The following is a 132,700-nucleotide window of genomic DNA, read 5'->3' as shown; positions in this document are numbered from 1 at the left end:
ACACTGCACAAGGCAGCTCACACACACAGTCTGCTGTGGAAGAGGAAATTTATTTCCTTTACCTGAACAGAAGGAATAAATCCCCGCTATGGCCAGCAGATTTCATAGTCCTTAATACATGTGATGGGCTGGCCTGAGAAGTAAGGAACAGTCAGCTGGGGGTGTTTGATTCTGGATCTTTTCCTAGCAATGCCAGACATCAGCTGCCACACCTCAAACCTCTGGGTCTTTGTCCTGTCCCCGGTGGAGCAATGGGACTGTGTAAGCAGTGAGGACCAGGCAGTGGAGGGCTCTGCTGAGCCTCAACACTTGTTTCTACAAATGGACCCATCACACGCTGCTGCACCATAAATCTCTCTTGTCAGTCACACCAAACCTCCCAGGAGGAGAGGCAGCCAGGCTGTGAATTACTGCCCAGCTTTCCCTCTCCCCATGGGTGCCTGCACACCTGCAGGAATGAGGGATGGACACACTTAACCTTCCCAGAACCAGGCAGCAAAATGTGATCTTTCCAATGTGGATGAGTCACTTCCAACTGGGTTATTAAGTTATTACACTGTATTATTATATTAACGTCATTGCCATTTTCAGGAGAAGATAAACCTAATTTTAATCTGCTCTTAATTGAAAGCTTATCAAGAGACTGGCTCCATCCCTACACAGTCAGACAGCTTTTTTTTTTCTTCTGCTTCCCTTCCCCCTCTCCATACACTGCACTCTATGCTGATGAAAAGAAACATCTCTATTCATTAGAGAAAATTCAGCTTGGAGTCGATCAGGCCTGTTAACCTACAGCCTGGGCTGTTATCACAGAGCAGACCTTTCCTCACAACAAAAAAACTGTTGGGGGCTGCAGTTTGGCTGCCTGTTGCAGGGGATTTGCTGCTCATTTTTATGCTGAGGTACTTGACAGTTTCCATTTGTGGATGTGAGAATATTAAAGATATTTGAGCAGCTCTGGAAGAAGGTTAAGTATATAATGCAAGTTGACTGTGCAGATTTTAATTACAGATTCCCCCAAAAATCCATAGAAACTCTGATTAAACTCCTAATTACTTTTAAAGAAGTGAATAAGCGGTCAATAAGATGAACAGCAGCCTCTCTTCTTCTTTCTTTTTCTTTCTTCTTCTTCTGAGCAAGCTCTACAGTGATAGCAACTGCAGATGTATTATCACAGGCGAGTTAACAGAAGACCAAGGGGGAAACATTTCTCTAAAGACTCCTCTGAAAGAACTTTTCGCAACATCTTCAATACCAAGGCTGGTCCTGAAATCAATCAGGTCATGGTGATTTGCACTGGCAAAGGATGTGCCTGTTGCCTCCAGCTGTGACTTCATGTTGCAGGATTACATTGGCTTTTCCAGCAAAGCTCTGCCTCCCCACACAAGCAGTGCTGGCCTTCAGGGAGCGGTGGTGGTGTTTCACACCTTGTTCAGGTTAGGGAGGTGATGCTCACAGAGATGTGGACCTTGTCCCAGGGGTCAGGGCTTTACAAACAGCCTTCCCAAACATGTCACACAACCATGCTGAGGAGTTTCACTAATCCCCTCTCTGTCAGGCCGTGGGGCAGCACATCTTCCCTGAGAGCAGCAGTTCACGTGGGGTCATGACTCAGTCACATCTACCATCTCCACAGCTGAAGATGTGGTGCCTCTGTGCTAAGCAGAGCACAGCTCCTGGCATACAGAAATACCCTCATTCCAAGGGGACTTCTTACTGGGTGGGAAGAAACTCCTCAGCCCCAGATCAGTGAGCCATATTTCAGCCCCTCCACCCAGGCCCAGCCCTGCAAAGTGGATGCACCTCATATCCACACTCATTCTGAAAAACAAAAACTGTTTGCCAGGAAAACATTTTAGTGCCTTCTCAGAACTTGCTCAAATCTGCTAGACTTGCAAAGAAACTTCTTTCTTCTGAGCTTAGCTGAGACCCACAGTAAACTACAACCCATGTTTCTCAGCCCCATGAGTATCATCCCTCTCTTTTATGGTGGTTTCTGGCTTTCATTTAGCCAGAGTTTTGCTACAGCTGTGCCAGAGCAGGACAAGCCCTGCTCGCTCTCTCTGGGCACCACAGGGCTAAAAACAGTAAAAAAGAAATATCTCCCCTAAAGTAATTCAAATTCTGAAGGTGGGACTCACTCTGAGATGGTGTACAGCAGCAAGACATGCTGTGCAAGCAGTGACTGTCCCCAGGGCACAGCCATGCTTCATCTTCCTGTCTTCCCTCCCAGCCATTATTGTTTATTTTGCTGTCTCCAATGCCCATAACTTTAACCCTGCAAATAACTTTCATTTCCCCATCATAAGAAGGAGAATGAGAGTGCTTCTAAGGGAACAGCATTTGTGCCTGTGTGTGAAGACACTCATTCTCTATCTGTATCACCACATTCTGCCTCTCACATGATTTTTTTTACATTTTCCCTACAGAGAAGACTCCCAGCTACCAAAATCCCCTCTTATACCACTGCCAGATATTTTCTAGCTATTGGACATGTTTGTGAAGCAGCCTCCCAGCTGCTGAGGGGCAGTAACCACCAATCTCCCCATCCCTGCCCATAGTGCAAATGCATTTTATATTCCATGATGTGGCTGGAATTGTCCTCACTATATCTGACTGCCCAGGTCCCACATTTTTATCTTTCACAAGCCTTTCAGACTTTCAGACTATGGAGAGACCATAACCAGAGGATGCAGATTCCCTCTGGTAGATCTGTTGGTTGAAGATGACTAAAGCCATGTTGTGCTCTGTGTACAGCACCCGGGAGAACAGGGCTCAAGGTCGGCTTGGAGCTTTTGCCATAGAATTTATTTTGACAGGAGAAACATAACCAAAATAGTAAGGCTGTAGGGCATGGACATTCAAAGACTGATCTGGGTTTTTTTTGGAAGAGAGCTTCAGTGGGGCCTTCAAGGAGAGAAAAATATCCTGATAGGACATTTGCATTAGAAGTAGAAAGAGATTTTGGGGTGCATTGGAAAGTTCAGTCAATTCCTAAGCCTTGATCCAGGTGGATGGGAGGAAAGAGAAAGAAGGAAATGGAAGGAAGGAAGGAGCTTGCTCTGAAACCAAAGCTGTGCAATAAGGCATATGTGGCTTCCAGTGACAGTGTGAGAATTTACAGTATAATAAAGATATATATAGCCATTTGGAACAAGCTATTTCTAACATAAAATGACTCTGTATATTGATTGCCCCAGGAATTTGTACAGAACACTATTTCCAGACATATAACTGAGCATATTATTTACTCACTATAAAAGCCAGATAAATGGCCAGGCTCCAGGAGGGTGTGAGGCAACAGCAGTTGTTCATTGACAGATGAATGGAAGGAGGTTTGAGCATGACAGAGAACATCAGGATACTGGGAATTATACCAACAGCTTTCACAAGTCACTGCAACAGGCGTATCTGCTTGTTCCTGGAAAAGGTGAGGCCGCTTCAAGAGCCTCATGAGAAGGCAGGGGACCAAGGTACAGGAGAAACATCATTTCTCCTCTGGAGCAGCACTGAGAAATGAGGTCTGAGGCTAACACATCCAGGAGGTACAAGGGTCTGAACCAGAGCAGGCTCTCATACAACAGCACAGAAGCAATGGTTTGAGGCTCCCAGCCACGTCTGTCCAGCTGGATCCCACATCGGTCACTTCAGGTGTGGGAGAGACAACAGCCAAAGCTCAGCCTCTGCCTTGCTTCCCGTGAGCCCAGGGCCAGACTGGCCTCAGACAGGTGCCCCTCAGTGCTGAGTGTTACTGGCTCATTTCCAGCTGGGTGGAAATGCCTGAAGGGCATTCTATGGAGTTCACAGTTGACAGTTCAAGATCCCACTTCCTCATGAAGAGACACCATAGCGTACTGGTGTTCAAAGCAAAATGATGTTGCAGGTTTCCTTGTCTCACAAGCAGACCATAAACTTCAAAGCATTTCCCTGGAAATGTGATGGACACATCAGCTGGGAATTTCCTTCCAAAGCAAACATGAAGGAAAAGAGTCTGAAAATGAGGGGTGGCATAGAAAAATATCTTCTGGTCTACCAGCAGATAAGCAAAAAGTAGGACTATCCCAGAAATGGGGAATTCTGCAGTTTAGCAGCTCTCCTGCAGTTGTATTTAGCATACCAACAGTTTTGCCTGAACTCCTAAAACAGGTGAACATGCAACACAACCATGAGCATTCTCCTCCCCATCTCCTTGCCTTTCACACTGCATCACAATGTTATGTGTAGGCAACACCAAGTCCACACAGATCTCCCAAGCAGGGCCTGCATCATTTCCATTATTGTTAAGTGTCCAGACTGTCATGGCAGTTACATGCTGAGACCCAAAGGACTGCCCAGACAGGTGACAGGGTCTTGATCCATTATTTCAGCTCATCAGCAAGTTGCTGTAATCATGAAAATAAACTTTCATGTGTGTTAGGCTATGAAAGGGTGGTAAAACAAAGCCATGACATCGCAGTAGTGCAGAGGACCGTGAAGGCTGAAAATTCTTGTACTCCTGCTGCCACCTAAAGGAAATGCCTCAGAAATGTTCTGAAATATCCTAGAAAATACATGTTCTGAAATATTTTGAAATAATGCAGGCTAGAGTAAGCTTTTAGCTGAACAAGGATCTATTTGGGAAAAGGACTATTACAAGCAGGATATTTTTGTCTCATGGAATCAGCTACAGTGTGCTGTAGGTCAGGGAACTTCTGCTGTCCACAGAGGACTCCAGCTGTGACCATACCAATGGCCATGGTCTCTGGCCAGAGATGAGAGGTTCGTATGTGGGAGCAATATCTCTCATTACATGAGCTGACCTAAAAAAATCCAAAACAGCTTTAGGATCATAAAAAAAGTCTTCAAATAATTCAGCACAAAAATACCACCAGTTCTTGTTTAATGGATCCTGCTGAAACAGTTTGCCTAAAGGCAACTGATTCCTCTGTTTGAATTCTCCCCATTATCCAGGGGAGACACCAGGTCCTTTGGTGCTTTTGAAGAGACAGTGACCAGGTCAGGCCAGCTTTAGAAATCCAACACCATGTCCTCTTCAGGCCAGGTGTTCCTGAGGTTGGCTGCCTATGTAACTCACTTGGATTAATCGATTCCTTTTGGATTTGTTTGCTAGAATTTGGTATCTTCCAATGGCATTGGAGGTAGCTGGGCAAAGAGGAAATATCTAAAAGAAAACGCTCCCATGTTGTGCACAAAACAGCAATAACTTTGTTCAAGCTTCTGTGCTGACTAAATGCCCAACACCAGAAGTTGTGTACAGTCAGCACTAGTGAACCCAGGGAAATATTAAATTGCCTCATAAACTGGAAGCCAAGTGGAAGGATTACTTAAATGCCCAAAAAGTATAATTTGCTGCTGCAGATCAATGAATAGCCTTACTAAATAGAGGGAACATTACTACATGAGTTGTGAAACTGGCTTTACAGCTTTAACTGTGGACTTCACATTTTAATAACCTTCTGCTTAAGGGGTAAGAGAAGGGAGCTTCTTTTGTTTTTCCCATGTATGGGCACAAGGGTACACATCAAAAACGTGCATCTGGTATTTGGAGTGTTCAAGTGCAGAAATTTCATTGTCAGGTATCAGAGGGCAGGAGCACTCCTCATGTGGATGGAACCTCCCACTCAGGATACTGGCAAAACCTCTCCAATCCAGGATGATTGAGTAGATGCTTCCAGATATCTCCATATGAAATGATATGTTTGTCAAGATCAAGCAGCAGTGCATAAGCTTCAGTGCAAGTACACTCTGATGAATCATTCCATGACACGAATATCTGGCAAACTTATTACCCTACATATTTACTTTTTGGGATGAGTGAACAATGTGTTGTCCTTATTTCACAGTGAGTTAAGCTGAAATGCATATGCATTAAGCAATTTGCCCCAAACTATCATATTGCAATGCATCATTTGATGAAAGCTGCTGTTTCCTGGTGTTACTCAGGAAGCCATTTGACTCCCAGCCTGTGACTAATGTCTTGCCTGAGCAGTCTTGTCAGGAGATGTGATTTCTACATATGCCTTCCTTCTCCATGTGTTCCACAGAAACTGTATCTACCCACTTTGGCCTAATACTTACCCCATTTATCCTCACTAGGGAAATTTCATTTCTCTTTACAGTGGAGGATGAAGCTATCTAGGGCACTAGGCATAGTTGGATATGACGTTTTAATTAAATGTTCTGAATTTGATGAGGAATTGGGAATGGAAGACAACATGGATTATTTTGAAAACGAGAATGAAAAAAAAATAATGCCTTCAAAAGGATCATCTCCTTGTGATGCCTGTCTTGCTTTTACTCCCAGACTGCACCTCAGGTCCAAGATTCCTATGAATCCTCAAAACAAAGACAGCGCAGAGATGGTGATGCCCTGCTCCAAGGCATAGTGCAGCATTAACTTCATAAGCAGTTGTTCTCATGACTGATGTCAGAATACGCTTGATATCAGAAGATGGAAGCTAACAGGGAAATCAGAATGATGGGATTTTATCTTATCAGTTAATTCCTCAACTGCTCAAACTGGAAAGTACTTTTTGTCCTTCGGTACTCCATTGTTTTCTACAGAATAAAAGAATTCCCAGAGTCTTTAAGCATAGAGACACTCAGGTAACTCCCACTATGTATCTCTGCAAGTGTGACCACAGGTGTGGGACACCTCTCATATACCTGTAGGTAAACAAAAGTGACAACTGTAGTCCAACCCCATGAGACCCACTCTCACTGAGATAGTTCGTCTAATCACTGGAGGGAGACCAGCTCTTCTGGCAGGCAATTTGCTTGCTCATCTGCAACCTTTTCCTTGGGAAGAGATGAAGTCTTCTCAGCCTATCATTAGATGACTTCCAGGGAGAGGAATGAACCCCTGCCTCTGAAGATTCAGAAGGCTGTGTGCCAAGTCCTGCACAAATACAGGCATGGGGAACTACTCAAACCACTCCTCATTTCTGTTTTTGTCTCCTCCAGCAAGGCAGAGAAAACATACACATTAATAATCAAGAATAGAAAATCACACACATATCCCCTCTCTGAGACAGGAGCATGTATTTCATATTCTAACCATCCAAAACGCATCCCTGTAGCCTTGGGGTATCATTTACTTCTCAGAAAACTGAAATTAATTTTGCTTGTAACTTCTTAGGAAACAGTATCTCTAATACTTTATTTGACACACTGTGTTCTTACCTAAACCTATTAATTTTTGTAATGGTACCCAGGGAAAAAGGCAAACAGGTTTCCATGGCATACTTTGGTTCTGTAAACAAAAGAAACCCAGAGATCTCAGCTTCATTCTCCTCTCCAGAGCCCCACTGCCTCTTGCTGTTATGCCAGAATCATACATACACTGCACTGCCCTTATGTATTATTTGGTTGTGGTCTCCCTCACTTTAATGCAAGCTTTTGTGTTTCAAAGTTCCAGTGCCAAAGCAGAGCAACACTACGCACAGGACATGTTATGCAGATGCCAATTCCTGTAGGGCCTTAAAAGCACATCTGTAGCTTTTGCACACCAGGAAGATGAAGTCACACTGGCACAGCTTTTTTGCCATTAAGGAAAAGATGTTATTGTTTCTCATGAACTTTGCTGCTCTGAATAACCTCACAGAATTTCAGCTATCAGGCCCTTCTTCAATGGAAAGTCATCCTGCTGGGTCACTTATCATTGTAACTGCCACAGACAAAAAAGCAAAATGGGAATTTGGGTGACAGGTCAGAGACATGGAGAGCACTTTGCTTTATCTTGGCAGTGTGAAGGAGAAAGGGTTTTTATTTTCACATTGTTAACATGTTGCCTGTAGAGATGTTCCCTTTCTGTTAGTAGTCCCAAGCCCATCTGAAGAACTGCATACATAATCAATGACGTCAAATATAAAATAGACCCGTGAAGCAGAACAAACTAACGTGAGGATTATGCTTGCTTTGAGAGACCCTGACCTACAGAACACCCTAGTATCCATTTCCATCAGTCATGAATTTCCTGAGTTTTTCCCAGCTTTAGTGCAATACTGGAATACCCTTAGACTTTTTTCTAACTTAGACACTTAAGTTTTGAAAATGGTCCATGTAGAGAGACCAAAGTTAATTTCCACATGCCTTAGAGCACCCAGTCAAATCCATCTCTCTGCGTCCACTGACCTGGCACTGGGCTTTCTGCAGATATAAGCTTAAAAATGAGAGATAACAGCCCCCCTAGTATTACCAGAGGAGCATCTTTCTTATCTGCAAGCAGGAGACACCTGCAGGCCAAGCTCCACTGTGGTAAATGCCAAACAGGTCTAACAGGAGTCAAAGTTCGTAGTTGAAATAACAGTAGACTACAGAAAAGGAAAGGAAAGCAGGGCCTTTGGAGCATCCAGGGCAGACAGTTTGGAGGGCAGACAGTTTGGGGAGCAGAGAAACCCAGGCTCTGGCTCTGGATGCTCTCTCACATGCAGAGACTCATGAGCACCTCTGTAAAATTACTATTTCACCTGTTGTGAGCTCAGTGCTAATTACAGGAGTCTAGACTAGGAGCAAAACCCAAGACATTAGAGGCCAATGTTTTTAGGCCAGAAGGTAAAAAGGAGTACAAGCAATAAAGAGAATTGTATTAAAGATATGAACTACCTGCAAGGGGACTAGAAGACCTATAAAAACAAGGCAAAGTGAGTTAGGAGGATTATTAAGGAACTAGAAAGAGATATTGAGTACCAGACTTACAGAGAGGCTCCCAGGAAGCATAATGCTCTGTGGACAAGCCTGTACCAGACTGAGAGTGAACAAGACGATTACTCCAGTAAAAATGTTAGGGGTGAACTGGAGTCAGCAGGTGATGAAATGGGGGAATTTATGAAGTGATTTTTTTTTTCTTTCTGCCTCTTTGCAGGGAGGGAGGACCCAAGCCATGACAGAAACAATATATCTAGGAGGGAGAGAAATAAATAAGTGCAGATAGTCATAAAAGTGGTGCTGGAAAATATAGGGCATTCACCATTGCCAGATACGGGAAACAAACAGTTAAAAGAGAACATGCACCTAACAACTGTGCGGGAAATGGAGATAAAGCCAGAGAGCATCAGATCTAAGGAAGCTAACAGTGCTAGCAAAGGAACACAGTGAATTAGCACAGCACTGAGAGACCCAAGCAGGACCAGGGGAAGCAGCAGGCCAGCAGAACCCTGACATCCCCAGAACTATGAGTCTGCTGCAGCTACCCTGTGAAGCCCCAATTCATCCTGCCCTGCAGAGCTCCAAGGCATGGCTGATCAGATCCAGAGCACAAAGGAATTTGACAATCTGCTTGTAACATTAGTTTGATGTAGTTCCAGATAAATAGGAAAAGTCTTCTCCCTATACTTCATTGTAATATTCAAGTAGGAAAAAATTATGTTTCAGATATGAGTGGCAGCCTTAAGCAGGACAGCCAGCAGGCTCATGCCATAGCCTTTAGCTGGGACTCTGAGGACCTGTCATTACTCTGCCCATGAGCCAGAACAGACACTAGGCATTCACTGCACTTGGTTCTTTCCACTCACAGCAAGGAACAAGATTGTGAAGGTGGAAGAGGAGAAACTGAGACATAAAGTATTACAGAGGCTTGGCTTCTTCCTTCACAGAAGAAGTCCATGGCACAAATGGCAATTCCTTATAAATCAGTAACAACTCCAGTCAAGCCAGTAGTACAATTACTAGAACTGAAAGGGAATCCAATCCATTTAACTGGATCTATTGACTTTTACATTAGCCCTCAAAAATCCCCATTTCAGATAGAAAGATTTGCAAGAAAAACAGACAAAGTACACAAAATAGCTGTATTTCACCTCTTCCTTAAACTCCTGACGTGGGTGGCAAGTACAGGCATGGGGGAGTGATGATATTAAAACACCAGACTATTTGCAAACAAAACTCACTACCCCTGCTGTAACAAATGCTTCTGCGTGGGGTGAGTTCTACAGAACAACACTGTCCTCATAAAAGGGTCCAGAAAGGAAGAAGTGCAAAAATTCTAAGGCCTGATCCTGACACACACACTACTTATCTCACATAATGCTTATATTCCCACAGACACACACACAAGATTTTTTCCTTAGAAACAACGCAAAACTGTTTTCAGATTAACTGTAAAATGTGAGTAGTCCCATGCTCACTAAAAGTAGAGAGTACACTTCCAGGTTTATGTGATCAGTTAAGGAATGAATGCCCAATGCTGTCATGCCTATTTGGTAGCTGCTTCACTTCTCCTGACCCACAGTTAGCCCTTGATTAGTCCTTAACTAGTCATCTGTTGCAGTGATTAATAAGGTGAATTGCCACTCAGGAGACCTAATTTCCCTCCTGCTTCTTCTGTTGTGTCTATATGGATAGCAAATTCTTTATACTAAGGATGATATGGAGTGCATCCACCTATTCCTGGGTTTTGTACCTATTTTCATGGCAGTGCGGTTCAGGCTCAGTTCCCCAGGACAAATGAATGCTCTAAATTATATTTCCCATAAGTATTAGCTCAAGGAACTGTATATGGCAAATTTACAACTCCTTCCATTTGTCTACAGAAAGATGAGGAGCATGACTGCTTGTAAATAACAGGCTTGAGGATATAAATCATCTCTTTGCTTCCATCCCTCTGTCCCAGAGACTCTGAAGCCAAAAACACACAGTTCATTACCACTTAGTTGTTATTTGGCCAAGCTTCAAATAGCATAAATGTGCATCTTCATGCGACAAACGAGGATCAGTTCAGCTTGTGCTGTGCGTGGCAGCAGGGGTCATGGTGGCTGAAAGGGAGCCTCTGTAGGTTCTGCACGTGCCCAGCACAGCTCAAGAGATCGACACAAGAGGGGAAGAGACAGCCTAAATGAAGTTAATGCCCTGTCTTTTCTTCTGAGCTCTGCAGAGCCAGGACCTTGCCCAAGGGGTAAGACGAATCCACGGCACCACATAGAAATCACTGGCATCACAAGTCTGAGGGATCCAAAACATCAAGACCCACGTCCAACTGTACCACAGGTTGCTATTCGATCACAGACGTGACCTTTCCCTCCATTCCTCCTTTGTGGTGACAGCTATGCAACTATTGCCTCCTTCCCAAATGCACTGGGGCTTAGCACATTGATTTGTGTTGAGAAGAGGGCAGAGCAGACATCACTCCAAGTGCAAAGCAGTGTCTGGCAGGCGCAGGTAACCAGCAGAGTGATGGGTGCTACAGGAACGCTCGCAAGTAAACAATAAATCTGTCTGGGCTGTGATGCACATTGCACAGCAGCTAATGCTTCCCTCTGCAGAGATGGTGCTGAAGGGCAGTGTCTGGCTGCGGGCAACCTGCCCCTGAACACAGGACAGCTGTGTGGGGGCCCCACCACACCACCCTGACTTTGAGGAATATTAGAGTAGCTTTAAAGCTCTCAGATATTAAGAGATCATTACTCACTGTCTCCTCAGAGCTGACGGAGTCCTTGCCCTGCGTGTTCTCCATTTAACAAATGTCACTGTTTTACAACACACTCCGCTGAGGAACAGAGGAATCTTTCAGTGCAACCAGAACTGCGACAGATTTAAACAGCCAGGAGCGCTTCACGCCTGCTTGGGAGCAAAGCAGCTCTGCAGCCTCAGGTCAGGGTAAGAAGCCCTGAGAGAAACTGCCCTAAGCAGAAGGGCTTCTGCTGGCAAACCCTACCCTCCCTTGCAGCCAGTCACAGGCTGCACAGCAGGCCCAGCAGTGAGGCTGAGGTGAGTCAAACATCATACAGGAAGCCTGCAATAGATTTAGGGCTCACATATTCCCGCTCCTGCACAGCTGACCAGCACGTATGGGGTAGATACTGCAGTCAAGCCACTGAGGTTGAAGCTGAGAGGGATCTTCCCATCTGGGCAGCACTGGCTCAACCACACTGTTGTTTGAACTTCCATGCAGTGAGTGACTGAGCTGACATCAAATCATCACCATTTGTAGCAAATATTCATGTTTCCCCTATGATAACCCAGGAGAGAATGGGAAACCCTACAAATTTAGTCAATTATAATCACAAACCTACATACCAGTAACATTGCAAAGGACAATTAATAATTGTACTCCTGTTAATACAAAAGAAGTTTTATCATAGCTAAGTAATTTCTTTAAAATCTAAACTCAAGAAGGATAAAATGGCACAGAAAATCTACAGTATCATAAAAACTTCCATTCCAGTGCACAATGGATTTAATACCATTATCTAAAGATAGCATGTGTTCCTTTTCTTCTGAAATCGTCCATTTCTCATCTATGGTTAATTACTTTATATGAGAGATGCTTAAAAATTATTTCCCCCATGTGGAAAACTTGGATGAAAATGAGAACATTCTGCTTCAGAATCAAAATCCTCAGTGGAAAACTCAGGGGTTTTTTCTTTTCCTCATCTGCTCACAGCACTGTATTAAAAGTTTTGAGTTTTGGTTTTCTATAAGCATCAGCTCCTCAGGCCTTTTTTTTTTTCCCAAAGAAAGCCAATGCCCTCCATAATTTGCTGTTTTCTGTTTCAAAACTAGAATTTTGTTGCCATTAGGTCTAGCCATGCCTTGCGCTGGTCTCAGTGCTACCACAGCTGGCTAATATCCAAAAGAACTCGGAATTGCTGACAGACACTTTTGTTTTAGCACTCTGACACTGTGTCTTGCACCACGATCCTGGGTTGTGCTCACTGGAACAAGCACTGTGGAGCAGAGATGAATTTGCAGAATCAGACTCAGGGGCAAGGGTACACAGTATTTTTGAACACGTCTCTCTGTCCCTTCAGTATTGTGCCAGAGGCATTTTGGCCGTCCTCAGCACTGGTTTCTGGAGTCAGAGTGACTCTCTGCAACCACAGCAGGAACAGACTTTTTCACCTCTTACCCTAGAACCAAACAACCTTCCCCTGGGCCTTATCAGAGCCACCCACTTGTGAAATGGTTGTGCAAAAGGGGCCCAAAAGGCAAGAGGGATTTGGATGCTATTCCAGCTCTAATGTAATAACAGAGGTGCTGCTCAGGAGTGATGTACTGTGCGTCCCTCAATCCCTCCAAGATCCAAATTAATACAATTCCATTAACTTCAAAAGGTGTGCTAAGTAGTAATGCTCTGGGCCATTAATTCTGACAACGTCAGCATGCTCTTGCTGTGACATTTGCCTTAATTAGTATTATAACCCACTACCTTGACTGCAAGCTTCACAGGTAATAATTCACACCCAAGTCCCCCATAAACAGAATTCTGTGTGCTCTCTGCTAAAAACTGCATGTGGTAAAAAAAAAGCACAGGGGTACAGGATTTAAAATGTAAGAGGAAAAAAAGGGTTTAAAAGGTGTTGCCTGAGTTATTGTATCTCTCTGAGCCTCAGCTACCCCCTAGGGGTCTGTTAGGCTCCAAAACTGACCATTCATAATGTTCTTTAGAGATTCACCAAAAAGCAATAGACTCAAGAAAGTGTCTCTGCCTGACTTTAGTCAATAGCAAACTCTAGGCATCTTGTAAAATCTTTATATGGGTTAGACTGAGCTCAAAAGGATTTGGTCTCTTGAAAATGAGAAGCAAGGTCACTCTCTACCCTGAAAACAGCCCCAGAAGTACTCAGACTGCTGCCAGAAATCCATATGACATGTATGACTTTGGTTCTGCCTCAGGGGGAAGAAGGTGGTCCCTGGAGAGACAACCCTTAGGGGAGTATTTTCAGTTTAGAATGGGGCAGGTACATGTGCCATAGGAGAACATATACCTGAAAGAGGAAAACAGAAACTATGCCAACTTTCCCATAATTTCTTAGTTTCTACTGTAACTTAAAACAAAAAAATTCTTACAGAGGAAAGTGATGATAAATAGTACCCAAGAACACCATTGTAATAAGAAATAAGTAAGAACCATTGACACACAAGGGAACAAGCAGCCAAGGCCTGTCCAGCCATGTACACGGTCTTCACAGTCATCTCCTGCAAAAGCAGCAGTCAGAACTCCCATCTTACAAAAGGACAAAGGATCTACAACACAAAGGATCAGGATACCTACCTTCACATTAAGATCCCTTAGACATCTGAGCTTAGCTCATTTGCCCCCACAACCTCTAAAACTTGAGAAGTACTCAGTACTACAAACAGTCAGCAGAGTGAATACCAGTCTAGGCAGCATTTTCTGAATGAGCCAACTGGAAGAAACTTAGGAGAGAAAGAGCTGATGATGCCTTGTAACATCAAAGCTCTTGAGACAGATACAGTTTGGCCAGAAGTCTTTGAAGGTCAAGCCTCCCAGAACATGCAGTATTGCTGAGAGGCCAGATCTCAAGCAAGGCATGCTGGCAAGAGGACATGGATGCCAGTGGGTATGGGCCAAACAGTCGTGCAGAAAGGTGTAGGCTGATGGCAGGACATGGATACTGAGTAAAGACAGGAAACTTAAACAAAAGATATTTCCTTCAAAGACTGTCTCTTGGAGATTGACTCCAGAAAATGACAGAGGTTGGGATGCACAGTGTGTCTCCTAAATGCTCTCTCATCCTCCACCCAGACACCACAGATGTTCCTGGTAGCAATCCCTCTTGTAGCTAAATGAGATAACATGGATGGCTGAGAAATGCCAAAAATGTTGTTCCCAGATCACTAATTCCTTGTTTTTCCTGCTAAGACTGCCAAGGAGAGAGGCACTGGCTGCCAGTTAGAGTTTTTGAAGGCAACACTACTTCAGAAAGAATTCAGATGAGACCAAACAACTCATTTCCCCCCAGGAATTCATTTCCATCACCAGGGAGGAAATTGTAATCCAATTCTGCAGGCTTTTGATGCTGAAGTCTGAGGATCCCAGTCTGATCTCTATTATACTCATGTAAATCAAGGCCTGCTTGTGCCACAGAGCCAGTGACATTTCACTGCTGCAGTATTAATAAGACCCCAGATATTACCTTCCCTGATGTGCACACAGAAAGGAAATGGAAGATACCTTGATTAAATTCACTGACATTTTCTTTACATGTGAGACTAGGCCAATTGCTAAAAGAAAGGAAGAAAAACCCTTGATGTCAAAGAGGAGGTCTGTGCTGGTGCAGGACCCGGAGCAGGTCTTCCCCATACTAGACCAGTGAAAATTCCCTGGATGAGAGGTTAAGAGAAATGAGGAATGACATCAGTCCCCATCTCCCACCTCTTTGCCACAGCACTTGGATTTCACATTACCAGCACAGTCTCCTGCCTTCTCTCCAGCTTCATGACCTGTGAATGACATGGAGGGAACACAGCAATGCCTGGAATCCAGCCCAGCAACCCTGCACTTCCCCTCCCACAGCACACAGCCCCAGCACATGAGCTCATCGCTCCTGGGGTGTTCGGACTGGGGCAGCATCCACCCCACCAGCCTGACACCCCCACACACACCAGTCCTTCCTCCTTCCCACCAAGAGACTGAGAGCTTCAGTGATTCTGGTCATTCTCCAGCTTTCTGCTAGAAACAGATTGAGGAACAGACCAGAAAAAAAAACCAACTTACTCGAACCACACTGAGTGTTATATTTTGATGAAGCATGATGGGTTTTGCAACCACCAAGGGATCAGTCATAAACATCCATTCCCACTAATGCAGTCATGAGCAGTTACTCTCAATGGATCTGAAAAGCAATACAAGACATAGGCCAGCAGGTTAAATGAAAAATAAGCAAAAGACATGGGCATAATCCAAATTATTGCTCCAATCCCACTGTGTTCAGTGCTAGAAACAACTCAAACAGAGGTTCAAGCCACAGGATTTCCAAACAGCTCCCTGACCCCTTGCACTTTAGGAAGGCTGAGACTGTCTTCTGTGGCTTGACTCTTAGTGCCAAAATTTTTTTTCTCCGAGGCTGGTCCAAGTCTGTGGACTGTGCAGCCTGCAGGATCCAAAAATCTGCTAAAAAACACTCTACCTCTCCTTCCAAGTGCCAGGCCCATTTCCCAGTGGGGCAGGCCATTTAATGCCACTCATGCTTAAAGAGAAAAGGTTGTGCAGTTTTGTTAAACTTCTCCTTCTGCCATTTTCCGCTTGGGAGAGGAGAAAAGTGGAAGCACATGAGGAGAATTGGCTCACCTCATTTAATGTGGGACTAACAGGTACCTCAGCGTCACCAGTGGGTCAGATGTCTCATGGCTGATTAGAAAAACCTGCAGCAAATATCCATCCAAGCTCAATAACAGCTCCTGGTCAAAACCACCCATAAGCCTCAGGAACCTCAGCCTGGATTATGATGAAGATGGCAAAGGCACAACTATACAATTTTCCACATCTTTCTGGAAAAATCCTATATGCTGAGAAGGGAGTCACTAAAAAGAGGTGCCACTTGTTTCAGACTCACACAGCCATCTCTGGAAGATGTTAGCTCTCAAATGAATTACTCACTATAAAACAGAGAACCCAACACTAGGGGAAAAAAAAAGGGAGGAAATAATACAAGAGGTTTTTCTTGGTTCATGACTGGAACAGCTACTGTCACTTAAATTTTATTAGGAAAGATTAAAAGGAGCCTTGGAGCGAAGCTGCTGTGATGAAGTGGTCCCAGGGTCTCTATAACCATGATTGGCACCATACTGATGTGTCAGCCTGACAAAGTTATGACAGCTATTGCACTGGCCCTAAACCAGACCCTTCTGCTTGAGGCAAAATAATAAAAAATGGGGAAGAAACCTTCAGAATGCAGGAAAACTCAATCCACCTGGGCACAGAGGTAGATGTGTGCCTCAGCTTTATGGGTTTTTTGGAGGTGACATGAAGTAGACAGTCAATACTGTTAAATCCATACGTGGATGATTCTTCTCATAAATATCTTTGTATTCTAGCCTGTAAGTGAGGTTTGGTCTATGGCTGGTCCACACCTGCCCTCCCCTAGGGAAGCAGAGCCCCTAGGACACAGGAGGGAGCAGGATGAGGAGCTTCTCAGTGGTTCATAACAGCACCTGCCTTGCTCATCCTGGCTGTTTCTGCCCCTTGCTCATCCTGGCTGTTTCTGCCCCTGCAAACAGGCTCTGTGAGGCAGATTCAGCACTTGCTAAGTTGGGCATCTGGTTTTACACCCACCTTCACCCTCAGCCACAGGAAAGGAACAACAACAAAGGGTCCTTGGGCTGGTGCCATCACTCTGAACTGCTCTGGAGTGAGCAGTCACTCGGAAGCCACAAATGCCTGTCTCCACACTGCCAGCCCTGACAGTGCACGCACAAATATCTCAATTTCTGCAGGCTGCTGCCTTTGAAACCTCTGCCTGCCCTCGAGGTGCCTTTTGGCACATGCAGCTACTCTGACTGCATTACACTACGCACCCAAGTGCTATCTCCGGCCTCAAGAGACACTGGCTGCACAAGCACAGCTAACAAACAGAAGCATAATGAGCCCTTCTCACCACCCTGAAGCTGAAGGTGAGATCCCTTTTTAATAACAGGGTATTTGGAAGGATTTATAAGCTCTGGTTGTCTCAATACACAAATGACAGCATCAATCAGAGACAGACAGCAGAGGAGGAAAGCAATATACCTGTTAGGTGAGGGGAATGCTGATGTAAGGCACAATCAGCCAGGCTGGGACTGCCAGGAGCTGAGGTTTTTGCCTGAACCTTCCCACCTGGCAAGAGGCGTGGGGCTAGCAGTGAAAGAAAAATTGCATTCTGCATCCCAAGCAGGTTTGGCTTGTATTTTAGGACAGACTGAGTCCCTTTGGTTCCATCTCTTCCTGTCTCAGGGACTCTCTCTATGCTGCTTACACAAAGCCACGGGAGCTCACAGGCCAAAGAAGAGGCGTCTCTGAGGTCTGTTTACACCACAGTCCCTCACTGCTGCAGATGAGGTAGATGCAGAGTGCAGACCACTGCTAACTGAAGCCCCTGTGATTCCTCTGCTCATTTACAGGCCAAACACACCAAGTAAAATCGATTTCTTGTCCAGAGGTTGAAAAACCAGAGGAAGTCAAGTTGCAGTAACTGCATTCCTTAAAGACACCTTGAGAAAAGAACAGCACTTAAAGGCAACCAAAGGTGGGTGAGCAGATGGTAATCCCACGTTGCAGTAAAAACAACCTGAACAACACTACATGTGCATTCAGATAGTCTGGGGCACTAAGGGATCCACCACTGGAATCAGCTGGCAACCCACAGCACACCTGCACTGGCACATCACCGTTTCTGTCCCTACACATGGGAGGGGGTAGTTGTAGTACCAGTGAGAGAGATATTGTACCAGAACAAGGCAGACTGTGCTCTGAAACAGGGCACAAGGTTGGAGAGATTGTTTGTTTTCACAGTGTTTGATCTGCAAAGCCAAAGCAGAATGGGATCTTGCCCATCCAGTGGGGTTATTTTAATTCAGATTCACCCAGAGAGACTTTTTAATTGGAGGAGGTCAGAGGTTCAGCTTGCTCTATGCTCACCTGGTTATTTCACCAATAATACCTAATACAGTTTGAAAGGAGACTTATGTTCATGTATTTTCAAAGATTTCTAGCAGGCCTTCTGGGTAATGTTCCCAATTTAGAATTTATCTGGAAACTAGAGAAACCTACCGAGTTGAAGTTTAACTGTCTTATTCCATTAGATACTGCACAAATATGAACACACTGCACAGTAAATACTGCATTTCATTCCTGTGGCTGTTCTACTGAAACAAGCATTGGGTAGAAAATGGGTTACCAACCCAAAAGAGATTTTTGCTACTTTGAAAAATCCCATTTTAAGATAAAAACAAAGACTCTCAAATCCTTTCTGAAAGAAATGTGCACCCCAGTGGTGAGGAGCTATCAACTGGGAGAGGGTGAGACTCTTCACGTCCAGGTTGACTTTTCAGCAGGTATCCTCCAAGCAGGCCACTGGGCATTCCACCAACTCTGCTGCTGGAGCTTCTTCACACTGCATAAATATCACAGCTTCAACCAAACAGTGACTTGAACCCAGCTTCCTTAGGGCTAGTGAATATTTCTCTTCTACAAAGTGGAACAGTTTCAAAAGGATGAATCCATAAAAACTTAACCCAAAAACCCCAGCCTGGTACACAAAGTTGGGATACACTTATCCAAACTCACAATCAGCATTCTCTCTCAGCTCCTGCTGTCCTGTTAACTCCCATGCTCTGCACTATAATAGAGCATGCAATCATTTCTATCTCCTTGAGCCAAGTAGAGTTAATCAAAACCACTCCCCTTTTGAGAAGTATTTTCTGAACAAAATCATTTCATCAAAACATTTTCAGCCATTTCCAGTACAACAGCTCAAACCCATTTTATTGCATTGTGCCTACCCTGCAACTTAGAAAATCAATAGGAAATCTTTGCCTTTGTTACTAGTTACAGTGAGAACCTTTGCCATGCAGACACCCTCTTCTTTTCATGTGCTTTTAACAACACTTCTGCCTCCAGCTTCTCTTTGCACCCAGGCACTTTGTAGATATGCTCAAGAGCCAAGTCAGCATCTCATTCATGGAACAGAAGAGGCAGAATAAAAAGAAAGCTGAAAATACACCTCTCTTGCAGAAGGGAAAACTGAAGTCTCTATCATTCTGCAGGGCAAACCGAGCAAGCAGCAAAGGCCCTCGCTTTCCTCTGTTGACATCCCCGGAGAATTACAGCCCCAGGAAGCCAGCTAGGAGTGCAGAAGCACACTGCGAGCACTTGGGCTAACAGAGCAAACTGCGAATGGCACGGGACGGAGAACATTCCCAGCGCTCCGCACACTGCGGCTGGCGCTCCCGCACATCCCCGCTCCGCCCTCCCGGCACAAGAGAGGCCGCCCTGGCCCTGCCGTGTACAGCAGCCGTGTACAGCACACCTTGGCAGCGCTGACGGCTGCGGGTTAGCTTTGCACAGAGCCCGCCCTGGCCCTGCCGTGTACAGCAGCCGTGTACAGCACACCTTGGCAGCGCTGACGGCTGCGGGTTAGCTTTGCACAGAGCCCGCCCTGGCCCTGCCGTGTACAGTACACCTTGGCAGCGCTGGCGGCTGCGGGTTAGCTTTGCTTTCAGTGCCACTGCCTGGCCGGCCCGGGGACTGGCGTGCGCTCCGCGCTGCCCGCTGCAGCAGGGGTGGCACTCACGGGCTGTCCTTCCCCAGAGCTCATCCCGAGCCACTGCCGCATCAGGGACACACATCCAGCACGTACGAGAGAATGCTTCTTCACTGACAGCCACATTTGATGGACAAGCCACGCGTTTAAGATTGTTATATATGTCTTTCAGATATTTTATCGCTCCTGACCCTTGCTAATCAAGTCCTTACAGAAGAACCCCTCAATTTCCCCATCAGCACATTCAAACATAAAAACTATAGTCATCAAGCCCAGTCCCTCAGTTTCAAGGGAAAAAGAAGGGAAGGGAAGGGAAGGGAAGGGAAGGGAAGGGAAGGGAAGGGAAGGGAAGGGAAGGGAAGGGAAGGGAAGGGAAGGGAAGGGAAGGGAAGGGAAGGGAAGGGAAGGGAAGGGAAGGGAAGGGAAGGGAAGGGAAGGGAAGGGAAGGGAAGGGAAGGGAAGGGAAGGGAAGGGAAGGGAAGGGAAGGGAAGGGAAGGGAAGGGAAGGGAAGGGAAGGGAAGGGAAGGGAAGGGAAGAAAACCAATGTTTCCCAACATAAAGACCTCAGTCACCACCAAATCTTGCGGCATAGCTGCAGCAGTTTCTCCCTTGTCCTCCGGGGCTTTAGGGCTCATTACCAAACTAACAGATAGACAGGGTTTGTCTGTTAGGAGCTTTTTCCCATAAGACAATCTATCTGCAGTTCAAACAGATTAGAACACAGCAGGGACACAACAGAACTGAAAACAGCTTGAGTTTGGCACTATTCATCTCAGCAAGCTGGGCTCCCTCCCAGTGTCCTGGAGATACACAAAGCTATGTGCCAGAGGTATGTAGAGGATGATGTTGAGCACTTCCTTCTCAATGAGGAAAGCAGCCTCTTCTGGGGGCTTGCTCCATATCCTAAAGCCCACCTGCAGGATACAGTCATCAGTTTCAAATTGCTTTGGAAATTGCTATCACTCAGTGTTCTTCACTGAGGTGCAAGCCAAATTCTTCCTGCAGGTGGGAGCAGCAGCAAACTGTAACTCCAAGATAAGAAAAGTGTCAGGGAGTCCTCTCATCAGTCCAGGTTTATCACGATGAGGACACAGAACTTTGAATGATGGCTGAGGAAAGAAATTATCATAACCCATAAATTAGTTTGACCTGAGACAATTCAAGGCTTTTTTTCAGGCTTTTTCAGTCAACTCTGAGCCCTCCCCTCCTCCAGCCACATTACAGGTCCCATTTTCCTTCCTAGAAATTGTAGTGATTTAAACAAACATCACTTTCCACGAAATGTGTCACATTTTATTCTGTGGCTGTCAGAAAAACCCTTCCTTGAAAAAGTTCTCTGACTTCATTTTTGCCAAAAACAATTCGCTGAACTTAACCCAGACTCACAAATAATTTTATTCTGCAAAACTGTATTTTTCTGTGAATTCATATTCCTCAAAAGGCATTTCCCCTATGCTAATCACCTCCATCACTTTCTTCTTTGATGTGGTAAATAATAAAAGACAACTGAACAAGAACAAAACACTCCTTTACTTTACTGCTACACAAGTAGCACACCAAATTTTTCATGTCAGAAACAGGATTCTCAGACTTTCAGAGACACGAAGTTACTCCAGAGAGAAGAAATTACTTCCCTACAGTCACACCCCACCAATGGCAAGGCAAAAGTGGCCCCTTGCATTGCAACTCTGCTTGAACCACAAAACACCCTAGAGAGGAAGAGATTTATTTCTATAGTTTCCTGTTTTTCAACAGAAACTCCCACCACAGGGGATCCAGCAAGGAACAGTCATCAGCAGAAATGCTCTCTGGTGCCTAAAAGCACCAGATACAAAAACTGCATGTGCAAGATGTCATCCTCACACCTAGTGAGAGACTGCAGCAGTCCGGGAGGACAGCAAAGGAGTGGGATGGGAAGTGCTAGTCCCTTCCAAAGGCACAGTGACTCCATGATATTCATCAGGCATTCCCACAGTAGCATACCCAAAGCTTATCTAGGCCAGACTTTCTTCGTCAGAGTATATTAGCCAAGAAAGGCAAAACACTTGTGTAAATCTCCCATTTCTCACTGGTTACTTGGTTGCCTCACTCATTGAAGACCATCTCCTTCCCTGCAGAGTAGCAGTTATCAGGGCAAGGATGTACTGATGAGATCTCTTCTGATCCATCAGATAACAACCATGAAAACCTCTGGAGGCTGACCCTGAGTAAACGGAGGGAACAAGGATGCAGTGCCCCATGCCTCTTTGTACTCCTACAGCTCTGTGAAACCTCAGCATGATTGCTAAATCCCGGTCTCCAGCACCCCACCTTCAGTCAATGACTGAGCGTTACACCCTCCTCTGAGAGCCACTGAATCGGGAAGGCTCTTTAGTGCAAACAACAAGATCCCTGCTGAACACCTCCACAGGCTCTGCGGGCATGACTGCACACACCGGCACAGGCCCCACCAGTGCCGAGCTCTGACCTGCCTGGCGCAAGCCCAATCCTGCCTGGAACCAGGAACAGGGGGAGAGCAGCACTGCCTGCTCCGGCTCCTGCCCGGGGCAGCGCCCAGGTACTCACCCAGCCCTCAGAACGCGGGCCTGACGGGGCACAGCACATCCCTCCACCTTCGCCCAGGAACAGCGCCCTTTCCGTGGCTTCTCAACACCAATGAGATTGGTGCATCTTCTTTCCTGTGTCCTCACACTCAGCATTCTGCTGGGCAGAACAAGTCCAAGGACTGCCGAGGCCATGAGGCCTGCATGGCACACGCTGCCCCGTGTGCAGCCCTGCCAGGCCAGAGCCGACACCCGGCCCTCAGCGCCTCCCTCCGTAGCTGGCAAAGCACCTGGGGGCACCCTGGGCTCTCCCCGAGCTGAGCCCGTTTGGAAACACCACTCTGGAATGGACAAAAGCCCACATTACCAAGTGAGGAAGGGGAAGGGCGCACAGATACAAAACACAGAACAACACTGAGGGCTTTTCTGAGTGCCCGCCTCTCGTCCAAGCTGCTGGCAGGCCGGCGGGGCTCCCACGCTGAGGGAATCTGGTTCTTCTTGCCCACCCTGGGCTGTGCCCTCGCAGCCCTGTGATGTCTCCGCGGTGCGGGTGTTCCCCAGCCGGGCTGAGCCCCTCAGCCGTGCCCAGGAGGTGGCGCCGGCCCCTCGGCCATGGCCGCACCTGCGGGGCGCGGAGCCGCGGCACTCGGGGAGATCCGCCCTGTCCCGGCCTGTCCCTCCGGGGAACGGGAACGTCCAGAGCAGGGCTCCGCTGCCACGGGAACACGGGGATCGGGAACGGCAGGGAATGGGGTCGCCCCGGCAGAGAAACACCAGGTTTTGTCAGGGCAGCCTGCAGCGGGCAGGCCTGAGGGGATCCGGACATTTGCTGCTGAAGAAGTTCTGGAGCACCAGCAGGGAGCAGCCCAGGGCCCCGCGGGTGCCAGGACCTGCGGCCAGGAGGGTGTTTATCTTTGCTTTGGGCCCGGCTCTCAACACTTTCCCTGCCGCTCTCATCAGTCGTCACTACCTTCAAATCTTTAAATGGCTGCTGAGCCATTGCAAAACAGCTTCAATGCCAACCTGGTGCTCTCAGGCTGTGTCAGGAGTTCTCCGAGGCTGACTGTGGGATGAGGTGCTTGCAGCAGATCTTGGGAATTGCTGGAGAAATTTTCCTCTTACAAGCAACAAAAATACAGAGTAAAACCATAGAACCATTAAGGCTGGAAACGACTTCTAAGGTCACCGAGTCCAGCTGTTAAACCAGCACCACTGAATCACATCACATCAAAATGCCATATCCACATGCCTTTTGAATGCTTCCAGGGATGGTGATTTCACCACTTTCCTGGCAGCCTGTTCCAATGCCTGATCACCCTTTCAGTGAAGAAATTGTCTCCAGTATCCAACCTAAATCTCCCCTGGCATGACACAGGGCCTTTTCTTCTCGTCCTATCACTGCTTACTTGAGAGAAGAAACCAACCTCCCTCCATCTGGTTATAACCTCCCTTCAGGTTGTTTGAAGAGAGCAAGAAGGTCCCCTGGGAGCCTCTTTCTCTCCAGGCTAAAGTTAGGGGATTTGACATGTATGTTTCTTTTGAAGATGTTTCTCTTTCAAGGCTTCTGTTGGAAAGGCAGTCCCTGGGACCCATGGCAATCTCTGGTGAACTGAGGAAGGAAATACCTTTCCCTTCTGGATTTACTCTCATCTCACCCGCATGCAGATATACATGTGTAAATCAACAGCAAGGTCTAATTTCTCAGCAGTGTCAAACAACATCACAAGATGAACTGAAACGTCAAGAGTGCTTTTAAAAAGGGAGTTGAAGATCCAAAACATGGCATTCTTCAAATACAACAAAACTTTGGGCAACTCCTGAGTCTGGCATCTGGCCCTGCGTGCTAAGGCTTGTTATCCCCACTGGAGGAGCAAGGCAGGGGAAGGTCCTTGAGTAGGAACTGGGGAGAAGCAAGGTAGCAAAGGTAGCAAAATGCCATGGCTCAGTGTGACCTGGCAGGGAATGGAGCCCACTGCATATGGGCACATGCAGCTGCCATCTGAGTGTACAAGTGTTGGCAGAGTTCCCCCAGAGAAAATGTTTCAAAAACCTCCACTCTTATTTGTCTTTCTTTTTTCTGTCATTGCTGGCAGTCCTCTTCTAGGTGCCCAGTTTTCAGTGTCTTGGTTAGAGGATCTGGTGGCACACCAGAAATCATTAAGAAATCCATTAGTAAAAGGTCTTGCTCTGGACTGCTCCATGGACTAACTGTGGGAAACCCTCTGAGCTCTCTGAGTTCTAAATGATAGCAGTACCAGCTCTCATGGGGCTGCTTCCCATCCCAAGCCCCAGAGGTTCTGTCCACTCTGTCTGAGGCTGTGGAAAAATAGTCTGCCTTCCTTGGCAAACTATGGCTGCACGAAAAGAAAAGCATGCAGCATATAAAAATAACAGATTGGAGAAAATTGTGGGAAAAGGCCCCAAACCAAATAGCTTCAGATTTCCTTGCAAACCACAAGTCCAGAGAGTCAAACTATTCCCAAACACAGCACCACCTCTTGTCTTGCACACAAATGCCACAAACTGCTCTCCCAGTAACGTGTGCTGAAATACCAGTTTTAAAGAAAGTTATACATGCATGTCACCAGCATTTGACTATAGCTCTTTGGGAAAAGACAAGCTCCTGAAAAACTCTGTATCTGGAGGACCTGAAGCTTAAGCAAAGGTTTTCCCAGAGAGGATACAAATAAAAGTTGGGGGTCACTCTGGTCAAATAGCTTGAACTGTTCAGCATGCCAAGTTAAGGCTCTTGGAAACCTATAAGCACTTGAAATACAAGCACATTTACCAACTGAGGTGTCCTCTAATTGCAAATTAAAAAAAAGAAAAAGAATATCCGAGGAGTAGCTCTAGCTCAACCCATGTCCAGGCACCAAAACCTCCAGCAGATGGGATGCTCCCAGAGCCTTTACTCTTCCCACTGACAGTCCAGCTGTGGTAGTGCATAGGGATGAATGGCCCTGATGGTAATCAGTAGAAAAGTGAAGTGCAGAAAGACCAAACCACACCAGTCATACCAAATAAGCAGAGAAAAGGGATTGCAGACGTCATTGTGCATTTATTGAATCCTCCTGGAAATTACTTTTCCCTGCCCTGAGGAAAGCCACTTGGATATTTGTACATTCAAGATGTCATTTTAATCAGATGGAAGTCAATTGGAATTTTACAAATAATTTAAATAAGGGTCAGAATTTAAAATCCATGTTCCTACTCAAGGGCATTTAAAGCCATTGTAAATGAAAAATGAAATTTATCAACAGTTTCTTCCTTGCACTGAACAAGTGGCCTTCACTGCACAACAGCTGCATCAGAGTTGTCTTTATCTTGCTGAAGCTGAGACCAGAACCTACAGCACCAAATGCTCTTTCTTCAGAGTTATCTGTATACACACACACAAAGCAGAATTAACAGCAGGCCTTGCCAACACAAGAGTTTATCTTAACACAGCTAATGCATTACCAGCTAATTCCTGGAAATTCAAAGCAGCCAGGTCTCAGACCCCGCTCACACGTGTTGCTTGTGATAAGAAGCCACAGTTTTGTATTTCTGCATCTGTTTGTTAGCGTGACTGAACAGGTAAGCTGCTTTACTGCTCAAGGTGCCCTGACTGTCTCGTTTCCTCCCAGCCCTGTGTCAGCCTGCTACTGCAAGGAGTTCTTTTGGCACTGCTGGTTGCTAGCAAACACTCTAGTCTGGGGGAGGCTGCACCATGATTGGGGATACATAAATTTTACACTGTCCATACAGGGCCTCACAATTAAATACTTAATTGTATCATACCCTGAGAGCCCAGATAAAGTCATTTGAGAAAGCAGTGCTCTAATTTCCAGTTGTTTTGTTGTTCAAGAACTAGAACTGTTAAAAGCAGGAACAAGGTTTTAGTCAGACAAATGTGTCTCTGCAAATTGCCAGAGATACACAATTAGTACTAAACTGTCATTAACCCTGCATACAGCTTTACAAAGCAGAGTATAAAGTAATCTGAAATTGTGTCCTTGCCAGTTTCATCAGGACTTGCCTTTTCAATACAAAGACATCAATTGTTTGAAACAGCTCCTAATGAGTCATTTTGGGCCACACATAAATTGTTTCTGCCTCAAGGGATTTGAGTGTCAGATGCAACAGCAACAATGATATATTCTGGTTTGCATTTTATCACTGGTTTTGTGATGTCTTTGTCTAAATCCAGACAGATCCAGACCTGGGATATCATTTTGGCAGGGTGGCCCAGGATCAGAATTGTTTCTGCACCTTTCAACACCACCTTGAGCTTTAACACAGCCAGATCCATTTCCTTCAGGACAAATTGAGAGCAATACTTGCCTGTTGCTGGGGTGGGTTAGTCAGCACAGCCTCGCCTAATCCTACTCACCCACCCTTTGTTTGTGACTCAAACATTTACACTTTATGATTTTTCTTTCCTCATGGACAGTAGTGCTGGAGGCTGGGAGACCATGCAGCTGGGTGGGTTATGTCCTGACAGGACTGTGAGCTTGGAGGTGTGACTAATTCAGACCCAGAGGGAAAAGGGCTACCTGGTGTGGTTCTCAAGGCTTGTCTCCCTTCTAAGATGGTCTTTATGCTTCGAAACTGGCACCTGTTTAGGAAGGCTGGGCCTCATTTCTTTGTCAGAAGAGACATAGTAATGACATAAAAAACTCTTGCATCAACTTGAACAATATAGAATAGCCACATGAAGAGTAGAGTGAGATACTCGTGTCATAAATACTCTCTTGCATGAGAAGGGAGGAGGGAATCTCATGCTAGCGTGGTGGGAAAGAAACTTGTGAGGCCAAGTGGTCTGATTTCACTGGAGCAGGGCTTGTGGCAGTCTGGGAACACTGTAGCAGCACAACAAGCTGATTGGGGGTTCAATTGTGTGGCTCTGTCACCTGAGCAGAGTCCAGCAGTGAGGATCCCTGCTGCTGAGCCACTGCACTACCTAGAACAGTCACCTCACCTTGTTGTGGGATGACCAAACTGTTTCCCTCCTTGATGAGCACTCTGCCACTCTCCCTGTAAACTGGAAAGCTATGAGAAGTGCCAAGGCAAGCAAGCTTGAAATTACAGTTTTCATTTAGCTTGGAAAACAAATTTACCATCTGTACAGCCCATCCTTCTTGTCAAAGAAGCACAAGGTGAAGAAAACACAGCTGTGAGGCAGCCTCTTGCAGCTGAGCATCTCTATCAGGCAGGAGGTCTCTGTGTGGTGTGAGCTGCTGATAAGACCCAGGAGACTCACAGCTACCACACAGCAGGGAGCAGTTTGTAGCCTCAGCACTTCCAGCAACAAATGCAGCTGCCTGGGTGTTGCTCTCAAAGTCCCAGGAAGCATCAAATCAATCCATGATTGCCTTCACACACATCCCATGGACACTGGCTGTTTGTCAGCCTCCCACCACAGAGCTGCACCCACTGAAGAGCAGCAGCTGAAGTTACCTGGCAGGAATTGTTCTCCTGTACAGCACAGACTATCTCACACTAATTTTTGTTGAGTTTAGGGAGATTTGTGCAGCATGAGTATGTACTCTTTCCACAGTGGAGGTGATTTGGATCAAAGGCTCTGATGTAACATGGTAGATTCTTTGGCTCACTCAGCTCAGCTCTACAGAATTATAAATATGGGCAACACATTAAAATTTTAACAAGTTTCTCTCTTGGGGCCCTCAGTTATTCACCTGTGAGTAGCTGTTGTTTCATCACCAGGAGGGAGTCAAATGGAAAGTACAAAGGCAGGGATGGGTTCTAATTTTTTAGCAGTCAGTTTGTTTTACAAATGAACGGGGATAAAAAGTCCCCACTAAGCTCAGTACACTCCTTCCAGGTGGTACTTTCTAAAATGTAGTCATTGTGGAAAGAACTTCTTAAATAGCTTAACGGTCTTGCATCCTCAGTTAGACATAGCCACAGACACTGATCATCACTGTCCTTGACAAACACCATCAAAAATAGGACAAAGTCTGGCTTGTAAGGGGTGAAAGAGCTCAAATAAGGGAGTAACACAAGTGTAGCTGATAATCTTCATGGAGTTTTCGCCACCTGCATTCAGGTCACATTTTGGCAAACATTTTTGATGACCAGCATTTCTAAAAAAAAAGCAGTTATAAAATGTTAGCCAAATGTCAACTTTCAAACGTGGGGGGAAAAAAAGGAAACCAAGGTCAAAGCCCTGGTCATCATGCAGCATGGAAGCTATTCCACATTGTGGTGGGAGAGGATCATAAGGCACATAAATATTTCCAGCAGAATCACTGAAGGACAGATAATTCCAAAATAGTTTGTTGTGCCCTTATTGCAGCGAACTGGCACAAACATGTTTTTATTTGAAGGGAGAATCTCAATCAGACACTGGCCATTAAAACAGCCTTAGCTTTTAGGAACAGTTCACAGTGGTAGATGTTTTAATACTACTATAAACACTTGGATCAAAACTCTGGTAAAAGCCTAAAGCTTTTCATAAATTGCCAATGTGCAGAGAGTCAGTTGTAAGAAAGGTAATTGGATGAGTTGGTATTTTCATGCTGCAACCAGCTCCCATGTCTCTCTGGGAGCTGTATATGAGGATGTCCATGAGTATTTATTCCAAAAGTTGAAGCAATGAAAAGGCACAAGGGAAAAGATGGGGGGTCTGCAGAGTTTATTGGAAATTCAGCATATCTTAGAAAAGGTACATCCAATTACGTGAGCTCAAGTTTAATTCTGCTGGTTGCTAAAAGGAAGCCATTGTGCAACTGTTTTGCAAGAGCACTGAAACTGGTAGAACAAGATACACAGCATGTGGAAGTGAAACTAAAGATATTAAAGAAGAGTTTAGGTTGCTGTTGGGTCTTCTTTAATTACCTTTTTAAGACACTCCACTTTTCTTTAAACTTTAAATAACAGCATGAAGAAGGCCTCATCTCTTAGACGGAGCAAGTAATCCTCTGTCATGCGTAAGCACTTAGGAGAACAAGCCAAGCTGCTGGCGCATGGGAGATGAGAGATGGAGAACAGGTTCTGTAACAAGGGCCCCTGTTCAAAGCGAGTCAAGAGAGGTCTCAGCAGCTAATTCACCAGGTATGTGTTGTACATCAACAAAGCCTTCTCTGTTGAATGAAAGGCTCCTTCATCTTTGCCTCTAACCTCCATTCCTTCCTCACCACAGCAGAGGGATTTGCTTTTGAGAGAAGGAAAATCTGAGAACATACTAATTTCTTCTATGGATTCAGAAAACCGCAGAAACAACTAGAGCCCAAGCCCTGGCTGTTCCCAGCAGATGTGGCACTGGTTTTGCACAAACCCTGTATGAAGTTGGGATTTCTGCTTTGGAGCTGAGTAGTTCTCCATGCCAACACAAGCCTTGAGCTCTGAGTCTGCCCTTCAGGAGCTTTTCTCCATTATGAGAATCTACAACAGGGGAAATAGACCCCACAGTAACAGATGCTTTAGAGACTTCCATTACTTCAGCCCACTCCTGTGCACGTATCTGGTGAGCAAGGAGCTGCTGCCTTGGGATGCTGCTGCTAACCAGTTAACAACTAGGAAAAGCTCTTACTCTAGTTTCATTGAACTGGGCAGAGTAGTAGCTGAGACACAGAAGCCTTTCAATCCACCCGTAGATGTGGATGACTACTTATACCATATTTGAGGTTTAAACTGTGAAAGACATTATCATTTCTCAATTTTTCTCTCCTCATTTCAGCACATCTTCACCTTCTTATTGCATTTTTCCTACATCTGTCAAAGCAGCAGGAATATATATTTTAACAATATTCAAAACTTTTTCCTCATTCTTCATTTGACATGTTCTCAAAAAGCTGTTCTGAAACCCGTATGTGTTAAGACTGCACTAGCACCTTATATGGTTGGCTGAATGACCTCAAAAAGTGGTGAGAGAAGGAATTCACGTGTAGTGCAAACATTCAGCCTAGCAACCATCATGACCCAAGTTATCTTCTCTTTCTCTTTCCTCTGAGCATCTTCATTTCTGGCAGTTTATGCATCCTCATCTCTTCTGTTTAAGGAGGATCAACTATCTGCTTGGCTGTGCTCGGAAACCTTCCAGTAGAAATTCTAAAGAAAATAAAAAGTGTTGTCCAGAAATTATATTATTTTTGTGGATCAACATCTTGAGTACCAAAACAAATAATTATCAGAGATGATCTGTTCATATTTCGTTCCCCAGAAATCAGTCAAGATAGACCCAACAAATAATTCTTCTTTAAAATACTGTGGTTCTGTTCTTAAGGTGATGCACTTAAGTAAAGTCCTTTAATCTGAAAAATTATTATACCCTGCTTCAGAAAACTGCAAGTATATGGCAAGCCCAGTGTTTATCATGGAATATAGTGGTGCCAGAGCTACCCTGAAGAGATGACCCCAGCCTCTCCACATGCCCCAGGGCAGGATTCATGAAAAACAAGAGTAGGACAAAGTTCTTAAAACAATTGGAAGCTGCAGGGCAAGGTAGGTACAACTGGTAAGCACACATAATCCCTATTTCAGAAATAGGGGATTGAATACTGCAACCCTGAAGTGTTACCAGACAAACTGTTCTTCTACCAGGTGCCATGCAGAAAGGGCAGGTGAACTGTGGCTGCAGTGGTCCTCAGCACTGAAGACTAAAAATTCTCAAGTTTTCAGATGCTTTGGGAAGGTATTTTTGATTTATCAGTGCAAGTAATAAGCAGCTGTTCTTCAAATCCAAAACATACACAATAGCTTCGTTATAATGTCACAGAAAAATATATAATGTCTCAAAATATTATTCAAATGTGTCTGCTGCTTAGAGTTACACATACAAGTGCTTTAGATCTCTGGATGTAAAGACAAAATAACTGAAAGAAATAAAATGGAGTCAGATATATTTCAAGTCATTTTGAAAGAGGTACTCAGAGGTTGTAGGAACAGTAGTCATGGAACTTGCAGCTGTTACTGATTTTATTACTTTCTAATTAAATTGATAACACATGAATAAAACTGCTTTTAAGGGAGAAGAATAGAATTTTCAAAACAGGGTCCAAAAGACCAGAATTGCTTTAAAATCTCAATGCAATCCCTTTCTCATTTGTGCCACTTGGGAACAACCTGCAGTACGAGATACGGGGGCTCAGCACTGCTTGGGAGCACACAACCCCAGCCTTAGGGGAGGAAATGCCCCCTGCAAGTCAGAAATGAGACCCTTGCCAAGTCCTCTGCATGAGAAGAGGCTGGACAAGCTCCTTAGCTCACCTGCTGATGTTTGACAGGTACGTGGATAAGGGGGGTGGAAATCACATATGTTTGGCCTGGAAATGGCATGCAGAACTTTATTCTTTAATGCATTTACATGTTACCTTTTTACCCTTATCTCTGGTCATGTTACTTGAAGGGAAGCTTTCCTGAATTATTGCAATTGTGCATTTCACAAAATGCCAGACTGGCCATTAACGACTCTGTACTATACAAAAGCTTCAGTAACATTCTTCCCTTCCTAGAAAGCTTCCAACCCAAAGATCAAATCCTAAAGATAGCACAGGCTTAGGTACAGTCCTGAGACTGAGGAACCTGGAAATCTGCTTTACTCCTTGAGCTATATTTAAGCACCTGTATACATATGAGCACGGTTATATACAGACTGAACAGTTTTATCACTGAAGGACTGATCATAATCCATGAATTCATGTGCTCTGCGTGATTTAAGTTGTAAACACTTACTTCCACACATCTGCTCACTCTGTACACCCTGAATGCCCTGTTATCCAGGAAAAACAGAAGCATTCTGGTTGGAATTAGAATTCAGCATCATCCTAAGCGAAGGCTTTGATGCAAATGAACCACTGGGGACAGAGGGAAGGCAAAGAAGACATTTCAGCTCAGGACACCTCATTATCATAGACCCCTTTGTTTAGCACACAGAGCTGCTCCTGAGGGCTAAGGAGCAACATCTCAGCTCCTCACACTGCCCTAGCTGACTTTACCAGCAGTGCCAAGAGCCAGGTACTCTGCTTGAGTTCCCACACCAGCAGCTCGGATCTACGAGAGACCTCGATCTGCTTTCCCTCAAGAGCTTCAGGTGTCTTACAGGGGTTGTTACACAGCATCCTTCCTCAAGGTATTAAACCCTGTTCTAACACTGCTCGCCCACAGCTGTTAACCTGAGCTTTTTCCTTTGAGTACAAACACAGGAACGTTTTGCTTCTTGTGATACTAACTTTAGGAAGCCAGCAGATTAATGAGCTGTGACCTGGTGCAGAGCACAAGGTATGAAGCACTGAAAAGCAGCATTCCCCATATTTCATTTCATTTCCCATATTTCACTGGGCTGATAGAGCAGAGTTCAGAGAATAAGCCCCTCTAGTACCATCTATTGTATACATTTACTGAGTGTGCAGTTTTCTCCATGTCTGCACAGTCAGGCTGACGTATGGGATTCAATGCTCACAGTTTAGACACAGAGGTGTGACCCAATCACTGCAATCCAGAAAAGGAGTCTTCTGTGCAGACTTCTCTGCAAGACTGAGCACATTTATCATGTCAGAACTCACCCTACAGACATTTGCTACTGTTACAAAACTCTTAAGTAGTGAATAGCAGGATGAAATTTGGAGTCTGATCCTCACTTCTTCAGGTCTTGAAGTATAATTTCGAATGTGAAAAAAGTAAGACCTTTTCTTGTCTAATATAGTATTACTTCCCACTGGCATTTGGATGTAATCTGTAATAAACATTCAGCTGCACCACCATAAACTTTTGGCAAGCTCTTACTAAAGGTCACCTCAGTGTAACAAAAGCAACAAACATTTCAGTCTTGTAGGCAGTATGGAGAGTCCTTATTAGCTACTATTTCACTGCTTTATTTCTTTGCCTGACCCCTTCATTGGGATGACTGCTTTAGGCAGAAAATTGAATTCATAACCAGTAAAAACAGAATCTGATGCGTGGAAATGATAAACATTTGCTTTATTAAATTACTTTTATACTTCTACAAAGAAATTTTCTGATTTCCGTTACAGAATTAAATGAAGGAAATTCATTGCTGTCTCTGCAGTTACCTAAATTTAGATACAAAAAGGTTGTAAAAAGACCGCCTTATTTAAGTTACATAAAACAGGCAGAGAATAGACAAGTTCCCTTAGGAATCTTGAGGCTCAGAAATATAAAGTCCCATTATACAATGAAATTAAGAATTCAGCAATGTGTTGAACAATTGTAAACTGTAACTGCACTAGTGGACCACATTATTCAGCAGTTTCCTTAAAGGTATGAACTGTGAACTGAACAAAAAGTGTAGCTGACACAGCAGACCTCATTTAGTTGTTCTCCCTTTCACTCCCTCCAAGTCAAAGTTGTGAGATCAGCATTTAAATGATAGGAAGGAAACTTGCCTCCATAAATATCAGAAATTTCTCCATTCTGTAGCTATTTATATAAAGTAACTAGCTGTTACAAATCAGTTTCAAGTAAAACAGGTGGCTGAGGCAAAAATAATCAAAATCAGATCATACACAATTTTACTGTAAATACAGTAATTTGAAAGATAAACACATAACGATAGCACTGACAGGATATCAATGCTGCTGTATTATAGACATGATGTGTCAGTAGAAAATTAGGATGTCTATTATCAAAATTGAGGACATTCATTCCAGTCTCTGGTAATCTAATCTTAGTGCAAAACAGATGCTAAGACATATTTAGCAAAAAAAGGTGATACATTTAAGGCAAAAAAGTTGTTCAGTCATCACTATCGCTTCCAGATTCACTCAGCTGCAAGTCATTTCCTAGAAGAGAAAGAGTCAATATATTAGTCATTTTCAAGGAAATAATTATCTTCTTTCAAGATATTCCCTTTCCCAATTGAGGCTTACAAAAGCTAATAGCAAACAGGTAAGGGGGCTGGACTAGATGATCTTTCAAGTCTTTTCTAACCCAAATTATTCTCTGATAAAAGAATAAGTAGGTATGGAACCAAAGTCCCAGTGACAGAACCTTAGAGATACCACTTTTCTACAATTTTAAAATCTTGGCAAGGAACCATTAGCATATTTGCACAAGGGCATTTACTAATATCACTAGATCACAAAAGACAACACCTAGCTATCTCTGCCACCCACATTTTCATGCTTCACAAGTAGAGAAACTGCTGGTGAATGCAGTTTTATGAAAAACAAGTTGATGGGTTTTTTGGGAAACACATGTGAATGCTACTCAGCTGTGCTTCAAAACAGAGTGATGTCTCAATCAAGAAGAGCAGCTCTTTGACATACCACTTAAAGATGTATCAGTGACCTACTATTTCAAACTGGTTTTGGAACAAGTGAGCAAACAAAACATCAAAAGCAATTTTACACAGCACTTTAATTTGGTGGCTCTCTCTATGTATTTCAAAATGAGGAAGTAAAAAGACTACACTGTGCTTGCTGTGGATGTCCATAAGCTCAGGGGGTGGAAGGAAGGGAATCTTCCCAGGATGACAGATAACTAACAAAAAACACAGCAGCATGCTCTACACAATTTACATCGTATCTAGCAACTTCCCACACGATTTAGGAGTCTGTTCTAACTGGTATGCTTTTACCCACACCTCCCTTGCCAAACAACCATTACAGGAGAAAAAAACAATAAGCTCAGGCTGTGCAGAAAGGGCCTAAAAACAAAAGAAAAATCACTGAAACTGAGAAAACTGAGTCAACACACTATTTGCAAATACCCTTTCCTCAGCTGCAGCAGCCTTCATAGATCCCTTTTGCAGATGGGTGAAAAAGTAACCTCAAGTGGGTAAACCCCACAAGACATTCAGATTGGCTCTTTTATTCCCAGGCATATAATTTCTGGCAGAACACTGGAGTCTTTAACATGGCTGCATTTAGCCTTTCTTTGTTTTCCACTGTGTCATCAATAAAGCTTAGAAAGTGGTACATGCTTCTCTGCAATAACAAAACCACTTTATATAAGAAAAGAATACTGAAGATGGTTGTTTCCAGCAATCTTTAAAGTATTACTGCAGACAATTTCTTGTTTCCAATCCTCTATATAGAGAAAAAATTTACAACCATATTATTTTAAGATAAATTTTAAAAGCAATTTAGAAAGAACAAAATCAAGTTATGTGTCAATAATTATTCAGAACAATGTAATACTCTAAAAGATCTTTGAAGATGGTGAATGGTATCAGTAAATTAAATTCTTGTATTTATCACTCAAAGGAGAATTACAGTGAATTCTTAGAAATCCGAGCCCTGTTATACACTATCTGCTTTATGGGAGGACAGGGAGTGTGAACAAGAAGATAACCTTCCAAATAGTGTTTCTACAGCCTTCAAAAGTTATTTCAACACAGTTAATAGAAATTACACAAACCCTATAACACCAGCCAAAAATACCAATGCTTGTGAAAACCAGCAGATGGGAAAAGCAAGAACTCCAAGTTCCAGAGTCAGAATTAATATGTTAGGATTTACTTCAGGCTAAACTTTCTGCCTCATTTTTGCAGCCCTATCTCCAAAAAACACCTTCAGAGAGAGGGCAAAATAGCACAATCTAGAGCTGGTGGCTTTCAGATGGATTTGGTGCAAAGACAGAAAGCTCATTTAATGAGGACCCTGAAGAAACATCTAGACTTTTGTACTTATAAATCAGCAATGAAGTGAGTGAGAACTGTTGAATTGTTTTCATGGTGCCAGTTGCTTATTAGCAGTATTAACTGGGGAAATAGATTGCACTGCAAATTACATTTCCTATGTTTTTAAATCAGTGCATGTAATATATTCAACTGAATTCTTGCTAGTTATAGGAACAGGGAAACTCATAGGAGTGCTCACTGTTTCACAGATCTTCGTGGTCACACCAACACCAAGCTAATATAAGGGAAAATTATTGCTTGTCAAAGTAAAACAGCTATGTTTGTACCAGCACCAAGCATCAAAAGAAGTGAAGTTGTGCTGAATACAAAGTACCTAGCACAAGGCCACAGAACAGCCCATCCATGCTGGGTTTTCTTTGGAAAGTTACTTTGTTTAACATAACCCTTGTTTAAACAAAAAGTAGACATAAAACAACATATGATCAAATATTCACCAAGAGCAGATTCATTACTGCCACCATTTACAGACTTGGTTATAAGGCAAGTTGTGAGCCTTTTCAATCAGCTTCTCAAGGTAGAAAGGAGAAGGAGCAGTATTTTGGGAGTGAGGGCATTCTTGAGCCCCAGATTCCTGAAGAGGTAGATATGTATCTGACAGAAGTATTTGGTTACCATGCCTCCTCCATTTTCCAAGTTCTACAAACTCTCAGCTGTATAATTTCTACATGCAAGATAAAACTCTGCTCTCAAAGCTTCCCCCAGCCTTCTCCCTGCACACAGAATGTCAAAGAAAAACTTCACTAATTACCCGGTATGGCCCCAGTTCTATGGAGGTGCACAAAACTAGTCACAGACATAAGCACACACACCTCAAAGCAAGATTAGACAAGCAAGCAGCTTGTGCTGACATTTGTTGATTCAGTATTTTATTTTTGCAAAACCTTATTTGAGATGGAAGAAATGACTGCACAAGATCTGACTGAGAACTCTTGCCATTCAAAGAAGAACAATGTGCTCTATCCATTTAGTTTCTCCAGGTTTCACTCTCCTGCCAAATCCCCTCAGCAACAGAGCTAGAGAAGAGCCATCTCCTTGGAAGTAGCTGGTTTGATCTTTAACTAGTGGAGGTGTCTTGTAAGTGTTAACTGCACTGGAAGTTGGGGATGGAATTGTTTTAAGCAGTAATATATCTGTAACCATAAAGTAAATGGCAATAATCTCAAGAGCTGGGCAAGCTCAGAGGCCCAAGGTTACAGGCAGAGTTTCTACCTGTCAACATGGTTCTTCAGCAACATCAAGCCACCTTCCCCTGAATGTTGTCATGGTTTAAGCAGCATTTTCTCCCTATGCTGGAATTGGTGGACTTGGCCACCTGTAGTTGTATTTCTCACTTTGCCACCTGAGATTCTGTCACTGGGGAAAAGCTTCATCACATTTTCGTAACAGTTTTATTGAATGTGCAGAAGGAGAAATGGCATTTGTCAGTAAGGGTTGAAATAAGTGGCATTCTGAAGTTACGCAAATGGTAAACATGGAGACATTGTTCTCTGCAGTGACAGTAAAATGAAAGCAGCGTTCAGTTCTCTGCACATGAAGTCACAGGACTTTTCAGTCTGATCTTATCTGTTAATGCAGCACATAATTAAATATCAATGCTGGTTATTTAAGTATTTGAATACTAGCTTAAAAGAAACAATCCACCAAGAGCTGAAATAAAAGTAGATCTGCCAGAGTCTAAAATTTCAGTATAACAAGTTTACATATAAATGATAAACCATAATGATCTTAGGCTGCAAAGCAGGGTTGATGCAAAGCTCTTCAAACCAAGATCTGGCAGCTAAACAGCTAATTAAAAATGTAATCATTTTGGAAGAGTTACCAGTTATAGCTGAATACTCACTTCTACGTCTGAGCACTCCTGTTTATTTGGGTGGTGAACTTAACTTTCTCTACCCAGTGTTTTTTTTATGTGAGAGTTTTCCAAATTTTCCTTTTTTTGAATACATTGAGCATTCAATTCCAGGCTGTGCAGTAACCCCTCTTAAACATCACAGTTACTCTTCAAATTACATTTTTAGTTGCCTGAATGTGTGGAATAAGATAATATCACCTCAAAGTAAATCACCTCCTTCCTTATATGCAAAGGACAGTTTTGCCATGTTGGCCAGTGGAACACTGCCATGAATAATTGTAACTGGCACAGCTAAGAATACACCATCTTTTCTGTAACTCAGAGTACTGCAACCATAGTATCCTTCCCATAGTTCTATTCAAGAAATTATAAGCATATGTTTAGGGAGTGCCCTGTTAGTTCAAGCATTTTCAATACAAAATTACTGTTCTCCAGTCCCAATGTATAGAACTGGGAAGAAGCCAGAACAGCTTAGGAAATATTTTCAGCCCCTTCAGCTTTAATTTATTATCTCTGTGAACCACCAACCTTCTAGCCCAGTGTCTAATTCAGCCTGCTGCTGAACAATCAAACCCTAGCAATACTTCCCACAGTTTTAATTATAACAGAGACATACTTAAAAACAATATGGTTTCCTTTCAGAATCTTGATGTCTGGAATTGTGCACTAAGAAAAGAACGGCCTTTGTACTTACGTAGTGTATTCATCATATGACCACTGCTCTCTTGGGATCTGTTATGACTGGCATCTTTGTCAGGAACAGCCTGTTGTGGGATGGCAGACACAGTGGGCTGAGGCTGCAAATACGGCATCGACATAGGAAGAGAGGGCTTCATTTCCTCATCTTCAGAATCACTAGAACTATTTTCACTACTTGATGAAGAGGACGAAGAACTTTTAGAGTCAGATGAACTGTCAGAGCTGCTCAGCTGGTCCATGATGCTGGCTTCTGCTTTTAGCTCTGCAAATAATATGATTTGTTTCTCAGTTTACGGTCATCATAATTGAAATATAGGAAAGAGGGGAAAAAGATTAAAAAAAAAAATCAACAGACACCAGGCACACATTACAAACTTTAAAAAACCCCAGACCAAACCCACCAAAGCTCTCTAGAACAAAGAAAAGGGCACAAGTGAGTATCCAGCCTGTCATGTGGTTTTCTATTCTCACAGCTTGAGCACTTTCTCCCTTTCAAGCCAAGTGTTATAACAAGGGTGACTGTGAACACAAATGCTCAACTCCACATTCCATGGGGTAATGCATCCCACATAGCCTTTAATTTCTGCAACTAGCAGAAAATGTTCTGTGTTTTCCTTAGCACCCCAAATATATGGCTTTCACTGACTAAAAACTGCAGTTACAATCCACAGATCAGTCACTGCAAGATGCAGTGCACCCAAAATGCCTCCCAGCAGTTCAGCATTACAATCAATACACTTGTTTAGACTATTTGGACTTGGGCATTTTACTCAAAATCAAGTTAAGCATGAAGAATATCTAAAAGAACCATCCAAAGTTTGTATTAGGAAGATTTCTCCAAATCCTTGTTTCATTACAGATTTGGAGTTGTGAATAATCTTGCACAATGTGCATTTCTGAAGTAAATCCAACATACAGAGGAACTTAATCTTTGCAGAAGATGACACATAATAGTTGTGCAAAACATGAGTACTGAGAGAAGTCTGAAACAGATCTCTGAATCATGGTGGAGGGGAGGACTTGAGGAGTTATACAGAGTTCAGAAGTTCATTACTATACAAGACTGTAATTACCTAGACATTTGTTAAGATGGTCTTACAAGCTCTTAGACTACTTCAGGAACAGCTTTGATATAGCAGACACAATAAAGCAAAGTAGTAAAGTAGCTCATCTCGCTTCAAATTTACCCAATACAGAACAGGCTGAAGGTGAAAGCTAAGATGCAAGACAGTGCAAAGCTTAAGAGAAAAAGAGAGAAGGAAAAAAAAGATTAATCTTCAACACAGACTTCCATGAAACAGACTCAAAGTTATCAAAGGCCAGTCTAAAGGAAAGCCCATCTTTATCAAAGGCCAGTCTCAAAGAAAATGGTGTTCAGGAAAAATGGCACCTAAAATAGTGCAGCTATGGCTACGGGGACAAATTAACCCAACGCTAGGAAAGAAAAGAAAGAACAATGAAAGACTGGACTACTCAAACATAAGGAAAAAAAGAAGGGGTGCAGAAAGAAAAGAAGAACTGGAAGCATCTAAACATCCTTCTTTTACTAAGGACCTGTATAAGAGAACATGATCCACCACACATCTGGAGCTGTAAGACACCTAACTGAAAAACACCACTCAACTCCTAAGCATTCAATTCCTAAGCAACTTCCTCCTAAGCAATGTCTAATATAAGAAAACAATTAAGTGAATGGCCAATACCAAGAAAACAATTAAGTGAATGGCCAATATACCAAGAACCTTGAGTTTTGATGTAATTTTATCAGACAGAATTTAAGTTAGGTAATTTTAACCAGTGAAGGAAGAGCTGTACATATGCTGGAGAATAATGGCAGAATGAGCTCCCCCTCCACCCCAGAAAACAAAGTTAGTAACAAGTTCCAGGTAGTGTACTTAAGCAGGAATAGTCAGTTACACAACCATGGGATGAAGAATGATTAAGCAGGCAACACTTCTGAAGAGTCTGAGAGTTACAGTGGATCCTTACACACTGTCCTACCACACCATGCTGTGCGGAAATGACTTGACACTGTTTGGTCTTGTGATACTAAAGACATGATACTATTTGTTCTTTGTATATAAAGATGAATAGTGCCCATAAGGCAGCCTTCTTGCTCACATAAGCACTGCTAAAAACTCAGTAGATGTGTTTAGGGACTATATTTTAGAAGTTTGTGGACTCATTGCAAGAAAGCTTCAAGAAATTGAGAACAAATCAGAGATTGAGAAGGGAAGCTTCTAAGGAAAGATTGGATCAACTGGTGTCCTTTTGCATAAAGAATGGGAAAGACAGAGGTGTTTGAGTCTGTGAAGGACTGTTCAAAAGGATCACAGTGATCTTCTCTGTCCTTGCACAATAAATATGAAAGTAGTAATAGGTTTGCTGACAGACTATTTTTATGGGAGAACCCAAACAGTAAGGAGAGCAAAGCCCTGGAATGGCTTGCCAGCAAGTACAAGGATCTGTCAGTGGAAGGGTCTAAGAACAGGCTAAAAGTTACATCAGAAATCTGACTTCAGGACAGAACTAGATGGACTAGATTACTTGATAGTATCTCTACCATCCTTTTCAATTTTTCAGCATTTTGAATAGTACTCAAAATTGGACTGGCACTACCACAAGTGTTTGGTACATTGGTAGTCACTTTGGAGACTTTCAGTGTTTGATACCACCACTCCCCTCAAAAGAACAGACCACCTAGAAAAGGCACAATTTTATTTCATGTCCCCAAGTTGTCCTTTTTGCAACCTTAGATGAATTCTAGTAATGTTCTGCAATATAGATTGCTGGTCAGAGCTTAAGACCAAAATGGAAACAAAAACCATCTTCATAATGATACATCTAAAAAAATCTGTTTAAAGGAATTCAGAACTAGTTAGGAAGCAGATGTCAGTTCCAGTCAATGAAACTGCCACCTGTCAGCATTTCTGTAGCAAGTAATTACCACCTGCCACCTTCCTTGTCCTGCCAAAGGAAATAAGGCCTCCTATTAAGTGAAATATGAGTGTCACACCAAACCAGAGTCTATCAAGGAAACAGTACCTAGTACTGCTCAAGGGTGGATTTATGCAAGCTTTTAGCTGTCTTTTTCACTGGAACCTCATCTTCCACAAGGCTCTGTCTGGTAATTTAAAGTGTATGTTGGGTTGTACAGGACTGTAACATATTTGCTCATTGCACAGAAAGTAGAAGGAGCAATGTCAAAGTGGGAGTGACTTAGTTCCAGTACCACAATACAACCAACCATATACTTGATTAAAGTAGCAGAGGAAGACAGAGTCAAGGAGACAGCAGCAGGACCCTTGGCATTACTAAGCCTAATGGTTCAGCTGGATTTTTACTGTAGCAAGCTACAAATACTGCTTTTTTACCCACTTGAGCCAGAGTGGTCATTTCCACATCACAGTAAAGTTGCTTACATAATCAGCTTCTAGTGTAAAACTCAACACAACAAAACAAAAACAACCTACACACGCAAAAACTCTTAAAAACTAATTGCTTGTTAACCACAAAGCTTCTGAAACTCATGTGCCAGTGGAGCTTACCCCGTTCAATATCATCCATAGGAGAAGATGGAAATGTTTTTTCTTTTGATGGAGAGTTTTTAACGTTGTTTGGAACCTTTGTTGCATTTCGCATTTGCTGCTGTTGCTGCTCAATGCGGGACTGGACTTTACTACTTCCTTCAGCTCTGTGTGTAAAAGGAAAAGATTTTTAATTACTAGAAAGCAAGATGCCAGGCAAAAGGGTAAGAATACAGGAGATATGGTAGCATGGAATTATTTCTCATGCCTTTCTAAACAGCATCATTAGATTCTTAGTTAAGTTATTATACTGGTAAGTTAATATACTAATATACATAATATATTAATATTTTCCTATTAATATCATATATATGTATTTACATTTTTTCAATACAGTGCTAATAACTTTATAACACTTTGTCAGTTGGTTTGTTTTAGTACCTTGCTACCCAGGATCACTTAATAATAATTCTGCTGAAAGTTACTTACATGGACTCAGCAGCAGAAAGAAATATTAAAAAACTTGGTATGAGAAAAACAAGTCATTAAAATTACTGAGACCTGTCACAAAACTTTCTTTTTTTAAATTTCCTCATTTACACGTCAGAAGACAGTAGGCAAGCTACTAGCCAAACAGATCTTTATTTCCTCCTCTAAACTCACCAGAAAATAGTTACTATTTCTTTTAATAATATAACATATTTTGGTTAACAAAAAAATAAATTTCCATTTCTTCTGCAGTCTTGACTCAAAAGATGTGAAGTCAGTTTGCTGAGAAAGGAGGCTTTTCACTCCTTTGAACAAGGCCAGGTACTTTCTACAATTATATTTTCCTAAAAATAGTAATATGTAGTTATATATCTCAATTTAGACTCATTAACAAATTGATTTTTACAATGAGTAAAGCACAGTTCAATATCATCCATAGGAGAAGACGGAAATGTTTTTTTTACAATTGTTTCTCCTGTAAATCACCCACCTGGTTTTTTTCACAGTGATGTTGCTACTAAGTTTCTCTAGGCGACATTCTCCAGTGTCATGGTTGATAATTAAGATACATTCTTTTAGGTAAGGCTTCTTTGAGCCCTTGAACACAGTCACTGGTGGAGTTGAGCCCTATTAAATCAGAAGTGCAGTAAGTGTTACTCCTGTGGTTGTTTTTCTTAGAAACAGCAATCCATCACTACAAGTGATCATTTCTAGCCATTAGAAATGTTATTGGTTAATTCAAATTAGATTCACAGTAGCCATGTCCAAAAGCAGCTGGTGTTTGACTAGAATGGGATTTTACTCGCTTACCTTAGTTTGAAACTGATTAAATGCTTGTTTCCCAATGAGAGCAGGCTCTCTTTAGGACTCCTCTCACCAAAAAGGGGTTTCAGTTCCCATATCAGCAGAGCAGTAAAGCAGAGCAGGTAGTAAATTTTTCCCTTTCCAGTCTTTCCTGCTTTAGAACTGCACTAGAGCAATAAATACCAAGGGGAAACTTGCACTGCCAACATACACATGAAGCTTTTCTGTGTACGCAACACTTCTGGGTCATCCTACAGCATATTTCCAGTGTGGCAGATACACTTAAAGTTACAGTGCAGCTGTTTCACCTTTGGGTCTTTTGTAATGTTACATTCTTAGAGCAATTGTTTTTCTACTCTAAAAATCACCCAGGCAGCTCTGAAACAGCACTGTAACTTTCTGCCCTTCCATAGTCAGGATATATACTTAGGACAACAAAATAAATCATTCCCTTAAGCCTGCCACTCCTCAGCCACATCCACTCACCTCAATATTTGGCAGTGTTATTGTCACCTGTTCACCTTTGCCAACTTCAAGGTCTCCTTCACAGGACATATCGATAGAAGCAGGCTTAAAGTCATCTAAATGTAAAAACAAACTAGATTATTTACAGGCTTTTCAGGAATCTTATAAATGCAGGCACCACTTAATTGCAGTTGGAGGCCATTAAGTAAAAGCCTTTTTTGCTACTCTATCATCTGCCATTCCCCTGAGCAGATCATTCCACAAGTCAATAGAATTCAAAGTCAAGCTGCTTTTCTCAGGATTCATTATAAGTGTTTAAATCTTTTGGTTAAAATTAGAAAAATGCCTTCAGGTTTTAATGGATAAAAAGGCCAAACAAGCAGTGTTAATCTCATGTAATTATTTTCAGAAGAATCAATAAATAGTTCTTGAAAATGTTAATCCCAAACGTGGGAGATGTAGACAAGTGACTGAAAATGCAAAGAACATAAACCGTCAATATGCATTTCTCTTTCTGTTTCTGACTTTACTGTAAGAAGCAGGTCAGAACCTGACAAAAACTTGGTGTTTCAATATAGTTATTTTTGTTAAAAGTGAAATTCCTTCCCAATTTAACATTGACTTACATTTTGTTTCCTTCAGCATCTAAAGGACTGGTTTAAATATGTTTTGAGAAAAAGAGGGTATAGATGCTGGTCCTTTTCAAAACCCCGAGACATTGCAAGCGTGCACGTTTTCAGGCATCAGCACGGCAGCTCTGTTACATACCATTACCTACAAAGTGTTATTTCCACCACAAATAAATTGGGAAAGGCTACAGCCAAAACTCTGCCCGTGCCGATTCAGGGAGACAGGGGTCCATCAAGCCGTTCTTCAAGGCCTGTGATAACATCCGTGGGGTCGAGCCTGCGTCTCAAGGTAAGGCAGGGCCAGCCTCGCACCCCGGGATGCCGCTGCCCTGCCTCGCACTCCGGAGGAGGCGGGAGGGCACCCATCGCCGGCACACCACGGCCACAGCTCGGCACACGCTCCTCGCCTCGCTGCCGGGCCCTGGCGGCGGCATTCCTGCAGCTGGGAGCTTCCCAGATCCCTGACTCGGCCTGCAGCCACGGCCGGGCGGCACAGACCGCAGCCGGGAGCGCGGCTGCAGCCAGCGCACCAGCCGGGCAGGAAAACCCGGCTGCAGCAGCGCTGGGCAGCGCTGTGCAGGAGCTCACACACAGGGGACAGCCCCTGCCAACCTTGTTAGGGTAAACCCCCAAATGTCATCCTACAGGAATAAGCTTACAACAGTTCCAGAGTTTCTCATCAAACCAGAGAATATCTGCTTTAATATATGGCCACTGGGCTGGTAATACTTGAGGAAATGAAGATCCTGATACTTCCAATCTTAACTTCTAAGTAGCAGCTGTTTTCCCTTTTACTCAACTGTTAAAAAAAGTCAGGTGTTGGAGGATATTTCTTCTGCGTGTGCATTTGATAGAACTGATGAACGTGCCAGTTTCTATGTCTCATTTGTTGGAAAGGAAGAGAGATTTCAAAACAGATTTCAGAATAAATCATGAAATTACAAGAGTCAGCATGAAACTCTAAGGGTAGGAGATACCAGACGGAGTTGTTAGTCCTCTTTAAAGTTAGGATAAATTTCAAACTGCAGCATTTGTTTAAATCCATTTATAGTTTTCCCCCCCTCTCCTCCGCTTCCACAGTTGGAAACAATCTGCCTAAGTACTTTGCTCACAGAGAGCACATTACCCATCTAGCACGCAGGACACTCTCCAGAGAACATACGTGAGACTGAATCTTGGGGATATTGGTCTATAAATAACCAGACAACAAAACCAGAAGCTGCAGTCCTAAATTACCAAGGACTATAATCCTGGAAGCATTTGTTTCCTAGCTACCCTCAGAATCTTTGAGCACACACCTCTCTAGATAGTAATTATGTACTCAGGGAGGGTGTACTGGCTCCGTGATTAACACTGCCTGCCTTTAACCTTTGATTGCTGAATTGTACGGAACTTCGAAAAACTGAGCACAAGGAAAGAAGACAGAGCCACGGGTTCAGCCTCGCTCGGTTTCCAGCAGAACCGCAGGGAGACACTATAGAAAAGGCATAAAAAGCGAAGTTAGTGCCCAGCGGATAGCGAGGGGCAGCTCAGGGATACAATGGCCGTACGTGCTCCCAGCGCCGACTGAAACCTGCACCAGCACTTCACGGCACTCAGCGCCAGCTGCGCCCCAGAATCTCAGGACAGAGGCGCCCACCAAGCGTAGCCGCAGGCACCCCCCGCCCTTGAGGAGACTGCGGGGATCGGGGGCCGCCGAACCCCTCCCCGACCCCCGCAGCCCCTGAGAGCTGCCCCAACCCCGCACTCACAGCGGACGGTGTGGAAGGCGCAGCGCGGCTGCTTCTCGAAGCTCTCCCCCAGCTTCAGCACCCGCGCCTTGGGGTCGTAGAGCGACGGGACCGTTCCGTTCATCGCGGCAGCGCCTCACACCATGGCGGGCCCCGGGGCCGCCGCCGCCGCCCGCACCGAGCATCCCTCACACCGCCCGGGCCGGCGGGCCCCGCCCACGCGGGCTCCGATAGGCCGCGACGGGCAGAGCCCGCCTCCCCCGAGCGGGATTGGTCAGCGAGCGCGTCACTCTGTGCATTCCCGCCAGTGCGGTGTCGGAGGTGCCGGCCCGCACGCGGATATGCAAATGCACCCTCCTCCCGCAGGGGAGAGCGCTGGTTGGCGGAGAGGGGCCGCGACCACACAGCTGTGAGGGGAGGGGGGCGTGGGGGCACCGTCGCGTTGGAGACGGCGGGATCGGCGTTCCAACCCCCCCCTCCTCGCCGCAGTCGGGAAGCCCCCGCGCGGCGGTGAGAGCGGCCGGGGGTGCGCGTGGGTCCCTCAGAGCGCCCCGAGGGCGCCCCGCGGCCTGGGCGCTTCGCGGCAGCGGCGCCGCCGCTCGCGGGGACAGTGGGGGCACCGGGGTGACGCCGGTGGGAGAGGGCACCGCTCGCTCTGCCCTTTCCCCGGCCCAGGGTGAGGTGAGGCCGCTCCCGCTGCCCGCCCCGTGGGGCCGCGCTCAGGCTGCCCGGCCGGAGGTGCCCTTCCGGCAGAGCCGGTCCGGCTGCCCGCGGCCTCAGGAGGGAGCGCGAGTGAGGCTCCTTCCATGTTTGTTTCCTTTCTCAGGGGAGTCCTGCGGCCCGAGACTTCCAGCTGGTGGTGCAGGAGCTGGGATGAAGTAGTGGCGTGAGGACCCCGCGCCTTAACATAAAAAGGAAAGAGGCGGGAATCGATGGTGGTGTGCGCCTCTGGCTGTTCCCTATGGCAGCCACGGACCCCCAGGTCCTGGCCTTGGCTGCTCAGATCACTGAGAGCAGAGAACAGGACATCCCCCTGCTGCTGCTGAAGTTAAAGGGTAATTAATGACGTTCCTAAAATAAAACGATGAACTGGTGAACTGTGTCCAGTCCCTCTCCTGTCTGCCTCCTTAAATACAGGTTCTTCTGAAAATCTGTAAGGGGGGTTGATGCAGCAGCTTTTCCTGAGAGTGGCAGTTGACTTGACAAAATAAGGAGGAGGAGCTGAAAAGCAAATGGACAGAATATTTTTTTGCCTTTCAGCTGTCACCATGATGATGTGGGCCCTTTCCCTGCTGATACAGGCAGGGATCTTACACTTGGTCAGATAATTTCTCCCAGTGCTTTTTGGGCAGAGAGCCAGGGTGGTTAGTATTCAGTTTTTAAATCTTAACATAGAAACAAGATCATGAGCTCCTGTGTGATTTCCCTGTCTTCCCTTCTGCTATACAGCCACTGCTCATAGGAACGGCTGAAACAAGTCAGGTCTTGTTCTAAATTGGGATGTAATTATAAGGAGGCTATATGTTTCCCAGTGGTTGTGGTTTTATCTAGCCTAGGAAATTCATACAAATGGTTCATATCCCAGGTAATGGATGTTTTGCTACTAAATATGTAGAGAGAAAATGGAAACCTAAATTTAGCTATCCTTCCCAATTGTCATATAATCTTACAAATGAGTTGTAGCTAGAGCAGCAAAAATTGCTGACAAAATGTTTAATGCTGTTGTTAGCACTTTTACAATTGCTTTAATCCTGGCTCCGTGTACATATACCCTTCTTACATTTTAGAAAAAGAAAAAAAACCTTGCACATCGGAATCTTATGTTCCTCTTTGTCTCTCTCCTTCTTTGTTCCCACAGGAATTTTAAGTAGTCCTTCCTTAGGATGTGAAGAATTAAATAAAATTAAGCAAGATATATATGATTATGGCCTTACTCAGTACTGCTTGCTGGTCCTTAAGCGAGACCACTCTCAGCTGCATGGAGCCTGGGCCACTGCTGCCCAGCTAGCAGAGATACTAAGGTAAAAAAAAGCTAAGAAGTTTTCTTCCAGTTTTCTTTCTGTCCTTTCATCTTGCTCCTTCTCTTTTCAAGCTGTAATACATTGGCTCCCATCCAGAACAAGGGTTGTTGTTCAGGAAAGGCCAGGGTTAAAGTGCAGGGAGCAGTCAAGAGCGGAGGGGTCAGGCATAGCCTAATTGGTCCTGTTTAATTCATTTGCATTGTGTTTCATTGAGCTGGGGGAACCCTATGGTGGGAGCAGGGTTTGCATTGGAGTTACCTTTTTTTGTGGACAGGACTCACCAGTGCAACAGTTTTTACACAGTAATTATATAATTTTGAATTGTAGTTGTTTAAAAATTGTTATTTGGTTTGCTTAGATTTCGTCTTGCAAAGATCTTCAGCTTGATTGATTCACTGTTTGGCTTGACTGTATTTAAATATTTATTTACTATACCCATTTTAAGTATCTATTTACATTTTTAAATATAATAGATGACATAGTTCATACAGACTAGATAACCTGATGTAGTGATATAGTGAGAATGGCATTGTAAGTAAGAAAACTAAACTCAACCCCCCAGTGATGCAATCTCAATTTTAAATGTCAGGAAAAATAATACATTTTAAATTTTCCTCAAGTTGCACTTAGTTTTGGCTTAACTAGGGAGTAAAATTCTAAGGCATGAAGTAATTATGTGACCATCTCTTATTTATGCCATATCTGCAGTATGAATTTTTAATGCAAGGAATTTCAGTAAGGGATGCAAGAGTTATCACCAGAGTAGTGTGGTACTTAAATCATCCCCTATAAGCTGTTTCAGTTGCAGAGAATACTGAAATTTATTTTAGCTATAAAAATGTCCTTTTGTAGCTAGATGAATCTCAGCTTCATGCCTAGAATTTGTTTTCCAAGGGCTTTGGTTGACAGCTGTACGTGTGTGCATTCCCAAAAAGCTAACCTAGCCTAGATAAAATATCAGAAAGCAAAATTCATAAGAAGTCAGGAAGATTCTTTTGTGGCACTGATACCATCACCGAGTGCAGAATTGAAACAACTTACCAGTTGTAAAACATGCAGTTTCTTGTAAAAAGTCTTCCAGAAACAACCAACGGTGTTGCGATGAGTAAAATAAGAGAGCTGAGATGTGAGGAACTGATTTCTAGCCCACATGCCTTCCTCAGTTCGAGAATAGTTGAAGACAGGCTCACTGAAGATTTCATGGTATATTTTTTTATACATATTTTCCCTGCCTGATGTGCACTCCCTTCATCATCGAGCTTCCTTTATCTTTATTTTCTACCTTTCTATTTTGCCTTTTTTTTCTTCTTTATGACCATCAGAGCCCTTCCCTAGAATATGGAACAAGCCTGAACAGAATGTGTGAAGCTAAAGGAGCAAGTGCCTTGGCTATGTTTTTAACTGAGAAATGCCATAATCAGTAGTGGAATGGTCTCCAGGCTGTGAGTAGTTGCTCTTCCTTGGAGGCAGCCACCTTGGAGCCAGTCACAGCAGTGAGCTGTTGTTCAGGGGGAATTGTCCCTTGCCACTGAAGCATTTCCCCGATGACATGACAGTCATTCAAAGTTGTTCAAACAGGCCTTTGACTATTCAGGTTGATTTTTAGGTTGATTTTTTTCCTTTCTCTTTCTCTCTCTCTCTTTTTTTTTTTTTTTTTTTTTTTACTCCATTTCAGTCATTGTTGTGTAGGGCTAGAGGTGAAAGAAGATCCCGAGGAATTTTACAAGAAGTTTCTTCCTTCAGCTGTAGACAGCCTGCTGGTTTTGGGAAAACGCTTGCAAGCACGATTTATCCGAGCAATCAAGGTACTTAAGTTTCATAGTTAAAAGAGCAGAGAACACCTGCAAACTTTCTGAGGACATATATTGGATGAGTAGGATATTATTCTAGGGACATGGTAATATGAAAATCTATTTTCCAGAAATCGCAGTAGTTTTTCTAATGCCTCCATGCTCTGAAGCTGAAATCTGTCATTGTGCAGCATTTGCTCTGTGACTTGTGCAAAGCCACTCTGTTACCATAGGCCTGTTTAGATAGTTTGGCTACTACTTTTTACAGGTTTTAAGGGCAGAGAGGAGTGCAATTATAGGAAGGATTGAAGAATTAAAGCAGTATAAGAGGGAAAAAAAAAGCCCTACAAAAGACAGCATCCCAGTCACGGTAGTGTCTTAACTTTGCATATCATTAGTTCAGCCTTTGTAATGAATTAGTTCTCACTAATTTTATTCAGCTTCACAAAAAATCGTTTAGGAAGCCTTAAGATTTTAAATCAGATTTGTTGAAGTTTGTTTTGTCATTCAATTTCAGCTGCATAATTGGCAAAAAAATTCCAAGAATGTTCACTGCTTCTGAACTTCCACATGGAGAATGCCAAAGGCAGACTTCATGCATTTATAGATTGAAACACTTTCTCACATTTCCCTCCTTTTTTTGCAGTTAAAAAGCGTTTTGCTCAGCAAGATTCCCTCATACTTCTGGAGTATTCTGAGTTCTAGAATCAGAAGGAAAATACCCTCAACAAACAAAAACCCACAAGTAATTTAAATAACCAACTTCATGGGTTCTGACAGTTTCTTTTAATATCCCCATTTCTCTATACTATCTCATTTCTTGGCTCACTGGCTTCTTGCACTTACCCAAAATTTTCCTACAAAGCATTGTGATAGACACCACAGACAATCAATTCTCAGAAACAATCAGTGCAATAACATAGTTTCTGTTAGTCCAGTACTTGAGAAGTGCATTTAGTGCTTAAGAAGGAAGCTTCCTAAATGACATCCCAGGAGACTCTTATCCACAATATGTAATTTCCCCTGTACTTTCTTATTATGTCTCAGCCTCCATGCTACTTGAGTCATGCTTGTGGGCAAAGATTTCTTTTGAATGCAAATGCAGTCGACATTATAATTAGTACTTTGGCTTTTAAACTTCGTGGTCTCAGAGGTGACTGGGCACCCAGACTTGATGCTTGTTGAATGGAATTTTGGAAATCTCACTCTACCAGTAGAGATTTGAAGTTTATTCTGTTCTCTTTTGCTTTTTGTACAAGTTTTTGAAGTCAAGGGAAGTGGTTTAGCTTTCAGAAACTGATATGTTGCCAAAACACAGAGCATACAATATTACAGCTTAACATATTGCTGTTATTTTGTATCTCTCCTTGTCAGTATGGACCAAATACAAAGTTAAACCTTGACTGAGGGCTGGAGCTCCACCAGGGATCAAGGAACAGGCTCCCCAGGGTTTCATTTGTCAAGGCTCAGTTAATGTGGGATATATGACTGTGTGCTTTGTGACAACATTTGTCAGTGGTGTTGTACTGTCAAAAGCCCTTTTTGCTGTTCCACACACCCAGATTCCAGATTTATAGTAGTCTGTGGCTCACACTTGGACTACAAACTGGAGTTTGCATTCACATGTTAAAACCTGAATTCCTACAGGTCATAGGGGAGCACTGGAGCACCTCTGCAGAGAAGAAAGGCTTAGATGGGGTTGTTCAGCATGGAGAAGTCTCTGAGGTGAACTTATATCACCTCCCGGTACCTAAAGAGGCTAAAAGAAAGCTGGAGAGAGATTTCTTACCACGGACATGTAGTGACAGGATAAGGGGTGATAGCTTTACACTGAAAGAGGGAGGTTTAAATTAGGTATTGGGTAGAAATTGTGTGCTTTCAGGGTGGTAAAATACTGGGACAGGCTGCCTGGAGAAGCTGTGGATGCTCTGTCTGTGGAAGCATTCAAGGCCAGGCTCCATGAAGCTCTGAGAAATCTGGTCTGCTGGAAGATATCCCAGCCCATGGCAGTGGGGCTGGAACAAGATGGACTTTAGGTCCTTTCCAACCCTACCATTCTATGATTGATTCTATGTTTTTTTCCAGTCCAGTGCTATCACAGGCAAGCACATGATGTCGTCTGTTTGGCAAACAGATCAAATTTCAGCTTTAGAGCACTTTGGTGTTTGCTCCCAGACCTCCAACCAGGAGGCGCTTCTGAAGCTTCACCATACGAGTTATCAGGAACCTTTTTCATTTTGACTGTGTCCTTGGCCACTTTATACCTTTTTTTATCTTCCCCCTCTTATTAAAGTAATGTATTTCCCATTTAGTGCATTAAATCTGTGATACATATTTGCTGAGCTATTATTTGTCTTATCCCTCCTATGCTATCAAATATTTTAAGGAGTAAACAAGATTTCTCTCTCCTTGTGATTTGTTTTTCCCAATTGGATGCTTTTATTTTTTTTAGTATGTTCAGATCTTTTTGATTGATCTCTGACCTCAAAGGTTTCATAAGCTGGGTTGGGTTTTTTTAATGAGTTCCTACAGTTTCACCAACCTCATTTGGAAATTTGGTGGAGTTTGTTCTCCAAATTCCTGAGGCATACAAACCTTCCCATGACATCAAGATGAAGTCCTTAGTGAAGATCATTCACATGTTTTTACCTACTTCTCTTTTGTTTAGGATAAAGAAAAACAAGACTTTTTACACTGGTTCCAAATGGTAACTGATGCCATCTGCTGGCTGTTCAGTGGACATATTCAACTAACAGCATGTGGTAAGGGAAATGTCAACCCACAGAACACCTGAACATTTATTTATGGCAACTACAAGTATCAAAATTCACTCTTAGCTAATCTCCACCTAGTCCTCTAAATTGAAGTAGATGGTAAATCTGTCTCTTTAAGTAGTCGGCTCAACTGCAATATCTAAAATGGTAAACATCCACTAAAGGGGAATACTCAAGAGTTCCCCTTCTAGATGTTCAGAGATAAATATTTAAAGTGTCATCCTGTAATTTCTCTTTATAAGTCTATACCTTTTAAAAAACAGGGTTTTTTCCTGTAAGAGACAATTGATCTTTTCCTGTGTGTGATTAAAATATACAGAAATTTGGTCAGACTACTTTGCTAGCCCTGATGAGTAGATAGAATTGGAGTCAGATTTCTAAAGTTTTTGCCATGACAGAAAATTTTACAAATATCTAACAAACTTCACTGTATATTTCTGACCAAAATATGCTTTCATTTGAACAGATGTTAATCACAATGATTCTGAAAAGCAGAATTGGTTTTGTTTCTAGTATTGGACAAAAACCTAAGGATCCTAAGATGTGTAACTAAAAACATACATGATCAGAAAAATTACTGAATACGTAGCCAGTGGCACACTGGGATAAAAAAGATGATGCTTTAATAACATCAGTGGACTTGCATTAAATGAGCTGGGGTAACAAATTGCCAAGGTTTTTCGGATATTGTTGCCCCAGTGTTAATTCCACTGTTATGTAAGAAAAAGGTACTATTGTAACATAAAGGGGTTTAAAGCTTTCATTCCCTTGCAACTTCAGTGCCTGAGGGATGTCCAAAGGCAGAAAAAACAGGATTCAGCATGTTTTTTGGAGGTTGAAGTAGTTTAGTTATCTCAGTAAGCTTCAGTATAAGAATTATAAATGAAGGAGTTTGTTCCAGAAACAGTGTCTGGGTTTACTTGCTATGTCTTATGATGAAGTTTATGTGGTTTATTATATTTTCAAGTCTGGTTCTGACTGCATGATTTCTTGTTTGCTTCTTTTTGGTTTTCTTTGCAGTACTACAAAATGATCGCTTCCTGCAGTTGTTAATAACAGATAATGTTGAAACAGCAATTATAATGATGTCTGTGTTACAGAATATTTTGAGGATCAATAGGTTAGTTGTTTTCATATTATTATTTTTCTTAATAATAAATATAAAAGGTAGTTCATTACTGCTTGGTAAAATAAAATCTTTTAACATGCAAGCATTGTTGTGTTTTATTGTTTGGGGTTTCTTTTCCCCCTATTCTTTGTAATAGAAATTGAAAACATTAACAAGCTGGGGTTTTAATCTTCTTAAATTGAGGGAGTGGTAATTGGTTGATTGAAACAGCAATACTGTCTGGATCAGATTCCTGGTCCAGCTTGCTGGGCATCTTGACTTGCTGTATACAGCCTGACATAGCTAAAAATAAGTCACTCTTAAAAAGCTCATGTTTTTCAATTAACACTTCTGTTCTGTCCCACTCCCCTTTTCTTTCTTTATTCTTTTTAAAGTTCTGTCTTGCTTCAAGTTGAAGAAGAGACCCTTCACTCTGTTTTGGATGAACTTGTTTATAAGCTTTCTTCTACCACCAATCCTGCTGTAGGAAGTGCTGCCACAAAACTGCTTCTGTTAGTGGCAAAATTTTGCAAAGAGCTCGTGCAGTTATTCACAACTCGCTACAAAGGTTTGTAAACATGCATGGGACCCTTCACTGAGCCTCCTTTTACATTTCCTACAGACAGAGGATTCTTATTGTGGTTCAATAACTCTCCAGTTATATGGACATGGCAGTGCCATGTTTGCTTTGTGGTTTTTTTTTCCTTCTATTCATTTTCTTTGCAGATTAAGGTACTGCACCTCTCTCTGTTTCCTAGATTTATTTTATTGTGTGAGTGAGGACTGCACATGTGACAACTTGTCTTTTAGAGCTATTGTTTGACACTCAAAGATGGCTGATGGTCTTCAGCTCTCAACTCCTTTACACATAGAATTAGATTTGATTTGTTGATTCACAGTTTGTTACTTTGAAACCTGAAAAAAAACCCTCACGTTAGTGAATTAGTTTCTTCTCTTTCTCTTAGGATTAAAAGGGCTTTTAAGTAAACAGTGGACTGGCAAAGGATTTGACAGGGAGATCAATCAACTCTTGGATCTGCTGTATTTGGAACAATCCAATGGAAAAGGAGAAATGCAGGTGATGAAGTTTAATGTGACTTTCAGATGTGAAATCCTATTTGCATGTGATTTGTGTATGTTTAGAATGGATTTACTATATTACTTTGTTGACACCTGTCAAAACCTGTGTTATTATTTCACTATGTTAATTAATTTTTAATTGTCTTTTTGAATTTGTTTTATTGTGATTTGTTTAAAACTTCAAGGAATTGCTCAGTCATTAAGATACGGGACTGTGTCTCAAGAGATTGACTTTCTGTGGAGATTGACCATAGATTTCAGTATAACCATAAGAGGGAAAAAATAAATTAGTTTGCTAACTATAAAATTAAAATAACTGCATCTGCTTTTCTCACATCAGTGTTACAAATTTAGATCTCTGAATTCTAGGCAGCATTTGCATAGAACTAAGTCATATACAGAAAATGTGCAGTAAGAACACCACCTGGACTGTGTTCCCAATAAAAGAGACAATGCGTGTTTCCTGAGTGTCTTAAAAAAATTTTACATGCAGGTTTCTGAGAGACAGTACTTCAGTGAAATCAGTTATGTTTGCAGATACCTGCTTTCATCTTCAACACAGCAGAGTGTTTTGTGATTCAGTTTGTTTTTTTGTTTTTTTAAAAAATCCATTTAAGAGCAGAACTGATTTTTTTTCATGTTTGCATTTCAGTGACTTCTGATCATACTGAAAATGTAACATTTTTCCTGCTGCTCTTTCTCCAAACTTGTCTTTCTGTCCTCTGCAGTGTAGGTATTTTGACTGAATCACCATTTGAAATATCAAGTGCTTTAGGTGTTTAAAATACAAATTTCTAATGCTGATTATATATATGTATGTATATATATATATTTGTGCTGTAGATTCATTTGTTTACTACAGAGAGCATCAATACAGGTGATCAATTAGCTGCTTTTGGGGCAAGTACAGAGTTTATGATAATAACTGCCTTGTAAGACCTTAAATTCCCCAATTTGATGCATTTGAAAACGGATGGGGTTTGGCCAAATGTTGAGAGAGTCCAATTATGCAAGCAGTAATAAAGTGGTTTTATATGCATAGAAAATACTCTACCAACTGTTTTATTAATTTCAGAAGCAGCATCAAGCAGCTTGTACAATCCAGGCAGCATGGCGGGGATTTCAGACAAGGAAAAGGCTGAAAAAGCTACCCCAAGCAGTGATCACTTTACAGAGGAGCTTCAGGTAAACAGCCTGGATTTGTGAAAAACAGTAAAGAATAGGATCTAGTACAAAGGTTTGGGATGGGCTGGGTTTTCTCAAATCACAAAGGAAGAAGAAATATTCAGGTTATCTAATTCAATGTCCTGTTTGAAGTAGGGCCTGCCTCAAAATGGTATGTGGATGCTTAGGACCACATCCAGTTTTAGAGGTCTCCAAGGATGGAGATCCTACCATCTCTCTTGATCTCTTTTCTTGTGCTGAATGATTTGCCTTGTGAAGAATTCTTCCATTACAGGCAGTGGGAATTTCCTTGTTGCACTCTATCACTGCCCCCTGTCCTTTTTCTGAGCACCCCCATGAGTCTGGCTGTGTGTGCTCTATAACAGTTCTTTAGGTCATGAGAGACAGATTTGCCTTCCTTTAGGCTGAACACACCTTAGCTGTCCTTATGTAGCCTTCATTCCATGGCCCCAATTATCTCTGTTTGGACAGTCTCTGTCCCTCCTGTTTGTCAGCATTGCTCTTCCCTTGCAGGCCCAGTAGAGTGCCCAATGCTCCAGGTGTGCCAAGTAAAGCCAAATAATTCCACTAAGCTGTGGCCTTTGTTCCTGCAAGGGCTCGCTACTGGCCTGTCCAGCCTCATGTCCAGCCTGTCCCCTCTTCTCCTTGGAGTTGCTGTCTGGGTAATCAGTGCCCAGCGTGTGCTGGTTCATGAGGTTATTTAGTACCAGCTGCAGAATTTCCCATTTGAATTTCATGTGGTTTTTATTGAACCATTTTCTGTGTTTGTGGAGGTTTCTCTGAGTGTCAGCCCTGCCTGGCCTAGGAGAGTGTGATGACAGCCTTGGTAAAGTCAATGAAAATGGCATCCCCTGCTTTCCCCTCATCCATGGAGCCAGTCATCACAGAATCAATCAAGCTGCTCAAATGTGATTTGCCTGTGATAAATCTGTGCTGGCTATTCCCATTCTCCTTCCTCTCCTTCCTGGGTGTGGCTTCCCTGAGAATTTGTTCTCAGGTCCCAGGCCCTAAGTTTGGGCTGACCAAGTGTCCCTTCATCTTGAAGATGCCTTTTTCCAGTCAGCTGTTACTTCTCAAATATAAAGGTAATGTAATGCCAATGCGAGCCTTTTCACTACAGATTTTTTTAGTAAAAACATCCAAACAATGTGCTTTTTCAGCAGTACCAAACTGCTACTTCTGGTGCCAAAAGCTCCAACTGTCCCTTTCCCAGCTGCCAGACTTCTCCATGAAAAAAACTTAGTTCTGTGGTGCTTTCGTGTTTTGTGTAAAAATTTGTGGCATATGGAAAACTGGAAATGTGGTATGAGATTGCACTAAATAGCACTAGAAGTCAGTGTACTGGTGGTAGGACAGTTAACTGGTTCACAGTTAATGTGACACAAAATTGCTCTGTAAATTAGATTGGAGCTATTGTGGAGCTTCCACATGCCAGAGTGCTGCAGAAACCAAGGCCCATAGTGCTTTCTCAGTGTAGTACTTGCAAGACCTTGTTCTTCATTAATTTTTAAATTTTTGGCTCTCAGAAGTAGTTACTTCAGTGACCTAGAAATAGTATCCTCTGCCTTGGAGCAGCAAAGAAGAAGGAAGCTATGTAAATAATGCTTGTCTCACTTCAATTAGATTGCAGCAGTAATGTTAGCACATGTTAGGCTAACTGTTTCGAGAAATTTAGTTTGAATTTAGCTTAGGTTAAGGAATCTAAATCAAGTTCAGATTCCACAGCAAGTTTTTTCAATTTTTTTTTGCACATTGATCATTACTGTGTCAAAAGTAGATCTTATAAATCACTGTCAAATCACATTTCATTGTGACCAAAGTAATACAAAGCAAACAACTATGCTTTATTGTCTAGACTGGCCTTAAGATGATATTGAACTGTCTAAGGTGTAATGTTTAAATTCTGAAAGATTTGCAGGTGCAAGCAGTGTGTCTGTGGAGGGCCACTGGTCACTGCACTTTTGTGCTGCAGTCAGACATCCTTGTCACTTCTTTTTACTCCAGCATACACTGGAAGCCAATATTCCTTCCCTCATAAGGCACCTTGCAAGCCTGCAGCCCAGAAAATTTGGATGATGGGCTAAGATGTAACGTGGGAAAGCAGCAGGGAAGGGATGGTGAGACTATCAGCAATGATCAAGCTGCTTGACTCCCTTGTGTCATATTTTCAATATTGTAAGCATTAGTGTGTGCCTTTTTAGTGGTTCTCAAGTCATTCAAATGGACTTTTGAAAGCGTTTGTTTAATATTGAGAGGAATGGAAACTTATTAATATCTTACAGTTGTGTGTGTTCATGGCTCATTCAGTCCCAGTGTACTGAGCAAATACAGTAACTGTACAGTGCCAGTGTTGGTTTTCTTCTGTCTATATCAAAACATTGCACTGAAAAATAGTGTTTGGACTACTGTAAACATGACTTCAGAAGAGCTTTTAAGGGGACTTTTTAGTTTTTAGCAGTCAGGATCTAGTTATGTTCACAGATTTATTTTAGAACAAGTGTGGTTAAATACTGCTGAGGTTGAAACTCCAAACTTTGCTCACCTGCATCTGCAGAGGAAGATGTAACTCTGCAAGTTATAAACTTTTGAAGCTGTGGTTTCAGAAATGTCTCCTCAGTGAATGTTAAAGCCTGTAGTCTCTCCTTGAAGCTAGTTCACTGTTACATAGCTAATTGTAGGACACTTAAAATGGCAATAATTTTTATTAATAATGCATCAAAAATGAAACAATTTTACATTTCTAAAGGGATGACCAGAGGGAGGCTGCTCTGTGCCATGAACTGCAGAAGGAGGCTTGGATCTTACTCTGTGTATGTTTTACTTTAGTTCAGAGGCAGTTCCCTGTCACAGTGTGGTCTTGTGCAAGCAAATATATCTCATCATTAGGAGAAGAAGAGGATGAACATGTTTTGCAGACTACAAAGGAAAGAATCAGTATTAAAGAATCATTTAAATACCTGACAGACACTCTTGGTTTCACAGATGTGCATCTGAGAAGTTCATGAAACATTTTTGTCATTTTCAGCTTAGTGAAGCTGATGGGCAAAATATTAATAGTTTTATCAAGAAAATGTGATCAAAAGTTTTGTTTGATCCTGTGATTGCATTTGAAATGTAATGTTTGGATTAAAATACTAATTACCTGAATTAAAAATGTAAAAATTTGCAGCTCTAATTTGCAGAAATGTGTGGGCTGAAAACCTTTAGCTTCCTTGAAACCATTCTGATATAATCACATGTATCATGAGCTGTCTGTAGGTAGGTGTGTGGGCACACCTCAGGTCTGCATTACAGTTGTAAAAGGATTATGGTCTGTCAGATTGTGGTGGAGGCTTTTTTATCTGTTAAGGTCACATCTTTAAATCCAGAGCATCTCTTTTACACAACAGTTTCCATCCCAAATTGTTGTTCCAGTTCATTCTGGCTGTGAATGCCCCACATGAAGCATCATTCCCTTCAGAGTCCTTAGAACGTTATCCTAAGTAAAGATTTATATTTTGATTTTGTAGAGTAGTTCAGTGGTTTTCATGGCTATAGATGGTGTAGTGTGGTAATTTGGTAGTTTGCAGGAGACTTCTCATTGCTTGGTGTCATTCTGCAACCAACAGCTGGCATAGCAGATTGTTTTGTGGGTTTTCTTTCTCGATGCTGGACCACTTAACACAAAGAAAAAGAGAGATACTTTAAAGAAATATTCAACTTAAGGTAATTGTTAATGTATTTGTGTATTGCAGAGCTAAACGGGAACAAGAGCTGCAGCATTTAACAAAACAGAAGGAAGATGAAGCTCTAAAACTGCAAATGCAACTTCAGAGACAGAGGGCCATGAGACTCTTCCATGAGCGACAGCTGGCCTTACTGGAAGTTGTCCATGCCAGTATGATTTATATTAAACTATAGCAGAAGATAAAAGTGTCTGGTGTCCTTAGGAACAATTTCCCCAAATCTGTTTTCCAATCTTGCATGTCTATGTGCACAGTAGTCTTACTGTCTCTCCTCCTGACCCAATTATCTGAAAGAGAATGTGCTAATTCCCTCAGGGCTCAGTAACTACTGATCAAGATCTGCTGCCTTCAAAATGGTGCAGGAGAAAGAGAGAGACAGTTTTCTTGTGTTACAAAGTTCCATTGCAGCTGTCATCTGCAAGACCTGACCCACAGCTAGGAGATCTTGCAGGAAGAGGGGCTTTTAACTGAGAGCACCCAAGGTTTTTTGGTACTATCTAGTTTGAGGATTAATAATGTAAATTGTGAAGAGAACCTAACCCACAGTCTTGTAACTGTGGATTTTTGTTACCTTTGTAGGTCAGGTGAATAAATACATGCAGGAAATGGAGGAGCAGTCAGCATTAACTATCCAGAGATTCTGGCGAGGGTACAGAGCAAGAAGAATTTTTCATCAGCAGAAGCAATCTCTGAAGGAGCACAGGGCAGCTATCATCATTCAGAGAGCAGTAAGTATTTTTACTTTGTTCTAACAGTAGATAGGACTGAGAGGATTATTGTGAAGACTCCTAAAACTCTGTTTATCCTCTTACTCTCAGTGTAGCCATAATTTATTAAAAAATTACTCGGGGGTGATAGTCTAGAGCCACAAGTTGCTTTAAAGGATTAAACCTTGTATAGGCTACAAAGCCTAATACAGTCTTGTAACTAAAATATAAAAGCTGCTTCTTTGAAACCCAGCATTGGAATGTCACCATACTGCAGATGAGTCAGTAACTTATTATGAATGTTGTTACTTACTATTTAGTGTTCATGCTGACCTTGGATGTTGTCTTTTCAACATCATTGCTGCATTTAGGCTTTAACAGATGCAGTACAGAAACACTTTCACTGATTGTTTACAAACAAAGCGGGAAGACAAACTTCCTCTCTGTGATTGTCATATTCTCATATGTTCCTTACAAAGGCTTGTAAATTCTTGGAGAAACGAAGAAGGAGGAGACCTTTTTCTCCTTGGAAAGAACCCAAGGGACTGACTGATGAGCAGAGACTAGCTTTGCAGCAGAAGGTGGATGACTACATCAAATTGCATCCGGTCTGTTTCTTAGTCATTTCATAATTTGCATTAATGACGCAACATAAAATACTGTAGGGATGAAATATATTCTGCTTCATAAATTATGATCAAGATAAGCCATTTGAGGTATGTATGTATTAACCCTGCTTGTTTGACAGCAAGGCACTAGGATATTGGGGATTTTAACCATTAATCTAATAAGAAGTGTCAAAGCAAACTGTAATTAGAAAATTTATATACATGATGATGGATAATTTTGAAGAGAGTTGCAGAGGAAGCAAAATTATTAAGTTAACAATTACAAACACCATTTGCATTCCTTGTTTAGGCATTATTCTGCCCCCAGAAGTTTTAAAATAACCAGCTCCTAATGGTAGCAAACTTATTTTCCTCCAGGCTTCCCAAATGTCAGAAGAAACGAGTAAAGAATTGCATATGCAGGCTCAGGCAAAGCTGGCACAGTTCCTGTTGCGGAGCAGGCTGGATCAGGGAGCAGCGCAGCGGAGAGAGGCTTTACTGGCTCAGGTCAACACCGATGTGGAGCTGCTAATGAGTACGTGACTCTCTGCTCATGGCTTTCATTACCATTTGGATTAAACCAATTTACAGGGAAAATTAGAGTGAGCAGTGGTAAGGCCTTATTTCAAAACTGAAATATCTTTTTTCCTTTGCCATATGCCTTATCTTCAGATCCAGGCTTTGTTAGAGATTATCCAAGTGCTGCTGTAGGTTAAGGATAACACCTGTTTTTCAAGGAGCATCTTATTCTTCTGCTGAAAATCTCTCTCTAATATGTTCAGAAGAAAAGCAATGGCCCTGTAACAGGCATTAGAATTTCCTAAAATGGGATCTCACACAACCTATTCACCCACATCTGTTTTGCTTTGGTTTGTTTTCTTGTGTTGCAAGTAAGCTGATGATTAAAACATTCTCACCCATTCCAGATAAAGATGGAAATTTTTGAGGTGCAAATTCCATGTTTTCATTTTCTCTGGCTTGGCTTTAAGTGAAATAGAATTCACTACTGTGCTGTCTTAATTCCAGACAAGTGGCTGCATGAAAGAGCAAGAGTAGCAATCTGCAGCCACCAGAGAGCACCCAAGCCGGGCAGAATTCAGCAAGTTACTGAACTCCATCATTTAGTCTGTCACGTGCTGTGTCACTGCAGCTCATCACTCTCTGAGCAGGCAAATCAGCAGCACCCTCTTACACTGTGCTGGGACCCCAAGCAGGGAATCCACAGTGCTGCTCCACCAGAGCAGTGGGAACACCGTGCTGATCCCACCCTGCACCAGGAGCGCTGATCCACAGTAGTGACCAGAAGATCCTCTGAGGTTGTACTTCCAAAAGAAGTCATTTTGATGGATGCCACCACTGCACCTGAAAGAAGTAGTCCATCTTTCCCCTTTCTTCTTTCTACCCCACTATGTATTTATTTTTTCAGATTAGCCTTTATTTGGATTGCCTCTTTATTTCGATTTATGATTTAGCATGTAGTCATAAAATTGCAATGCCAGCACAGGGAAAGGAGTGACCTAGGACAGTGAGAAGTGGGAGGGTAGAGTTCCTTTTTCTTTTTTTTTTTTTTTTTTTTTTTTTAATACTCATAAAACCACAAACAAAATACAGAAAACACTTCTCCTTTTTCTTGCAGATGCTCCAGGTTTAGCAGAGATCACAGAAAAAGATCTTGGTGCCTTTATGAGTCGATCAATCCCTGTAGCTACTATGGCAAGACAAACCCACAACACTATGCTAAAATATGCTCGTTGGCCATGGTGGAAGAAGCTTGGAGATGAGTTTATGGAGGATGACGTAATTCCTGACAGTGCCATAAACACAGAACTGGAAACTCTCTTTATTGGAGGAAGGAAATCCTCTTAGGTAACAAGCAGAAGAATTTCATATTCAACCAGACTCATATCTAGCACTATGCACTGACTTGTGTATGTTTTTAAGGAAGGAAAACATTTTAAAAACACCAAGACCTTATTTTAGTGCATTTTACTTGGTAAGAATCCCTTCCTGTACGTCAGCAGTTGGATCCTATTGATTGTGCTGTTGCAAATAGGATGTAAATACTGTAATTGTAAATGAAGTTATTTTGTAATTCGTATCACTTAAAAAGTAAGTTCATAACCTCTGGCTTTTCAATTCTTATTCATACTGGGATGCATAAAGAATCTGGCCATTGTAAAAGCCTGAGATTTGATAACAAAGCATTTTTTCAGGTGATGTGCTTTGAAATACAGATGTGTCCAGAACAAATCAAGAAACCAATAGAAAATCATGCAAATGTGAGGAAGGCTGGGTGCTTTCTCTGTATTCCCTCCAGACTATCTGTCCTTGCTTCCATCCTATGTAGGTTTCCTTTTGTTTGAGTTTGTCCAGGAGCTCTTTGTTCATCCATTAAGGCTTCCTGGTGTTTTTGCCTGAGTTCCTTTTTGTTAGGATGCATTGCTCCTGAACTTGGAGAAGGTGATTCTTGAATATTAACCAGCTTTCTTGGGCCCTCCAGGGCTTTATCCCAGAGAACTCCACTAAGCAGGTCTCTGAAGAAGCCAGTCTGCTCTCTTGAAGTCCAGGGCAGTGAACTTGCTGGGCACCCTCCTTGCCACTCTGGACCTCTATCATTCCATGGTTACTGCAGCCAAGGCTGCCCTTGGGCTTTGCATTCCCCACCAGCCCCTCCTCATGGATGAGGACAAGGCCCAGCACTGCACCTCTCCTTGTTGGTTCCTCTATGTCTTGGAGAAGGAAGTAATCAGCAGTACATTCTGGGAACCTCTTGGATTGCCTGTCTCCTCGGTGTTGTCCCTCTGACAGGTTTTGGGCTGGTTGAAGTCTGCCACAAGGACCAGGACTCGTGGACCAGGACTTGTGAATGTGTGGCTGTTCCTATCTGTCTGTGGAGGATGTTATCAGCTCAGTCTTCCTGTTTGGGCAGTCTGAAGCAGACCTCTACTATAATGTCACCAGTCCCTGCCCTCCCTTTAATCCTGACCCATAAACTCTCAGCCAATGTGATCATCTGGACCATCAGCTCTGTCATCTTAAACCACACAGAATTTGCTTCATCCAGAAAGATCTCCAGCACAGGGTGTCTGCAGTCACTGTGGCCTGGAGCACCTACAGCCAGGAGCTGAAAGGTGCTGCCTACTGATGTGTCTGGAACAAGAACTTGAGACTGTGCTAATGCCATAGCTACCTGTGCTGTTTTTCAGGTGAAAGGCCAGAGATCTTAAAAATTCCACCTTGCCTCACTGCAAAGGAGGAAAAAGTGCAGTGGTTTCTGGTGGTTGTATGTGGGCAGCACTATTGGTTCAGCATGTTTGTTTTCCATTCTCAGTGGAAGGCTTTGAGTCTTAATTTTAGTGGAGCTGAATGGAAAACAAATAAATAGAAACAGTGGGCAGAAGACCAAGCCCATTCAGATGCAGCTGATACATGGAAATTAATAACTGGATGGCTGCCAGGAGGAAGAGCTGTGTTCTATGTTAACTTTTTTTCACAGAGCTGTGATTTGGAATGCACTGGATTGGCTCACAATTCCTTTCTTGGACAGTTAACTGATGGAACAGTCCATTAAGTATTTATTAGGGTGCTTGCAGGTGTCTGTTGAGTTACATATTATTCTGCACAGCTCTACTGTGTTAGTTTTGAGCCATGTCCATAACAAAACAGGTGTTCTATAACTACAAGAGCAGAGGGTCTGGGAGCAGTCACCAGGTGCTCCATGGCATGATGGAAGCTATCCCTCAGCAGCTAAGCTCTGGCACTGGAAATGGCCCAGAATCTCTGGATGAACTGCAGCAAGCCAGCTTTTCCTTTCTAAATGCCTGAGTCCTCTGTGCACATCATCGCCCCTCAGCTGTGCAGCCTCTGGCCCAAACAATTTTGATGCAAAAACCTCTGCTCTTATGTTTATTCCTAATCATCCTTATTTCTAACAGCTCCTTAGTGCAGGGAGATGGTCACAAAAGGGCTTCCCTGAATGTATCTTAAAGAGCTGAGTCCTCATGGCCAGTGTTAAATACCAAGTGAATTAGAGAGCCATCTTCCCAAAATCCCATTTATTGTAATGGCCTGTGCCACTCACTGCCAGTGGAGTGGATAATGAACTCCCTCTTCGGAATATGCAATTTGCTCAATTATGGGGGTTTTCAAGTCAACAGAGAACCTAGTGGAAGATGCTGTTTTGCTGGAGGAATTCAAGTTGCTGATCCAGCAGCACAAATCCCTCTGCCCTACCACAGCCCGGATAAAAATGCTTTGTTTTACGTTGTCACCAGGAGATTGCAGTCGTATCCGTTTTACAGACCAGAGAAACTGAGGCAAGAGAGCCATGAGGGAACATGCCTATGGCTGTCAAACCTGTCACTTGTTCCTCTTACTGTCCCAGACAGAGCAAGCCAGAAAGGAGCCACATGCTGGGATGGAGCTGGGAGATGTTCTTGGATGCCAATTGCTGTGCCCAGCTCAGAGGCTGGGCCCAGTAAAAGAGATTCCCACCTCCTCTGATGCCCTGCTTGGCTCACAGTGGGAGGGATTTGGCATCATTTGACTCATCCTCTTTTCAAGTCTTCCTGCACCACGTATGGGACATGTTGCTGGCATTTTATTTCACTGCAGCTCCTTCTGGAATAAAATACTCCTGCCTTAATAATGGGAACAGATATAGAAAGCTGAACAGAAGCCACCTCCAGCTTGCTACCAAGTGAACAGTCCTGTCTGTGTTACACAATTACCCAAAAAAAGACTGTAGGAGAGGCCATGAGCTACAATGGTCCAGTCCTACTCCTGCTTTCCTGTTCGCCACAGACCACAGGCATGCCCAGAAAATTCGGAGGTGTTACTTGTGCAGAAACCTACGGCATGGGTGGTCCAGCCAGGCAGCAAAAAGGGGCTGAGTTTGGTCGTACCCAGCAGGTCTGGACTATGCCCCTTTGGGTAGCAAGCAGGCTTGACTTGGCAGGCTGAAGACAGACCCTACTTACCCAGAGGAATTGTGGGGGTGCTCTCCACACTGCTGGGGTGACATTCCTGGAGGGTACCTGCCACAAGACAAGGGGCAGAGGTGGAGCCCAAGCTGTGAAGGCAGTGGCACTCAGGTCATTAACTATTGATGCTATCTAAGCTGGCCTGTGGGGGTGATTGAGCTGAATTGCAGGTTTCTGTTGCTGTGATAAATTGGACCAATTTGTCATGTGGTTTTGTTTCTTCCCTCCCTTAAGTAAAGCCATATAGGAGCATTATTGCTATGGCTTCAGCAGCAGCAAACAATCTGAAAAACAAAATCCTCTGGGGGATATGGATAAAATGGAAGGAATGGCCACTGTACTTCTGCCAAAGGCGCCACCAAAGTCATGGAGCTGGAAGAAGGCAGCAAAAAAACCAAACAAAACATTACTCAGCCCTTTCAGAGACAGAGACAAAGCAGTGTCCTCTGCTGGCTCCTGCAATTGAGGAAAATTCCTGTTTATGCAGACAGATACTTTTTTTTAGCTTTAGCTGTAACCGGACTCTGCAAACAACAGGATGTTCATCTCCAGCAGAGACACAGGCATACACTTGAGGCTGTGGTGCTAAATCCAAGGGCGTCTCCTGGCCTTTCAGACTGGCTGTAACAGGAGCTCTGAGCAGAGGACAAGAGATAACCCTGATGCTATTTCACCCCTCGCCTCTGAGTCTTCTGCTGCCCATTTCCATGGAGCAGAATCTGGTACAAACATCTGCTCTCCACTGCAGAGTCTCACATATATCGAGTACAAAGAGAGACAAAAGCTTTCTCCAAGTAGCAGAATCAGGTCTATTTATAAATTAACACGCATCAGAAAAGGAGACAGCTTGTTGCAGGGGGAGCTGCAAAGACCATCACAATAGGTCTCCAAATTCTTCTTATCATCCTTCTTTACAGCACAGTAACACCAGGTGATTCCCCAAGCGTCCTTGTATCCAGTGAGAAGCCTTTAAGAACAAGATTGTTTACTGACATGAGCAATATGTGGGCCCAGATTGACGAAGGGGAACTCAAGGACAGCTGCTTCCTGTCCCCTCTCCCCTTCCCTCCCTGAAGGCAGGGCTGGGTTTACCCCCGGTGCCTTCTTGGGACACAGTAGCAAAGTCTAGCAGATGAAGACCACGGAAAGGACACCACAGCTCTGGCAGTTTTTCCCAGTTGTGCCAGAGAACATCTCTGTAACCTTGAACACATTCTGTCTCTGTCTTTTTCTGTGACACATGAGGCTTACTGAAGAGTTGTTTTTTTTTTAATTGTAATTTAAGAGCCTTCAGTGGAGGATGCCGTGAGCCTAGTCTCACTGAAATCCCTTTCTATTAAGGTTAAATAGGAGTTTGACAGACCCCAGAAAGAAAGAAAAAAAAAAGTATAATCGGGTGTTCAACATACAGAGTTGAGGGTTGCTATGCTATTTATTTCTCTCCACAATCAATTTTCTCTGCAGAATTTAGTTCTTCTCTAATTAATGTCCTCAAACAGAAACAATGCCTTTACTTAGGCTGGATCACTTAACAAAACTCATGAATGTGAGCAATTCTGATCAGGACCCTCCTTTTAACATGTCTCCCCAGTCCAGAACTTGCCTGTTTAGAACGAGATGAACACACGCACACACATGTAAGTCTGGTAACAAGACCCAGCTCAATCTAGCATTACATGATAGAGCCAATGTGCTGCGGCACTTAATCCTAGAAACAATCAACATAACTATTCATTTGCCAAGTCCTTACTAACTGAAAGGCAAGAGGTTCAAGCCGTCATGGTTATCCCTAAAATAAATGGTCAACTACAATAGTTGTAAATGCAGGATACAATTCGTTCCTGTGCCCAGGAACAGGGATAGATGGAGGCGTTACCACTGCCTTGGCTTTATTCTCACAGCAGCTCCCCTCTTTCCAGAGACACTGCCCGTCACGTGTAAGAGCCTGTGGAGGCTGATGCAGGAAGATAGTCAGGAGAGTCACCAGAGCCGTGCGGGCTGTAGGACAAAAGAACGTGCGATCTGTGACCGGAGATAGGGACTCCCGAGGTGGCCAGTCTAAAGAAAAGCTACCGGATATGGAAAATGAGGGATCCCACGCACCGTAAGAGGAAGCTGAGGGCTAATCTAAGCCCCGCTCGGAACTGCCCGGCACTCTGGGGAAGGAGGGGCGCAGGGCTGGGGAGAAGGGCGGGCGCCGACACACGAGCGCCCTAAAGCCGAGGTGCGGGGCCGCCTCCTCCCGGCCCCGCGGGGACCCCCCGGTCCGTCCCCTCAGCACCGCCCGCTCCGACCCCGCGGGGACGCCCTGCTCTGTCCCCTCAGCCCTGCTCAGGGCGGGGCCCTCCGGGGACCCCCCGCTCTGTCCCCTGAGGACCTCCCGCTCTGTCCCCTCAGCCCGCTCGGGGCGGGGCCCCGGGGCCGGTACCGCTCCCGAGCCGCGCCCGCCGTTGCCGTGGTGACGGGCTAAGCCGGGCCTGCGAGCGGCGGGCGCCGAGGGGCCGGGCCGGAGCCGACCCGCGGCTCGGCGCTGCCGGGGCGGGCATGCACAACAAAGGCGGTGGGCGACGCGTCCCGGGCGGGCTCCGCAGGTAGGTAGGTGCGGGCGGGTCCCTCTCGGCAGCCAGTCCCGCAGGACGTGTCCCCAGCGCCCTGCTGTGAGGGGAGAGCGACCGGGGAGCGAGCTCCTTCTTCATCCTCAGCCCCGGCCCCGCCGCACCTTGCGGGCGCGGGGCTGCAACAAAGGCAAATGGCTGCATGGCGGGGAGGGCTGCGGGACCGCTCATGGAGCGCTTTATGATTTATCTGTGCGCGGGATCCAGCGGGGCCCCTCGGGTCGTACCGGCAGCTCGGCGCCCTGCGCGGAGCCCGGGAGCGGGGGATACACGCGCTTCCCAAGCCCTTCCACACCCGCCCCGGCTGACACCTGCTCGCTGCCGGGCTCCCGCATGTGCCCGCAGCCCGCTCTCGCTCGCTCGCTCCCCGCTAGCGGCGGGGGCTCCGCTGGCGCAGCGCGGGCCGGAGCGCTCTGCCCGTGCGCTGCTCCGGGCGAGCCCGGCCGCTGCTCTCGGCTCCTGAAACTGCACCGCGGGGACAGAGAGCTTTGCGGGCGGCAGGATAGAGCCTTGGAGATGCCTGGGGGCTTTTTACCCTGTGCAAGGTGGGATATCGTGTGCTGGTACGGTGCTAGGCTGAGTTCAGTCGTTGGGAAGGGGTGGCTGGGCAGCACCTGGCTCTTTAAATCTGCGAGGTCGCAGTGAGTCATTTCTTAATTAATTAATATGTGATTTCAACTCTAAGACGCATTCTCCCAAATTCATAATAGGTTTTGATACTTGAGGTGCTGGCAAGAGGTATAAGTTGTACTGCATTATTGAAAACAGAATTCCTTGGAGGAAAATCTGGAAAATCTGCTCCAAGCATTTACATTTAGACTGCAGCAAAGCAGCACTGGGTGCATCTACACTTTAGCCTTTCCTCATTTCCTAGTCATTGTTGCACTGAAAGGCATTATAAACAACTCAGCTTGTTTGTTGGTATTATAGTAAGGCCTGAGGGCTTGGTAATGGTTTCTTTCACTTGTGGCTCTCAAAATGCTTCACGGACATCAATTTAGACTGGGAATACTGCTGCAAATCTGGGGAGGTTTTATTGATCCCATTTTACAGATGAAGGAGCAGATAGAGACCTAGAAAGATTTAAGTCAAATCCAGAACCTAAGCACAGATTCCAAATCCCCTATTTAAGGTGCTCTTCCACACCTTACTTTAAAAAAATCACCTAATTTCACTGGCTGCTCCATGAGATGTTTTGGGCACTGTCAGCTACGGACGCTCTGGGATTCTGAGATACTGCTCTTGCATATTGCCAAAAGTGATGTGCCTTTAGTGCCACACTGTTGAGAATGATGGTTTCCGAGTAAAGCAAGTCTCTCTTACTTGGTTTGTACTGAGGTAGAACCCAAGAGCTCTACCATGAACAAGGCATTGTGCAGGCAGACAGCAAAGCATGCACAGAGCTGATGAGCCAGATACAGAAAGCCTGGGTGTCTGCTATGGTTTCTCTGGTAGCCTCCCTCCGAAAGAGATACAGTCTCTCCTCACTATGGGTGTATTTCCAAAAGCAAAATAAGTGATTCCTATTGTGACTGCAACTGTGAAGACTCCTGATCCTAGCCTGGTTTTTGAGTCTGTCCACTTTCTTTCATGGCCCAGACAGGAGATGGACTATGTTTGAGATCTGGTTCACATCCTTATGCATTGCTTATATTGATCTCCTTTAAGGCCTTTAACCAGAGAACCCCAGCTGCAGTCTCAGATTTAAAGCTTGCCTCTGTCTGTAGAGCACTGTACAAGATAGCAACAGTAGCCCCAAAGCATTTGTAAAATTTTAAGCTCCTTAAGCTTCATCTGTGTAAGAAAAGCCTACTGCAGACTAGGTGATGATGCACAGCTCCCAGTAGTCACAGAGGAAAGGGTAAAGAATGCTTTTATGGATTTTCTGAGTTTATTATCCATTGCGTGCTTGCTGAGTCTGATTTAGTCTAACAAGATAGTCTGGAAATCCCAGTTTCTTAATATTTAAGTTTGTAGGAGATCAAGTTTCACTTCGAATACAGCTCCCCCAGCCAAAATGTTACCCCCAACCTCAAACCCCTCAGTGCTGCATGTGCAAGGAGCGTTGCTCATTGATAGCACGCAAAATATGACATCAGAGTTGGTTTCCTTTCCAGTGTTTCAGAGGACAGTTCTTTTAGAGGAGAGACAGCAAGCATAGCTCCAGGGCCTCCATAGCTGGGCATCAGCCAATTACTGTCATATCAGATTAGCTCTGTGGCACGTCAGCACACATTTGTGTTAATACAAATGCAACATGACTGTTCCATAGTATTGATGGAATTATTGTGTTTACAGCCCTATAACATGACTAATTGAAAGGGAGGTTCTGATTACAAAACCATGGACTTCAAAGGTGATTTCTTCTGCAGCTTTTAAATGGGCCAGTTTGGAACTAAGAAATTAACTACTAGAGGATATAACCCAGGTTTTATTTTCCATTGATTACCCTTTCGGCAGGTTCTTAGGGAAAAGATATTGTTTTACAAAAGAAATAGGAAGATTTTAACAGGTTTTTTCCACCTTGCCATGATCCTGTTGCAATACAGCCTGTGCTGCTGCTGTAGCTGCTTCTTGGCCTACGACAAAAGCTTTAACCTGCCTGTGCTCTGCAAGAATGTAGCCCTTGGAACCAGCCTGGAGATTTCCTCAGCTGCCACTGCAGTGAGCACATTCTCCGTGTCCAGAGCAGCTTGGCAGCAGCAGACGTGGGTGTTAGTGAGATGAGGAAGCATCACATGCAGCACTCCTTAGCCAGAATTGGAAGATGTCCACAGCGTGATGAGTTTCCTGTTCCCATGTCACCTGCCAGCATTCAAAATATGCACCCATTTGTCTCTGGGAATAAACTGGGCACCCCTGGCCAGCATCTCCACAAGTTTTGCAGTCCCTGCTTCATAACTAGCCCAGTCTGAGCTTCCATCTGTTTTTCAGTTTGCAGCGGCCCTCACAGCTGGTTCCTGGCAGCCATTATCACCTTCCAGCACAGGAACAGCTTTAGCTCTGAGTCCTGGGAGGATGGACAGGTCTGTCAGGATCAGTGAGATAAGGAAAAATAACAAAGAGGTAGAAAACAGATACATGGGCACAGAGAGGGAAGGTGGACTGAGAATGTATGTGACAATGAGTGAAAAATGAAGTGACAAGTGGGAGTCACAGACAAGGTGGGATGTGGAGGGAGTCAGGGAGCTCTGCAGCTTGTAGGAACAGGGTGAGAGATCTCTTCTGCCAGGGACAGATTGCATTACAGCTGCCAGCCCACTGCCCAGGCTTCAGAGCTGTTCAGCCAGCCTGAGCCACTGCACAGGGCCGTGCAGCATTTGTTATTTTCCAGACATCCTCCTGTGAGTTGCAGCCACAAAGGGTGAGTGTCTCCGGTAACTCTGCGGGACTGCGGGGCTCAGTAACCTTGTCCTCAGTGCCATCCCTGCTAGGGAAGGGCCCTGGGAAAAGCAGAGGCACCACAGCAGGCACCAGCATCAGCTACATGAGGAGGAGCGATTTGCTGCTCAAGGACAGAAAGGACAGTGGGAAGTCTGTGATTTCAGGAATTAGTTATGGAAAGCTGGGATCCTCAGGCTGAGGTAATAAGAATAGCTGGAGAATTAGGCAATTCCCATATTCATGAGCTGACAGACTGCAGTCCCTTTGCCAAGGCTGTATTAAATACACCAAGGGGCAGAGGAGTTTTCTGGCTTTGCTAACAGCTGCTTCAAGGTGAAGCACAAGGGGAAAAAAAAATCTCCACTGTCTGCTGATATTCACTTTGCCATCCAGCATCTCAGGGCTGTAATAACTCAGGGCCCTTTACAGACCTTTTGGAACCTGTGTTTGAACAGTATCTTCACATTCTAGAAATAACTTGTTTAGGAACTCAATGGTACCTGTTCTAAGGATTTCTCCCCAGAAAGGGGCTAAAGGTTCTAAAGCTTTTGAAGGAAACCCTGTCCTAGGTGGAAAATCAAGGAGCAGCAGTAATTTCTTTTCTTATAAAGAAAAAACATGGCTTTGTGTTTTTAGCTAGAGAGAGTGTCTACGCCCTTGCCTTCTCTGCTGTTGAAATGCTTAAAGATACGTGTAAGCAAAAATCCATTTTTCCTTTGGGATATGAAGCTTCAGCAGATGGTAGTGGGAGTTTGCAGGCTCGGTTCTTTGTCAGTGCTCGCAGAAGCAGCCTGACACTGCACTAGCTGTGGATGCAATGCTAGGGCTGCTCCAGTCAGACACTGTGCAGCCCATCTTGTGGCTTCCCTGGCGTCTGGGAGCAGTACTGGAAGTCTCCTGTCAAAAGTAATTTGTTTACCACACAGCAATCCTACTGTTTCTGTAGGCATGTTTAGGAAGCCAGTTAGCAACTGAAAGATGACAGTGGCTTTGACCACAATCAAGTGATTCACAAGACTCAGACTACACACAGCTGAACTTTTCATGCAAGGTTCTTCCCTGAGGAAAAAGGGAATTAAAGACCCTCAGACGATGAGCAGAGACAGCTCCATTCAGCACAGAAGTGATACACATTAGTTTCTAGTGTCACAGCCTGTTGGAGCTCTTGTGTCAGATTTATTTGCTGGCTTCCTAGCTTGTTGAAAGGATAACTCGCCTACCATTCCCTCTACTCAAGTCCTTGCTTATCTTAAGGATCTTTACATCTCAAGCATCTTTCTCAATAAATACACCTTGCAGAGAGGTCTAGAGACAGAGCAAGAGGTCTAGAGACAGAGCAGTGGATCAGAGTTTGGCTGGAGCGGAATTAGCACTAGCCATGGCTGGTACTGGATTGAAGCTGAGCCCCCTTGACCAACAGGGTATCAGTGCCTGGAGATATCAGTCCAGCTCTGTGCTGAAATACAGCTGTCATTCGCGGTAGTGTGACTGATCCTTCCAGCCTGCTTCTAGGAGTAGACAGAAGCAGCCCCATCCAAGAGGAGGTCTGTCTTGAAAGACCCTTTCCAAGAAAGTGCCTTGTAAGAACTGGGGAGGCAACTGCTTCTCATAAAGGATCGATAGAGTTTCACTGCTAATCTGTGCTGTGGTAGTTTAACCTGAAAAAAGCCCCTCAGGCCTGAACTGAGACCTCTCAGTTACAAGCAGATGAGAGCGCTCCCTCAGGAGTCCTGGTCTGCGGTACTGAACTGTTTGCACTGATGTGCCCCGTTTTTTACCACAGCTGTTGCAACAGCTCTGTTCTCTGTGGACAATCAGGGCTCAGGTTTCCATAACACAAGATAACCTGTCAGTAAGCCCCAGGGTGGCACTTCTCCTCCTATTTAAGGACTAGATACAGCTTTGGAAATTGGTGCTTTATGATTGCAGAAACCAAACCTGCAGTGGGGAGACCTCACAGCACAGGACTTCAGCTTCCCTGAAAGCTCAGTGTCACTGAAAACAAGCATCAGCCAAAGTCACAGAAGAAAAAAAGAATGAAAAAGAAAATCTGTTTTTGGAAGAGTAATGGGTAGGCCATGGACTCCTTTGTACTGATAAGCAGCCTCTGAGCTGATCAGCTTTTTAAGATTAAGGTGCATAGCTTGCTTGTGTGATTGGGCACTGGAGTTTTGGAACACCTTCCAGCACGTACAGGAAGAGTCAGTGTCTCATTCCTGGCTCTGAGGACCAGGTCTGCTAACTCAACAGCCAGTCCTGTGTCTCAGAGAGGATCTTCTGCCCTTTATTCTGGGTTCTGTTCTTACCTGGGTACCACAGAGCCATGTTCCCAAGGGAGACAGTCATTGTTTTTCTGTACAGTGCTGCGATGTTTCTGGTCACATGCAGACAGTGGAGCAATAACTCTGCAACACTTTTTATTCTGGCTCTCAGCACACTCAGGCTTTTCTTCATTACAGCAGTAGCAAGGATTAAATCCATAAAACAGAGCTAACCAGAAGCAGCTGCAGGCACTAGCATAGCCCACAACCACATTAGCAATCCTGATCATACTTACAACAGAGCAGCATGCAGTAGTGCATACCTTAGGTGGGTTTTTTTTGTTTGTTTTTTGTTTGTTTTTGTGTAGGATGGCTTTTGACCTCCATAGGAAGAAGATCCCTACTCCCCCTGGCCTGTCCAGAGGGATGAGTGTCAGAAACTTTATTTCCTCTTTGCCAAAAAGCCATTCTTCCACCTCTATCTCACCTCCTATAAAGACTATCAGAGCACAGTCCCTTTTGAGTGAAGAGATAGATCAAAACTCCAGTTATACCTCAAGCTAACACTACCTTAAAGAGCAATCCCTTGGAAGAATATATAAATGTCATACAAATCAACTCAAAGTTGTAATAGGAAAAGCAGATGAGATTTATATATCTGGAGGGAAGGTTTCAGATGGAACTTGGAAAAACGAGGGAGGTTGGCCGCTAGATAGATACTTATTAAAGGGCAGATTTCCATTTGCTTTCCTCGCTGGATTGTTTTGAAAGATGTGAGCACCTTTTTTGGTGAAACGTTGAAGCACTTCCATGATAATATGGCTGTGACTTTCAAGGTACTGAAGACTTTTAAGAATGAGGCTTTTGTGCTGTTCCTTGGTGAATCTGAACATGGTTACAGATGTGGATATGTGTTAATAAAGTGGTTGAACTTTTGAAAGGCATGCTGAGGTATGGGCAGGTCAAGTGAGACCTCCACTTTTCCAGACAGTGAACAAGATCATGGTATACCTGGAAACTCTTAGTCGATGGTTCCACCTATAGGACCACAGTACACCAATTTGTAAAACAGCATTAACAATCCACTTGGGATTATCTCTGTATATTACCATAAGTATTGTATGGTGAACATGTCCATGGGGAAGAGCCCTCAGCAGCACTGTATGTGTGCAGACTGGTGTTTGCCACACATGGTATTTAGTAGCTGTATCATCCTGCTGACACTGGCACAGCTTCTGTAGGTGGAAGCTATGTACAGGATGGGGTGACAGGAGATAAGAGATTCATAAAGGTGAAAGCTGGACAAGCACGCTGAGATGAAATCTCTTGCTACACTACACACCACCTATAGGACTTGCCCATGTTGATTTGTTCCATCCAATGCCTCCCTCTTTTAATGGCAGTTTCCAGCTCCCAAGCCCTGTGAGCCAGACTTTGCATTTGCAGCCCCATGCAACTGGCTATCACCAGCAGTTGCCTCTCTGGGTGCCAGTGTGGCAGTGCACTGCTGCCTCACGCTGCATGCTGGGGAGCTGGACACAATGCTGTGTGCAGTGATGGGGAAAGTGCTTCCTGTGCTTCACACATCTCCTTCCACTCAGTGGGAATCAGGTGCTCAACTGAGTCACTACAGCACCTCGGCTGTGGGGTAGTAGGGCCTCTGACAGGGTCAAGGTATCAAAGTTTGAATACTGAATACAGTGAATACTGCTTCAAGTTGAATTCCTGCCTTATAGCACAGCTCCAGCTCATAATTAACACAGGACTGGAGCAGAGCTGTAATGTGAGTGCAAGTGGCTGTGGCCTTGGGGCACATGATAGTCCTCCTTCAGCTTCTTCATCAGGGATGTGTGTGGGTCAAAGGATAAGGAGTTTATAGGAAGGCACAGAAAACTGGGTTGAGAGTCTTATCAGGCAACAGGGTAGCAGAAGGTGCTCTGTGGCAGGAAAAGGTGTTTCTTTAGCATCTAAGAGCATGTGTAGCAGGGATGGCTGTGCTTAGGCATGGGGAGGAGAGAGGAGTGCACACAAAGGCAGCAGGATAACTCAGGGGAGCAGGGAACAGGCAGGATGAGGTGACAGCAAGAGCACACGAGTGGCAGTTGTGTATTGGCTTGGGAAGTCCTTGAGTGGGAGCCCCATATACAAACGCCTGGAGCTTTTGAAAGTCAGCACATCAAGCACCAAAGCAGCAGGTGTGCAGCATGACTCCACATGAGGAAGAGCAAGCAGCAGAATGCCTGGCTCCTAAAGAGGTTCTGCTCTTACCCTGTCCTATCTTCTCTGCCCATTTTGCCATTCCTGCTGCTGTTGGAAATACATAGCATCTGGAAAAAGCAATGCTGTTGTACAGTGCTTTTGGCTTCAGGAGAGTTCCTACAGCATTGAATTCGCCCCATAGATTTTAATTACTCTCCACTGTGATATAATGAGAGCCAGTGGAATTGTACTGATTTTATATCCTTTTAATTTGTTATGATGCTCTGGATGCAGATTAACTTTCCCAGCTCGATACATATTATTGATTCATCCTGGCTCGTGTTGTGGTAAATGGCTTGAAGAGGGGGCTGATTTCACTGTAGCTTCTCCTGGTAGTTCTGTACCCCACACAGTGTCCTCCTCACACCGGCAGTAACCAAAATCAGATATCCTTCCTTGCTTCCAAGGAGGTTGTTTACATCCATGTAAATGAGGGTAAACACTAGCCTATGGTACTGCATCTCTGTATGCAATAGTGCAGGTCTCCCAGCTGCCTTTCTGTTTGATGTGAGGACAGATTAGTGGTCATTTGGTGCAGATGAGCCTGCTCCTAGGCCCAACACACAGGGATGGTCCTCACCAGCAGGAACTGTCCTGTAAGCAGAGGAGAGCTGCAGTCAGAGGTGTCTTCCAGCAGTGCTCTTTCAAGCACACAGCTGTCCAGGAAGCCTTTGGCAGCAGGCAGCCTCCTGTCCCCATGCCAACATCCCTGCTGAACATGGCTGGTGGCCACAAGGTGGTTGTGGGGGCGTGGAGCAGCAGGAAGATGCTTATCCTTGTAGCCTTCTTCCCAGGGAGGGAACCTGACAGCAAAGCTACTTGTGTGGGACTACACCCTACTGAGGGATCCTCCTCCACTTTATTTGGGAAAAGACCCAGCACTCCTTGATGCAGAGTATCTAATGTCTTTTTTCCTCTACTCTTATGTAACTGAAGTTAAGTTATAATGGGGATGAGAAAGTGAGCCTGTGTTCTCTTAATAAAAAACCCTGACAGAGGCTGGGATCAGGAGGCTGAGACAGTGTCTTGCGGCTGGTAACAGGGATGACTGCAAGATGATCTGCAGTCTCATTAGCAGGACTTTGCTCCACAGGCTCAGTGACACCTCTGGCCCAGTGGAGCCAGGCTGGGTGTGCCAGTGCACTGGTGCAAGTGCATGAGCAGCCCCAGCCAGGAACCACCTGCTATCTCTGCACCACACAGCCTGCTGCTCCCAGCTGCTGGTGGTTTGCTGGGCCTGGCTGCAGACCTGGTGCTCCACCTGTTTGAGTCAGCTCAGAGGGCAGTGCTTGGAAGCAGTAGGGGTGTCTCCTGTCCCCCATGATGTTCCTATCCTACATCAGCTTGGATAGGAGAGATTCAAAGAAGAAAGGCACAAGTTGGACTCAGCAGTTCTGCATCCCTCCACGTGCCAGCCCATAGGCCCGGACTGCAGCAGGAAGCCTGATGTTCCAAGGCTCATCTTAGCAAGCTCCCTCATCCTCAGCCATGCTCAAAACACTACTCTGTGGTGTTCTAACCTTGTGTGTCCTTAGAGCATGAGACCCCTGTGCCCCTCAGCAAGTCCACAGGGACACTGACTGCATTGCATGAGGTCACATCACCAATCAGAGGCCATTGGGTGTCCAGATGCAGTCATGGCACTGCCAATGAGTAGTCCACAGATCAGTGATTATTGTCTGGTTGCTGGTGATGGTTATCAGTGCCTTGGAGCAGAAAGTGAACCTAGGCCAGAGTAGCTTTGCCTGAAATTAAAGTCTGAATAGTCCCTTCAGATATGAAATGTCACTCGTTTCTCTTGCAAAATAATCCACCAGTTCTGTGGACAGCTGTAATGCACAGGAACATGTGCACTGACCCTGCATCAGTGGGCAAGATAAAGCAGTGAAGAGGTAAATATCAGTTGGTTGTGTCACATAGCTGACTTAGAAGCATGTATGCAATTAAAGCAGCCAGGCAATTAACATCAAAAAAGTTGAGTCTGGTCTTAACCTAGTGCATGTCAACATGACTTTTATAGCTGCAAAGGAAGCCTCAAATTTATCTTAGTGGGTTTGCCCTTGCACTCTTTATCTCCATCTTGCAGAAGGTGCATTTCCAAAGTTTTCCGTGTATAATTTGTGGAAGAAACATGGTGGCAGCAATCTTCCTTAATCTCCAAAGGCATCCTGAGCGCCTACCTGCCAACATCCTGCTTATGTGGGCCCCTGAACAGTGAAGAACTCTCACCAGCTTCATGGAAGATACTGGGCAAAATATTTGAAAAAATGCTTTAAAGAAGATCAAAAAATAGCATTAAGCAGAAAAACTGGGGTGAATTGGGCCACAGTGAAAAGTCAGATCCAGAGGATTAGATCTCAAACGTTATCATCCTAGGGAGTTTGGGGCAGAATCCTGCAGACCCTCAGCCATGGACACCTATCATGCATTAGCCCAGCAGTGTCACTGTGTCCTTGTACCTGGTAGCACTTCCCCAGGATATTTGGCAATCATTCAGCAGGAGCAAAAGCCCTGGGGCCTAGTGATTCACCAGAGAAGGTGCTTATGCTGCCTTAGGCAGAGCAGTACAAATACACATTTTTGGCTTAATTCCACCATATCATTAGAGAAAATAAAAAAGCTTTTAACATTTCTTTTTCTTTTTGCTGTATGGACAAAGCCAGGTTTCACACATAGCTGGGCCATCAGTGGCACTGAGTGTGCCTTCAGCACACCACCACCAAGGGCAGAACTGGGAGAAAGGCACCTTTGCTCTCTCACTTGTACCTCAGAGAAACAAATGTGTCTCTTCAGGCAAGTTACAAACTCTTTTGTGATCCCAGCCCAGCCACTCTAGTGTCCACAAAATTCTAGCCAGCTCAATTTCATCTATTTTATATCTCTTAGGTTAAAAAACCTATGAAACAACAAACAAACTTAGGAAAAATATCTAGGTTTTCCTACTCTTGATGTATACCATTTGCCTTCCTTTCTGCCTGGAATAAGTTGCTTTGTGCCCTTCTATAACTTTTTTCACTGTTTAGGCTGGGGAGTGAACTCTATCCCAGCTAAAACCAGGTGTATGTTTGAACAGGCTTCAGCTTCTACCCTTCCCCAAAAGGATTTGCATTGAAAATGCAAATGGTCTTTTAATATCTTTCTGAAGAAAATGGGATTGTATTGGAATGGGTAAAACTCTTGCTTCCCTACTTCTGTTGCAATCCCTACCTCACAGAATCACTTGAAAGGAAACAACATTTCCTCCACGATTTGTGATTTTGTGGTTTTAGTTGTTGGTTTGGGTTTTACTACTAATAAAATCCTTTACTCTCACCTCCCAGTGGGAATTCCCTGAAGTACTCTTACCTGCGGGTACCTCAGGGATGATGCCTTGCATAGGGAAAATGCTATAAATACCAGCTGGTCTCCTGCAGGAACAAAGCAAAGGAAGCCACACACAACTGCTGTTGTCTGGCAGGTCAGAGGGGCACCATGCCCCCTAAACCAGCTCCCAAGGCATTGTGCATCAACACTAGTCAGGTGCCTTTTTGAAGAAAACAGATGACTGTTAAAAAAAAATGCGAGAAAGAAGGAGAAGTAAACAATGATGGAAGATCAAAAGCAGCTACAAAGACAGAACCACACACAGTTATGCTGGTGGTGGGTAAAGAGAGGCAGGTATGGGTCATGGACTGGTCTTCTGAAACAAGAGTCCTGTCCTTGCCCACATACCTGCATTTCTTTGCCATTTCAGGGGGGAAGGCATTGTGTCCCGCAGGGCACATGTCTCTGGGCCTTGCCAGCTTGTGCTCAGACAGTGGCTTGGAGCTCTTACACTTGAGCACAGGTCTCATAATTAAGTTAATTTGAAGTAATTACACTTCAGTTTTAGGAAACCTTACCTGACTTTCCTTGGTTCTCAGAGACTGCCAGGAAAGTTCTTGCAGATGCTGGAAGGTAGTTTGATTTTGGCCTTTTACAGGTAATAGAGCTGAAACACAGGAATTGGAGTGGCTTGTCTCGGGAGATCAGGGACCAGACATCAGTCTCATATGTTACCAGGTTACAGTTTGTTCACAGCATCTCCCACTCTGCAGCTGTGAGAGTTACAGTATTTGCTTCATTCACACACTTCAGAGTGAGAAGTCACAACTTCAGTTTGTGGCTTCTCCAAAGGATCTTAACCAATGTCCACAAAAAGCTCAGGAGTGTAAATCAGTGTCCTGTGACCTCCTGCAGAAAGGCTACCAGAAAGCAGGAAGAGAAAGTGCTGCCTCCATTTCAAGGCAAGGGAGAGTTGGCTTTAATTTTTAAAACACTTTCCGAGTGATTGATGCAGCAGTATTTTTGGAGAGGAGAGGAGAGGAAACTGTCCATCTTCTGATGCTATGTCAAATGTCTCATGATGCCAGTGATACATCAGAGTGCCTTTACCAACATACTTCAGACACTTGAGGCCTGGCTCAAATCATCTGCTCTGGTTGAAGCAGAAATGGCATCTGAAAGTAAAATCTGGCTTGAGGAAATCAACAAGGCATCACAGTCTCTGTATTTACTAGGATCTTAAGTCAAAGGCTGTTTTGTGTCCAGCTGTCTTAATAATCATGGGGTGCTGTACCATCCACACCTCACAAATTCCTGGGTACCTGGTGGGGAACAAAGGAAGGCAACACAAACCAAAGCTGGAGCTGAGAACAGTACTCCCTGTGAGGCCAGTTTCCATCATCACCAGAGAAAGAGAGAAAGAGATGGACTTCAGGGAGGGTCTATAGCTGTGGATACCCCATACTAGCAGGTGGGAAGCCAGAGTATGTTCATTACCTTAATTGTTTTTTCCTCTTTGTTTATTAACTACAATTCTTCTGACCTCTGCAGGAGGACATAAAGGAAGACGAGTATCAGCCATCTTATTACAGTGCCTTATTTTGCTGCTGCTTTACATGTTTATCAAAGGTTTTACCATTAACATCAGTGGAGTTGAAAAAGAGTTGTTGGTTCATCAAGTGGCACCAGATTAATTTAGCAGGATTCTGTTCCGGGGCTTCTGACATGCTTCCAAAATCCAACCCGGCCACTGCCCAGGCTGTGGGCAATTTGATTCTGCTGGTGCTGACAAAAGCCCTGAGCAGCAGCAGAGATTGCACCACAAGATCTGTGTACTCAAAAAATGGTGCTTACTTCTTAGCACACCAGGCTGATTTATTTTCGAGCATAATGATCAGAAAAGCAAGTCAACACCCTCAGACATCCCTAGCTTGTGGTGAATATTGAAAACTAACCCCGATTCCAGTAAGAATTGTGAAAAATGGAGCCATTATATTCTGCAGAAGTTGATGGCTGAGGCAGAATGTTTCATGCCCTGGCAAATATCAGTGACATTAGCAGGCTGGCTTCCATTTGAGAGACGTGGGTGATTTTCGCAGCTGGATGGCCTCAGCACCAGGAACCAGGGCCTCTCACTTCACATGGAAAAAGCCCTTCAATCTTTAGCTAGCCAGTTTTTGACTTCATCTTATTTAAAGATTTTAAGCACTGTGCAGTGCTAAAGAGGATCTTGCTGAGCTCCTATTACCTCAGCAGCAGCTGATATGTAATGAATTATTCAAGACTAGCCAGTTCCTTCATCAATTTTAATAAATCAAGTTTTCCACCATGTTCTCAGCAGTGCTGCCAGCTGGGATATGATGATGTAAGCCCATTATTTCTTGGGGCCTTTTTCATTTGATCCAGGTTTACATACCTGAGGGCCTTGATAATAAGGCAGGGATTAGCAGCAGACAGTGCTAACTTGGGGTAGATCTACAGTGAGCAGAAGAGACAACAGAACTCCCCCATCTCTCAGGAGATCACAAAGCTCTGTCTTTGCACAGGGAAGATGGCTTTGCCTCTACAGAAACAGACTCAGCTGCTACATGCTGACCCCCTTCAGGCAGATGGCCTGGACACCACAGCAGCTGAGGCATTTCCCATCTTTCACACAGACTCACTCTCCTGGAATTGTTCCTACATCTCTAATACTTCTCCAGAGCAGGCACCCTGTGATGTTTATGAACCAGTCCCATTTAGGAAGCAGCTGTGTGGATCAGCCATCAATGTAACACATGCACCCATTGCCCCACACAACCATTAATGCATATACAACTATTAATGTAAACACAAGCAGCATCTCTCCTGCACTGCAGACATCCTGTCCAGGCTGCAGATAAACCTCTTCACAGAGCAATAGTTCCCACAGCAAACACTGAGCTGAGCTGGTGAGTGTTGTAAAGTGTCTTTTCATGAGCTTCTGCTCAAGCTCAACAACAGAAAATGCTTCCTGACACTGAAGCGCTTGTAGCACTTTCTGTACATCTCTTGAATAGACAGGATCACACTTCTCTCTGTTCATTATCAACATCAAAATTGCTCATTCTGTTTTTGCTTCTCTCCTGGCCACACAGGAACCAATTTCATAATGGAGTCAAAATCAATAAGGTGCTCTGTGTCCCCTGTAGAATTTATTTTTATTACATTGTCTGCACAGCATAAAGAGGTGAGAAAGATGGAAACGGGTCTTTCTCTTCTCCTCTGTAAACTGCAGGTCACCCAGGGTGGGGTATTTCTCCAGCCCAGGTCTTGTAGAGGATTTAGCACTTACAGTCCTTATCCTTCCTGTACACAAGACATGCAGTTTTTACTGGAGATAATCAGAGCATTCAGCCCAAAGCCATTTCTGTTGTGGCTGCATCCAGCTCTGACTCTTCCTGTATTCAGAGAATTTCCATTGTCATGAGGACATGGTCAGATAGCTGCACTTTACAGCACATGCAAGGAAGGCAGAAACTCCACAGGTGCTTTTATTATCATTTATTTTTGGAGAGGGAAGATGAACTGCTGAGGAGGAGAGAGGCTGGGCACAAGCAATGCTAAGAATGAATTGTTCACAGTCCTGGTGATAAATTCAGTGCATGGATTAGTCCATGAGTATCCAACCTGCAGCATCTCTGTGATGCATCCTCTCATGAATGTGCTGCTTCTGAGGCATCCAAGCACAGCAGTTTATTCACAGAGCTGGCACCAAAGCTCAGTATGATTGATAGATGAAGACTGACCTTGCTAAAGGAAGGTCACAATGATGAGAGATTTATTAATTTGCTCTTTAGGGATGGACCATAAAAGAATAGCACCTAATTGTGAGAAGTATGAGGGTGGCTCCTCACAGTGTATTAAATAGCAATAGCCATATATCTGTGTTTCAAGCAGTGGAGGGATGTCTGCAGATCCTGCACCACTGTACCTGCTGACTCTTCACGCCTGCCTCACGCAGACATAGGGCTGTTTCCCATGCCTGAGCCATTCCCCCTGATCATCACACCCCCTACGTCATTTTTGGAGTTACATCGTGCTGCTTTTTGGACTCAAAGTATTTCAGCTCCTTTCTATCATCATTTATTCTGAATCTTTTTAATTCTCCCTATGTCTTTTCCCCCCCAAATCAGTTTTGTGCAATTCTTAGCTTGTCATTTTTATTTACAACTTTCTACTTTCCTGGCATTTACACACATAACATGCTTGTTTTCACTTTCCCAATAAACAAGAATCCTATTTTTTTCAAACCAATATATTTACTTTCCTTGGCCACAAGGTTGTGGCTATTTGAACATTTAGGGGGAAAAAAAGTTCCCAATTATAATTTGAATTTTTCTACTTAAATATCCTTTTATTACCTGGCTCTGTTGTTTTCAGCTCACTGAAGCTGATGTTTTAGAATTGTAATGGGGGGTAATTGGTTTGCACTGGGCTCTGTTTGCACACAGCAAATGTAACTGTGTAGTGATCATTGGTAACTAAGCAACCAGTTATGTTTTATTTCTGTGATCAATTCCTTGCTATCTGTCAAGATGAAGTGTAACACAGCATGTGTCCACAAGGGATACAATAATTTGTGGAGTTAAGAACCCGTCATCTAAAAGACTAAGAACAACAACAGCACAGGGCCCCTGGCTTACTTCTCTGACTCTTAGAGACATGGAACCTTTTCCTTACAGTGCATGGGAAAGTTTAATGGTCTTAGAGGCTTGACGCTTGAGGTAGAAGTTCATTGGCTGCCACATTTTATTCCTGCAATATTCAGGCAGTGACAGCCAACCTCTATTTACCCTTTATATGTTACAGCAAATTGTTAACATTCAGAGGCTTTCTTCACTAGTCAGAAGGCCAAGTGTGACAGGCTTGAGTTGCTTTGCTCCTACATCTTGGAAGGTCATCTGGCAGTGATCACTGCAGGAGAGCTTCAAAAACTCTTGATTTTCTACTCACTCATTCCATGGTAACATTTGTTTCTTCTGTTTAGCTGTGGATAATACCAATTTCAAGGGCTTGGAAAACTCCTTGTCAGGACGCAAGTAAGGATGGAGATCTCCAGGAAGGAAGGTGAGGTAGAAGCCAGACAGCAGAGCAGCTTGAGACAGGAAGCTTGGAAAAGGGGCACAATCACACTGCACCTAAACAGGAAGGGGAGAGCAGGTCCCATGATTGGATCTTTTTTCATCCAAAAGGCCTTAGAGAAACCTGTAGCTCCAACACAGCTCTGAAGTCACCCAAGAAGTAAAGCCAAGCAGGTCAGAGCACGCACACACACACAGTGTAAGGCAAGGAAGGGCCAGGGCAAGCGCTTAAATGCAGCTCCCAGGCCAGTGGGTGGCAGGAGAAAGGGTGGAGGTCCCAGATGGGGCTGGTCAAGATAATTAAAAGTAGCTGTACAACATTCCTCAGCTTAAGCTTGGATCTGTTCTGCTACCCAAGTTCTGTTGCAGAGGGATCACTAGGAGACATTTCATAGAAAAGAAATCCATTTTAGCTTCATGCAGGAAAGAAAACGTGGTCCATCTGGAGCAAGTTGTAGCAACTCTTCCATCACTGTCTATCTACAGCAAATGTTGCATAGTGCTTAGGAAGAAATCTTTAGAAGCTCCATCTCCAGACTCAGTTTGCAACTTATCCTTGTTGCTGCTTGCTGAAAGGAGCCATATGGATTTTGTACTGAACATTGCATAAATGCTAATATGCAAGTATATTTAGAGGTGGCATATGGGCATAGTAAATGGAAATGAGTGGGGTTTTTGGTTCAGATTACACAGGCAAGTTCAGTGAAGCAGATGCACCAGTGCGTTAATCAGAAAGCTTCATTATCTGTAGTCCCAGATTCAGATCTTGATTGGGGTTTTTTCTACACTTGCTTATGCTGGCTGACTTTGTCAACAGTACTAATGTTTGCCAGCACATGTAGAAAATCTTGAAGACTTAAGCCATTGTAAAAAAACCCCACCACAATATACAGTCTGATCTGGGTTATGCTGTAGAACAGTCAGAGATGGCAACCTTTATTCTTTGGGGTCCTGTGGGTACAAAGGTGGATGTCAGAGTTATTTGGATCAATTTAGAAAAGTTATGTTGTAGTCTAGTAGCTGACAGAACAGCCTGCTATAGCTAGTAGATGTAGGAGATTGTTTTACTTTTTTTTGAATCCTTCCAGAAAACCAGAAAATCCTGGGTATGTAGGAGTTTGTGGGCTTCAGTCTCCTCGGTCAGGGAGGGTGACACAATTCATACTGGCACAGTGTGTCACAGCTCCTGATGTGCCTGCCCCAGTCAGGGAGCAGGAACTTCCCCTGTGCTCAGCTAACAGGTATTTGAGCTGGATCTGAAAGTTCTGCACTGAGCCCCATCTGGCATCAGACGAGCTGATATCTGCATAGTAACTGGCTGTGTTAAACCATCTCCTACTTTACTCTTTTTTATTTCTTCAGTGTTTGGGGAATTTACTCATAGAGCCTCAAGCAAAAAAAAAAAAATCCAAGTTGAGCAGAGATGGAAATTTTTCTTGAAACTGTAGATAAGACATCCCCTTTGATGATAATTCTGCAATTTTATCTGCTCTGATTAAAAGGTTAATTAGATTTAGACCTCTTATGTACAAAGAAAAAATGACAGCATCCTGACAGATTTCTACAACTTGCTCAGAGGTTATCTTACAGCTAATCCACTATGGTCACTACAGTCCCCTCTTCTGTCACAGCCTGATGCCTCTTTTTTACAGCCTCACCTGCACATTAAACAGAAGCCATAAAGCCTTTTGCCTCTGGTCATGCCAGATGATGAGTCCTTTCTAAAGCCTACTCACTGCAACGCATGCATTTCTCTTTGCACAGGGAAGAAGTTAGCTTTGAAAGTTACCCGGTCCTATGGAGGCAGGTGGGAAGATGGATTATGTTGGCAGCAATCCATCCATCTGTTCATCTGCCAACACTAATGTTTAGCTTTTCAAGCTCCCAGTTGTCTTAAATAATGCTGACCTACAGGGTCTGGGGTGGGAAATGTCACATAGCTCATTTAGGCTTCCATTTCTTAAGTGGTAATTAAACTTTCTGAGATGTTATAGATACATGCAGGAATTGTTGATGGACAGTACTTATGAAGTTGAGGTTAAATTCTTTTCTGAGATGCTGTGTTGTGTGAAACTCTCACCACAATGTTGGCTGCAGCATCTCTACTGTATCTTCTCAGAGTACTCCCTAAAAAAGGTGTTTACGAAGGATTCATGTCTGTTTCCCATGAGGGATTAGATGTCTGCATGGACATTGGTTCCTCTCTTTTGACTGGTATTACAAAGTTGTATCAATAGTGTGGTTTTGCCTCCTTGCTATGCAGCTTTGGGTACATGTGTGTACTTTGTGATAACCACAAAGGCTGCACACATTGGGTGCTGTGTTATTGGAAAAAAAAAAAACAAACTGGCTGGTTGCCTGCAGCTCTAGCACTGCTCTGGTAAAACAAATGTGCATGCAAGAACTCTCATGAGTTACTGTGATCTGTGTCTTATTTTTTCCCAGCAGTGAAAAAAAATAAAGATTAACAAGAATGTAGTGACCTTCATTAGGCTCTTGGAATATTTTGCAAAATGGCATGGAAGTAATGATACCTAACTCAGGCTGTGAGAACCCAGAATTGGTTGGGAACTGCCAGTTTCAGACCCTGCAGCAAGTTCCTGGCATAAGGAGTGACATGGAGTGTCTTGTGATTCTGGATCCTGGGTGGGTCTTCATCACTCTTAATGTCATGGGATCTATATGATGTAGCCAATATTTAAGACTGACAGCACATGGAGAAAGAATCTGATTGACCATCCTTCTCCTTCACTCTCTTAGGAAGAGCTGCAAAATTGCTGCATTTATGATTTTCTTCACCATGTTAATGTGCAGTTGCAAACCTGCACTGCATGAAGATGCAGCTTGCACAAGGTATCCAGTACATTTGAGAAAACAAAAACAAACATTTTCTTACTGCTGGCTTTAAACAAAGGGGCACGTCCTGCCTCATCTTCCATCACCTTTTGCTATAGTGTAGGGGCTGGCAGAAAACCAAGAAAAGCGAGAGTCCCATGGCAATGTTGATAAGTTAGAATACATAGATGTGGTTAGGAACATCCCAAGAGTATATACGTTGATATTAATCAGCCTTAGAATTTGTTTCCTAATGATGACTTTAAAACATCCCCAGTAAACCATGTGTGACATGATGTGCCTAGGGGAGACTTGTGTTTGGTGAGAAATCCCATGGATCTGTACTGCCTCCAGCCTGAACTCTCCAAATCCTGTTCCTGTGGGGTCACCTGGGCATTAATCCCCAGCTGGTGTCAAATACAGCCCAAAGTGATTCTCCTGTCTTGGATATATCTGATGTGTTTTTAAGTCTCGATATTGTGATCTGAGAAACCTTTGGTGACCAGCTGTTTAGGGCAAATCACACTTGGAAAGCTGCCCTGTGGAGTGTGTGCTCCTCCCGGTGTGCTGGGATTTGTGCCTAGACATTTATCCATGCACCTCCACGTGGAGGAGCCCAGAGCTCCAGCCCAGTCCAAATGCCATTTCTGCTCAGCCATAAGCTGCTCTGGGCAGCTCACTGCCTGTTGTGTCTCTGCAGTCACAAAATTGTTTGCAGAAAAGCAATAGCTGTAAACACAGCAGAACAGCACTTCCTCTCAGGCAGAGATCCTATTTCAAGAAGCTTTTACATTCCTATCACCTTCTGTCTCCCAGTGCAGTAAACCAGTTCCTGTCCTTGTCTGTCCCTACCGGTTTGTGGTGGTACCTCCTTTCTTCCACCCATAGCACTCACAGCCCTCCATCCCCTTGCTCCTGCCTGGGGAAAAGGCAGGACACTGCAGCTGTGCTCTCCACCCAGGCCAGCAGCAGATCAAGCAGAGCACTTAGATGTGCTAATTGCAAGTCACAACGTTTCCTACAGGGAAGACATCAACTGGAGTTTTCTCCAGCCATCAGTGCTCACAGAGCCTCTCATATAGACAGTCAGGCAAGAGGAGACAGAAAAAGAAAATCCAAGTAATTTCCATAGCTAATTGAAATGGAGGGGAAGAGGTGCAAATCCAACTTGAAAGGGCAGCCTTTGCCTTTGATAATCAACTGGGAAAAATAACTTACTGGAGCATTGAAAAATATGAAACAAAAGCAAATAAATGATGCTGACAGTCTGATCAAAGGGTTTCTATACAAGAGAGACCCTCTGTCAGTGCTGGTCCAGCCTCCATGTGCTTAGGAACCTTGCTCAGTAAATTTGATAAACAGCTACATGTAATGTAGAGAAAGGAACTGAATTTTTCTCTTGGGATCTGTTCCTGATGTAAAGTGCTTTTAGACTCTGTAGGCCATTAGAACTAGGGATATCAAAAGAGGCAAAAGAGAGGGGCAGGGTAATTTTGTTTCCAGTTCCTGAGTTCACCTGGAGTCAAAGAATCTGAACATACAAATAGAGAGAAAAGCTGACACATCCACTGGATCCGATCTGCACTGGGGCATTTACTGGCAAAATTATCTATGTAATGCTATTGCTACAGATAATGCTCCCCTGTGGATATAATTCTTCTGTAATAACAGATCCAAATGAATAAAAAGTTTCTGGATTAAGAGTGCCCATCAGGTGATGGAGTGATACTTGCCTGGAGTGGTACTACTGTTAGGAGTAAAAGGTTCCTTTGTAAATTTGTATGTACTCCTAGACATAAAACAAAGCAAAAAAGATAAGAGTCTTTGCTAAGACAAAAAGCATACCCTAGAATTTGCTAATCATACTAAAATCTTCCAAAACAAGGAATCTTGCAGTTTGTGCACTCCTTGGTGGGCTTAGAGAAATAGCTTCTGTAGAGAAAGAGGCAGTTCCACTGGAGCTTTATCACTTCATTAATGTACCACCAACCTGAATTAGGAATGATTTTCCCAGAGAATGCAAAGTCAGAGAGGAATGTTATTTTAAGAAGATGGCTCCTGTGCCCAAATCCCAGGAACACTTGTGCAAAGTGAAAAGACCCAGTTGTGACTGGAGCCCATCCTGTCATTTCCAGTGGTCACTCTGTTGGGATGAAAGGTGAAAGGTTGCTCTAAACTGCACATTGTAAAATAGGAAGCTAAGAGGGAACCCATGACACACCTTCAAAGAGAGCACAGCACTGAGCAAAATAGAGCAAAAACCTACAACAGTGACTTTTCCATGCTTGAAAAAGTTCTCGAGAGACAGGGGGTTCCCAGTGGCTATCGAGGCAGCTGAATGAAATTGTCACTTGCGATAAGGCATCCCGAGAGCTGGGGGAGATCCTGGCTCTGTGCCCACTGGCACAGGTCCAAGTGATTTCACTGGAGCCGAGATTTTTACTCTGTATGTGGAATGAATTGCCAGAGTGAAGCTGCAAAAGTAATGCCTGGTAATAAAATCCATTTGCAGCACTGCACCTCTGCACCAGTCCTGCTATGAACAGGTTTGCCCTGGCTCTGGAGAACACCGTGCTGTTCTTGTAGGAGGCAGGAGAAGGCAAAAGGTGTGAAATGCCACTGAATTCATCAAGTATGTCACATAACTGCCCATTTGTGGGCAAACTCACATTTTAGTTGACCCATCTTTTTTCCTAGCTTTCCCAGGATTGCCACCAACACCAGGGACTATCCATCAATATCACTATAGCAACAAGAAGTCATTAATGGTATTCTGCCTATTGACAGTCAGAATCTACAGGGTGCTGATCTGGATGGCGAGCCATCACCATCAGTTTCAATGAGAAAGGAAAGAGCTCAGGGTCTCTGTGGAATCAATCCTTTCATTCTCCATCCTCTGCATCTCCCCAGAGAAGTCCTGCATTGTGTAATGGCAATAAGGGACATATTTCTGCCCTCAGCAAGTCCTGTGCAGTGTGTGCCTAGGGAACTGCTGCCAGGAAAAGATGGGCCTGGATTTGTTGCACAAGTAGGGATAAATGTGCCTCTCTTGGGTTTGTTTGCACGGGGATGTGGTTCTGAGAGACACTTTACATTGCAAATAAGCAACTTATCCTGTAAACCTCCAGGGAGTTCAGAGCAAAGTGGGAGGCCTGGGGGCCAGAGAAGGGGAATGGTAGGCTAAACTGTGAAGAGAGATAAAAGACATGTAATATAATTCTGCTAAATGGTGAAGGGAAATTCTCAGCAGGTGTAAATTAGCATTGACAAGCAATACTGGTTTACACCCAGCTCATGGTGTAGTCCACAGTTTAATCAGCTGAAAAGCATCAGCATCTGAAAGGGAAGGGGTTGTTTAGAGAGGCCCGTGGGAGGAGTTGAAAATCTGCAAAAAAGAAGAAAATAAATTCTCTTTGGTAGGTAGGGAAGAGCTTGTGATGTTCCTTGGGACTGATGCAAAGGCAGAGGCTGGGCAGCTGCACCAGCTCCCTGTCAGGACTCCCACTGCCTCGTATGGGTAACAGGCAGTGCTGGACCTGCTGAGGACACCTTCCTCAGCTGAGACAGGTGGTGGGCACAGTCCTGCCTGGTGTTCTGTGGAAGCATTGCCGAGTGCCTCCAGAGCCAAAGCATCAGGTAGTGTTTCCACAGCCGGCCAAGACTGGATACTGCTGCTGTCATCCACATTTCCTCATGGCACATCTGCTGGCAGTGTGACGCAGTGCCTGAGAGCTTTGGGATGTAACCAAGCAAGGTGTAGGATGAGATCATTTCTCTTCCTTACTGTCCTCAACACCTCCTTCCTTCCCTAGATCTCTTTCCAATCTCCCATGTGTTGCTGGCATGGAAGAGCTCTGTTCATCCACCTACCCTAAGCTTTGGAGAGTGCTGGAGTGGCTTCCAGTGCTAAGTTAATGAACGGAGATCAACAGAATTAAGTTGTGGGGCTTCTTTTCCCACTAATGAGGTGGGAGCCAAGGTTCATAGTGCCTGGTTGGAAAGACTGATGCAGTAAGCCACTGGTGCACTCAAAGTTTAACATTTGTGGCTGTGCTGAAAAAAACATTTTGCTAGTACAAGGAAGGGAGTAGGAACTTTCAACGTACAGCTTAGTGTTAGAATTAGGGTGTGATTTCTTTCCTGTGCCCTATGCATTTTAAGGATTAGGCTGAGACTCTTGGGACAATCTTAGAACAAGGAAGAAGGAACACCTTCAGCCACCCTGAGGGAACCAACTGCATAGGACTGTTTTTCTGTTGTTCTTCTGGGGACTGCTGGAAGCAATGTAATAGGGCATGGGAAGTGCTATGTTTTGGTGTGCCCTGATGGTCATGTATTGCTAGTTCAGCCAGGGGTATATCCACCCTTAAAGAAATCCAGCATCATGACTTAGGCCCTGCAAATCAAGAGATTAAATCATGAGTTAAATGATGATATTAAAAAAGGACTTGATTTTTTCTTTCCCATTAAGTGTGACTTGGCTTTTTACTTCTTTCTTGCCAGAAAGTGAATGAAAATGATCAGTTGAAATGCTGGTCTTCAATGCACAAAAGATGAAAACATTCAGCTTACGTGAAGGCTCTGTTGATTCTCCTCACATGCAAGGGAAATGGAGCAGCCAGCCTTTTCCTGCTACTGGCTTGATTTACTTTTCCCTGTCATTCTCATATTCAGCTGACCCATTGTGCCCTGCTTTTTTGCACTGTCCCTTCTGCCTTCCTCAAACACCTGCAGAGAGGATCAAGACAGTTTTAGATGATCTGAGGTGTAGTTCTCCACCTCATCATTTTTCAGCTGCAGACATGCTCCATCTGTGTTGCTCTTTCCAAAAGGATGTGCTGCTGACCACAGCTGGAGGCAGAGCACTGGGCTGGCAGCACTGGGCTGCCTCACAAAGGTGTGTGAGTCATTGACTGAGTGTAGCAGGGCTGGGCTGGGACACACCTCTGGCAGGGAGCCAGAGGAGAACAGTCTGGAGCTTCACTGTTGTGAAGTCACAACTGATGTTGGACCCTTTGCTGGGACTGAGCTTCAAGTCACAGCCTTAACTTTTTCTTCTCCCCACTTCCCAAGAAATAACAAATTCATTTGTAGCCATATTGGAACCATTTTCTGCAGTTAGTGCTGATGTTATGCAGAGTGGGAATTTGAAGGAGAAGTGGAGGTGCCAGGTTGTAAAGTGAGCTGACATATGGCTTTTTAATTCCCACATCTCACAGGGGGATGGGTAGGTTTTCCTGGCTCAGGTTTGCCTCTGAGAGCTGCCTGTGTCTTTGCCAGGTACGGAGCAAGGTCAGAGCCTGTGCTCAGATCATGTCTGTTCCTTGTAAGGCCAATAGTGAGTGCTGTGTGTGTATGCCAGGACCAAGGTGAGTGGTGGGCAAGATCTGCTCTGCATAACCCAAAGGCCTGGGAATGTTTGGCTCTTGGTGTCTACACAGGTCAGGGAAAACCACCTGGGTGCTCAGTATCAGCTAACTCAAGTCTAAGCATTGTCTCTGCTTGGTTATAACCCTGTGAACTCCTTCTCCAGCTGTAAGAGGGGAGCAGAGTGGCTCAGTGTTACAGACAAGGGCAGCATGTGTCAGTCAGATGTGCCCTGCAGGGTCATAGGTGCTGTGGGTGATCTGTCCCACGAGAGGACTTCACTGCAAATGGAAATTGCTTCCTCCTGAGAGGGAGTCATCCAGAGGAGCTTTGTGGTCAGCCAGGGTGTTGAGTCACTGAAAGCTTGGCAGATGCTGAGTGCTGCCATCTCTTGGGATGCGTCACAGCTGATGATGACAAGCAGCTCCAGCTGGGACACTTGATGGGGGTGTCACACTGGTGTCTCCAGGAGCAGTTGTTACAGAATCAACCCACTCAGCCTTCCTTTGCTGCAAGATGAATGTTAATCCTCTGACGCTCCAGTCCCTCTGCTGCATCATCAGTAGGACTGTTGGAGCAATATTGTCCAGGAGATTGAGTGGTGCACTGGTGAGACAAGAGGAGGTACCCTTTCCCAAAGCAAGGAATCAAGAGGGAACACAAGTCACCTTGCAAGTATGCTACCTGAAATCAGTGTGCTGGAGTGCTTGCTCTTGGAGGTAGGCTGGAAACATCATCTCATCATAGCCTTTTTGAAAGAGGAACACAAGGGGAAAACCATGCTGAGACTCAAGAAGGAGAAGCTGCTCAGACTAGGAGAACAGCCAGAAAAATTGATCAAAGGCACTGCTGCCAAGTGCACAGGTGTGTGGAGCAGTAGGGCTTCTGAGGTGAAACCTTTTATGTCAATAAAAATCATTCCCAAACAGCTTAAAAATCCTACAGAAAAGGAGCCAAGAATATTTAAGCGGATCAATAAAATTTTGAGAGTAGCTTTTCCACTGCCTTGAAACTATTTCAGAGCTAATCTGGCCCAAACAGAAACTCACATGAAGTTATGGTGATTCCTACACTCTCCCTGTTGGAACTGAGCTGATCCACAGCAGGATGTTCCTGTGCTGATCCCCAGATACTGTGGGCAGATTCTTCTGTGGCACATGTGGCTGGCACATGTGTGCCCTTTGGGCTGCTCTGACCAGCCAGCCCTGACCGTGGCCAAGACCAGATTTTCTGGACAAGTTGTTAACAAGAAGTTGTTGTGTTGTGTTGACCGCAGTGGCATGGAGGAAGACTTGGAAAAGCAGGACAAAAAAAATCCCAAAAAAAAAGAAAAATAGATGTGAAAGGAGGAAAATGGCTAGACAATATCACATGGTGAAGCAAGCAGCTCATAACACAGCAGAATTTAATGCCATTGCCTGTGCTCTCAGCAACCTCTTCATCCTGGGCTGTACTGTGTCTTCAGGGGTTCCCTATGCCAAGCTATCTCTGAGACTTTGTGGTTCTTGCTTATGCTTAAGGTGAGAACACAGAGACTATAAATCAGTGAGCAAACTATAAAGGTTAGTGTTTTCCCTTTATTACTTGGTTTTGAAATCAATCTGGCAGTTGTTCCTCTTGTTAGCAGTCATGATTTATGCCATGCAGAGGACAGTGAAAGCAGTGATAATACTGTAAACTCAGGGAAAGTTATGGTTAGCTGTTTACTCTAGGAAGGAGAAAGAAAATTTTACTGGTTTAGAGAACTACTGTGGCTGTACCTTTCCTGCTACAATTAACAGACACTGTGTAAGCTAGTAAATACCTGGAATCCTGTTTCAGCTGCTACAACAGACAAAAAAAAAAACCCAAGAAATTTAACCACAGTCACCTTTTCTTCATCAACCAGTTTCTGCAGCACAATGCTAGTTAAGAGAACAGCTAAGAAAGCAAATACAGCCAAGGCACCTTTCTTTTTCTTAACCTTTAATATGAAAAAAATAAAACATCTGGCATTCTTTCCCTTGAGACTGCTGGTGTTCTGCTAAGCAGCTGAAGTGATGTGCATGACGTGGCAGTAAGCAGATCATGCTGTGACCATGAGGTTTGCTGTATCAAATAGCACAAAACTCACAGCAGTAAAATAGCTTGCTAAAATCCTTTGTATAGCTCTTTGAAATGCACTGTTCACATCCCTCTATCTGGCTGGATCTCTGAAATGAAAGGGAGATTGTAGTCCAGAATAAACTAACCTCTGTTCAGTGCTGCAATTTGCAAAACCTAATGCAGAGACATTAGAATAAAACCTGAAGGTTAGTGTAATCTCTTATTTCAAGATGGAGTAAGGATCTGCAGTTATTCCCCTCCCTGGAAAGCAGGAGTTTGGTGTGATGGCCATGACTCAGAAGCTCATTTGTTTGTGACTGAAATGTTGTCAATGTGGAAAGTGGAAAATGTTCCAGTCTCACTTGATGTCTCTGATCCAGCAGGAGATGCCAGACAATAGCAAGCTGCTCTTCACCATTTCATGGAACAAATGCCCATGTTTGATAAGTCTGTAGAGTAAATCTTGCTGCAGGGAACTCTGCAAAGCAGCGCCAGTAAACCTACTCAGCCCTGCCAGATTGGGTGGCCACTTTTCCTGAGGCCTTGTGAGGCTCTGTGATCCCTTGTCCTGATATTCCTGGAGTCCTTGAACATGTCTGGTCTTCTCCACAGTGTTTTTCATCAGCAATGAGCTACTTATCCTATGCCTCCCTGCTTCATCCTCCTGAACACTTTATCTCATTCTTTGCTGGGAAGGTGAGCCAGGCAGAACAGTTCTGAAGTGTTTGGGAAGAAATAATTTATCCTTCAAGTTTTAATCCTTGAGAAATAAGTTTTTTGGGGGGATTTTACAGGAAAATTAAGGTTTGTGGCAAATCTCCAAGCAGGCACTTATCAGAGTAGTGAAGTTGATTAAACAGAATCACATGGTAGAAAATAAGCTGAGCACACACTGCCCTTAGTCTTATTCTCACTTAAGGCATGAGGCTCATAACCACTAGAAGCTTTTTAGTCCCTGAGCCAGGGAACAGGCAAATGTTTCACAGACAATGTGAATTCAATGTGATTGAGGAGTAATGATGTGCTGCAGCAGCAGCCAACACTAAACTCTGCTTTGCTATTTGGCCTGGAATAAGTGACCATTGGCTTGGAGGATTGCTGATAAAAATAAAGCCTGAGCTTTGGGTAAGTGTGGACAGGACTACCTGAAAGTACCCAGGTAGGTAAATGAAGGAGCATAGCACCAATCCACAGTGCTCACACACACTGGGGAGTGACAAATAATGGGCAACTCAGTGCTTGGTCTAACTGGAGGAGAGCAGAGGATACATTAGGGCTGCTGTGTACCTTTAGGAGAGGGTAAATTGGGACCCAGAGTTGGGTCACCATGTAAGAAATCAGCATTTCCTTCCTTCCTTCCTTCTTTTCCTTCCTCCCTCCCTCCCTCCCTTCCTCTCACACTTCATTGACCTTTGCTAGTCAATACCTGGAATCACCTGCTGTAGCTGTAGTATGTACTCACAGCTCTGAGGTGGTGGGAGGACAAAGTTTCAAATTGCTGTGCTTTCCAATGTTTCTTTGTTGGTGACTATATAAGACTGCAGCTAAATATTCTGTATGTACCATGAGCCTGCAAGTATGTGCTCAGAGGTCATCTCTAGCTTATCAACCAGAAGCATATGAACTTGTTTTGGGTTTTTTTTCTGTCTCCATCTTGTGCTCTCCTCCAGCAGACTGCCTACAACAGGCTTGTGCCCATGTTACTTGGGAGCTGAGTGTGTAGGCACGTTTTATATCATGGGCTGTCAATGACCTGACAAATGCAGGCATCGGAGCTGAAACTGTGATGCAGTTGCTGTGTGCCATGGAGCACAGGAGCAGGGGAAGGAGGGAGAAACACTGTTTCCTGGTTACAAGCCAGGGACAAATGACCTGGTGTTTTAGAGAGACCACTGTTTTTCTCCCACTCCAGGCATCCCTGAGCTGTGGGGGAAGGAGGCTGTGTCTCCACCAGTCCCCTGTCCAGGTCATGACTCGGGCAGCAGCTGCCTTGGGTGCTCAGTGAAATTAAGCTTAGCTGCCTGACGTGCTGTGCACAGCCCTCGGGGTGGTGACATGGGGGAATGGGCAAGATCACAAGAGTTCAGCTGGAAAGAGATGGTCCTTCCGAGAGTGGAATGACAGGGAAGAGAGGTGCTGCTGCCTGAGCTGGCTGTTACGAGATCTCCACAACTGCCCTGCAGGTGTTTGGGGAAGCAGAACTCACTGATTTCTGTAGCTCCCTCTCACTGCAGCCAGAGCACCAGAGCCCCTTGCACACCTACCTGTGAGCTACATCCATGTGTACCTTTGCCCTGAGCCCTCCTGGAAGTATCAGAGGGACTTCCTGTGTCAGAAGTGTTTAAACCAAAAAAATCACTGTTCAGAGAAAGAAAATTCACCCCCAATGGGTGACAAATATTAAAAGAAATTATTTGGAAACAAAATTCCCATATTTCTGCACTTCATCCAGTAAATTTTGGTTCTTCCTCCATGTCAGTAAACTTTGCACAGCCTCCTCTGGAAAGTCTCTGTCCCCTGCTGTCTCACAGCCAGCTCTGGCTGTTCTCTGTCTTCTCTGGCTGCTCTGCTCTGCAAACCTGCCTCTGGCTCCTGCTCTCTGTCCCTCACTCTGCCTGCCCTGCTGTGCCCACAGGAGGTTTCTTCCAGCTGCTCCTTCCCTGAAAGTGACTTTTGCCATCTCATTCACATTTTCTGGAAAATCCTGCCCAAAGTTCCCTGCTGCCTGGCAGTGCTTGAGAGCACTGGCACCTTCCACGGCTGCTGGGGAGTGGGCCTGTGCTGTTCTGCAGTGCACAGGGATACCCTCACCTGCTGGAGGGTTTGAGACATTCCCCTGAGAAATGGAGGGGTGTAAACCCTGCTGCATGGCCTGTGCTGTGCACTTGAGCAGGCAGGGACAGAGCAGCCCCTGACCTCCCATGCCTGGCATCACTGTAGCTGTCCTGCAGCCCATAGGGGAGTCAGCTCTATGAGCCCTGACAGTGAACTTCCACCTGAAGAGAATCATGAAGGCAAAAATCAATTGTCTTCTCAGTGCTGCCCATCTCTTGGTGAATGGTGCACCCACAGACAGATCCCACCCTGTTGTTTCTGTGCCTCTGCTTCCTTGCTCTTCTCCTGACTGCTTCTGCCCCTGCCTGTGCTCTTTCTTCTCTGGCCCCCTTGTTGTCACATGCACACATGCAGAGCCTGCCAAGCCATTGTCCAGCCCAGGATCCTGCCTCACAGGGGCCTTGCTTTCTCTTCAGGCCTTACTCTGTGTAACTCCCTGCCTTGGGCAAGGGCAGCTTTATTCTCTGCTCTCACTGCAGCAAGGGCTGTTTTCTCTTTCTTCTTGTTCTGAAAGCATAGTGCCAAAAGTATGTGTTGGCTTTTAGTCCTGTGGCTGTGACCTGATCACAGACCAACCTGACAGGGCATGGCATCCTTTATTAACAGCATTTTCTCACAGGAGCCCTTCGGCACTACCAGGAGCCATGCTCTCTCCTCAGTGACTGGCTTTCACATCATATAATTCTCTCTTTCTTGACAGATTATGTTATAACCTCTGAACACAGAAAGTCCTGATCCTCACGTTTCTCTGCTGTCACCTGTGGGCTCCTCCAGAGCCGTGAAGAAGGGGGAGCTCCAGCCCCACCATGAGAAGAGCGGGTGAGAAGTGCCTGTGACATCTTGGGGGACAGCCGCATTTTGAGAGCTAGTTACCATTTTTATTTTTAGCAGTTATGAAGGATGGAAATTATTCATTCAGTGGTGAACCACAGGAGCAGTTCTGCCTTCCCTCTCTGGGATGAGATTAGACATAATTTCATTAATGCGGGGAAAATATGCTAATTTGAGCCACTCTAAGCAAGGAATGAATGAAGCTCACAGTGTGTTAGCAAGGTTGGCTTCCAGGCAATACAGTACTTCAGACATCCCCTCAGATAGATGTCTGTTGGTGCATCACATGGCCAGGTGGCTGCGGTGTCTTAGCCTTCAGGGAGTAACAAACCTCTTCATTCCCCTCCTGCTCAAGGTGGGTGTGCTCCCTGAATAGTTTGCCACGTGTGGGGAATCCAGCTGCACTACAGAACAGTCTGGGCTGTAACTGGTTCTGTCTTGCTGTACCAAGACCTCTTCCTGTGTGTTCAACCTGGTTGGTTCTTGCCTGACTTATTATTAAAGACTCGTGCCCCACCATCCCAGCTCTATCTTGCCCTTACGAATCTCAGGCTAACCCCATATCCCCTGCCCAATCTTATGCTCCTTTGCATACGACGGTCACTCATTCCCTTTGCCTCTGGTTGCCAAGGAAGGGAGTGGACTAGGCTGTAGCAGACACTGATGTTTTATGTGACTGCTGGCAAGTCTATGAGGCCTAAATCCCTAAAAGAAATCTAGAGTCTCTCCATTCAGTGTAAGGAGGCTCCATCCACTTCCAGCAAGGACTTAGCCACTTAGTCTTCATCCTGCTGGCCCGAACTGGAGTTTAGAGATTTAATTCTCCACTCTGAACATGTGATTTAGTCACTTAGAGTCCCTGGGCCTTACCGTGCTGAACACAGCTCATAGGAAGAGCCTTGAAAAGCACAGCTTTCTCTTTTGGGGTCTCCACAGACTGTCATGGGAGGATGATCATTTGAACCTGTGGCTAAAGAGTCAGGAGGGTGCATTTGTGAAAGCCTGTAAGGTTCCTTTGTCTCTGCACTGGAAAGGCCTTGGCAATGCTTGGCTACCATATGCAGTCAATAAACCATATGTATCTTCCTCGTGAAGGTTTAGTCTGAGCAATAAGGGGCTGCAATGTGACTGTCAGGCAGAAAAAAAACACCTTCTGACTGTCAGGCTGCCATGTGACTGTCAGCCATCTTCTTCCTCCTTGCTACTTGAGTCTTCAAGGAGACCACAGTTATGTCATCCTTTCCTAGGCCCAGTATCCCCCTTAACTCATACACTTTTGTCTGCACCCCATTTGAAGGAAAGAACCTCACAATATCTTGTAAACCTGTCATCTCCTTAGTGCTGCTGTGTGAGTAAGCTGAGCCTGCAGCAAGCACTTCTGAGCCTTTGTCTCTGGAGTTGAGCAATGTTATTGTGAGGGAATTGCTGAGGGTAGGTAGGATGAACTTCTCCAAATTCAGACAGGTAGTGTAAGGCCACTGTTGGCTTGCTGGAGACGAAAAGCTTCCCTGCCCCAAGCCCCTCGGCTCATCGCCCAGCTACGCTGCTCTGCTCCTGCACAAGCTGTCGGTGTTGGATGCCGTGCCCTGGAAGCAGACCTGCTGCTGCACCCTGCGAGTCAGCACCAGGCTGCTTCAGTAACTCATCTTTCCTTCCATTCACAGGTCTTCTACGCATGGCGACTCCACCCATGTGAGAGCTCTCTTATGTGAGTGCCCAGCAGCACACTTTGCTGTCTGTGGTCTGTGGACATTGACTGGCACCTAAGCGACACCCCAGCTCCCTCCTGTCCCCCTAGACGCCACTGTCCTAGAGCCTCCATGTGCATTTGCTATGACATACATCAGTGTTGATGAGAGACAGGAACACTGCCGGGTGATCTCGAGCTGCCAAAATAATCAGCTCTGTGCACAACATGGCTTAAAGGATTTTACAGTTAGCAGCATGCATCCACTAAAGAACCTAGACACTCATAATTTTTCTGGGGACTTCCACACTCTTGCCTGCCACACAGGCAAGGCAGCTTTGGCCAGTCCTGTGGAAAACCGGATGTATCGGAGTGTGGAAAACCTACACTGGACAACAGTTGCTGACTGTGGGCTGTATTCTCACTGCCGGAGCCTGGATAACGAGATCATCTTCCGCTATAGAGGCACCAGCCAGTGGACAGAGGACTGTGTGGATGTGGCCCCTGTACAGAGCACATCAGACTCTCTGAGGAACCTTTCTCTCCATGCTAAACAGACATCTCTGTCTGCACAGAATGTGCTCCTGCCTCCCTTTGCCAAAGTGCCTCAGTGGCTCTTCCCTTCCACAGAGGAAAGAGCCCTGCACGGGGATGCCAGAAAAGAGCTGAAGGAGAAGCTGAGGCTGCACAGCAGTAAGGTGGCAGAGCCCTGTAAGCCTGTGCGCCCACAGGTGGCCTTGCCCGAGCTGATGGCCCAGGAGTGCTTTGAATGCCGGGTGTGCCGGCAGTGCAAGAACGGCTGTGCTGTGAGCTGCTGCACGGTCCTGGTGGAACACACTGCTCTCAGGCACAGCCTCACAGCTGGGCACGGGCTGTGCTTCGCACACACCATCATCAGTCCGGAAGACATCAAGCAGGAGGCTCAAAGGAGGCTTCAGCTCCGAAGGCAGAATAGCTCCCCCAACTTGCCCCTCCAGCATGCTGGGGAAAGCCATGAGATGAGCAAATCCAGAACAGCAGAGACCGTAGAGCAGTACAGTGGGGAAAGAGATGGCAAAGTCACATTGGGACAGAGCAAGAAAGGCCGCTGCAAAGGGAGGCTCTACATACCTAGCTTTGAGGAGTTCAAGCAAATAAGAAGTAAGGAGGGAGATTCCTCTGACAGCAGCAGAGGGCCAGCAGATTGCTTGAAAAAGAGTCTGCCTGCAAACCAGACACTGGAGGAGGAAAACAGTAAGAATGTCTTTCCAGAAGCTTTAGAGACCAAAGCTGTGAATGAACCTGCTGTCACAGCAGAGGGGGATGATGATGTATTTCATGAAAACCACACCTCTGCTGGCTTCTCCCAAAACGCAGCCACATGGGATGATTTCAAGATGAGGAGTCCTGAGGTGAAGGACAGAACCTTCCAGACCTCCATCCCAGATACATCACCTGTTCCTATTTGCTCCAGTCCTATTCCACGATCACCTCTACAGGCAGGAGCAGTACACAGTGCTGGGCACGAGATCTTCAGTGATGAGCAGCAGAAAGGAGAGACAAGACAATTAAATGATGTCCTCCACCTTGCAGGGCAGTCGCTGGCTTCTGAAGCCCAGTCCTCTTGCTGTTCATCGCTGCTGTTAGAAGCCACAGACTTGTCCAGCTATGGAGCTAAGCTACAAAAAATGAAGGATGAATTCATAGGTTCAGCCTTGGAACTTATTAAGAAAAGGTAACATGCTCTGTGGGGTCACCTGAAAGCAGTTCCCTTGGTAATGATCTGGTCTTTCTCCTGATTTGTACATTTAATTCCTGTAGCATAAATGTGCTGTTGGCAGAGCCTTTCATCTTGGAGTCTCTGATAGCCACATGGACATGTCTTTAAAGCTGTTCAGCTTAAATTCCACCTTGCAGGGGATTAAACATCAAAAAGCATTTTCATCTAGACTATGCCTTTTTGTGCACCTTAATCCTGTAAAGACAACAGCCATTAGTAGTTCTGACATCCAGTTTCCCACCCACTTTATTTCTGTATTAAATTGTCAAAATGTCTTTTTTTGTTAACATCTATTAAAAGTAGAAGATAGCCAAAGGCTACAGAGTGCTGATATGATTCCTTTGAAGAAAGATGTAGAGTTTGTCCCACCAGTGCAGGACATGACTTAAGATAGTGTGACATGCAGCAGCAAGTGCTTTAACTTGCTGCCTGTATGTAGTGAACAGGCACACAAGGGGAAGGTGGCTGCTATGAGTCTTTCACCTCCTCTTGGAGACCTGCACAGGCAGTGAGTGAAAGTACTTGTAAATACTCTCTTTCTGCCATCTCCATGTAGGCAGCCAGGGAAAATACTTCTGTAAAGCCTTCCTCCTTCTCCAGACGGGGTTTTTTCCCTTCTCTGGGTAAGATGTTCACAACAGCTGCTTTCTTTATCCTGGTTTTGGACACTGCAGTCCTGTTACCTCCCTCCTGCCAGTGAAATGGGGATCCCTTTCTATGCTGTGTGGCACAGTAGGGATCAGCAAAGTTCTAGCAGCTAGGAATTTGGAGAAGTTATCACTGTCTTATCATGAGATGAAGCTGATGGGAAAAGGAGGAGTAGGTGTTGGTGGAGTGGTTTGTTTCCATGCACTTGCCTTTCATGGTTGGATATGCCAAGAATTGCATTAGACTTGGTTCCTGGCTGTGTCTGCAATCCACAGATGGATGTGTGAAATGCCAGGGCATCAACCTTGTGTGCTGTCTTTTTATTTCTGGAATGCATGGGCTGAGACTGGACTCTGGTTTTAGAGGAGATAATAGTGACTTCTGCACAGGAATTAAAGTTTTTGAAAGAATTAAGTGGGGCTGAAGCCAGATTGACAGCAGAAATGCTTCTGCAACTTTTTAATCCAAAGGGAAGTAGGTGGTGTCAGAGCCTTCAGTGCTTCCCTCAGCTGTCCAGCCCAGCCTTTGTGCTTTTCTTCTCCAGTATGAAAACCCAATGAAGAGGGAGAAGAGAAGGTTATGGGATGCAACCATTTGAATGGATTAGGCTATTTTTGTCATGAATGTGAAATGAAATACACAGAATGGCACAAGCAGTAAGGGTGTGAGAACAGCTGTCTCTTTGAGATCAATGATTTTACTGGGATCTGGAGCCCAAGCTGCACACAGAGCAAAGTACAGGAAATGAGGAGTGCATATGATCTTCCTTCCCACTGCTCTCCCAGCCTCCAAACACTTCCTGCCCAGGCCCTTTGTGTGTGGCTTCTGTGCTTTTAATATCCACACTGGTTTTTGTTTCTGTGAATGTGTTCAGTCTCACTAGTTGGATTTGTTAAAATCTATGAAGCAATTTTTATTAACACCAAAATGACAGTTGATGTAAAAATGTGAATGACAATGGTTCCAGTATTAGAGAAGTAGTTTTATATGTGAAGGAACTATCCTGGCCTAATTATTTTCCAGAGTAATAACAATTAATGGTAATTGTTATTGCCAAAGCACTGGTTCTTGGGAAAGTCCGGTTTCCTTTGTTTGGAAATTTATCATTTTTCCATAATTTTCACCTGAGACTGTAATGGCCCTGAATGTTCACTACTCCAGCTGATCTTCACTGCAGAAGTGGGAGATTTTTGTCTGCATTTTGAGTACTAAATTATGATTCCTGGCATCCAGACATTCTTTCTATGTCTCAAATGAAAGTAGCAGAAAACTGGGGATTTGGTCCCATTTCCACGGATACTCAGCCCAGAAAGCCTCTGATAGAGATATTGTGATGGAGCATCACAGAGTAAAATAGCTAAAATTGTCTTCTCTTTATAGTGCTTCTGTGTAAGTGTCAGTTTTACAAAGCAGTTTTGTCTGTACGTTAGCAGTCTCCATAGTAATTCATTGTTAATAACTTAAGATTCATTCAATTGACTTAATATTTTGTCAGTGAAGATTTGATTGTCAGTCTCATAATTATGGTGACTTTAGCCCCCTTGTGGGTCTCTGCATACCCTTAACTTGGGTTGTAATCCTGGCTGGGAAGGGGTGTGGCTGTCTAGGTGGAAATCCTGTAAGCTCTTCACTATATAGTCCACTTTCTGAAGTGGCTTAAGTGGGGAATTGTTCAGGATAAGGACATGCAAATACCTCAGGTTTGTGTCTATGAAATGAGGAACGTGGTGACAACAGAAGGCTGCACAATTTAGCCGAGGAAAGAGGGCTTCCTGAGAAGAGTGATGGGCTGTATGTGGGGTGACAACAGGGTAGTGGGTGCAGTACCAACTTCCCCTAGCAGAGAACTCCAAGTCAGGAAGGGAGGTGACAGCAGGGAAGGCACGCACAAAAGTATTTCCATTAGTCAGAAAGAGTCAGGAGCATCTGGAAAGGGCTGAGCACTGCTGGCTAAGACAATGATAAAACCATGAAGAGGCCCATAGACAGAGTGAAGGAAAGCAGGTGCATTTCCAGTTGTACACCATCCCAGTACGTCCACTTCCATGAAATTCAGAGTTGATGGCCAGAGGTTTAAAAACACATTCAAAAAGAACTGGTCCTCCCTGTACTGGCTCGAGTGCATCACCTCTCTTGAGGAGAACAGGAAAAACTGACACCAACCCCAGCCACAAACTCTTGTCCCAATAAGTGATTTAATCCAACAGAAGGAAAGATGCTGGAGTCCCCCCTTCTGCCCCACTCTGGGAGGGCAGAGGGGACTTGACTTGCTTGAGCAGGTGATGGTGTGAACCTGATGGCGGCACAGATCTCTGCCAGGAGGAGGGCACTAGAGAAAGGGGCAATATCCTGTTTTCTTGGAAATGTCCGCTATTCCTCCTCAGCCAGAGGCTAAGGTTAAAGGAGCAGCCCTAAGATGTGGTTCCACAAAACTGCTTGTATCGTCCCTGTTCTGCCTGTATTCTCTAATCACACTCTGATCGAGTGGTATGTGGAGCAGCACTTGTCCCAAGACCACATGGCCAGTACATCAAGAAGGAGGGATTTAATCATGACAAGAAGTAGAGCAGTCAAACCAGGGATGAATAAATATCCTTTCACACAATGTGGGCTCTGCATCGTTACCTTTCTTACCTCCAGTTGACCTGCCATGGGGTGGGTTGAATTTCTCAATCTTCAGTCATGTTTCTTTAGCTCAGCTCTCTGGGTAAAATTGGCTCTTATTCCCACTGCAGATCATGTCTGGAGAAATTTTTTTAAATATCCTTTTTGGGCTATGGAAACCACAATAAGTGGTGGCATCTGGTCTGTAGACCCTATCAGCAGAGAGCTGCTGTCAGCTTCACTTAGAGGAGCAGCAATACTCTGGAGTGCTTCCCATATTTAAATGGATGATCTTGAAGCACTGTGAAAATGACAAATGAAAGCTCAGCATCTCTCTTGAGAGTATGTTCTGTATAGTGGGAGATGGTGTGATCAAGAAGATGATATTCTAATTATGAGCTCTGCTACTAACCTTGGATGCATCCCATTGCCTCTCTGTGCCCCAGTGTAATCCCTTTTCTGTGCTATTTAACTGGGAGCTGTTTGAGCAGGAGCAGCTTTTGGAAAGGGTGGTTTTCGGCAGTGGCACATCCTCTTCGAGAGTTTTCTTGTTTCTTAACCTGTGCCTTCCTTCCCATGGGTTTGCCCAGCTGATCTGTTCATACTTTACACAGCTCAATGAAACATGGATGAAATTATCTGTCTGAGAATACGTAAGGGAAGGGTTTTAAACCCATATGATTTCAATACTGATTTTAAATCATGACCACACAGACAGTTACACACACTTAAGGGATGGTACCCCAAGCATGGCTGGGGACAGGAGGGAGGAAGGAAACAGAGACCTCTCAAGCCAGACGAGGCCAGGCCAGCACCATAGTGGGACTGCAGCCTTGCTGTGTGCCTGTGCTGCTCTTACTGTTGCCTTGTAAGTGCTCCAGGCTGCTCTGTGCCAGCAGTGATGTTGGTATCCCCTTTCTACAGCTGAGGAGTAGAGACCTGGAAGGGGACAGCAAAAAGCAAACGCCAGGAGCCTGCTGTTGGCACTGTTGCTGTTGCCGTGTAGTCACAGCTAAACTCTTTTTAACTGGTTGTGTCAGCAGGGACCTGGAAACATAAATGGACAAGATGAAAAAGCATCAGCTGGAGAGATGCAAACCAACTTTTCTGGCCTGACAACAGAGCCAGTTTGTGTTCTGGGAGATTTGTTCCCTCTTCAGTGATTTTAGTATTGGCTGATGGTTTGTTATTGGAGCCAACTGTCATTCACTGCAAGGAGAATGCCCATCTGTCTCATGTGTTTGCTTGTAGTTGACACTGTTGGAATTGCACATTAGCAGTGTGACCTACCAGCATAAGTTCACAAGTGAAACCTTTAAGAAGAAGCAGATTTTTCTCATAGGAGATTTTTGTTAAGCATAAAATACATGCAGAACCTGAAATATGTTCCAGACACTGGCTTCCTGTATATACAAGCATCCATATTCAGTCCTTAGAATTTTTCTTTTTAAAGGAATCCAAGTCCATAAAAATTAAGTAAACCCAAAATAAAAAAAAATCATATTCTTCCCAACAGGCCTCATTATGCATGGAAATAAGATGTCTTAGAGAGTCTGTTAAAAAAAATGTGTCACAAATAGTATCACAAACGACAGCCTGTCAGCTACTCTGTCAAGTCAGTGGTTTTGCACCAGACTGTGTCTGTCTGGGGAGTGATGCTGTCTGCAGAGGAGGGAATGTGGCGTTGGACAGGCTGCCCGTATCAACCCGGCCAGGCCCTTGTTAGCACAGGACAGCCGTGAATGAGGCATCCCACAACAGCCAAGTGAGAGCAGCAGACACTGCCAATCTTTTCAGGTCTCGAGTGCACCCAAAGGCCTGATCCGGTTCACTGAAAACAGATAGTATCTCCCCAGTGACTTCAGTGGGCTTGGGATCAAATGAGATGAAAAACAGAGGGAATACTCTTTTAATCCTCTAATCCCTTCAAAGTATTATGGTTTATAGCAGGTGATTTTCTTCCAGATAAGCAATATGGTTTCTGTGTTGGCAGTATCTCCTTAAATAGCAGCAAATATGGATGTGGCCTACTTAGAAAGGAAGGTTGCTGGTCCCTATGGAGCACCTCATGTTTTATGGACACTAAAATGCCCTGTGAGCAGCCAAGGCTTGATAGCCTAGACTGATGTTGGCACGAGTGCAGTTAACTGGATAACTGCACTGTCTTAACTGAGCAGTGCTTAGAGCCCCTGAAACACGAGCACAGCCGTCCACGCTGAGCAGTCACAATCCCTGCCTGCACTTTCCCTGAACTGTTGCAGATTTTTGAACCTGGGCTTGCTGCTCAGTCTCATCTGTGTCAGGAACAGCAGGAGAACTGCATCTGATGTTCAACGGAGTCTGCTTCTTCCCTTGCAGCTGCAATGCTGAGACTGCTGCCAAATCCCCCTCCAAGGGGCGGTGTGATCTGAGGGAAGCTGATCTCCCACCTCTGGAGGACAGCCAGCAGCCCACAGCGATGTCCATGGCAGCAGAGACCTGGGAGGACAAGCCAAGCAATGAGACATCCAGTGACCCTCCACCTGCAGGGAATGTAAGGGAGAGGAATTCCCCTCTCATGCATGTGTTTAGGATTTTTTCCTTCTCAGAAGCTCTGAAGGATCCCTTCATTGTAGGAACTGGGCAGGCTGGGAGACAGCAATCTGGTACCATCTCTCATGAGTAATTAAACTCTGTTAGAAGCATCAGAAGCTTTTTTATTACACTTAATAAAACAGGAGTGAGTTTTTTGCTCCTGCCTATGTGCCACTGCATTTCATGCAGGTAGTTCAGCAACAACGCCTTCATGGCTTCCAGTGTGTCTGGGGGTTCAGACAGATTCCCTCCTAGTGCCCACTTGAGCACGCTGCTGGTGCAGGTGGGGCACGGAGGCTGGACTTCCTGACCCTGCAGTGCTGAAACCTTCACAGAGCAGCTGCAAGCGAGCTCTGCTCCCTGAGCACACACCCATAGCCAGGGCTGTGCTGTTGACTTCTTCATGGTTGTTTGACAACCGTGATCCAACCAGCTGGGAGCTGCTGTACTCAAAGCTATATAACAGCAAAGGGAGAGAGGCCCTTACTTGTTAGGGCTGAGCAACTGAGGGACTCAGGGGGGCAGATTTCTTGATCATCATGTATCAGAGCTACATTTACAGTCCCATTGCTGATGAGTTTCCTTTTCTCTCCTTTGGCAACTGAAGTCCAGTGTCTGCACAACTAGGTGCTGCTTTGACCTCAGCCTTGCTCCAAACCCTTCCTTGCCTTTCTTGCAGACCCCCAGTCCTGCCTGTCGCCGATCCAGCTCTGACATTGTCCACGAGAGCACGGATGGTGCCAAGGCGCAGCGGGAGTGCCGGCTGCGGCCGCACTTCAGTGACCCGATGCCGACAGACTCGGTGAAGAGGAAGCAGCTGGAGCTGAAGATCGCGGCGGCAGCGCGGCAACACGCACAGAAGCGCCGGCAGGAGCGAGACTATGGTACACACGCTGCACACTCGGGGCTCACAGGCCAGATACTGGGCCCTGCTGTGCTGTGTGAAAGTGGAATAACTCCACAAACTAGGGAGGGAAGCATCCCAGGTTGTACCCAGGTGTGCAGGAAATCAGGATCTACTCTGCTCTGTCCCTGACTGGTAGATGGTAGGGGAAGAGACAGCCCAAATGAGTTCACAGGTATGGGCAGTGCAGAGATGACAGATCCCAGACTTCACCTGGGAGCCGTTCACTTCTGACTCTCACCAGTCTCAGCAGCAAAACAGGGTGGGGAGGCAGCCCACAGCCCTGCTTCACCAGAACCAGCCTGTCCCCTCAGGGTTCCTGCCATTTATGGCTGTGCCAGCACAAGTTCCTTGGGTGAGCTCTGTGCAGCTGGCAGTGCCTATAATGATTTGTGTCTGTTCTCAGGTCCAGTGGTAGCCAAAGCCAACCTTGGCCATGGTGGCAGCTTTGATGAGACCCGACGCACTCCATGGCGCTCCCTGCGCTCCAGGCACCACTGGAGCAACGTCAGCAGTCTGAGCACGGACAGCGGGATTGTTGGTGTGAACGATGCCCGGGATGACCCGGATCCCACCGAGGCCGCCCGGACCAAGTCAGCGGACGTGGAGAGGGCAGACAGTGGCATTGGGCAGATGGCAGCCAGGAAGTGGAGGAACAGGGCATCCGAAACACTGAGCTCCCTGCAGGCCTGGGAAGCCCACCGTCCCTGCACCGACTGTGGAGAAAGGGACCTCCCTGTGGAGACGGATGTGCAGAACTGCAACCAGAGGCGCGCTGATCTCTGCGAGAAGTGCCGCAAGCGCAGGACGGAGCGCAAGGAGTCCGTGCTGGAGTTTGTCAACACGGAGGCCAGCTATGGAGAGGACCTGCGCATCATCAAAGAGGAATTCTACCTCCCCATGCAGGTGGCTGGGCTGCTGAGCCAGGAGCAGCTCCAGGGCATCTTCAGCAACATCCAGGAGCTCATTGACCTCAATGAGAGCTTCCTGGAGATACTTCAAGAAGAGATTGATCAGGCCTTTGACCAGGTATGATGCTGCCTCTGCCTTGTAAAGGGGCTGGACCAGGCAGACTGGAATAGGTTTTGTGTTGGGGGGCAGCACAGGTGGAGCAGAGGAGCAGGAGGTAGGACTCCTGGGTTATGGTCAGCTGTCAGCTATCTAGTCCCTTGCTCTCTCAGCTATTCTGATTTCAGTAGCTCTGTGCTGGGTGACAGGTATTGGACTCACTGTGCTGTGGTGATGTCACTGACATCAGCAGTCTTGCTCATTTATCCCATTAACAGGTCCTAATGGTCCCATTATCAAAGTTAGTTTCAGGTCAGTTGGCCTGGATGCCAGTAAGAACGTGACCATGGGGGAACAGAGCTCAGCTTGCTATGTCTCTCAGGCTGTGCTCTTGCAGCCCCAAGCTGGCTGGCTTCGTGCTGGCTTGGCTGTGTTTGCCTTGGCTTGCAGTTTACTGCAGCTTTGGCTCTAGGTTGTCTGTGGGGCCAGGCAGTGCAGGCTGCTCCCTGCTCTACAGCTGTGTATGGCTGCTTCTACTGACTCACCTTGCCTTGCACAAGGAGATTTCCTGCCTCACCAACATGGTGGTCAGAGGGCAGAGAAATAGAAATAAGCCACAGTACACCCTGTTGACTAAGAGGTTCATGCTGGCCTTCACGCTGTTGCTCTGATGAGTTGGCTGAGCCCACAGGAGAGCAGACAGTTCTTTGAATGTGGAAGAGCAAGCAGTTAGACCAGCTTTCCTTCCTCTCCACAGGCACTGATTCCCCCCAGACCTGCAGGGACTGCCTTTTGACCAGGAAGGGTGAGCCCAGTTCCACCTTTGGTCTGGTGCTCAGTAGATCCTGCAGCAGTTCATGCTGATAGGACTGAAGGCAGGCTGTGACTGTGCCTCTGCTGAGCTGACTGAGCAGGGCTCTATTGCATACTTGCAGGGGGACGATGACCTGATGACCGTGTGCATCGGAGAAATATTCCTGGAATTCGTAAACATGCTGCCAGCCTTTCAGACATACTGTCTTCAGCAGTCCTCCTCTGTGAATATGCTCAACGCTCTGGAGAAGGAGAAGGAGTTGCTCAGGTGAGAAAGAGGATGAGCATATTCATCCAGGCTTTGGGGACAGAAAGGCAGCAGGCTGAGGGTGAAGCCTTTGCCAACCCATCTAGATCAAAATTTGATGCTGATGTTCCTCAGTTATCACTGCTCTCTCTTGGGGTGAGGACAGTCATTTATTCTCAAAAAATATTCAGTCCTTGGTATTTCCACTAAGCCAACCAGTAGGTCCCCAGTTGTACTCTGTGTTTTGTGATAGCAGTGTCTGCCCAGTGACCACTGCGCTGAACTGTCACCAAATAATACTCAGCTCTGAGATCAGCTCTCAGTCCCCATGCTGGAGCCCAGGCTGGATTTCCACTGCAGAAAGCCACTTTGTGGCACACATGATTTGAATTTGGTTCCCGTTACTAGCCTTGGTCTATTGGGCAATGTCAGACAAGTCATTTCTCTTTCCACTGCTCAGCCAAATTCTTGTTTAATACGCTTTGTAATCCAGTGATGAAAGGCGTGACAAGTTAATGCAATCTGATACAAACTGATGTATCTGCCTCATGTTTACGTCAGTGGGTACCAGAGAAAGATCACACCCTTGCTCTTTTATGGTTTAATAGAAGACTGTTAGGATGTTATGTGCAAGTGTCCCAGGCACCTCATCAGGATTCTGCAGCTGAACACAGCTGCAGAAATGGTTGTTAGTCTTTAAAAAGACAGAATTCACAAGGTTGCTAAAAATGGCGGGGGGGGGCTGTAATGCCCAGCAGCTGTCAGCACCACACTGTTCATTTGTGTTTAGGATTGCAGCATCTGCTGGCAGAACAACCACTGTTTCATCCTGTCTTCTTAAACCCCTGCAGAATATTCCTCAATGTCTCCCAGAATGACAACACGGCACTGCGGCGGATGAACTTGAGGTCGTTCCTGATGGCCCCTTTGCAAAGGGTCACCAAGTACCCCCTGCTGCTCAGCAGGATCATCAAGGCCACCACCGAGTACCACCCAGACCACGGCAGCCTGCGCGAGGCCAAGAGCCGCATCGAGTCCCACCTGGAGCACATCAACATGAAAACCAAGCAGGAGGGGAACACGTGGACCCTCCGCTCCTTTCGCCAGGACAGCAAGAAGAAGAGGGAAGTCATCAACATCGAGATGAGAGAAACCGCCCTCAAAACTGTCGGTTGGCTGCGGGAGGAAACGCGGTTTGTGATGGAGGGGTCTCTGCAGCTGGCCCAGCCCCCCGATGGCCAGTGGGTGAAGAAAGGCAGCAAGACCCTGAAGTTCCAGAACATGCAGGTCCTCCTCCTGGTGAACATGAAGCGTGTGTCCGAGTCCAGCCTGGAATCAGCTGAGCCGGGGCCTGTGAAGGACGCGGTGCTGGTGCTCATCAGGGACAAAAATAATGGGAAGTTCCATTTGCTCAGGGAGCCCTTGAGGCTGAGTAATTGCATCGTCTCCACTGACCCCGACTGCGACGACACCTTTGAACTCATTGAGATCAGGCGGGAGGCGTTTGTGTTCCGGGACAGCGACCGCGCGCGGACTCACCACTGGTTCAGGCAGATCCGGCGCTACTCCAGGGAGCTGGGCTCCTGGAAGAAGCGGCGGAACGCGCTGCCCAACATCATGATCAGCACTCCTCACACCAGGCCCTGAGGCCTGCATGGGCAAGCTCGGCTGGACCAGGGCCACAAGCAACGACCATCGAGAGCCACCTTGGCCTGAACTTGCTCCATGGACAACACAGGGACGAGCCTGGTCCCCAAAGACTCTTACCAGCACTGGAAGCAAACCCCACAGCTTGGTGCTGGTCTCCAGCCTCTGGACTCACAATAGTTTGTGGCTCATGTACATAGAGAGATGAGCTCCCCTCGAGGAGATCACTGAAGGATAATAATTTAACTTGTTAATGTTGCACTGCAGGAGAATGATGTATGATGCTTGCCATTGCATGGATCGTGTTGAAAGCCAGTCTTGACAATGAGAGAGGTTTCCACTATTGACTGTATTTCATCAGCATTAGGTAAAGTCTGGGTACTCAGCAAAATTAGGTGCAGTATTATGCAACAGAGGGTAAAAGCTGGAAAAAATTACGTTTTCCACCACTACTCCTAAGGACTGTGTTTCATTATTCACCTCTGTATATTCAGTCAAAACACTTGTTTAAAAAGAAAGGCCTCTCATCTTTAATCCAAATCAAGTAGGTATCAATTTGCTCAGATTCAGCTGCATGCACACAGCAAAAAAATAAAGAAAAGAAAAAAAAAGGAGAAAAAAGGAGCAAACACATAAATCCCACATATATGTAAAACCTGTGGAAGAGCAGCACACCCCCAGTGAGAGTCTGTTATTTAACTGACTTAGGGACTGGAACATAATGCTGCATCTGAAATATCTCAGAAATATATGTAAATACAGCTCTGCTACCACTGATAGTGAATTTAAGAGTTTGCAATTATTTAAATGATGTAATCTAGTGTATTTCAAAATTTAATTGAAAGGAACAATTTACATTGTACTGTAGAGTAACATAAAATGTTTTAATAATTATGTTTCAATTACTTTAGGTGGGTATTTTTTTAATATTTGTGTTCTGTAGTATGTATTTTACTTAATATGGATGGCATTCAGATGAGCCACATGCCTACGTCTGCCCTGTGGATCTCCTGAACAGAATTCAGGGCTATTCCAAATGAGACTGGGTGAATGGTTCAAACCTGCTACTCAGATTCTCACTAGACAACAGCAGACTGGCACAAACCCTCTTGCTCTGGAGCCAAAACTGAGGCCACAAATAACTGCCCCAGAAGGTCCAGCCTCTCTCAGTTGCTCAGCAGGGAAATTACTCGAAGCTGAACAATGGTAAAAAGGCAAACAGGGTTTAACCTTTTCAGCCTGACATTAACACTGACTGCTGCTTTGCAAAATGTCACACTGTGACTTACACAGAAAAGGCCAGATTTCAACCTGGAGGCTAAATTAAAGGAGCCTAAATTTTGGTCCATGGATCTTGGAGGTCAGCCTGTAAATGTTCTTTCAGGCCCACAGGGTAAAGACAAAGCCAATCAGTATTATTCGCTACCAACAAAATATTTTTGTTACAGGCATTTATTTCACAGGAGGATTCACACAAGCACATTTGTGTATTTCTCCAGAGATCAACCAGCATCAAAGGTCACCAGTGAAGGCAGACAGAAGCCATCTTCACAAAGGTAGCCCTAGTCTTGTAAAGTCACCACTGACCCAGCATCTGAGCAAGCCTCAGACTGTGCCCAGTACTTTGTCCTCTGGCCACAGCTGCCAGGGCTTGTTGCACTGCCCCAGGCACTGTGGCAGTATAGCCACTGACGTGCCTACTGGCTGTATTTTCTCTTGTTCTGCACCATCCAGCATTTTAGTGCTTCATCTTGTCCTTGAGGAAATGGGAAGATGTGCATCATGTGGAGGGTACCCGAGACATGAGCCCACACACAGCTGAGCTCTGTAGCGAGCAATAGCTGTCAAAGGGATTGCCAGGGCAGCAGTCTGGCTGGAATTCCCTCCAGGTGAGCAGGAATTCCCTTCAGCTCTTTCTAATCGCTAGACAACAAACTGTTCCCTCAAAATATGCACTGAGCAGCCAGTGAAGAGCACGAGGCATTGCTTTTAGTTTGCCATTTGTTTTCCACAGAGACAGATGCCTGAGCACAGCGCTGCTGGAGGAAGATTTCTTTTATGCTGTCATGACAGATCCCACCTATGAGCCTTCAAACTCCATTCACCTCACATGCAAAAAGTAACAGCTTGTAGCACCTTTGTCTTCTCTCCCAAGACCACAATGGCACAGCCACCTTCTCTTCATTTCTCTGGGGCACCTCTGACAAGAGAAGGTATAAGTACAATAACAGCCCAATTTATCCAAACAGTGAGTGGCTTTCACAGCCACACAAAGCTGCTACTTGCTGGAAAGTTTTCAATTACTTTCTAGCACAGTGATTTTCTCCACATCAATTCATGCTTAAAACCATCGGTGGACCGTTTGTGCAGTCATATCTTTAAATCAAGATACCTTCAGCCAGTCTGGCTGTTCAAAAAGGTTAGAGAACAATAAGTGTACGTAAAAGGTCTGATATTTAGCATCAATCTTATGTTTGGCTGATTGTTCAGTTTGTCAGATTCAGGGTTTTTCTAGGTATCACAGGAAGCACCTGCCTGCCAGGCTCCTGTAATCATGGCCTATTTCCTGTGAACCAAACTCTCCCCAGAAGAAGGTCCATGAATAATCACCGGGTATTGAGTTATGAGCAGGACGTGTACTTGGTGCTGTAGCCCTGTTCTGGAAAACCTGTGGCCAAGGAACAGTAAGTGAGGCCCTTTGATCTGGGACAGCTACGGGAAGCGACAGTGGGATTGCTGGACCTGTCAGGCTGGACAGAAGTTGTGCTTCATACACACACTCCTTTGATGTACCCAGTGTGTGCAGCTGCTCATCTGCCTGCAAATGAAAAGGTGTTGAAAGGGGACACGAGCAGGGAACAATCCCTGTGGCCCTGTGAAAGCCTGTGCTGTGGGGTGAAGCAGCACAGGAAGGGCAGGAGTGTCAGTACACTGACAAGGCAGTAGATTTCCATAATCCTCAGGCACCCTTCTGAACTAGATGATCCCTCTCCTGGGCAGTTCCAGGCCTTTCAGTATCACGTGTACACATCTCACTTGGCAGCCATGGAGATTAGTCGTTCTGTATTTTTCCATTTCTGATTAACAAACTGACAAAATGCTATTATAACACAGGGTACTTGGAATGGGGCTGTCTGCAAGCCAAGAAAGCAATTATTTGTTCCAAGCTGGCCATCCTAGGTCTCTGTAATATTTTTATACTTCTCATTGTCATGACTGACAATACTAAGATTACTTTTTAAGACTCCTGCCCACTGAACTTACCCAGATAGTACAGGCAGACCTTTCTGGAAGTACCAACCAACTTTCTCTTTTTTCCCACGTCAGGGGAAAAAAGAGAAAGTTGGTTACTCCCTTGATTTATCAAAACTCATAAATGACCTTTAAAAAGAATTTAGTATAAGCCTTACTGATCATTTACCAGGAACACAACAAAAGACAGTCTTTATTTTTAGAGTCCATGCAGTTTTGAGCTCTGAAGGCAGATACACAAAATGATAAAGTACTGGATTAAGAGCCCTCTATGAGCTCAGGTCCCAAGGAAAGAAAGAATAGCTCCTTTATGAGTCACAGGGCTGGGTGGGAAAGCCTGAAGAAAACACATGGAGGTGAAGAGCAAATACTTCAGATGGCAGACACTTCTGCTTTAGTCAGTAGAGATCCTCTTCTTTATGGTGTCCTTGTACTTTCCTGGTTGTCCTTAACAGAAGTGCAGATGGGGAAGGAGTGCTCAGTGTGGGTCTTCACCATCTGATCAAGAACACATCTGAGAGGGAGAACCAGCTTTGGTCTGGCAGCAACCAGTTGTCATTGGAGACTGAGATTGACCTCAACATACCCCAGATCCTGAAAAAAGCTCTGAGATCACCTCAGATCTCCTGACTTTGCTGCATATGAATTTATAATGGAGCAGAAGTCCCCCCCCCAAATTTTTTTTTCCCCATCAGCAGATTCTGGTGAGTCTTGCACTGTCTTGCTTGTCCCTGACATGTTCAAAGGGAAAAAAGTTTCAATCTTCTAGCACCATGTCAAAGATCCCTTCAGGGCTCGTGGATAAGGCAGCTGTAGTAACGCTCATTTTGTGACGTCTCCTCTTTACGTGTGTGCTGGGGAACTGGGTAAGATTTAGCTGGAACTAGGCTGGGATTCTCTGACTTGAAACTGGAAAAACCTGGAACTGAAAGCAACGGAGGAAACTGTCCTGCCAGAGATAGATAAATATTCAAAGCTCTCACTGTCATTGAGTGACCTGTCACTACAGTGGAGTATGAAGGAGCAAAATGTCTTACTGATCAGGCAGACAAAGGAACTGCCTTATTTCTCACATTCTGCTGCAGAGGAGCAATCTGACCAGACACAGGTACAAGCAAAGAAGAAAAAAGGAAGTTTTTACAGTAACACTGTAGAGTCCAAGAACTCCAGGCAAGCCCTAAGGGCACTCATTAGAAAAGAATACACCTCCCCTGGGAAGCTGAAGGTGATCCCCTAAGGGAAACCTTTCTACAACATGATGGAAAGGTTGAGTGATAGGAACAGAGTTCCTGTTCTTCAGTAGAGATGAAAGAACACTTTGGGCCCATCAGAACACAGGCAGAGTATCCTCCAGCACTGGTCTCTGCCCAGGCTTGACTGGGAGCAGTTACACAGTTGGAAAGAGTTGAAGGGATAGCATTAGGCTCTAGATCCATGAGCAAGGATTAACATAACAATAATTTGCAACTTTCCACCTCAAATCCTGCCCCAGTGTGATCTCCACCAGTGCAGGCTTTGCATCCCTGAGAAATTATCTGAGCTGCAATTGGGAAGATCCATTCTGCAAACAGCCCTGTCAGGGAAGGTTCTCTGCATGGAATCAGGCAAAAGATTAGTTTGCAGTGGTGGTTTGAACCCTTCCCTCCTAGGACAGGAACTTCCCTCTTCCCTTGCAGTGGCAGTCACATCACTGGGAAGACTTCCAGAGAAGCAGAGCACGTTGCAGAGCTCAGGCTCTGATATTCTCCCCAGGTTAGATGTTTGTACACCCGGAGTGTGAACGTGCAGGTGAACAAGCACTCAGACAAGGAGTGTATTCCTCCTTTCAAGAAAGGGCTGGTTTTAAACAGCTGTGTTCCTCTTGGGCAGGGCAAGCCCCCAGTGCTGACTAATGAATGCAAACCAGAAGTGCCAGTTTGAAGTGACAATAAACAGGCAGTGAAGCCTGCAAGGAGATACTCATCTTACCTAACTCATCCCTAACACACAGACAGGAGATACAAAACAGATAGGAGTCTTCCTTTTGAAATCCAAACACTCATTTCATGGCACTCCATGAATATAGCAGGGAGAAGACTCTGCACAGCCCCCACACTCTTCAGTAGAGCTGCACCCCTGCATCCAGTGCAGCTGTCTTTAGTAGAGCTGCATCCAGTGATAGAACTTGAACAAGAGAAGATGGACTGCAGATGGGTGACGGGTCATGATCCACACACAGACCCCCAGCATCACTGACATTCACTTTCTGCTCCCCTTAATTGCCTTGGTGTGTAATGACCTTGTTGAAAAACCTGGGTAAGGCTCTGTAGCTCACTCACTTTGCAGTGAAATGAAGGCAAATTATTTATTCAGAGAGAAAATCCTCGGCGATCCTCTCAAAATGGGAAGCAGTTAAATTACTGCAAGAAAAATCAAACCATTTACCACACAGTGTTACAGCTGAGAGAATACTGAAAGCTGGCACCACAGGGAGAGGAAGAAGTCTCTCTCCAACACACTGGCACAGCATGGAGGGGACACTGTGTGATGCACCAGGTCAGGAGCAAACACTCCTGAAAAATAAAAGATTGTTTCAGCTAAATCAGTTCCTTGATCCAGCTCACTGCACAAAGATGTTTGCTGGCACCAGGAAAGGGCAGTCTGGAGGTGATAACGTGTCCTCTAACAAGTGCCAATTTGAAGAGGTGGCTGGGCTGGCTGCAGTTAATCAATTCCAGCAGGAAAAGCCCAGTTCAGGAGCCAGCCCCAAGGTCTATTGAGCATCCTGCTCACCCTCGCTTCCCAAACTGTTTCAGGTCAGCACTTTCATTCTGCTGGGCTTCAACAGGCAGGGCTATAAATAAAGAGCCATTAATCAACTCTTTAAGTACCCTTTTTTACTTAAATAAAACCCACAGAAATGACATCAAGATGGTAAAAATCCAAACAAACAACTTAGTGAATACAAAGACGGTTGGAGAGAGCACTGCCAGGAACACACTTGAGGCTGAAGTGGCTCAGGGAAGAGCCGTGCTGGGTGTTGAGTCAGACTCTCCAGCGCTCCTGCGCTGACTCACTCCCCTCCCAGCTGCCAGCACACGCTGCGCAGTCCCTTCAGCACCACCAGGAGTCACTTGTTCGGAGTTCAAGTGCATCTGATTCACCATGAGCCATCAAGCTTCTGCAGTCCACTGCCATTCCCTGCTCCCCCTTCCCAACTCAAGTGGGTTGGGTTTCTGGGTTTCCCTTCTTCCCTCTACCCCCAGCTCTGGGACAGGAACACAATTTACTGTTTAGGATCAGAGTAATGTGCAGATTCCTTGTCAAAAGGTCCTGCAGGCTACTGCAGTGCAGAGAAAGCTACAAAAACATCCCCAACTTCCCCTGCTGCTGCCTAGGGAGAAAGTTCATGGTTTTCTTTTCCCTTCTCCCAGACCCAGGCTGGGAATGAGCTGTGTAGCCTGGCTCTTGCAAACAGTGCTTTTCTAGAGGACAATGCTAGACTCTCCCAAGACCTACAGCAGGAAAGAATGAGGTGTTTGCTAAACACCCTCCAAGAACACAACACTGAGTGTCTCTTTCTTGGCCACCTGTTCTTCACAGAGCCTTAGACAGAAGGATCCCACACCTTGCACCTCTGTAAGCCCTAAGTAAGAGCCTTGCTCTTCCAGTTGTCCCTCCCACAGTACCTGCACCTGTGGCACAGCACAGATTTATCTCCATCAGCTCTCAGAAACCACCAGCAAGAGCTGGCAGGTCTGGGATCTAGTGCTGCACTGGCACACAGGATCCCGTGTCAGGAAGCAGACCTGCTGCATGACCAAATGCAACCGGAGCACCTGGGACAGCACAAAGCCTCAGCCAGCAGCTGCCCTGCCACATGGCCTCACATCCCAGCCCCACATGCCAGGAGTCCTCTAACCCAAGACACATTAAACTGATGAAGAAACCTTTCTGTATTCCCTGCTCCCACAAATTTCCTGTGTGACCCTAAAGTGCACAGCTGTGTCTGCACAGCCTTAGGGTATTGGTTTACCCCCCCCATCTCTGGTTTGGGCAGTAAAACTGGCTTAAGCTCCTTCCTTCCTCCCACTGCCAGAGTGTTAAGTCAAGAAATGAGCAAACACTGGCGCAGGGCAAGAACAAAGAAATACTTTGAAAGGTGTTACATTGCCATGGGGCTCAGGAAGTTACACCCTCATTTTCTTCAGCTGGGAAAGGGGGATATTGCCATCTCCCTGCGTTAAGTGACATAAAATACAAAGGATGAGGACAAACATAAAAGATTACGAGATGCTCTTAAGATAATCTTGCCACCTCTTGGATTGGTAAGGATAAACTCCATAGCTCTCCTATTTTACTTGGTAAAATCGCTCAAAATTTAAAAAATATTGAAAAAAGGCCTATGAAATCTGTTTGCAGCTTGACTTTGCACTTGGCAGTGTTTAGAAGTGCGCCACTGAACAACTCCAGCCAAGGGGAGGAACTCCATTATTGTCCAAGGACAGCTGAAGGATGAACTGAAATGCTGGTATTCCAAAACAGGCTCCCAGCAAGGGAAGCAAATAACAGCAGATGATCAGAAACAGGCAGAGGTACCAAGTGGCCATAATCAAAGAACAGCTTTTATTTGGCCAAAATAACCAAGAAATCATTTTCTTTCAATAAACAAAACAACCTCCTAACTCAGCGGTGACTCTTCACTAAGAAACTGAAACACTAACCAACTCCACATAAACCTGACTGTTCCCACTCATCCTCTAAAGTATTCCTCATCTTCCTAAGCTGTTCTCCTTAACCCTCCTGCACCAGCAGAAGTAGGAGAACGGCAGAGTCACTTAGGACAAGAGAACAAGCACATGGGGAAGCATGAGTCTGTCCACTTACAGATATGAAAGAGGCTGTTGGTGTTTGCAAACATCTTACCTGAAAGCAGTAACTTCCCCATTTCTGGAGATAAAAACATTTTACTACATAAACTATAGTTTTGTGGTTTTTTTCTTTAATCCCAGGACACAGGTACAGTTGTGGCTTGTACAGGTTGTTACAACTCAGGCACCACCTGCAGTTTATCAGTTTACACTTTTCTATTCAGAAAACTTCGAAGTTAAAAAAAAACAAAAATTGGTTACACTGCGTTCTCAAGGCAAATCATCATTTAAAATTCTGCATTTACTCATGCCAGTAAAACAAATACCAGGCAGAGAAAGCAGGTGTCTGAGAAAACCTTGCTCTCCCTGGTAACTGAAATCTAGGTGGAAAGAAAAAAAAAATATGAGAGAAAGAGAGAAATATGCCAGGGTGCAAGACATCAGTTCCAATAGAGGAATTCTCAGGAGTATTTTCACTAATTTCCTAATTACAGGGGGTACATTAACAGAAACCATTCAAAAAGAGATCTGGTTCATAAACAGTTATGCAAATTTGTTCAACTTACATAGGCAAAAATTTAAGAAACAAAAAGGAGAAAGTGTCTTAAAAAGAAAAGTCGGTATTTGCACACTGTGTTTCTTAAAAGATCCCATGTGTCTGCACGGAGCTGTGTGCTGTGCACACACTTCTGAGGGGCTGTGAGCAGAGGTAGCCACAGCACTCCTCTGACAGAGCAGGGAAGCAACAGAACTAATGGGAATCTCAGCTCATGGATTACTGACTGCTATTGCTGCTGTGCAGAGAACGGCACCGTGTGTTTGACAGCGGAATTCCACCAGAAACAGAGTCTCCTGTCCTAATCTAGACATGATTTTACAAAACATCTAACACCTGTACTACACCTTTTGTAAGAAAATAGAGGGCAGCTTTGAGCTGCAGTTCTTCTAAACTACTGTAGGAAGGCTTCTCTAGGTCCCTCCTAAATTGGCAACCATCTGAGGTAATTGATGATGCTGTTCAAACGAGCATCCTTCACTTCTCCCCGCCTGCACCAACTGCTGCCTCCTTGCTGAGTCCTCGGATGGACAGGTCGTAAACCACTTCCTCGATTTTCTTGACGTCGTACTTGAGGCCGTCGTAGCGTTTCCTCAGGGAGTCGTTCTTCAGGTTGAGGAGGCGGAAGCCAGAATCCAGCTCGTTGATGAAGGCTGAGATGCGGAGAGGGCGAGAATAGTCCCCAGCTGTGACACTGTTCACTGCCAGCCTGGCCTGCGAGGAGACACCGGAGAATGTCGGCACAGCACCCACCACATCACACCACATCCCCATCAGTTACTGCACCAAATGAGGCACTTACGTTCCAGACAATCAGATTATTTGTACTTAGATCTACCTTCCTGCTGACCATAGCTCTGAATTTTCAATCAAAGGACTAGTTTAAATCTTAAAAGTATCACTGAGCAACATGGAGAGAAGCATCTTGCTGCAAGGTGCTGTGTATCATAACCTCCAGGAACAACTTGGAAAAGCTAAAAAACACATTATTTCTGTTTTCAAGGTCAAACCAAATACATGCATGAATATCTTTCTTACCAGCTCACTGGCCAGAGTTAATACACCAGAAAGATAATCTTCAATGTCCAAGTGAAAGCCCCGTTCTCGATCAGCTTCAACTGAGACAAAAACAGAGCAGGGGTGAGGTGGTGCTGAGCATGAGCAAACCCAGCCACCTTAAATTGCATTTGTTTACAGGTGCTAATTTGAAATATCAAATTTATGAAATATTATTACAAAATAAAAGTCAGCCTTTTCCTGTATGTGATGTAATTAGAGCCTCAGATTCTTGATTCAGCATCTTGTACATCCAACAGGGTAACTGGATTTACAGCAATATACAGGATGTGTTTACTTTTTTTCAAATCTTTTGCTCTGTGAAGATACAATTCTCTTATGGCAAAGAATTTAATCTGTTTTACATGCTTTTTAAATACCAAAAGCAAGCAGTTAAAGAAACAAGCTCTCATCTTTGTGTTATTCTTTTGGTGCACTTACACACTTTGAATGAATGCCCTTCATTGATGAAGAACTGATTAATGAATAAGTACTTTTGTTAACATTAGGTTTGTCAATTTCCGTCTTCTGAGAATTTGTTGTTTATATAATGAAATCAAATACCAGATAAACTCTGGAACTGATTTCTCAGGAAGAAATGAAGTTCTGCCATTTCCCTGTACCTCTGAAAGTTACACTAAGGTCACAAGCTGCTTCTCTTCAGTTACAACATTAACTTACTCCCAAGTATTTCTGCAACAGCTTCTCGGGTCACCAATGTCTCTGACTCTAAGTAGACTACAAATGCTGCCAGGAACACCAGCCGCTGCAGCACAAACCTCCAGTGCTCATGAAACCTGCAAAAGAAACACCAGGTCAAGGATCAATAATTAATTTATTACTGGAGCGTTAGGCAACAAGCACACATTATGTGTGTGTTGTGTTTTCTGCCTTGACACATGCACTTTGCAGTATTTTTGGTTTAGCAAAAGGACACCAGCTAAAAGACATCTCCCTGGTACTCCAGAACTCCACAGCCAGGTTACCACACTGGATGCTGACATTTGCTGCTCCTCTCACACACCTCCTCAGCTCCCACACTTTTCCAGGCTGTGCTGCTCACAGACAGCCAGGGCTTTCCCTCCCACCCTCCCTAGCAGATCTGAGCTGACAAGATTCTTGTTCTTTGAAATGCTCTTGCCAGGCACTGTCCCCTTCTGGCAGCAACAGAACACAAAGGTGACAACTTCATTTAGTGTCTGCAGAAGCAAACAGCCATTTCCTGACAGATTTAGAGCTCTGCTTCCAGAAATGCCCCAAACCGAACAACTTAACTGAAATTAATGGAGCAGCAAATGCCCTGCTCCCAGATACAAGGGCAGCTCCAGCAGAACACCAACTCCTTAACCTTCCCTTTTCCTTTTTAAAGAAAGTTTCTAGAAAAACAATTCTACACTCAGCATTTTCAGTGAAAATTTATAGTGTTTGGGCAAAAGCATTTTTTACCTATGCTGATAAAACCTCACACTTGTCTACCACGATTTACTTTTCAAAGAGGAAGAAGCATTCAGCCCGTAAATCTTTACATTGTTACTCCAAAGCAACGATGCCAAATGCCCAAGCAATTCCCATATTTGTCTGTGTCTGGCTGTGTGTGATCCTGCACACCTGTAATACTGATCAGCAGGAAACTTGGTTTTCAGAGACTCCATCTGTGTCCTCACTGTACCAAAGTGCTCACGAGCCTTCTGACATTTCTTTGGAACTGAAAAAGAAACAGCACAGCATTCAGGGAATGAGTACACTCAGGAAATGGATATTTGACAGGCAACAGAAGTTTGCAAACGGAGTTTCCAGCACAGACAGCACTATTTACACTTCTTTCTTGTCCAAGATAGGTTACTGACACTTGGAATCAATCTGAGAAGCATTCCTGGTGAGCCACAGAGGTAAAGCAGAAAGACTCCAGAATTCCAGGCTGGCTGATCTGCTCTGGGCCTTTGAACTTGAGCCAAGACATCCCAGCAAGAGCCAGACCCCAGGCAATGGAACAGTGCTGCACACAGCAGCTGGCCCCAAAGGAAGCACACACTCACCAGGCACTGCTGCCAAAGGAAAAGCAACTTTTCTTTCTCCATATTAAAATCTTGTCCTACTTTTTTTCTAACCCATCAAAATTTAGTTACATGAGGTGCAACATCCCTTCAGGAAACTGCATTTCCTGCTTTTTACGATGTATTTGAACAACCTGTGTTCCAGCCTGTCCAGTGTGTGTTACAGCTCTGCAGAGAAACGATCTCCTGTTCCTGCAGCAGCCACTGCCACCTCCCGTTTGCCGAGAGAGTTACAGCCCCGCTGCACTTCCAGCGGCCGGCCAAAGGGCTCAGACCTCCTGCAGCCCTCCCACACAGCCTGGGCACGGCCAAAACAGATCACCCCGACAGGCCCTCCTGCATTTCATGTACAGAAGCCAGGACTATTCACAGAAACTAAATCTGAAAACTGTGATGGTTTTTACCAAACAACACCTACTAGAAGTCATGTAAGTGTGATTATAGCACTTCTGTTAATAACACATAATTTCTGCTTAAAAAAAAAAGGGAGGGAGAACGACATGCAAAAATTAAAAACTTCAGGAAGCAGAACGTGGGAGTGCTCCATGTGGCAGGCAGGATGAAAGAGCTGTGTGAAGCTCACTGAGAGCTACAGGGCTGCCTCAGCTGTGTGAGCATCACGTGGCTGGGGGAACACAGTAAGGAACACATTCTCATTTGGATTGTGCCAAAGGCACCTGTAACAAAAATAAACGATCCTTAAAGGCTCAGACAATGCCCACTGACACACACAGCCCCCAGCTACCACATTCCAACTACCCCTGCACATCCTCAGGTGCCTCCTCGGCTGTTCTGCAGTTGCACAGACCAAGCTGGCTCTCAGGCTCTGGAGCCCTGCCTGCCACCCTGACCAGCACCAGACAAGAACAGGATGCAGCACACACTGCCCTGCCCGGCTTTCTGAGCAGTTCTCCAACTCCACTGGGGACAAGCAGCCAAGGAAGCCTGTGCAAGATGACATTTTAAAAGCCACTGGTTGTACAGGAAGCTGTCCTCCATCAAACTCTCAACCATCCCATGGTTTTACTAACAGAGCTGAATTTGATGACAAATTCACAGGTCTGTTATCATGAGTTAACTCTTGACCTATTAAGCATGAATTAATATTTTTTGCTAGAACTGTAAGATGAGGCTTTGGATTTTTTGTCTGGTTGGTTGTTTGTGGTTCTTTTGTTTTTTCCTTTTTGTTTGTTTTGTTTTGCAACTTTTTCATTGGTTTTGTTCTTTTTTTTTTAACTATTCCAAATCTCTTCTCAGACTCCTCAAGTTCCAGGACCAGTTCTCTCTAGGAATTAAAAATCCAGTGAAAATACACTGAATTGAACATGGGCCTCTATACAGTTAAATGCTGGAAAACGACTCTGAAGTTGTTTACCCACACAATGACCGTGGGTTTTCCCAGGTTAAAGCACTGAGTGTCTGCTTGTGTAAATAACCCCTCAGCAGCTCTACCTGCCAGCACTGCTGGGTCTCCCAGCAGATGGAACCTGCACAGGTCAAACCCCAGGTGCTGCTCCTTGCTGAACACAGACCCTCCCCAGGCCTCCAGCTCCAGCCCCAGTGTGCTGAGGAACCTCAGCAGGCAGAGAACGACCTGGCAGCTCTGCAAGGGAGTAAAACAGCACCTGGGGAGGCTGCTTCTGTTTCCCTTCATAGGGTGGCTTGCACAAATTCCTCTCAAGTGTTTCCAGCGAAGTCAGAATGGTTGTTTCTTCTCACAAGGCATTAATTGACTGGAAAAAACACAGCTCCTAAGGGACATATTTAAGTTTATTCCAGTAGTTTCCCCAGTAAGCTGAGAAATGAGGGGGCAGAAGGAGCAGATCTGACACCTGGGCATGCAGAGCTGCTCTCGTGGCCTGGAGGAAATGGGCTGGCCCAGAAACAGGAGGTCCAACACCTCCTCAGCCTGGAACCAGCCTGGCAACAACCCAAACCTCCCTCCAAAGCTGCAAACCTACTCCTGCTGTCACTCAAACAGACATCAAGGGCAGGTCCTGCTGTTTCAGCCTTTGCAAATTTTTTTTACGTTTTGCTGCACATTAAGCAGATTTTATAAACACAGAGAATCTGTTTTGTACAAACCAGCTTGAAGTGTGTTCCCCACCATCCCAGTCCATCCTGAATTACCCCCTCAGTGCTCAGGACCACAGCTTTTTGGAGTGGGGGGTGAAGAGATGGGACAGGGACATGGATAGAAAGGCCCAGAAAGTGATGACAGCACGATCTATGTGCAAGCCACTTACAGAGAGACCTAAGAGACAACTCAGCGGGCCAGGACGTGAACACCTGGAAAAGAACACTCTGCACTGAGACAGAAAAGCACCATGCTTTTCCAAGGGGAGAAAGGGACAGAACGGTGTTCCACAATGCTGAATGGCAGCTTTACTACTTGTCTGGCTTGAAACCTCCCAGCTGCGCCCTCCTCTTCCCACCACCCTCCGGGAAACCCACGCTGAAGGCCCCGGGAGAGTGGAACCTAGAAAAGGCGCCCCGGTGCAGGGCCCCTGCGTGCTCCAAGGGGCACTCCCGTCCCCCGGCTGTTCCCGCTGCCCGGGGGCGGCGGCGCGGACTCACTGTGCTGGAAGCCGGGCCCCTGGTGCACGCCCTGCAGCAGCGTCAGCATCTCCCGCGCCGTCTGCTCCAGCGCCTGCACCACCTTCCGGATCTCCTGCGGGCACAGCGCACCGTCAGCCGAGGCACCGCCCCGCCCCCTCCCGTGCCCGTGGCCGCCCCGCCCGCCCCGGCACCTCTCGGATGTCCTGGTCCTGGCCGAGCGCTCCCTGCAGCGCCGCGAACATCTCGCTCACCGACATGGTGCCGCCGCTTCCCGCCCACGGGGCCTTCCGCGCCGCGGGCGCGCGGCTGCCTCACGCACCGCCTGAGCGCGCCGCGCCGGGCTGCCCCCGCAGCGCCTGAGCGGCCGGAGCAGCCGGGAATAGCCGGAGGGCGGCTGGGAGGGCGCGCGGAGTGCTGATCGCCGGAGGAGGGGGGCAGGTGGTCGCTCTCAGGGCGGGAGTTTGCCGCCCCGGCCGTGTCCGTGTCTCAGGCCGCCCTCCCGGTGCGGTGGGGCCGGGCCCGGCGGGGCCGCGCCAGGGCCCGTCCGCCCCGTTGCCAGGAGACGGCGTCGGGCCGCGCGGCTCCGGCGCGAGGCGGTGACGCACTTCCGGCGGCCGCGCGGAGGCAGCATGGCGGAGGCGGCCATGGCGGCGGAGGTGCCCGCGCCTGCTACGGCTGTGAGGGCGGCGCCGCTCCTGGCGCTGGAGCCGCGGCTGCAGCGCCAGTTCCAGCAGAAGGTGCAGCGGGCCCGCACCAAGCGGACGGTCCAGGTGAGCGGGGCGGCCCGGCGGGGCGGGGGCGGCCCGGCGAGTCCCGGCCCGGGCTGACGCGGTGTCTGTGTGCCGCAGGAGGAGCTGACGCCGGGCGTGGTGTTCGTGGGGCATCTCCCGCGGGGCCTGTTCGAGCCGCAGCTCCGCGAGTACTTCGGGCAGTTCGGGACGGTGACGCGGCTGCGGCTCTCCAGGAGTAAGAAGGTGAGGAGCGGCCCCGGCGGTGCCGTGAGGCGGCGGAGCGCTCGGTGCCCGAGGCCGGGCCGGGCGGGCCCCGTGCCCTCTGGGGCTCCTCTGGGGCTCCCTCCTTGCCCGGCGCGGGCCCTGGGAACGCGCAGCGGCCGCAGCGCCCTGGGGAGTCCCCCGAGGGCCGCGGCGGGCCCGGGGGCTGTCTCTGGCTGCGGGGCGGCTGGGCCACCGCTCTTGTGGTCCTTTGTTCCCTCAGTAAATTCGCTCCGGTGGGAAGTGCTGGAGCGCACCAGTTCGAGGTACAACTCAAGTGCCACCATTCTGCTTTAACGTATTTGTTGTTTTCGATAAATCGTATTTCTTCTCACTTGTGGGTTTGCTGCCACATTGTAAGACTGCTGTATAAGCGTGGAAGGAACAGTAGAGCAGCAGCAATGCAGGGCAGCTTTTTTTTTAGCAAGTAGATACGTGTGAGCAGTTTGTTTTGTGTGCAAATATATATTTTACAAATAATGTCTTACCAGTTTAGGACTAAATCCAATGCTTTTCACAATTTGTGAAATTAGTTATGGTTAGCTGAGAACGGGCTATGACTTTGGAAGAGTAAAATAATTTTAATAGAGCCCTTCAGGCACCAAAGCATTGTTTCATGTTTCTCTCTTGTCACTCACAGACTGGAGCCAGCAAGGGCTATGCATTTATAGAGTTTGAGTGTGATGATGTGGCCAAGATTGTTGCAGACACCATGAATAACTACCTGTTTTCTGAGAGACTGCTCAAGTGTAAGTACTAGCTGCAGTGTAAGTTGTGCAAAGGAAACTCGTAGTTATTTCAGTTATCCTGTCCAACTGTGCATAGGCTCTTAGGGTTTTTAATGAACTTTTATCCAAAAGTATTTTCTGTGGGGCTGAGCTTTTCATCCTGTGTAAAGAACATGCTCAGCAGGCTTTGGGTCACTAGTGCTGTTTTTTTCTCTGGGCTGATATTGCTCTTAGTGATTGTGTAACATCACATCTCAGGATAAGGTTGGGTTTGCTGTAGAGAATTTCCTTCCACATGGAAATTCCTTGGCATTTGTAACTGCTGCAGTTGTTGTCTGTAAGGTTTGACATACGGGGGTTTTTTCAGTAAAAGATTGGTGAAATCACCGAGTTTCTCAGTCATTGTAACAGTAAAACTTGATTTGTAAAGGATTATGAGGTACATATTGTGGTAAAACAATTTTATCTGATCTTGCTGGGTGAAACGGTTCAAGTGTTTTATCCATCCCTCCGTCCCTCCCTCCCTTTCTCTCCCTGACTGAGGATGCAGTGGCCGTTTCTGCCGTGGGCTGTGTCGTGTGAGTGCCCCGGCAGGCGGGGCGGCTGTGCTGTAACCCCTGCGCTGTGCTCGCTGCAGGTCAGTTCGTGCCTCCCGAGAAGGTGCATGAGGAGCTGTTCAAGGACTGCGAGAGGATGTTCCGGCAGCCGTCCCGGCCGGCTGTGCGGCGCTACAACAGGGTGCGCTCCCTGCTGGAGAAGGCCAGGATGACCAAGCGCCTGCTGCGCAAGGAGAGGCTGCTGCGCAAGAAGCTGGCCGAGAAGGGGCTCGAGTATGACTTCCCGGGATTTGTAAGTCTGGCATCGTTCTGATGAGTGTGTTAAGCAGGATGTGTTTCTAGGGTTGTGCTGAATACATGGAAATGTGTTTTGTGTGGAACTGGCAAAGAGCTGGAGCCCCAGGAGGCTCCCGTGTGACAGGAGCTGTCTAGAGGCTCAGGGAATTCAGCGTGCTGCTGTTGCTGGGCTGCACTCTGTGTGCCTGTGTGTTTATGTGTAGAGAAGTAAATAGGTAACAGCAAAGGGGAGGTGTCCTTTTCTTCTGTTGGTACAAGCAGTTGGGTGTTGTGTGGTTTAATAGCACTGGAGTGCAGATCACCAAAGAGCAGAGGGGCTTTGCTGAGCCCTGGGGGAGGCTTTGGCTGGGTGGGGGTTTGAAGGCAGCTCCCAAGACCAGAACTGCCATCCACAGCCACTGCATGTTCTTCTTCTGCAGAGTGCTTGGGTCAAGTACTCGAGGTGTAACCAATTAATGCTGTTTAACGTGGAATGTTTTAAGTGCACGGTAGCACCTTTTCTTGTGTTGCTTTGGGTGTTCTTGTTCAAACCAGATCACCTCTGTGTCAGTTGATTTGTTATATTAAACCTATTTGTTCTGGCAAAGATTTTGTACCTAAGAAACAAATATATGAAGAGTTGAGTGACTGCATCTTCACATAAGTGTGTAGTGATCCACCTGATCTGTCTTGTTTCCTAGGCTGCACAGGCACTTTGCAAAAAGAGAAAAAAAATTAAAACATCCAAGAAATCAAAACTGAACATTTCTTTGAGCAGCCAGGTAAGATGGACCAATCCTGGTGGTGTCCAGTACCACATTCACACTGGGGCAGGTGTTTGCAGTCTTCAGATGACACCTTAATACTGATTTCAACACAAAAAGCTTGACATTGTTTACTTGAGAGATGTTCATGCGAGAAGTAGCTCCTTTGAGATGTATTAACACTCTTGAACAGGGGAGGGTGATTGATTCCTCGTGGTTTCTTCTCGTGTGAGTATTCAGCAGCAAAGGCTGCTCAGCACTCTCTTGAAGCTGCAGTAGTGCAGGGTGCTGGGGCCAGGCCCTGTACACCCCCTGCACCCGTGCTTTACACTGGGACAGCACCATCTCCTCGATGGAACCCTTCTGTTGGACCACGTTTCAATGCCAGCCTGTTGTGATAAAAAGGGAGTTGAACTGTTAATACAGACTAGTGCTGTCTGTCCTCATTTCCATGCTGTACTGTTCCTCCTATCCCATGCTCTCCAGGCATGGTATTTGATGTTTTGGAAACAAATGCCAGGTAGAAGTAGCAGTAGGATGAAAGGGAAGTTCAGGTCATCAGGACCGAGATTTGGGATAGTGACAGTCTAAACAATCCGTAAGGCATTAACATTTCTGTTTCATCGTTGTGAGTTGGGGGATGTTTGTGTTTGGGGATTTTTATTATTACTGGGTTTACTCGTGATAACTGGGGCATGGCTGGTTGTGAGGAAGATGGGATAACTAATACATTCTGTCAGCTGAGTTCTGAGGGCTTACTGAGGTAACAAAGCTGGGATGTTTCAGCTGTGCTGTGAAATTGAATGTGGCATTTCTGTATGCCAGTCTCAAATATACTCCCTCACCCTGTTGCCCTGATTCTCTTCCACTTGACTTTTGTGATGCTTTGAGTCAGGAAATACAAAGTTTAGAAAGCAAATGTGCATAACAACACATTAGAAAATGTGAATTAATTTCCATTTGCCTTTCACGTACACTTCTTTGAAGGTCACACTTCTGTCCAAAGAAATAACATCTACAAAAGTAGCTAGTTATAAAACAAAAACAATTTTCTGAAGGAGAGCTGGGCTGATGTGTCTTGTACCACAGGGGCAGTGACACCTTTTCCTGGCAGATGGTTTTGCAGTGAATCCTGTTTTTCTGATCTCTTCAGGATCCTACTCCAGTCTGTACTCCAGCAGTGCTTGAGCGCCGGAAAGCTGCTCAGATGGATGACGACATGGAGGATGATGAAGTAACTCTCAAGCTGCCCTCTGCCAGTGTTATGAACTCTGTGCAGGGACCAAAGAAGCAGCCAAGGCAAAGACCAAACCGGAAGAAACGGAAACAGACTTAAAATTTTTGTGGCTGTAGCCATATTTTTCTCAATTTAAAAACTATTGAGGTGGAACTTCCTGCTGTGTTTGCTGTCCTGGCTTGGTTCATCCTGCCAAGACTGTTCCAGTTTTTCTTAGGTAAGAACTCTGTTCACAAATCCTGTCCCTCTGGTCTGGCCATCTGGGGACCTATGGTCTTCTCTGCCCATGAAGATATTCTTGACTTAGTGCTCACAAGTGCCCGTGCTGTGGCACAGCTACAGCAATCCAAAATCCTCAGTTAATTTTCTAACTTGTTTCTAACGCTCACTGTTCGGAAAGAAAATGTGAGGCTGTCCATTCAGAGCTTGCTAATGCAAGGAACCATATCTTAAATTTATAATTAATGACAGGTTATTAAAAAAATTACCATTTTTCAACTCTCTTGGCTCTTGGTAATGGTTCTTCTGTTTAACTGAATGTCTGTGTTTTGTTTAAGTTCTCATATATTTGCACCAATTGAGGCTCTCAGGAAGATGCACCAATAATCAGCAGTCTGAGTTCTGCTGGCAGTTCCGTTGTCCTTTGTCACTGCATTTTAGTTTCACTGCTTGCATGAAACAAGGGTATTGTCTGCTCCAGAGGGTGATAAGCACACTGAAATATTGCAGTAACCAGGAGTGCAAAGGCAG

General features: G+C 45.1%; 5 protein-coding genes across 9 annotated transcripts; 3 read left to right on the top strand and 2 right to left on the bottom strand.

The window, feature by feature from the left end:
* Positions 1-33,418: 33,418 nt before the first annotated feature.
* On the bottom strand, positions 33,419-46,540 carry EAF2 (ELL associated factor 2). Its single transcript, XM_063400855.1, has 6 exons — positions 46,343-46,540; positions 43,984-44,078; positions 43,184-43,320; positions 42,226-42,371; positions 38,673-38,939; positions 33,419-34,264 (listed from the first exon to the last, which is right to left on the bottom strand). The coding sequence occupies exons 1-6, from the start codon at positions 46,443-46,445 to the stop codon at positions 34,218-34,220; spliced, it is 795 nt and encodes a 264-aa protein (XP_063256925.1). The 5' UTR covers positions 46,446-46,540; the 3' UTR covers positions 33,419-34,217.
* A 129-nt stretch (positions 46,541-46,669) lies between these two features.
* On the top strand, positions 46,670-63,440 carry IQCB1 (IQ motif containing B1). Of its 2 annotated transcripts, none has more exons than XM_063400854.1 (14): positions 46,670-46,831; positions 47,148-47,376; positions 48,180-48,342; positions 50,018-50,147; positions 52,801-52,894; positions 53,927-54,026; positions 54,410-54,582; positions 54,980-55,092; positions 56,170-56,279; positions 60,014-60,156; positions 60,584-60,732; positions 61,191-61,319; positions 61,698-61,854; positions 62,956-63,440. In XM_063400854.1, exons 2-14 carry the CDS (start codon positions 47,283-47,285, stop codon positions 63,183-63,185), a joined length of 1,785 nt encoding a protein of 594 aa, XP_063256924.1. In that variant the 5' UTR covers positions 46,670-46,831; positions 47,148-47,282; the 3' UTR covers positions 63,186-63,440. The 2 variants fall into 2 exon arrangements, with proteins under 2 accessions (XP_063256924.1, XP_063256923.1); XM_063400853.1 differs by having other exon boundaries at positions 46,670-47,002.
* Positions 63,441-68,406: 4,966 nt separating this feature from the next.
* LOC134552292 (uncharacterized) lies at positions 68,407-114,702 on the top strand. 4 transcript variants are annotated; one of them, XM_063400846.1, is made up of 8 exons: positions 68,407-68,892; positions 99,048-99,166; positions 100,843-102,579; positions 108,235-108,409; positions 109,130-109,334; positions 109,761-110,383; positions 111,298-111,443; positions 112,274-114,702. In XM_063400846.1, exons 3-8 carry the CDS (start codon positions 101,012-101,014, stop codon positions 113,067-113,069), a joined length of 3,513 nt encoding a protein of 1,170 aa, XP_063256916.1. In that variant the 5' UTR covers positions 68,407-68,892; positions 99,048-99,166; positions 100,843-101,011; the 3' UTR covers positions 113,070-114,702. The 4 variants fall into 4 exon arrangements, with proteins under 4 accessions (XP_063256916.1, XP_063256917.1, XP_063256918.1 ...); XM_063400847.1 differs by having other exon boundaries at positions 68,407-68,896; XM_063400848.1 differs by lacking the exon at positions 99,048-99,166.
* Positions 114,703-120,907: 6,205 nt separating this feature from the next.
* On the bottom strand, positions 120,908-127,834 carry TSN (translin). The gene is made up of 6 exons (XM_063400851.1): positions 127,588-127,834; positions 127,415-127,508; positions 124,392-124,488; positions 123,465-123,580; positions 122,766-122,845; positions 120,908-122,441 (listed from the first exon to the last, which is right to left on the bottom strand). Exons 1-6 carry the CDS (start codon positions 127,651-127,653, stop codon positions 122,205-122,207), a joined length of 690 nt encoding a protein of 229 aa, XP_063256921.1. The 5' UTR covers positions 127,654-127,834; the 3' UTR covers positions 120,908-122,204.
* Positions 127,835-127,977: 143 nt separating this feature from the next.
* On the top strand, positions 127,978-132,451 carry NIFK (nucleolar protein interacting with the FHA domain of MKI67). The gene is made up of 6 exons (XM_063400850.1): positions 127,978-128,166; positions 128,245-128,370; positions 129,029-129,137; positions 129,754-129,965; positions 130,651-130,731; positions 131,867-132,451. Exons 1-6 carry the CDS (start codon positions 128,026-128,028, stop codon positions 132,047-132,049), a joined length of 852 nt encoding a protein of 283 aa, XP_063256920.1. The 5' UTR covers positions 127,978-128,025; the 3' UTR covers positions 132,050-132,451.
* Positions 132,452-132,700: the final 249 nt, after the last annotated feature.

The sequence above is a fragment of the Prinia subflava genome, chromosome 6 (genome assembly GCF_021018805.1).
Source record: "Prinia subflava isolate CZ2003 ecotype Zambia chromosome 6, Cam_Psub_1.2, whole genome shotgun sequence".
Taxonomy (NCBI): Eukaryota; Metazoa; Chordata; class Aves; order Passeriformes; family Cisticolidae; genus Prinia; species Prinia subflava.
Note: the sequence above shows the minus strand (reverse complement) of the source record. Positions and strands in the feature narration are given on the sequence as shown.

Coding starts and splice junctions, on each gene's coding strand:
- TSN (XM_063400851.1), bottom strand. CDS start 127,653: ATGTCGGTGAGCGAGATGTTCGCGGCGCTGCAGGGAGCGCTCGGCCAG. Junction 123,581..124,391: donor CCTGCTGATCAGTATTACAG/GTGTGCAGGATC, acceptor TTTCTTTTGCAG/GTTTCATGAGCACTGGAGGT. Junction 122,442..122,765: donor TAACTCTGGCCAGTGAGCTG/GTAAGAAAGATA, acceptor GTCTCCTCGCAG/GCCAGGCTGGCAGTGAACAG.
- LOC134552292 (XM_063400848.1), top strand. CDS start 101,012: ATGACATACATCAGTGTTGATGAGAGACAGGAACACTGCCGGGTGATC. Junction 109,335..109,760: donor CCGGCAGGAGCGAGACTATG/GTACACACGCTG, acceptor GTCTGTTCTCAG/GTCCAGTGGTAGCCAAAGCC. Junction 110,384..111,297: donor TTGATCAGGCCTTTGACCAG/GTATGATGCTGC, acceptor GCATACTTGCAG/GGGGACGATGACCTGATGAC.
- EAF2 (XM_063400855.1), bottom strand. CDS start 46,445: ATGAACGGAACGGTCCCGTCGCTCTACGACCCCAAGGCGCGGGTGCTG. Junction 43,321..43,983: donor TAACACTGCCAAATATTGAG/GTGAGTGGATGT, acceptor CTGATTTAATAG/GGCTCAACTCCACCAGTGAC. Junction 42,372..43,183: donor ATCACTGTGAAAAAAACCAG/GTGGGTGATTTA, acceptor TTTTACACACAG/AGCTGAAGGAAGTAGTAAAG.
- NIFK (XM_063400850.1), top strand. CDS start 128,026: ATGGCGGAGGCGGCCATGGCGGCGGAGGTGCCCGCGCCTGCTACGGCT. Junction 128,167..128,244: donor GCACCAAGCGGACGGTCCAG/GTGAGCGGGGCG, acceptor TGTGTGCCGCAG/GAGGAGCTGACGCCGGGCGT. Junction 129,966..130,650: donor AGTATGACTTCCCGGGATTT/GTAAGTCTGGCA, acceptor CTTGTTTCCTAG/GCTGCACAGGCACTTTGCAA.
- IQCB1 (XM_063400854.1), top strand. CDS start 47,283: ATGGCAGCCACGGACCCCCAGGTCCTGGCCTTGGCTGCTCAGATCACT. Junction 60,157..60,583: donor ACTGGAAGTTGTCCATGCCA/GTATGATTTATA, acceptor TTACCTTTGTAG/GTCAGGTGAATAAATACATG. Junction 61,320..61,697: donor ACTACATCAAATTGCATCCG/GTCTGTTTCTTA, acceptor ATTTTCCTCCAG/GCTTCCCAAATGTCAGAAGA.